The following is a 144,179-nucleotide window of genomic DNA, read 5'->3' as shown; positions in this document are numbered from 1 at the left end:
GGCAAGGAGTGTGTGTATATGATTTGTTTATGTGCTGAGAGACTGAAAAATACAGACTAAGAGAGAGAACTGATGCATGAGAAAGTGGGATTGAGTTTACGCAGAGTGATTATTCTTTGATAGAACAAGGGACATCTCCTCTTCTGAGACAGGAGAGAAGGATGCGGGGATGAATGTAGACATAATAATAGAAATCATTTTTATAGTGAGCATTTGTCTAGTACTCGTTAGCTGGGAAACTCTATGCTAGATTTTTCGATATTTATGATTTTTTTCAGTTCTGACAGTAATCTTGAAAGTAAGTATTGTTCTTTTCATAAGTTTGTATGTGAGGAAACCAAAGATTTGAGGGGTTAAGTAATCTGCAGAAGGGCACACTTGGCATACAGGCTTGGCTGCCTCCATGGCCCAGCTTGAAGTTACACTGGTAAGTTGCTTCTCATATTAAGTCAGTGAAAGTAGGTTCTAAATGAAAAGCATTGGATTCTGGTCATCTCCAATTTCTTTGGGAGGAAAGAGGTCATTTTTGATAGTTTATGTATGTGTGGGAGGGTATTCAAATAATATAATATGGAAGAACGTGAGAACAGTGAAGGTTTACATAAAGACTATGGGATATGCAACCAGCATTAGGCCCCAGAGTCATGCATTACCAGTGCCACCATCTTCTCAGGAACATGAGCAGCCTTCGTGTTGAGAAGACTAGGTGAATGGTTAGCTTAACCCAAACTTGGACAGTTGCTGCTGAAAGCTAAGGGAGAAAAAGGATTGATGATGACAGTAAAAAGGTAAATAAATTGGTTGACCATGAGATCTAGATCGGATCAGAGCAGGAATAATGTAGCTGGAAACATTTTTAAAACTGAGTTAATAATTTCAGGAATACACAAAAAGTGACTGATGACAAGACCCAGAGGAGGCTATTGAAATTTAACAAGGACAGAGAACTCAAAACAATGTAAGGTGGAGTTACCTAGAGGAACTGGATTTAAAGACGAGGCCTTCATGGTGCATATGCATAAGTTGTGTGCATGTATAGCCTGGTTTTCTAGTAGAGAGGACATTCTATAGCCCTCTGACGTGCCTGAATGTACGCAGGAATCCCACACAAAGGCTCCCTGCCTCTTCTTGGTTTGTAGTTTGACAGTGTTAAATAGCTGTAAAGAAGCTCTTTGTCTTTATTTCTGACACTAGTTGGCATTCTCTTAAGACAATCCACAATTTCTGCCAGAATACGTTCAGGAAATATGAGCTGCTGCAGCTTGTGACCCCTTTAGATAACCACAAACTGAATCAAGGAATACAGTTGAGCTGAGTAATAAAATATAATCAGATTGGCAGGCAGCATCAGACTGGACCATACTCACACAGATCCTCTTTTAACCCAGTTTAACAAGTTGCTCTCCAGAAGTTATTTATTCCACCTGTCAACATTCCTATTGTGGAAATGACAACCATAAAATCTCTTTTAGATCCTAATCCTATTCTTTTCTTTTCTGCCTCAGGTGGAGGAAAGCCTCATATAAGCAATATCCTTTTAGTCAACTAAGTGATTCGTTTGACATTGATCATTTGCTTGAAGGAATAGCTATGAGCTTAAAAAAATAAATGCAATATGCCTATCATTATCCATGTAGTAAATTCAAAATAAATATCTGCAACCAAAATTACTCTGAAATTTTATAACGCTTGGATTAGTGTAGGTAACTATCCAACCAGCAGTAATCTGCCATCCCTGTCCAAACTGCATGATAAACCGCCAGTCATAGCTGCAGCATCACCACACGGCACTGTCACCCTGAGTTTCACATTTCATTCTCGACCTTGTTCTTAACAGAGATTTGGTGCTAATAGGGCCAGGTGAGGTCAGTGGTTAGGAGGAGATGACCTTCAATTTGAACACTCATAACGTTTAATAGCAACAAAAAGAGTAAGAAATTACTAAATGTATTCACAGATAAAAATGATAATAATAGGAAATTGATAATTGGTCAGAGCCATCCCTAGGTAGATCCTATCTTAGGTCTAACCAAATGCATTTCATAATTTTGGTTTGCCTTTTTATGAAAAATAGTTAGCATTTATTGACTGTTTTCTTTTTCTCATATATTGCTCTTAGTGTTTTTTGTGTTTAACTATATATGACATATGCCAACACTATCTTTATTGTACAAACCAAAACAGTGAAGCTTGGGGGATTCAAGTACCTTGCTTAGAGCAAATAAGCAGTAGTTCTAGAATTTGGAAATACATAGTTGAACCCGAGGGCCTGAACTCATGAGCATTGTACTGTTCTGTCTATACTTGCCCCTCTTATTGAACTAAACACAGAACAACCAGGAGATAGCTGCTCAGGAGTTCTTAAGTCCTAATACAGAGAATTTGGGGTAATCAAATTACTGAAATTAAAAATAATAAAAAGATTAGAGAGCTATGCCTCTGAAAAGTTCTATATTGTCACAAAAGACCATCATCCTTGCTGTAACGAAAGCAAAGCACTAGATAAACTAAAAAAAGAAAAATTTTTTAAAGCACAAATATCTGTGGATGCACAGAAGTCTAAATAAACAAAATTCTGGAGTGAGACAAGTATTTCATTGGTGAGTAGTGACCAGTGACTGCTTCCATTACTAGGACATTTGCAAAAATGCAGGGCATGAGCAGAGGGAGAAATGTGCCTGCTGAAGGCTGAAAAAAAAAGCTATGTGAGAATGAGGGGAAACCAGATAGAATTTTTAATAGCTCCCCAAGGCCTGGCGTGGCAGGTTGGAATATGGAGGATCTTCAAACTCTGAGCTAGTTTTCTCCATTTACCAATTCTCCTATGAATATGCAGTAGTGTAAGAAACTGGAAGCAGTTTTGGAAAGGAGAGAGAGTGAGAAAGGGAGAGAAAGAGAGATCTCCTAGTCTTGCTGTACTTAAATCTGAAAGTCCTGTTGCAGGAAGAGGGCAGATCCCATTCTCAAGGCATTTGAAATCAGAAGTGAATTGAAGTAACTCAGCCTCGACACAGTTCAACTCATTATATCAAGGAGACATCCCATTAGATGCCTGACAAAGAAAAGATCAAGCCCTTTCTAGACGCTGAATAATAAGCAGTTTAGTCCCTGCTGTTCTTTTATACACACTGTTTAGCATACAATAAAAATTATGAGACATGCAAAGAGGGAGAAACATATGACTCATGAGCAAGAAAGAAATCAGGGAAGAAAGGAGCAAATGTGTGAATGATGAAAGGTTACGAGGATATTAGCATAACAGTACTAATATACTAAAAACTTTTTTAAAAAGTTGGAAAAAATGGGTAAAACATTGAGTTATTTCAACAAAATACGAAAAGTATTTTTTTTAAATCAAAAGAAAATTATAGGACTGAAAAATGTAATATATAAAAAATGAATTCATTGGGTAGGGTAACAAGAGACTAGACACAAAAGAATTTGTGAATAGTTCAATAAAAATTACCTGAAGCACAGAGAAAAGTGAATTATAAAAACAGAAAAGGCTATCGAGAACTTTGTGATGATATCAAATGATCTTACATACATGTAAGTTTAGTTCCAGAAGGAGAAGAGAGAAGATGGGGCAGAAACAATATTAGAAGAGATAATGGCCAAGAATTTTTCAAAATTGGTGAAATACACTAACTCAGAAAACTTAGAAATGTAGTAATCCCAAGCTAGATAAACATAAAGAAAACACACTTAAGCATATCATAGTCAAGCAGCTGAAAACTAAAGGTAATGAGAAACTTGTATGCAATCAGAAAAAAAAGAAAAAAAAAACCCCAGAAAAAAATAAGATTGACAGATGGCTTCTCATAAGAAACAATAGAAACCAGAAATGAATAGACTATCTTTTAAATGTTGGAAAGGAAAGAAAAATCTATTAATCTAGAATTTTATGTACAGAGAAAATACCCTTTACAAATGAAGGCAAACATAAAGATATTTTAAAACACCCCCCTCCCCAAAGTGAAGAGAATTCATTATCTGCAGAACCATACTATCCAAAATATTGAAAGAATTTTAGGTGGAACTGATCGCACCTAAAATGGAAATGAAAACTCAGGTATCAAGGAACAGAAGAAAAGCAATAGAAAGAAAGACGTGAGTGAATATAAAAGACCTGTTCTCTTCTAATTTTTAAAAGTCAATAGACAAATATAAAACCAATGCATTATGGAGTTTTAAGTACAGGCAGGAATAAAATATATGTCAAGAATATCATAAAGGGTTAGTGGGAGACAAATGGAAATATACACTTAAAAAATTATTCCATTGTTAAGTTTTATAACATTAATTCAAGGTGTACTGTGGTGGGGATGCATGTTGTAATCTCTAGGGTAATCACTAGAAGTATACAAAGTTAGACACCCAACAGATGAGATAAAACACTATTTAAAAAACTGTAAAATATTCTTTTTTCAGCAGTTTGACCTTGGCCTGGCTTTTTAAAATCCTTTTTGAGGTTCCCAGAGCTTTTTGAATCCGTGAGTTGATATTTTTCATTCATTTTTTTAAAGCAATTATACTTCTAATATTGCTTCTGTCTTATACTGTATCTATTCTCTCATGAATACTCCAGTTACACAAGTTTTAAAATCTCTGTTTTGTTCTTCCTATTTTTTTCTCTTTGTGTGTTGGAGATTTTTCAATTAACCAATCTTTGGGTTCACTCAGCCTGTCTTCTGCGGTCTTTAGAAAAACTTAATTCAACTCTAGTTCATCCCTTTTTTTCAGGTCTGGTCCTCCTTGGCTTTTGATTGAGATTGTGGCTACACAATAATTAGCTCTGTTCTTTGGCGATTTTGAGCTTACCTCTTTAATTCCTATCCTACACATCTTCAATATCTGGCATCTATCTTAAGGAGAAACGGGCCATGTATTTTATGTCAAGCTTTCTATTTCCAGCAAGACTAGCTTCTTATACACTGCAGGAGATTTTACTCTGCCATCTATAAATTTCTTAGCTGTTCTTCAGTATATTGCACCATCTCACAACTTAGCTAATATTTCATGGTACAAACCATGTGTTTGAGAATCTTCCAGTTTCTAATCCATAACATTGGTCAAAAACTCAATTGTCTTCTCCTTTGCCCATTAGAATGCCGTTATCTAGGCCAAGTGGATTCTCACCTACCCTTAGAATAACTAAATGCCCTCAGGGAAGTAAATGGCTAGCGATGATAAGCCCAAACAAGAAAGACCCTTTCTCTGTGGAATTTTAGTTAATCCAATTCTTTTGACCTCTCTGGTATCTTTACAAATATTACTATTTAAAAAATATATCCACTTTTTAAATAGTTGTTACTTAGTGTTGACCTGCTGAAATATACTACACCTTATTCAGGAGTAGAAATATGGATGCTGCTGATTTTGATTTACCATGTTGACTGGTAAGGATAGGTCCACTATCCTTTGAACCATAATATCCCTTATTCCATAGGTCAGGAAGTCAATGTGGGGATTCTTTCTTTGCTCAGGGCATCTATTCCATCTATTTATGAAAGAACTTAAAAAAATTAATATGACTTTGGATATATCAGGCCTCCTAAAAACAGTCAAAACTCCATTTATCACCTGCAACTTCATTTATTCCTCTTCTGATAGTTTACTGTTATGGACTTTATTGTCATGGATTTATGAATTCAAAGAAAATAGTGTTTGCTGAATTAGCATAAGCATCCACTAATCTCTCCCAGCTCATCACCCAAGTTTGATTATTTCCTTTCCCCAGGTACTAGTATGAAGATGAATGTCTTCATATCCCTTTAGGAAAGGCTAGGAGAAATTTTTATAGTATGCTCTTGTACTTCGGAACAGAATCTTTCATGAGGCATCATGAGCTTCTCCCTTTCCAAGAGGCTCTGCATTTGTGAACTGAACCAGGTTGGGATTATGCTAAAGGGTCATGACTAGATAAGTGGTTTGAGTCAGGCCTCGGATAAAATAATTAAGAAAAAAAAACTGTGTTATATACCAGGTAACTCCCCTGTGAGTTCTGTATTGATTTTATTTGTATGAATTCTGTGATTATTTATCCATAACTAGAGATAAATTCATCTTGGAAAATTCTCAAGGATTTGACTGTACTTGTTTTGTTGCCTAGTGAGCTATCCAGACCCACTTTGCTTCTTTGTTAGGGGCTGGCTCTGTGCCGAGCTGCTCCAAAGATCTCCTATCCCAATCCATTACAGCTGCAATCCCTTCTGCCAGAATTCTTGGCCTAGGGAGACCTGCCTGCAGAGTGATTTTTTAAAATTCTAGTGCTTCTCTCACCACTGTATTCCAAGGGGATATTCTGAAGAACACGAGAAAAAATAGAGAACTCAAGAAAAAGTTACACTTGCTATTCTAGGATAAACCCTATTTGATCATGTTGGATTATTCTTTAATATACAATATAGTTGGATTTCAGCTTCTTGTGTTATATAGGATTTTAACAGCTACATTCATAAATGAGATTAGTATAGCTTCTTTTCTGTGCTCGGCTGGGTTATGAATAGCTTCCTCTTACTCTTCACATCCTGTTCTTTAAAACTACAAGTTTAATTTGAAAGAAATCATTCATTACACTAACTGGGAAGACTGTGACTTAGAGGACATTCTTTGAAAAATTTTAAAATGTATTTAAGTTTTCTATTTCTTGAATAAAATTTTGGTCATTTTTTTGAGAGAACCGATCTGCTTATCAATATTTTAAAATATATCATCCCCTCTCATGAATATTATCTTCTTATGATCTTAATTCCCTCTATATTTTTCTCTCAATCTGTTTGCATTTGCTCTATTTTAGATTTGCTCTAGATGCATCTCCAACACTTTTAAGATGTAGCCCCTTTACATTTATTTGTTAAAATGACTGTTTTCTTTAGTTCTGTTGTAACATTTGTTATTTATATTTTTTCATAATATAATGGTGGCTTTGGATTCTTTCTCAAATTTCAAATTGCCTTTTTGGTTCATTTAAATACATAAATTTTCTTGAATACTGTTTGGAAACATTCCATAATTTTTTGAAATAAGTTCTATTATGAATGAACATATAGTGTTTGCTAAATTAACGTAAGCGTTCACTAATCTGTTCTCACCCACTAACAAACTTTTGTTATTTCCCTTCCCTTTGCACTATTATCCAGGATAGCTCCCAATTTTCATTAAGGAAGGCTAGGTGAAGTTTCACAGGATGTCCTCTGTAAATCCATTGTGATTTACAAAAAGTTTATATTTTGTGGTCATGGGTATACAGCCAGTATGAACATCATGGGCACGAGGGATGACAATCAGCATTTTGTCTCATGAATATTCATAGCCAATAATAAAAAAAAGAAAGGTGGGGCCTTGAAGAGGTGATTAGGTCTTAGGACCATGCCATAGTGAATGGATTAAAAATGGTGGCCAGAGGTGTGGTTCTGAGGGCTTTAAAGAGAGAAGAGGGTCTGTCTCTCTCTGTTCTGCCATTTTCACGTGTGATAACCTGCCATCGCTGTCACTACCACCAAGGCTCTCACCAGATGTGTTTCCTGGACTTTGCACTTCCCACCCTCAGAAATTGTAAGCAATAAATTTCATTTTCTTATTAAAAAAAAGTTTATAAATCAGCCTTCTATAAGTGGAACTTTAAGCTTTTTCCATTTTTTTACTATTTAAAATACTATACAACAAATTAACTTATTGATCAGTCATTTTGTGTTTTTGCAAGCCTATATTTGGTATAGAATCCAAGAGGTGGGAATACCGTATCAAAGAGTAGATACATGATAATATTTCCCAGATATTGCCAAATTCTCCACCATAGAGGATTATGCCAATTTGCATTTATATTCTCAGCACCAGTATATGAGAGTATCTATTCTCCACAGCCTTGACTAAAGAGTACATTGTCAAGTTTTCAGATTTTTGTCAATCTAATTGGGTAAAAGATATTTCTCATGGTAGCTTTCATCCAGATCATCATTAAGGTTTAATTGAGTATTGTGAAATGTACAGAGCTTAAGTGTATAAATGTATAAACTAGCATAATTCCTCCTGCTTTCAAGACAGAGACCATTCCAATCTGCTCAAAGTTTTGTCATGTCCCTTTCCTAAATCCCCCACCTCCAAGCAACCACTTTTCTTATTTTGATCATCTTAGATTAGGTTTACCTGTTCTGGAACTTTTTACAAGTGGAATCATATGGCATAAACTATTTTGCTTCTTTTTCTCTGCATAATATTTTAAAGATGCATCTGTGTGATTGCATTCATTTTTACTGCCGACTCATATTCCATTGTGTGGGTACCAAAATCTTTTTGGTTTTCTGTTGATGGACAGTTTACTCATTCTAGTCAGTGAGGAGTAATATCTCATTTTGGTTGTAATTTGCATTTCTCTAATGCCTAATAATCCTGAGTGCTTTTTCTTCTGCTTATTGGCTATTTTTGTACCTTCCTTTTGCAAAATATCTTGTAAAATCTTTTGCTCACTGAAAGGGGTTGATTGCCTTTTTATTATTGAGTTGCGGAATGTGTGTATATGACGGTTCTTTGAAAAGTTCATGGAAAAATAAAATGGAAAGATAATGCTAATCTTTTCATGAACTTTTTGAAGAACCCTCATAGATCTTGGATATACACCTTTGCCACACAGATGTGTTTAGAATAGAATCTCCCAATCAGTAGCTTTACTATTCATTTTCTTATTGGCATCTTTTGATGAACAGAAGTTTTAATTTTGTTGATAACTTTGCCACACAGATGTGTTTAGAATAGAATCTCCCAATCAGTAGCTTTACTATTCATTTTCTTATTGGCATCTTTTGATGAACAGAAGTTTTAATTTTGTTGATAACTTTATTGATGATCAGTTTATAAGTTTATCTTTTTTTTGTTTTGTGCTTCTTATATCCAATCTACATAAATCATTGTCTATAACTGTATCTGCAAATTTTTTCTAAACTTAGCGAGAGAGTAATCAATCTTTCTCCATTTAGTCTGATGTTAGCTGTAGGTTTTTATAGAAGCACTTTACCAAATTGAAAAAATTTCCTTTCATTTCTAATTTTCTAAGTGCTAAGAGTTTTGCTTTTAATAGTAATAACAATTTTTATCACAAATGTTTTTAAACAGTTTTATTAAGTTGTGATTTACAAACATTAAAATTCACCCTTTCTTATATGTCCACTTTAATGAGTTTGGTCAAACATATACAGTCATGTCCTCAATGCTGTAAATAAAATACAAAATATTTATAGTACTCCAAAATCTTCTTTCATGTTCTTTGGTAGTCAATCTCCTACCCTAGCCTCCAGCAACCAGAAACCACTAATGTTTCTTGTCCCTATAGACTTGCCTTTCCAGATGGTCTTATGAATGGAATCATATGGTAGGTATCTTCTTGAGTCTAGATTCTTTCACTTAGCATAATGTGCTTGAAATTTATCCATGTCGTCGCATGCAATGAATTCCTGTTTAGTATTGAGTAGTTTTTCTGTTGCATAGATGTATTACCATTTGTTTACCCATTTGTGCTGTTTCAGATTTTGACAATTATAAATGAAGCACTATAAACACTTATGCAAAGAATTTCATGGGGATATATATTTTAATTTTTTCATGAGTAAATAACTAGGAATAGAATTGTTGGGTCATATGGTAATATTCACTTAACTATAAGAAAATGCCAAACTGTGTAGTTCTTCACTTCAAAGTATGTGTTTTCATTTCGTTTCGTTTTTTAATTTTGGCTTCCTATTGTTAACTGTTAAACTATACAAATGCAACCAATTTTTTTGTGTTGACCTTGTACCCTGCCACCTTGCTAAACAAATTAGTTCCAGGAGTGTTTTTCTAGGTTACTTGGAATATTATCTACACTGATAATCATATTGCCTGGGATTAGCAAGAATTTTATTTCTTCCTTCCCAATCTGTATCCCTTTTATTTATTTATTTATTTATTTATTTATTTATTTTTTTGGTCTTGTTCACTGGCTGGAACTTTCGGTACAATTTTGAATATGAGTAGTGAGAGTGGTCATCCTTGTCTTTTTCCTGAATTTAAGAGGGAAAGCATTCAGTCTTTCACAGTTTAGAATGAAGTTAGCTAGAATTTTTGCAGATGCTTTTTACTGAGTTAAGAAATGTCCCTATTTCTAGTTTGCCGAAAGCTACTATAAATGAATTTTGAATGTTCTTAATTGTTTTTGTTTTATCAATAGACACATGGGACTTTCTTCCTTTGATTGCTAATATGGTGAAAACGTTAATTGGTTTTCAAATATTGAACTAGTCTTGCATTCCTGTGATAAATCCCATTCATTCATGACTATAACCCACTTACACATATTTGTGGGTTACGAAATTGACTATCAATAGCTGTGTACAATATGGGATGGTCAAATCAGGATAGTTAGCTTATTTATCATTACAGCATGTAATCATTCTTTGAGTGCATTAACTAATTTCTCATTCACTCCCTTCTTCTCTTTCTCTCCCTCCCCTTTCTACTTCTAATAACAATGGGTCTGTACTCTCCTTCTAAAAGTTCAATGTGTTATTGTGATTGTTGTTTGTTTCTCTGTCTCTCTTTCTTTAGTGTTTATTTGTTTATTTATTAATTCAGCTCCCACCTATGAGTGAGGACGTGTGGTATTTCTCTTTCACACTTGGGTTGTTTCATGTAACAGAATTTTCTCCAAGCTCATCCATGTTGTTGTGAATGGCAGAATTTCATTCTTTTTTTTATGGCTGAGTAGTGTTCCATTGTGTATATATACCACATTTTCCTTATCTAGCCATCTGTCAATGGGTGTTTAGGTTTTTGATTTCTTGTATTTTCATTTCCATTCAGTAAGGATTTGTTCTTTGATACAAGCTGTTAACAAGCTCATTCCACTTAGATTGGATCAGTACAACCATCTCTAGCACTGCTCGACTTAGCAGAATGTAATATGGGGCATATTCTGACTCGATCAGCTTACTAATTAAGATAAAATTAGTGGAACCTCTAACTGCCAGTGGCTTTACACACTAAGTGACTATTTCTTATCTACAAAACAATGTTGACTCTCTTACACAGAGATTTGGGAATCCACAGTCCTTTCATCTTATGGCTCCATCATTGGCTAGAGTCAAGGAATTCTCTATATCCTGCTAGCAATTGAAGAAGGCAGGTGAGGAAAATAAACCCATTTTTCCCCAAAACACCTGCCTGGAAGTGACACACATCACTTCCATTTACATTCCATTGGTGGAAACTAGACATGTGGCGACTCCTGGATGCAAAGAGCAGTAGGGGAGTAAGCAAGAATGTGTAGTCCCATCTGGCAGCAACTTCTGTGCAACCACAGAGGTCTGGAAAGCTAAAATACTCCCTTTTCCAACTTGACTTCAGCTGGGGAAGAGGAGCACTACCTGGCCAATGATATATAGCCAAACGTCACTGTACTTCAAAGAGAAAGTTATTTTACCCATTTGGTCTTTCATCTTCATTTTCCCCAGAATATGGCCCAGTGATGTAGTAGACAGATTTCATCCATGAGGTAGTGATAATAAGCATGAAAGCACTCACAGCAATAAGTAGAAAGATAAAAGGAGCTTGGGATGATGCCATTGTTGAACAGTTGCTTCAGCCTCAATTGCCTACCTCTGGACTCTTTTGTTACATGAGAAAGTTAACTAGATCCCTCCTTCTTTGTTGGTGGCTTAGTTAATTGCAGCCATGATCCTAAATGGTACAGAATTAAAGTGATTGTCCCAGCCATGCAATTAATTTCTTCTTGGAGCGATAAGACAACTACTCTTTAAATACATTTATTTGTACCTATTTGGGGAGTACAGTGTGTTGTTACAATACATGCATACACTATACATTGATTCACTTAAGGTAGATAACATAGCTTTGTACTCATTAATCTACCACCTCCTTCCCTCCTGCTCCCCCTCCCCTCTCAGCCTCTGGTAACCATTATTCTACTGTCTACTTCTATGAGAACAACTTTTATATTTTTCTAATTCCACATATAAGTGATATCATATGGTATTTGTTTTGCTGTGCCTGCCTTACTTCATGTCACATGATGGTTTTCAGTTCCATTCATGTTTCTGCAAGTTACAGTATTTCTTTATATATATATATATATATATATACAGCTGAATAGTATTCCATTGTGCATATGGACTGCAGTTTTTTTAAATCCATTCATCTGATGATGGGCATTTAGGGTGATTCCGTCTCTTGGCTGCTGTGAATAGTGTTGCAAAGAACATGGGAGTGCAGGTGTCTCTCCTATATATTGATTTCATTTCCTTTGGGCATATACCCAGTAGTGGGATTGCTGGGTCATAAAGCAGTTCAATTTTTAGTTCTCTGAGGAACCTCCATATTGTTTTCCACAATGGCTGTACCAATTTACATTCCCACAGACAATGTAGGAGAGTTGCCTTTTTCTGCATCCTTGCCAGCATTTGTTATTTTCTGTCTTGTTGATAACAGCCATTCTAACTGGAGGGAGATGATACCTCATGGTTTTAATATGCATTTCCCTGATAAATAGTGATTTTGAGCATTTTTTCATGTTTTTGTTGGCCATTTGTATGTCTTCTTTTGAGAAATGTCTGTCAGGTCCTTTGCCATTTTTAAACTGAGTGTTTTTTTTGGGGGGGGGGGGTTTGCTGTAGAGTTGTTTGAGTTCCTTATATATTCCCGATAGCCCCTTGTCTGATGTGTAGTTTACAGACACTTTCACCCATTCTATAGGTTGTCTCTACAATTTGTTGATTGTGTCCTTTGCTTTGCAGAAACTTTTTAGTTTGATGTCATCTGTCTAGACACTTTTGACTTCATTGCCTATCCCTTTGTAGTCTTGTTTAAAAAAAGTACTGCCCACTCCCATTTCATGTAGCATTTCTCTTGTGTTTTCTTCTAGTAGTTTTATAGTTTGGAATCATAAATTAAGGTCTTTGATCCACTTTGAGTTGATTTTTGTGTATGGTAAGCGATAAGGGTCTAATTTCAATATTCTGCATGTGAATATCCAGTTTTCCCAGGACCGTTTACTGAAGAGGCTGTCCTTTTCCCATTGTGCATTTATACCTTTGGCAACTGTTGAAAAATCAGTTGGCTGTAAGTGTGTGGGTTTATTTCTGGGCTCTCATTCTGTCCATTGGTCTATTTGTCTGTTTTTATGCCAGTACCATGCTGTTTTGGTTACTATAGATTTATAGTGTATTTTGAAGTTGGGTAGTGTAGTGCCTCCAACTTTGTTCTTTTTGTTTAAGACTGCCTTGGCTATATGAGGTCTTTAGTGGTTTCAAACAAAATTCAAGATTGCTTTGTCTGTTTCTGTGAAGAATGTCCATGGTATTTTCATAGGTATTGCTTTGAATGTGTAAATTGTTTGGGGTAATATGTACTTTTTGATAATGTTAATTCTTCCAAACCATTAATATGGGATATTTTTTCAGTTACTTATGTCTTCTACAATTTCTTTCACCAATATTTTATAGTTTTTATTCACCTCCTTGGTTAAATTTACTCATAGCTATTTCATATTTTTGTTAGCTATTGTAAATGGGATTACTTTCTTGATTTCTTCCTTGGATATTTTCTTATTGGCATATAGGCTGGCTATTGATTTTGTCACCCAACACTTTACTGAATGCATCTACTTGTTCTTTTTTTTTTTTTTTTTTTTTTTTAAATTTTATTTTGTCGATATACATTGTAGCTGATTAATGCTCCCCATCACCAAAACCTCCCTCCCTTCTCCCTCCCCCCCTCCCCCCCAACAATGTCCTTTCTGTTTGTTCTGATAATTTTTTGGTAGTGTCTTTAGGATTTTCTGTGTATGTGATCATGTCATCTGCAAATAGGATCAGTTCAACTTCCTCCTTTCAAATTTGGATGCCCTTTATTACTTTCTCTTGAAATTTTTGCCACACTTGAATGAGAGTGGAGAAAGCGGGCATCCTTGTCTTGTTCCAGATCCTAAAAATCCTTCAACTTTTGTCTATCCAGTATGATATGAGCTGGGGGTTTACTGTATATGACCCTTATTGTGTTGAGGTACATTCCCTCTATACTTAATTGGTTGAATGTTTTTATCATGAAGTAGTGTTGGATTTTATCAAATGCTTTTCCTGGGTCTATTGAAATGATCATATGTATATTTTTCCCCCTTCTTTTTGTTGATATGGTGTAGCACATTTGTTGATTTGCATGAGAACAACTATTTTTTCCTACAAATTTTATTTATGTAAAAGTTGATTTTGTATTGAAACATTGATTGTACATATCTATGGGATTCAGAGTTATATTTCAATACATATTTATAATGTATGATGATCTAATCAGTATAAGTAGCCTATTCATTGTCGCAAAACTTAATCATTTCTTGTGATGTGAACATTTGATCTCCTCTCTTCTAGTCATTTGATAACATACAGTATGTCATTGTTAATTATAGATTCCTGGTTTGACTGCACACCAATAGAACTTTTTTTTTCTATCTAGTTGTAATTCTAACAACTATTCTTAAAATACTTCTTAAAGTAACTACTTATCTTCAGCTGCTTTTATATCAAAAGTCATTCTAAAATTCTCACCAAAACAATGTGAATATGCATTAAGAATCCAGCTGTTTCAAGAACTCCTGTCACAACAATGAGACAAATTGCCCTTTAGAAACTTAAAAACAAAAATGTCTATTATTGGTACAAACAAACATAAAAAAAATAAGACAATAAAACAGTAAAACAACATGCAGTAACGTGACAATTTATACCATAAAAGAAAGTATATTAGAGGAAAGGAAGCAAAAATATTTAATTGGGTGGATAAAAGGAATTAATCATCTGATTTCAAAGTCTAGAGTTATGGGTACATTAGAGAGAGAAAGAAAAATATAAGAAATTTAGGAGATAAATGTGAGAATATTGAGCATGGAGGCCATAGGCTAACCAATGTGCCCTTGTTATCCAGCAGATAACAAAATAATACCCTGCCAGTTGGGAAACTAAGAAACAGTTTATGAATCAATCACCAAATGTGATGTACCTTAATCTCCATCCTCACTTCAAGAGCAGATAGGCAACAAGACAGACAAATTAGTATCACTTTCAGAAATTTCTTAAAACTGGAATTAATGTGACAGGTATATTTCCACAAAGCCTCAACTTGTCAATTTAGTGTTTCTGCAGAATTATTCCATTTTTATTGAGGAAAGGATTATCCCCTACTCCCACTTTAATTTTTGTGATGCTGATTCATTGGTTTTATTTTTGTGTCTCATAATTTAGAGACTGACACTGTGAGCAAAATAAAAGAATTCATCCCCTTCTGATTTCCATTGCCTCTAAGGGCCTTTTGAAATAAATATAAATAGAGCATTTATTGCATGTGTATTTAAAAAATCTATATCATCTTTCCTAGCAGTTCCTCATTAGTGAAGACAAGCCCATAGTTTGGATATTAATTTTTCTATATCTTGGAATGAATCGATGCCATTCCACTTCTTGTTACTATTATTTATGACCCTCCAAAGTGTAGACCCTTGAAAATTAAAACCATAGAATCACAATTCACTATTAGGCAATGATTCTTATAATAAAATTGCTGGAGTTTTGTGACTTAAAGGTTATTGCACACTTTCTCTCTCTTTTTTTTTTTTTTTTTTTTTTTACTATTTTCACATGATTAGTTGTCTTTGCAGCCAATTGGGTTACAAAGTGTGGCTTCTCTTCCCACAGAACTGCTTGCTGAACAATATGGATAAATGTTATCACATAATTGGGATTAATGCTCAGAAATATCTTTGGCATATGGTGAAATTGAATGTAGTTGGAGAAGCAAGTCTGCATGTCACTTGGCAGAGGGTTATGTGACTTAAATTCATGCCATTTGCTAAGATTTGACTGGGCTAGAAAAATATGTGCAAAAATCTCATAATCTTTGATAAATTTACTAATACCTATTGAACTGTGTGATTGGTTTTTCATACTTAAGTCTGTGAAACAATTTAGGCAGCCAGATAAACTCTTTAAAATAAGCTTACAGCTGGATAGGATATAGGATCTAATGGATCTAAATTTAGTATGGCTAAATTAAAGAACTAACTTTATAAATTTTGCATAATGTTTTGCAAAATTAAAACCTAGAAATAATATTAAAATAAGAAAAATACATTCACCCAGCATTAGAACCAGGGGAATTTTTTAGTTTAGTAAAATAAATGGAAGAACAAAATTAGATGGGATATTTAAATAATAAATACATACGAGTATATACACACTTTTTTTTTTTTAAAGCAAGTTCATCACTGAAATGTAATCATCACCAAAGAAGAGAGGGAAAATTCTCCAAATACATTTAATGGTGAATCTAAAGCACAGTTAAACCCAGCAGTCTATGGTACTAGAAAAGATAGTATTTTTGAAAACTTTGTCTCTCAAAAATATATTGCCATTATTGTTTTACAAGATATTTTGCTACTCCTCTAATCATAAATGCTTTTTAAAAATTCAATTTGCCACAGTGCTCAGCACCCCTAAAACAAACAAAAATAACCTTTTAAAGAGGATGAGCTGCCTGGGTTGTGCTTTTTTATCCTGTATCCTATGTACCTCTGACCAACGGCCTAGATTTAATCAAATCATGAAAACATGGAAAAATAACAATTCACAGTTGATGGGAAGAGAAAGTCTTCTTGTTTCACCCATGTTGAGTGGATTAGAGACAAAATAAGTCAAAGGGGAGGAGGGGACCTCACACTTGCTATTCCTAGAGTGGCTGGAAGTCCACCTCCTTCACCTGGGATCACTTCTGCTGAGCACAAAATCCCCCCCTCTATCGTTAGACAATCAAGAGTGAATCTGTACACTCGCAAAGACCATGCCTCACTTCTCTTATACTCTAATTATTTGGGGAGAACAGAGAGCTCTAAAACTTATCCCTGTGAACACCAAACACTCCTAGCCTCATTCTCACCACCACCATCTGTTTTAAATCTATCAAGACTTTTAAAAAATTATTATCATGGGCCGAGCCCGTGGCGCACTTGGTAGAGTGCGGCGCTGGGAGCGCTGCGACGCTCCCGCCGCGGGTTCGGATCCTATATAGGACTGGCCGGTGCACTCACTCACTGGCTGAGTGCCGGTCACGAAAAAGGACAAAAAAAAAAAAAAAAAAAAAAAATTATTATCATACATGTATGTGGGGTACAACATTGATTTTCAATAATTGTGTAGAATATATAGTTAGATTAGTATAGTTAGCTTATTTCATTATACCTTTTATTCCTTTATGTATCAATCACCATGAAACCTCCAGACTCCCAGATCACCCCACTTCTCCCACAATTTATCTCCCTAGGGTTCTGTATATCCTTAATTCTGTCCCCTTCTGGAATCTCTACCCAACTCCTGAAACCCTCCCAATGTGTCCTCTGAACTCATAGCTCATTATCAGCAAAATCTCTTTTGTCCTTAACCTCATTGCTCCATGCTCTTTTCCCCTTCTTATTCTGATGGGAGCCTGGCTCTGTTCTGAAGTGGTGGCTCTGGTTTGCTCCCACAGACCTAACATGACTGAATGTGAAGAAAGGTGTCCTTGCTCCACAATGCAGCTTCCAGACCACTCTTCCTCCCACCTCTCCAACTTTGAATTACATCCTACATTAAGATTTTATCACCTACCACTTCTCAGTGTTGCTGTTATGAATTCCTTTATTTCTCTACAATGTTAGCTCCTTTCTCATGGTAATTTTCTCTGATATTAGTTGATGATCTCAATACACAACAAGATGATCCTTTAAATCCCCTGAATTTACAGTTCCATGAACTCATCTTCAGCAATAATTTTATACTCCATCCAACCTCTGCCTCTCACTCTCATGGTCATACCCTAGAACTTCTCATTACAGATATGTAGAACCCATCCAAAATATCCATTCATTCATTGCATCCTATGACCACCATCTCGTATCATTTCAGCTCCTTCCAACTCAAAAAATTTCTTGTAACCATCAAGATAACCAATTCTTTGATCTTACAACCTGTTACTGTTCTTCCATTCATTTTGGTGGTCTCCGTCTCTTCCTCACATTTGTCCTCGAATTCCTAGGTCTTTATAAACATTAATAAGACAATCAAAATATAATTTGAGAGTAGTTATAACTAACCTCAAATTATATTTTGATGGGCTGAACCATATGGAAGTTCTATCTGTAGTTGTTTAAGGAAACTCCCTACTGTTCTCCATAATGGCTGCACTAATTTACAGTTCCACCAGCAGTGCAGGAGGGTTCCTCTTTCTCCACATCCTTGCCAGCATTTGTTATTTTCTGTCTTTTTTATAACAGAAAGTCTGATTGGGGTGAGGTGATATCTCAAAGTGGTTTTGATTTGCATTTCCCTGATGATTAGTCATGTTGGGAATTTTTTCATATACCTGTTGACCATTTGTATGTCTTCCTTTGTGAAATGTCTATTCAACTGCTTTGCCCATTTTTTAAGTGGATTATTTGTTTTTGTTTTTTTGTTTTTGGGTTTTTTTTTTTGCTGTAAAGTTATCTGAGCTCTTTGTATATCATGTTGAAGGGATACCTGCACTCCCATGTTTATTGCAGCTCTGTTTACAATAGCCAGGCGATGTAACCAACCTAAATGTCCATCAATGGATGACTGGATAAGGAAATTGTGGGATATATACACAATGGAATATTACTCAGCTATGAAGAAGAATGAAATTCTACCATTTTCAACAACATGGATGAGCCTGGAGAAAATTATTCTAAGTACAGAAAGAGAAACAACCCAAGTACAGAAAGAGAAATACCACCTGTTCTCACTCATAACCAGGAACTGAATCCATAAACAAACAAATGAATAAAGAGACAGAGAGAAAGAAAGAAACAATAATCACAGTAATATGTTGAACTTTTAGAAAACTAGAGGTGGAAAAGTGGAGGGGAGGGGAAGGAGGATGCTAAATGAGGACTTGGTCAATGGACACAAAGAATGATTGCAGATTGTAAGGATGAATAAACTAACTATACTGATCTGACCACCACACATTGTACACAGTTATTGAAAATCAATGTTGTACCCCACATATATGTATAATACAAAAATACATAACTAAAATAAAGTTTAATTTAATTTAAGAAAAAGGACTGAACCAAAATGGGTACATCAACACTACATTTTGTTTGTCTACAGTTCCTTCTAAAGGTAAAATTTACATACAGTAAAATGCACAGATCTTAAGTGTACAGTACAATGAATTTTGACAAATGCATATACTCATGTGTTCCATACTCCTAGTAAAATTTAGAATGTTTCCATTGCCCAAGATATTTCCCTTGGACCTTTCCTGTTGACCCCTCCTCACCCAGAGATAAAATTTTCTGAATCATTTCACTATAGATTTCTTTTGCCTGTTTTAGAACACCATATAAATCGAATCATATGGTGTATACTTTTTCATGTCTGGCTTCTTACCCTTGTCACAATATCTTCAGATTCACCCATGTCATTGAGAATATAAGTAGTTTGCTCCTTTTTAATATTAAGCTATATTCTGTTGTATAAAGATACCACAAGTGATTTATTCATTCTCCTGTTCATGGACAATGGATTGTTTTCACCTTGTGGCCATTAAGAATAAAGCGTCAATGAACATTCTTGTACAAGCCTTTTTGTAGTCATATGTTTTTATTACTCTTTGAAAAATACATGGGTAGAACCATTGTGCAAAGTGGTTGCACCATTTTACATTTCTTCCAGCAAAGTATGTGTTCCTCAGCAAGTTGAGTGTTATCAGACTTATAAAAAGTACAAGAAACACACTTGTGTTGTTGAGAGAAATGTAGCTAGTTATGTATTTTAAAATAAATGTTCATTATTTCTGATAGTATAGAGAGTTCCCAATGCCCCCTACCCAGTTTTCCCTATTACTGACATCATACTTTAGTATGGTACATTTGCCACAATTCATAAATCAATATTGACACATTATTATTAAATGAGCGAAGCCCATATTTTATTCAGACTTTCTCAGTTTTCCCTCAATGTCTGTTTTCTGTCCCTTGCCTGTTCCTGGTCAGTGGGGCTGCCCTCAGCTGCTATCTCTGGCTGATATTAATATAGCCATAACAGCTCTGTTTTGGTTACTATCTCTATGAAATATCTTTTCCAATACTTTCATTTTCAAACTGTTTTTGTCTTTAGATCTAATGTGAATCTTTTGTAGATAACATATAATTCAATCATGTTTTTTTCTTTTATTTATTCCTCCAGTTTCTGCTTCTTGGTTAGATAGTTTAATCATTAACATTTAAAGTATTTACTCTAAGGAGAGACATTTCTACCATTTTTCTATCTGTTTCTAACATGCCTTATAACTTTTCTCTCCCTCATTTTTACCACTACTGCCTTCTTTTGTGTTTAATTGATTTGTGTAGTGACATGTTTTGATTTCTTTCTCATTTGCTTTAGTGTATGTTCTATGGATATTTTCTTTGTGATTGCCATGAGAATTATATATAACATCCTAAAGTTATAGCAGTCTAATTTGAATTAATATCAAGTAATTTCAATCACATACAAAAGAATAAAAACTACTTCCACACAACTTCCTCTCCCTTCATATTATTGATTTTACAGATTATATCTTTATACATTGTGTGTTCAACAACAGATTTATAACTAGTTTTATGTATTATTTAAATTATGTAGAAAATAAAAAGTGGAATTACAAACCTTTAAATTATGTAGAAAATAAAAAGTGGGATTACAAACCAAAATTACAATAACATTGGCTTTTATATTTGCATTTGTTTTTACCTGTAACAGAGATCTTTGTTTCTTATATTGCTATGAGTTACTGCATAGTATCCATTTATTTAAACCCGAAGAACCCTCAGTAGCATTTTTTATTAGGACAAGTCTAGTGGGAACTAAGTCCCTCACCTTTTGTTTATCATGGAATTTTTAAATTTCTTCCTCATTTTTATAAAGACCATTTTGCTAGATACAGAATTCTCAGTTAACAGGTTTTTTTTTTTCTTTCTGTTCCTTAAATGTGTCATTCACTGCCTTCTGACCTCCAAGATTTCTGATGACAAATTAGCTGATAATCTTATTGGATGATAACCTAATAATGAGTTTCTCTCTCTTGTCTTCAACATTCTCTCTTTGTCACTGGCTTTTGAATGTTTATAATGTGTTTTGGTGTGGGTCTTGCCTGGGTTATGTGTGGCTTTCTAAATTCCCTGTATACGTGGCTTCTTCTGAATGTCCTAATTTCCCAGTCTTACCCTAGCTTCTCTGGACCTCAGATGATCTATTGTACATCTTCACCTTTAATCTCTTGTCCCAGGTGCTTGTGGGTTGGCTTTTGCCTTTTTAGATTTTATGAGCCATGCCCACCACTTTTCCCACCATCTTCATTTCCCACTTTAGTTCCAAGTTAAATGAAACAGAGAAGAACATGTTGTGTGAGTCCTTCACGTACTTCCCAGTCAAGTTATCACAGACATATACAATAATTCACAAATAAGGTCTGCTGTACTACCTCTGATTTGAAGGAGGAGACTGGGAACACTGGACTGATACTGCGTCAAGGTCAAGACTTCACCGTGCCCTTTACTTTGATAAAATTATCTTACTTAACAGAGAACTCTTTTGTATTGCTCCTTTCATCAGCTCCTCTCAGTCCCTTTATCTGATAGACCCTGGGGGAGCCCTAGAACTAGTTTTTGGAATTAAATTAAATTTACTTTTTGCTTTATCTCATCAATCTATATGGTGATGATTCCCAGATGTAGATTTCAAATTCAGACCTCTTGCTCAAACTCCAAAATCATATTCAACTGCCAACTGGATATTCCCAGTCATATGTCTAACAGGCATCTCACATTCTATATTCCCAAAATGGAATTTCTGATCTTTTCCTTGTAAATTTGCTCCTGTTGCAGCCTTCCCCATCTCTGTTGATTACAAACTTCCTGAATCATCCTTGATTCTTCTCCCCTCACTCTCCACATACAAACTGTCACCAGATTCTTTGGGGTCTACTTATACATTACCCAGAACTCACTTTAACCACCTCCTATGCTGTCACTCTTGTCCACTTTCTTTCACCTGAATTACTCTTTTTTTTTTCTCCCTCCCCCCTCCCCCACAACAATGTCCTTTCTGTTTGCTTGTCGTATCAACTTCAAGTAATTGTGGTTGTTATATCTTCTTCCCCCCCCCCCCGGTTTTGTGTGTGTGTGTGTGTGTATGAATTTCCCACCAATAAGTGAGAACATGTGGTATTTCTCTTTCTGTGCCTGACTTGTTTCACTTAATATAATTCTCTCAAGGTCCATCCATGTTGTTGCAAATGGCAGTATTTCATTCGTTTTTATAGCTGAGTAGTATTCCATTGTGTAGATGTACCACATTTTCCGTATCCACTCATCTGATGATGGACATTTGGGCTGGTTCCAACTCTTGGCTATTGTAAAGAGTGCTGCGATGAACATTGGGGAACAGGTATACCTTCGACTTGATGATTTCGGCGAGGTTGCGGAGAAAAAGGAACTCTCATACATTGTTGGTGGGACTGCAAAATGGTGCACCTGAATTACTCTTGAATGGATTACTCACTTCCACCAATGTCCCTCTATGATATAATCTTAACAAAGCAGCCAATACGATCAGTTTAAAGTGTAAGTCAGGCCATAACACTTGTCTGCTCAAAATTCTGCAATAAAGTTCATTTTACTCCCAATAAAAGTCAACATTTTTACAGTAGCTCCTAAGTACTAACTAGCTTATAAGTTCTGAATCAGATCTCTGAAGGTGAGTGGGCTGTGCTAGTTTAAATTCAGAACCCTTCTGGATGGGAATTTCTGGGAGTGGATCTTGGGGACCTATATCTTGAACAGGCCTCTTGGTGATTGTTGTGTGCACTGAAGTTTGATTACCACGGATGCATAAGATGTATGTGATTGGTCTCTTTTCCCTTTCATCTCTGAACTCAGGTCCTAAGATTCTTCTTTTTGTTTGCTTTGCTCTAGGGAAACAGGCATTCTTCATGTTTCTTGAAAACTTCGACACGGGGCAGAAACCTTTGCAGTGACTGCTCCTTCTGCCTGGAAAGCTCTTCTCCGAGGCTTCTGCATGGCTCATCCCCTTACTACCCTCAGGTGTTTTCCCAAATATCATCTTTTTATTACTGACTACTTAGACTCCCCTATTTATACTAAATTTTTACCCAGCCCCTCATACCTTTGACTTCCCCTAATCTCTTCAACTTTTTTCTTTATTTATGACACATAAACCCTTCTAATATTCTGTGGCATAAGTTACTAATTTAAAATGTATATTGTATATAATTTGATTTTTTCCTGCTAGAATATAAGGGCAGGGATTCTTGTCTTGTTCACTCACAAATCCCAATTGTCCACAACAATGCAAGGCACAGAGCACTAAACAAATATTTGTTGAAAATGATTTGCTACAGCAATTTATATTTGTGGAAGTATGTTGTGAATTTTTGTTTTATTTTTGAGATAGAAAAACATATTAAAGCAAGGATTAACAAAAGTACTAATATTAAGAATAGACATGAGTACAGAAAGCAAATACCAAGGCTTATTTGAAATAACAATATCTTTGATGTATTTTTGTTTCTCCTATAAAGTATACATAGAGTTTTTCAAGAGAACTTTTATAAAAGCAAACACTTTCAAACAAAGACTTTGACAGAATAGTTTTTAAAAGGACCATCCATCTCCTTCATTAAAAAAATGCTTAAATTTTTTCTCTGAAGATGTATTTATGTGGAAAACAATCTGTCGTTTTTTAATTTTGCATTTTGTTTTGCATACTTTTGGTTACTATTAGTTTTCTTCCAAATAAAATCTATAATCTTTTATTTCTTATAAATAAAATATATTAAATTTACCTAAAAATAAAATATTGCTTTTTATATGGTAATTTTTCTTTTATACAATAAGTCAGTTTGAATTCTTTCAGTTCGGAAGATTGTATAAACAAAATATACTATCATTTTAAAAAACATTCTGAATAGTAACTCATATTTTCATAGTATGCTTTCAAGAAAGAAGAATTAGTACTTCCAATTTTGCAGAAAAGCACCCCATTTTAAGGTTAAGGTCTTAGTTTCCTATAACACAATGTTAGTCTTTTAGTCTTTACAACAAATTATGAACTTGATCTTGAGTGAATGTTGAATGGCCCTACTTAGACACTCATTTCTTACAACCGCTACATTGACGTGGGTGACAACAAGAAGTAAAAAGTAGGAACTTTGTAGTCTAGCTTAGTTCCTACTTTGTAGTATAGCTTAGTTCCTACTTTGTAGTATAGCTTAGTTCCTACTTTTTACTTCTCGTTGTCACCCACGTCAATGTAGCGGTTGTAAGAAATGAGTGTCTAAGCAGGGCCATTCAACATTCACTCAAGATCAAGTTCATAATTTGTTGTCAAAGCTATAATAACCAAAACAGTATGGTACTGGCATAAGAACAGACACACTGACCAATGGAATAGAATAGAGAATCCAGAAATCAACCCACACACTTACTGCCATCTGATCTTTGACAAAAGCACCAAGCCTATTCACTGGGGAAGGGACTGCCTCTTCAGCAAATGGTGCTGGGATAACTGGATATTCATATGCAGGAGAATGAAACTAGATCCATACCGTATACTAAAATCAACTCAAAATGGATTAAGGATTTAAATATACACCCTGAAACAATAAAACTTCTTAAAGAAAACATAGGAGAAACACTTCAGGAAATAGGACTGGGCACAGACTTCATGAATACAACCCCCAAAGCACGGGCAACCAAAGGAAAAATAAACAAATGGGATTATATCAAACTAAAAAGCTTCTGCACAGCAAAAGAAACAATTAACAGAGTTAAAAGACAACCAACAGAGTGGGAGAAAATATTTGCAAAATATACATCTGACAAACGATTAATATCCAGAATATATAAGGAACTCAAACAACTTTACAAGAAGAAAACAAGCAACCCAATTAAAAAATGGGCAAAAGAGCTAAGTAGGCATTTCTCTAAGGAAGATATACAAATGACCAACAGACATATGAAAAAATGCTCAACATCACTCAGCATCCGGGAAATGCAAATCAAAACCACATTGAGATACCATCTAACCCCAGTTAGGATGGCTAAAATCCAAAAGACTCTGAACGATAAATGCTGGCGAGGTTGCGGAGAAAAAGGAACTCTCATACATTGTTGGTGGGACTGCAAAATGGTGCAGCCTCTATGGAAAATGGTATGGAGGTTCCTCAAACAATTGCAGATAGATCTACCATATGACCCAGCTATCCCACTGTTGGGAATATACCCAGAGGAATGGAAATCATCAAGTCGAAGGTATACCTGTTCCCCAATGTTCATCGCAGCACTCTTTACAATAGCCAAGAGTTGGAACCAGCCCAAATGTCCATCATCAGATGAGTGGATACGGAAAATGTGGTACATCTACACAATGGAATACTACTCAGCTATAAAAACGAATGAAATACTGCCATTTGCAACAACATGGATGGACCTTGAGAGAATTATATTAAGTGAAACAAGTCAGGCACAGAAAGAGAAATACCACATGTTCTCACTTATTGGTGGGAGCTAAAAATTAATATATAAATTCACACACACACACACACACACACACACACAAACAAACCGGGGGGGGGGGAGAAGATATAACAACCACAACTACTTGAAGTTGATATGACAAGCAAACAGAAAGGACATTGTTGGGGGAGGGGGGGAGGGAGAAGGGAGGGAGGGAGGTTTTGGTGATGGGGAGCAATAATCAGCCACAATGTATATCGACAAAATAAAATAAAATAAAATAAAATAAAATAAAATAAAAAATAAAAAATAAATAAATAAATAAAAACACATAAGGAAATGGAAAAAAAAAAAAAGTAGGAACTTACATATGAGAGGAAGTGAGGTGCAGAAAATTATTCTACCAATTCAAGTCCAAATGTTTTGAACGTCCCAGACCCTTAAATGATTCTTTGCTGTAAATATTAGGATAAGCTAAATAATAATGCTCATTATAATCTATAATTGTAACTATAACAATAATCAACATACCACCACCCTATTTATTTAAAAGCACAAGTTTTAGTAAGATCAAATGTAGAAAAGAAGTTTTGAAAGAAAGATGTAGAGGGTAGAATTCATTGACAATAATCATTTTAAGGTGGTAAAATTCACTGCTTTCATTTTCATGCTGTATCTTTTAGTGTCATGAGCTGTGTTATTCTTTTTTTTATCCCCAGCACATAACATACATTAGAAATCTTATAATAATTGTTGAATTGGCAAGTGAGAAGACATAATTTTTTAGTTCAATTCCCCTTTTAAAAATAGTTTCAACAATAATTGGCTGTACTTCCTCTAGAGATTCTAATACATCAATAACCTGAGTAAAGTCTCCTAAATAAAGTCTCTTAAGATATTTATGCTAAACAGAGGAGAGTTTACTTAACGAAAGCAAAACTACTCACCCATTAGTTTTTTTTTTTTTTTTTTTTGGATTTTATTTTATTTTATTTTATTTTATTTTTATTTATTTTTTTTTTTAAATTTTATTTTGTCGATATACATTGTAGCTGATTAATGCTCCCCATCACCAAAACCTCCCTCCCTTCTCCCTACCCCCTCCCCCCCAACAATGTCCTTTCTGTTTGCTTTCACCCATTAGTTCTGATCAATTGCTTTGTGGTCACTTTCATTACACTGTTTAATTTGAACCACAATTACATTTTATCCTTTTAAACAATAAAGCAGATTCCCCAGGCATTAATTAAAGGGTCTGACTGAATTTGGTTACAAGACAGATGTTACACACCCTCCACTGATGACCCAACTCAGCAAAATAGTACAGTTCTCTTTCGAGAAGCAACTATTTTAAGTGTAATCATGAAAACTTCAGTTTCTTCCTGCAGCAGATGAACAAGAACTCATAAAATGCTTTCAGGTATACTACTCTGCTCCCCGGGATTCCACAAGGAAGCATACAGTGCATACCAACAAAAGAAATTCGTGAATGCTACTCTTTTAAAGAAGTATAAATACACACATATAATTTATAAATTGATTAAAATGGGAATAATATCTAAATGATGCTCCATTGTTGCCTCTTCATTAAAGCAATGAAATGAAATATCAGTTCCTAATTTCTCAGACTCCCAGTGACATATTCACCTCAAAAGCAATGGCAGAGGCATTTTGTAATATACAGTTGTCCTTAAGGACAGTTCTGCAACTTGGAGAGCTAGGACTTCAGCAGTACTCAGTAATGTTCTAGACTGCTCTTAGTGTTCATTGGTCCTTCTACCTTTAAAAAGGAATCCAAAAGGAATATTCCCCAGGTGAATAAGTCACCCAAATGAAAGGAATGGCATTGGTAAAGAATTTAAATGACCAGAAAAGATCACATAATCGCATGTGGAAATACCTATATTTACATAACAAATTACTTGCTTAAAACAAAGAAAATATTAAATATTAAACTGTTATATGATGCCATTTCTCTTAAATAGTGAATGTCAGCTTCTCCTTTGCTGGGCTTCAGGGAGGGAGTACAATGCACAGATGAGGACCATGGGCACAGGTGTCAAACTGCCTGCTTTTTTACCGCTACTGACAACCTGGCAACCTTGTTCATATCATATAACCCGGTTGGACCCTCATCTGTAAAGTGGTGTTTCTCATAGGTTTGTTGTGAAATGTGAAAGAGCTTGTCATGCAAAGTGTCAAGCACATATCAAGTACCCAGCACATTTTACGTTCTCTTATTAATTGTGGTTCTCCTGTTATTGCACAAAGGACTGTGTAACGTTGAGTCTATTATCCACTTTGTAGAAGAGTGACATGCCATCATTCCTATGCCAATGCAGGCAAAAGGTCTGATGTGGGTGAGAAGGTGAAGGAAGGATGCAGAAAAAAGTCAGTGATAGGAGATATTTCCCAGTGAGGTTACATGGGTTTACTATACTTGTGTTCAGCATTAATACTGGGGCTCTGAAGAGAAGCTGGCATGGCCACCATGAGAAAGAATCCCCCTATCCTAATCCTTATGAATGTCTGGTTGAATTCCTGGTTGCAGCACAGAGTCAGAGGGATTAATGAATATCTTTTAGGGCATCTTCAATTTTTGAGAACATTCACAATTAGGTTAAAAACACATTTTCTTTTCCAAATTTGGATTGAAATCATTCTAGTACAAAGAGGAAGCAAAGAAGATAACAGGTATCAAACACATTATTTTAGGTTATCCTATATCTATCCCCCTCTTTTCTGGAAACAGTAATTGCTGCAAGAGATGGACAAATACCCAGACCAGGACGACAGTAATCTCCCCATGCCACCCCTTGAGATTGGGCTAGAGAAGCTTCCATTCTTGTTGGTCATAAAGCTGAATGTGTATAATCCCAAAGCCACTATCAGCTATGACTTCTGCCAAATGGAAGGAGGTGATATGAAAGAATGAAACTGATACAGACAGGAGATGATGAGAGATTTCTGTTGGTGGTAGAATTTCTGTTTCCAGTCATCCCTACTCGTCCAAAGCCAGAATTGTTCACATTTTGAATCTATGTGCTACCCCTTCAACCTGTAATGACTTCTCATGATGCACCCCCATGTCATCTACTGTGTAGCTAAGTTGGTAGGTGCCACTAAATATGAAAAAATCTGTAAACCTTGAAAACATCTACTATTTATAGACTCGCTAGGGTCTTTATATAAATTATCCTATTCAGTCTTCACAACAACCCCATCCATTGTTTTAGATAGAGAACTGGGGTACCAAGAGATTGTGACTCATGCACTCAGCTACTGAGTGGAAGAATGATCACTCAAAATCACATCTGTGTAATTCTGAAGCCCATGTTATTGAGACTACTGCTACCAATAAAATGAAGTATAGACATCTTTAATCTACCGCACTTACTAAAAATCATCCAAAATAAAATAATTAGAAATAAAATGCCATTTTCAATGAAGGCAAAATATAACCAACACAGAAAAAATTATATTTTCGGAATTTAGTGCTATTTGAAGCAAATTGAGAAAGGGCGCAGGAAGTGATGTAAGTAGAAGATGTAAATATTTATAAAATTAAATGATATGCTCCTAAAGGCTCAACGAGTATTTAATTTTGGGATGACAACAAAGTCTAGAGGATGGATGGACCATAGACAAAGGAAGACATTCTTATGAAAACTTACTTTGACACCATGAAAAACAAAAGTGGATAGAATTAAAAAGAGAAATGGATTAATCCACAACCAAATTATATTTGACAGAACAAGAAGAAAATATCAAAAAGGATGTAGAAGATTTAAACAATATAATTACTAACCTTATCCTAATTGACATATACGGAACAAATTACTCAGCAATGATGATTCACATTTTTTACAAATGTGTGTTAATATCTCCCCAAATCAATCACACACCAGAACATAAAGGAAGCCCCAATGTATTTCAATGATTGAAATATTCAGAATTCGTTTCCTAAGTGCAGTGGAATTAAGCTAGAAATCAATAACAAAAGCATAACTAAAATTCCCCCAACTACCTGGAAATTACATAAAAATTCTTAATATATTACATAAAACTCCATATAGAGAGGACTCCCCAAAAACTCTCATTGAACTGTCCTTTGAATATTCATTAGAAATATGATATAAGGCAATAAAGTAAGCAAATTCCCAAATGAGGAAATATAATTGAACATTCTCTATATTAAAATATAGAAATCAATCATAAAGTATATAAAAAATCAATCCTGAGATATTGAAAACTTTTGAATTTTTAAGTAATTTTGGGTAAAATCAAAAAAGAATCTGAGCTCTTGTCTTCTGCCTCCTGATCACTCTGGTGTCTTTCCCTGAATGGTGCACCATGGAGCCTTTATCGAGGACCTACCACTTTCAGTTTCTGGTCTGGCATGTCAGAAGCTTGAAAGTGGCCACTCCATCCTGGCAACAAATAAAAAGCTGAACCAACTGAAAAATAGCAACTCTTCTTAGATCCATAAGAGAAATAAAGTCTCAGGGTAAACTGCTGCCCCCTAAATTGTGGAGAGTGACAACCAGATACCGAGAATCACAACTTAGCAGAACAGACACCCAGGAGCTGAAACCTGTGAGGGAACCAGTACTGGAGAAGGAAAACCTGAACTGTAATTGACAAATTGCTGGAGGTGCAGACAAGCCTGGGAGATAAAAACTCCAGGGGCACCCAATCATCGAGCGTGGAGGAAGCAAAGTTTTGTATGCTTTATCTCCCGGAGCTCTACCAGGTTCACACTGAATATTGGAGAAAAATCCCCTTGTGTTTCCTGCAGTAGAAGAGGAAAAGAACCATTTTGAAATACATCAGAAAATTTTGTTCTTTTTAACAAGGACTTCCCTCAGAAAAACTAATTAACCAGAACCTAACCTGCTAGGGTTTTATCAGAACCTAACTGACCTGGAGGAACGGAAATATCCAACTCCAGCTGGCTCTAGGATTTTGTGTGGACAAAGAGAAATACCCAATTCCAGCCCCCTCTAGCCATCCTATTCCACCTAAGGGGAGGGAAAACCTCACTAAAAGACTGAGATCTAATCACAGGTCTATAGAAAGCTTCTCTACTCCACTTAGCACCACTGCATTACTAAAGGCCTATTTACAGCAGTTCCTTTTACCTAGTACATCATGTCCATCTATCAAGAAAAAAAAAATCACAAGACATACTAAAAGGCAAAAGATGCAGTTGGAATAGACACAGCAAGCATCAGAACCAGACTCAGACATGACAGGGATGTTGCTGTTACCAGACCAGAAATTTAAAACAACTCTCAATATGCTAAGGGCTCTAATAGATAAAGGTAGATAGCATGTACAAACAGATTGGCAATGTAAGCAGAGAGATGGAAATTCTAAGAAAGAACCGAAAAAGAAATGCTAGAGATCAAAAACACTGTAACAGGACATAGTAGACTAGACATAGCTGAGGTTATGGATTTCTTAACAGACAACAACAAAATGGAAAAGCAAAGATAGAAAAGACGGGGGGGGGGGGGGAAACCAGAGCAGAATATGTAGGAACTGTGGGACAGCTACAAAACATGTAATATCTATGTACTGGGAATATTGGAAAGAAAGGAAAGTGAAAAAAGATAGAAAGGAACAGAAGAAATATTTGAAGAAATAATGACTGAGGATTTCCTCCAAATTAATGTTAGACAGTAAACTACAGATCCAAGAAACTTACAGAACACAAAGCAAGATAAATGCTCACCCCCCAAAAAAAATCACACCTTCGCATACCAATTTCAAGCTACAGATGATTGAAGATAAAGAAAACATTCTGAAAGAAGTTAGAGCAAAAATACACCTCATATATAGAGGAGCAAAAATAAGAATTACAATCAATTTTTCCTCAGAAACCATGTAAGCAAGAAGAGAGTGGACTGAAATATTTACCATATTGAGAGAAAAAAACCACCAATCTAGAATTCTGCACCCTGCAAAATTAGCCTTCAAAAGTGAAGGAGAAATATTTTCTCAAACAAAAATTGACTAAAATTGTTGCCAGTACACCTGCATTACAAGAAATGTTAAAGTTCTTTGGAGAGAAGAAAAATAACATAGGTCAGAAATGAGGATCTACACAAAGGAAAGTGAATCAACATCAGAGAAAGAGTAAGTGAAGGTAAAATAAAAACTTTGCTTATTCTTAATTGATCTAACAAATAAGTCTTTGTTCAAAATAATAATATCAGAACGTATTCAATTGTGTCTGCTTACTTATATGATATACTTATGTATGCTTATGTATAAGTGAAATACATGACAGTAATGATTAAAGGGATAGGAGGGAGAGGTTAGCATTATTTTGTTATTATAAGGTATATAAGGTACTCATGCTACCTGTGAAGAAGTGTCGTGTTATTTGCAAGTGGACTAGGATTAGTTGTAAATGTTTATTGCAAATTCTAGGGCACCCATGAAAAACGTTTATATATATATATATATATATAAACTGATATGCTATGTGTGTGTGTGTGTGTATAAAACTGATATGCTAAGAAAGTAGAGTAAATGGAATAATATAAAATGCTTAATTAAAACCACAAAAGGCATAAAAAGAGTAGAAGACAAATACAGGAACAAAAAACCAAGAGCAAGAATTAGAAAACAGGAAAAAAAATATGTGGATATTAATCCAGCTATATCAATAATCACTTTAATCATCAATGATCTAAATACACCAATTAAAAGACAGATATCATGAGAGTGAATCAAAAAAAGACTCAACTATATGTTGTCTACAAGAAATCCACTTTAAATATAAAGACACATATAGATTAAAGGTAAATGGATGAAGGAAGATATACCATACAAACACCAATCAAAAGATAGCAGGGATAGCTGTATTAATTTCAGACAGAGCAGACCTTAGAGCAAGGAAAGTTATCAAGGATAAAGAGGAGCATTACATAATGATAAGGGATTAAATTTTAGACATTTATTCCATTGGTCTATTTGATTATTTCTGATTATTCCTGTATCAATAGCATATTTTTTTTTAATGACCATGGTTTATTTTTGCTTACTGTGAGGGTGAGTTCTTGGCTTCTTTCTTTTTCACAAAATTTCTCTGGCATATTTTTGGCTCTATTTTATTTTATATGAATTTTAAAATCAGGTTGTCAAGTTCCATGTAAAAGTTGTTCAGATTTTGCTTCAACTTATCTTGATTGCTATCTAAAAATACTGAATGGCTAAAGTCCCAAATGTGGTACATATATAAATTTTCTGTGATCTTCTTTCAGATTCTCAATTAAAATTTTATTATTTTCTCCAGTAAGATCTTACTCATCTTTTGAGAAGCTTATTCCTTAGCTAAACTAGAGTTCTGTGTCTATTATAAATAACATTTTAAAATATATTTTTGAATTATTACAGCGCAAGAATGTTACTTAGTTTTGTACATTGAACTTGTACTACAACCTCACTAATTTTTCTCTTGTGGGCAATAAAGCATTATGCTTATGTCTTCTGCATTTAAAGAGTAGAATCTGACTTTAGAAACAGTCTCCATAGTGGAGAATGTTTGATTGGCAGAAATGAATATGAAATCGAAACATTAAACTTATTTCACTCAACCAAATTGTTTGACTATGTCTTTAAGTCAACTGTATATAATTTGCTTCTTAAAGTAAAAACACCTTTCTAATAGAAGCATTTGCTTTAAGAGCAGTAAATGATTATAACAAATTCTTATTTTAGAAATCTCATTAATAATAAACAAAAGCTAACAGAGAATAAGGCCATTTTCCTATTTTTACTGGTGTTTTTCCTCAAATTGTAAATTACTGAATGCATTTTCTTGAAAGATTGGTATGAACTACAAACTACTAAAGCAAAATCTTAGTTTTATCTCCAAGACTTTTAAAATCTCAAAAAAAAAAAAAAATCATTCCTTACTGTGTATCTCATTTCTTTGTCTACAAAATATGATTAATGACACTAATCTGGGAACAATTTATGGCAAAGATGCAAGAGATAGAGCAGAATCCTAAATGTAATTGTTGCCCCTTATCAAGGAAACCATGTTATGATAAAAGGCTGCCTTATGCAGATGCTGAGTTCCCTAAGTGCTTAATGTTATTGGAGCTGGGATACACTGCAGAAAGTGAAAGAGTTCACTCTCTGAAGTCTGCCTTATTTTTTTAATTAATACTTTTTTTGGAGAGAAAGAGACTAACTAGATCAGGTGTCTCAAAATCATCTTCATTATTTCCACCCACCATATTTATAAATGCTTTGCTCTAGGCTCTGCCTAATTATGTTTTGGTGTTCCTTTACATTTTTAATCTAGCTGAAATAATGAGCCTGTTTCCAAATGCTGAATGCTAAGTGAAGCCTATTTGTTGCCCTTGGAAAAGTTCTATTGTCATATTTGGTGGCCTTGTATTTCAGCTCCCATCATTTTTCCATGTGTAGCCTAGGGTACCAGCTGAGCAGCCAAAAAGCAAAGCTGGACAAAGAAAAGGATGATCTCAATCATTTTGATATTCATTACTATAGCCATTGGTAAGAAAATAAATGAAAATACTGAATATAAGACAAATAAATACACTTAGTCTTAACTAATTAGATAAAAAGGAAAGATGAATCAGTATCTGGTTTTAAAGATTGCTCACCTCCAAGCCAGGCATACCCTCTAGATTTATTTATTTTTCCAGTAGGATCTTTAAAAGAATCCTTGATCTTCCCTGTTCTTCTGACTTCTGAACTTAAGAAAATCCTTATCATTTCCAACTTAAAACTCAGAGCTTGATCCTTTCCAATTTAGGACTTAGAGCCTCATTTTCTTTATAGCTAAGTGAACTCAGAACCATCCTATCACACTGTTAGCATGTTTAAAAATCTTTGCAATGACTAAGTAACAATTGCAGTAACAAGCACGAAGTCCCTTTAATGACTGAGACTTTGTTTACCATAGGACACATTCACTAAATACTTGTTGAACAAATAAAAGAGGAAAAATATAAATTTATGAAAACTGCAAATGGCAGCTACCAATTCAAGTAATTATAAAGGCTTTTGATAGGAGGGATAATCAAAAGGAAAAAAATTAGCTATCATTCATAGTTTGTTCATGTCATAAGAAAAATGGGTCATGGGTTTAATTTAGAGGCAGATTTTAAAAATTTCCCCAAAGGAAAAAAAAAAATCAGTAAACCCAATGAGATACCCATTTATATTCATACTGTTTCAGGGTATTCTTTCTGTTTTGTTTTGTTTCTACAAAAGCAGGCAAAAAGAAATGAAGGCTTTCCTGATGCAGGCACACCCAGCCATCTCCTCACCTTTCCCCATCCTCTATGATCTGGACTTTACACAAGTTAAGTGTTAACTTTAAGGGAAAGGACAGGTAAAAATATCACCTTAGCTCAAATTTCCTGCTTCCTGTCATTGAAAACAGTTCACAACTCCAAATCAGCACATGGGAAGATAGAATGTCTGATTCTCTTCTTGTGCTTTTTTGAAAGAGAAACATCTGAAAAGAAAAATTTTAAAGTTACAGGAAAAAACTCATTAGAATTCTGTACCATCTAAAATAACAATGACAATAACAATTGTAATAAAACTTCATTATTCAGGCCTTGCAAAGTCCCATGTAGAAGAAATCAAACCTTAACTCTTATAAAAGCAAAACAAACAAACAACAAACAAACAAAATAAAAAAATGGACAAAAGAAAACAATAACTGGATCTGTGGTCTTCCAAATCAGTAGCCTTCAAGGGTGATTCAGTAGAGATGTGTGCTCTTTATACTGTAGTGAGATTACATTCTCCCCCAAATTTGTTGCCATTTCAAAATACACAAAGCATTAGCGTGTACTGAGCACTTTATGGTAAGAGCTGCGGATACAAAAGTGAACATAACTCTGTCCCTGCCTCAAAATAATAACATTCTACTGGGAGACAGACAAGCAAATAGGCCATGAGGAGGAGGATGCTAAGTGCTACAACAGGGGCTGTGATGGGGTGCTCTTGGGGTAAGCTGGTAGAGCACCCAATTTATCCTTGATCCATCAGGGAAGTTATGTGGGAGAAGTGGCTTCTGAGATGAAAGCTGGAAGACGAATAGAAACCAATGAGTTAAAAAAGAAAGAAAAGAAAGGGGACTACGGCATTCAAAGCAATGATTATACTCCAAATCATTGGTTTCTTTTGTTATTTTTTTCTATCTTATTATTTTTTTTACATATTCTCAACATATGTCCATAAACGGACTTAAAATGCTAGCCCTTAACTTATACAAACAGATGAACTCTCTTTCATCTGCTAGTACCCCTAATTATACATACTGATAAAATAGAAATATAAAAGAAACTCTGGCCAAATCAATTGAAAGACAAAGACAAGTAACTCAAAAGTAACACGTTGTAAAAAACCTCCAAAAAGGGAATTCAACACAAAAGTGTGCACAGCAGAACTTGTGGCATTTGGCATCACATTTTTGGTGTATAGACATTAAGGTAAAAACAAAACAAAACAAAGTCTAATAGTACATGATATTGAAATCTGGCTGCAAGTAAGAGCAAATGAAAACCCCCAAAGTGGAAAATGTCTGTTAATCTTCAGGGAAAGGAAAATTATTTTCTGAATCAGAATAAAATCACTTCAGGATATGAAAGACTCAACAAAATGCAATTTTGTTACTTGAAAGTAAATAAACTTTAATATTTAGTCGTTAATAAAATTATTTGTGAAAATACATAAAATGAAATCTGCATCAATAGTAGGTAGTTTCATTAGTGAATATTTATTTTTATTAATGAATATACTTTTTTGGGGGGGGGACTGATAAGGGGATCATAACCCTTGGCTTGGTGTCGTCCGCACCACGCTCAGCCAGTGAGTGCACCGGCCATCCCTATATAGGATCCGAACCCACGGCCTTGGTGCTCCCAGTGCTGCACTCTCCCGAGTGAGCCACGGGTTCGGCCCTGAATATACATTTTTAAGCTAAAATGCATGCATATATATTTCTTGAAATATTTTTTCATTACTTATGAGATATGCATAACCTTAATTAAAAATATACTTAAGAGATACAAATTCCAGCAAGTAGTACAGAATTGCTGGCTGTGCTTTCCTTGCAAAGTCACAAGTCACAGCAGGATGGTCTGCAGTTAATATTAAATTGTTTGAAACAGTTAATAGTTAAGGTACGAGAAACAACCTTTTTTTATAGCACTGACTTACTGCAATTCTTTCTTTTAGGTGATTAAAATCAAAGATAAATCATTTGAAATAGGACCAAAGTAAAGAATTGTACTTTAAAAAGAAAGGAAAAGAAATATAAGAATAATTTAAATACATGAATGGTTGTATATTTGGCAAATTTCCCTTCAATCCAATGTTCCTTCCATTCCTTAATTATTAACGTGAAAAAGAAACAAAATGACTCCCCCTTTGATTTGAGCTGCATCACTGCTTATGTGCTGATTAGACAACCTGCTTCTTCCTAATTTATCAATTTAATGTCACTGTTTGTATAAATGACTGGTCTGCAAAACACTAAAACACAATTGTAAATGGTACTGACCAGCTCACAGAAGTGCCAGCGTAAGCAACAGGACCAGCCTTCCATTAATCACCATTTGCTTTGTTAGGGCAACATTCATTTCATTTATCACTTGATCCCTTTCTATTATTTCTTTATAGGAAGGTGTCTGATCAGCATTATTTATTTCAAATTGTACTTACTTGAAAGCCTTTAAGAAGTTCCTAACAAGGGCACAATTACTGTACTCATTTAAAGGAACACCCAGACCCACAAGACAAAGGTTCGTGTTCTGGTTGCCTAAAAAGAAGTGAATTATTAGGAGAGATTCTAATGAAAGATTTATTTTCATTGTTAGATGGCTCCTTGCTGTGTGTATATGCTTTTTAACCAAAATAGCACTCATGAAAATGAATGAAACTAATGGAATGCAACTTATTCACTGAATTACTAAACAACAAAGGGTTAATGGAAGACTCTATGGTGCGGTGGTTAATGTGGCAAATAAAGAGTTAAGAATTGTAACTCCCTAAGAGTGAAGAAATGAATCTGTAAGAATTGTCGGATCCGTTGCTGAGGATTGTAAGTTATTCACACTGCAAGGTTACCCGCTGCCAGGAGAAGACGAACACACCATTGCTGTTTGCATCTCTTACTGGCCAGCCACCCATTCACTTTTTAAAAATTTCCTCTAAAACCAGAGACAGTAGTAATCCTCATGTGTTGCATGATAGAAAAGATCTGGAATTCTCGAATAAAGCTGCTATTTCTGTGACGTTATATTTCTGTTGACAGGACATACTCCTGCTTTTAGTGTGAAGGTCACCTTGCCAACAGTGCTTTCTTTTACCTGCTCATGTAGCAGTGGCAAGGTAAACACTAATAAAAAAAATAATAGGTAAAATTAGAAAATGAAAGCAGGATTCAAGAAAACCAGATTGTGATGCAAGTTCTGGCACTGAAATGTTGAGCAACCCATATAAGTTCTAAATCTCTGTAGAACATAGATAGTTGACTAGTGACATTTTTCATTTCAGTAACATTTTAACCAGTTTTGTCATATCCGTGTACAAATATAAAAATAACACGCACAAGTATTCGAGGCACTTTCCTAAGAACTTTAGATATATTAACTCATTAAATCTTCACATCAACACTGTGATGTTGTTATCATCATTATCACCATGACACAGATGCAGAAATTGAGGCACAGAGAAGTTGAACAGCTTAACCAAGATTACATGGCCAGTAAGTGGTATAAGCTGGATATCAACCTGGACAGGCTGGTTCCAGGATTCATGTGGTTATTAACGACATTGTGTGGCCATTTATTTAAGCTTTTTCTTAATACCAATACTGATCTAAGATTTTTCCTTTTTTATTTTAATAAAATTACTTTAAAGAAAACTTATGTCCCAACCATAAAAAGAAAAGCAATGTCATCATCATAAACAGGTTACTGTAAATATTAAAAAGAAATAAAATAAGGTTATTAATTTAAAAATAATTAATAACATAGAAGTGATAATAACTCTAAGTATCCCTAATTATAGCAGAGGAGACTTAGACTGATTTGTCCCAGATATCCATGTTCCAACTTGCAGTCCAGTGTTCTAGGTCCATACCCTTGCCCAGCGTCACTCATATGGTTAGCAGTTCAGCTACCTTCTTGCTCCCTATTAGGTCTATATTTACTGGAAACTCCAACCACCCCCAACTCCTGTTTCTCTGTCTCTGAGAGCTTTTTTGCTCATTTCCTATTCTGCATGTCTTCCTAAGCATTCTTTTTTTCTACTCTCAGTGGGGTGTGCTCCACTGGGGTGGTGGGTTCTCCAGTCAGTCCTCAGGTGTCATGGAAGTACCGAGAAGTCAGTGTGAATCAGGGGAGCCCATCTCCCCCTTTGATACTGCCTTAGGTTGAATGTCCCCCCAAATCATAATCCCCAGTGTAACTGTTGAGGGTGGGAAATCCTATTATGGTAATTGAACGGGGGGGGGGGCTGAAGAGGTGATTAGATTGTAGGACCATGCTCCATGCTGTAGTGAATAGATTAAAAATGGTGGTCAGGGGCAAGGATCTGAGGGCTTTAAAAGGAGAGCGAAAGGGAAAGTTAGTCTATCTGATCCACCATTTTCACAGTGTGACACTGCCATTACTGAAGTCACCACCAAAGAAATCCTTCACCAGCTGTGTTCCATGGACTTTGGATTTCCTAGCCTCTGAAACTGTAACCAATACATTTTATTTTCTTTATAAGTCACCCAGTTATGTGTATTTTGTTATAAGCAATAGAAACAGACTAATACAGGCACTTTATCAGCCCCACCCCCTACACACACTCTACCCCATTCTCAAAGCTCATAACCTTCATGGTCCTGGGCATCAAACACCTCTACCTTAGCTCTAGATGGGTTCCCTGGCCTCTCTTTCTTCCTCTGGCTCACCTTTTCTTTCCTCTTTTTTTCCCTTTCCTCCTTCCTCTTTGTCACTCGGGTAATTGTGCAATGATGGGAAAATGCAAATGCCAAGATCAAGATTCTGATCCTGTACCACCTAGAACTACCTCATAAACTACAGGTGGCACACATCCTACACTTTTAGAAGTGCCATAATAGATGATGTATATGGCCCTTTTCAGTTTTAAAATTACAAGATCTAAAATGGGCCAAGTCAGCCACCTGTTCATCAGAAATCTTCACTAAATAATCACATTAAGTCTTCATTGCAACTAGAGCCAGTTGGGTGATTACTTTCTGGCCTGAAAATAAGTAGCAGTGTTGAAGACATTGAAGCTCTTTTCAACTGATATCATACCCTCTCCCCTAACATGACTGTGAACTTCTGTGGCAACACTTATATGGAATGAGGGCATTTGTGTGTTTGCCTCAAAATTGGAAAGAATGAAGTCAAATTGTTCCTGGTTACAGATAAGATGATCCTATATAGAGAAAAGCCTAATGAAATTACCAAAAACTCTAGAGCTGATGAACAAATTCAGTAAAGTTGCAGGATACAAAGTCAATATACAGTAATCAGTAGCATTTTATACTCCAACAACAAGCTAGTGGGAAAAGAAATAAAGAAAGCACGCCCATTTACAATTGCTACCCAAAATTAAAGTACTTAGGAATGAATTTAACCAAGGAGGTGGACGAGCTCTGCAATGAGAACTACAAATCACTGATGAAAGAAATTTGAGGACACAGAAAGATGGAAAGATAGTCCATATGTTGGAAGAATTAGTGTGAAAACGTCCATACTACCCAAAGTTATCAACAGATTCAATGCAAACTCCATCAAAATATCATGACATTCTTTGCAGAAATAGAAAAACAACCTTAACATTCATATGAAACAACAAAAGGCCCCAAATAATGAAAGCAATCATGACCAAAACAAGTAAGGCCTAATGCATTACACTACCTGACTTCAAATTATACTATAAAGCTATAATAACCAAAACAGCATGATACTGGCATAAAAATAGACACATGGGCAAATGTCACAAAACAGAAAACTTAGAAATTGATTCACATACGTACAGCCAACTCATCTTTGGCAAAAGCTCCAAGAACATACATTGAGGAAAGGACAGCCTCTTCAATAAATGGTGCTGGGAAAACTGGATATCCATGTGTAGAAGAATGAAACTAGACCTGCACTTCTTGCCATATACTAAAGTCAATTCAAAACAGATTGCATACTTATACACAAGACCTGAAACTATAAAACTTCTAGAAGAACACATGGAAAATACTTTAGGATGTTAGCACTGGGCAAAGACTTTATGAATAAGACCTCAAAAGCACAGGCAACAAAAGAAAAAATAAGCAAATGGGATTATATGAAACTAAAAAGCTTCTACACAGCAAAGGAAACCATCAACCGAGTCAAAAGACAACCTAAAGAATGGGAGAAAATATTTTCAAACTACATATACAAGGGATTAATATTCAGAACATACATGGAACTCAAACAACTTAACAGTAAAAAGCAAAACAAAACAAAAAAACAACAAATAATCTGATTTTAAAATGGACAAAGTTGCTGAATAGACACTTCTCAAAGAAGACATACAAATGGCCAACAGGAACATGAAAAAAATGCTCAACATCACTAGTCATCAGGAAAATGCAAATCAAAGCCACACTGAGATATAATCTCACCTTAGTTAGACTGGCTATGATCAAAAAGACCAAATAACAAATGCTGGCAAGGATGCAGAGAAAGTAGAACCCTTCTACACTGTTGGTGGGACTGTAAATTATGGAAAACAGTATGGAAATTTCTCAAAGTACTCCAGATAAAACTACCATATGATCCAGCAATCCCACTGCTGGGTATATACTCAAAGGAATAAAAATCTTTAATTCCTTTCAGAAGTGAGGTGTAGTTCTCATTGTAGAGATCTTTCACCTCTTTGGTTAGCTTTATTCCAAGGTACTTTATTAATTTTTTTTTTATTTGGAGACTATTGTAAATGGGCTTGCTTTCTTGATCTCTGTTTCTTCTAGTTCGTTGTTGGAGTATAAAAATGCTACTGATTTTTGTATGTTGATTTTGTATCCTACAACCTTACTGAGTTCATTTATCAGCTCTAAGAGTTTTTTGGTAGAGTTTCTTGGGTTTTCTGTATAGAGAATCATGTCATCTGCAAACAGGGACAATTTGATTTCCTCTTTACCAATTTGGATTCCCTTTATTTCTTTCTCTTGTCTAATTGCTCTGTCAAGGACTTCCAATACTATGTTAAAAAGGAGTGCAAAGAGCAGGCAACCTTATCTTTTTCCTGATCTTAAGGGGAAAGCTTTCAGCTTTTCCCCATTCATGATGATATTGGCAGTGGGTTTATCATATATGGCTTTTATTATGTTGAGATACCTTCCCTCTATACCTAATTTATTGAGAGTCTTTGTCATGAAGGACTGTTGAATTTTGTCAAATGCTTTTTCTGCATCTATTGAAATGATCATATGGGGTTTTTTCTTCACTTTGTCAATATGGGGTATCACATTTATTGACTTGCATGTGTTGAACCATCCTTGCATTCCTGGGATGAATCCCACTTGATCATGATGTATAATCTTTTTGATATGTTGCTGTATTCTGTTTGATAGTATTTTGTTGAGGATTTTAGTATCTAAATTCATCAAGGATATTGGCCTATAGTTTTCTTTTTTTGTTGTTGTTTCTTTTGTTTTGGTATCAGGGTGATGCTGGCTTCATAGAATGAGTTTGGGAGAATGACACTAAGAAATGGAAAGACATTCCTTGTTTGTGGATTGGAAGAATCAATGTAGTAAAAATGTCCATACTACCCAAAGCCATCTACAGATTCAATGTGTTTCCCATCAAAATACCAACGACATTCTTTACAGAAAGAGCAAAAGCAATCCTAACATCCATAAGGAACAACAAAAGACCCCAACTAGCCAAAGCAATCCTGAGCAAAAAAAGTAAAGCTGGAGGCATTACCTTTCCTGACTTCAAACTCTATTACAAATCTGTAGTAACAAAAACAGCATGGTACTGGCATAAAAACAGGCATGTGGACCAATGGAACAGAATAGAGAACTCAGAAGTCAACCCACATATGTACAGCCAACTGATCATTGACAAAGGCACCAAGAACATACATTGGGGAAAAGACTGCCTCTTCAATAAATAGTGCTGAGAAAACTGGATAGCCACTTGCAGGAGAATGAAACTTGATCTGTACCTTTCACCATATACCCACATCAACTCAAAATGGATTAGAGACCTAAATATAAGTCTTGAAACTTCAAAACTCCTAGAAGAAAATGTAGGGGAAATGCTCCAGGATTTAGGACTGGGCAATGACTTTATGAATAACACCCCAAAAGCATAGGTAACAACAGAAAAAAATAAACAAATGGGATTATATCAAACTAAAAAGCTTCTGCACAGCGAAGGAAACAATCAATAGAGAGAAAAGACATCTTACAGAATGGGAGAAAATATTTGCAAAACATGCATCTGACAAGGGATTAATACCCAGAATATACAAAGAGCTCAGACAACTTTACAGCTAAAAAACAAATAATCTAATTAAAAAATGGAGAAAGGAGCTGAATAGACATTTCTCAAAGGAAGACATACAGATGGTCAGCAGGTATATGAAAAAATGCTCAACATCACTAATCATCAGGGAAATGCAAATCAAAACCACTTTGAGATATCACCTCACCTGAATCAGACTAGCTATTATAAAAAAGACAGAGAATAACAAACATTGGTGAGGATGTGGAGAGAAAGGAACCCTCCTTCACTGTTGGTGGGACTGTAAATTAGTACAGCCATTATGGAGAACAGTATGGAGATTCCTTAAACAACTACAGATAAAACTTCCATATGATCCAGCAATCCCACTCCTGGGGATATATCCACAGGATTGGAAAACATAGGTCTAAAGCATATTCGCATTCCCATGTTTATTGCAGCTCTATTTACATTAGCTAGGCAATGGAACCAACCTAAATGTCTATCAGTGGATGACTGGATAGGGAAATTGTGGTATGTATACACAATGGAATACTACTCAGCCGTAAAAATGAATGAAATTCTACCATTTGCAACAATATAGATGAGCCTGGAGAAAGTTATCCTAAGTGAAACAACCCAAACACAGAAAGAGAAATACTGCATGTTCTCACTTGTAACTGGGATCTGAATCCATAAATAAACAAATGAACAATAAAGAGAGACAGACAGACAGAAAGAAAGAAACAAACAACAATCACAGTAATACACTGAACTTTTAGAAAACTAGAGGTGGAAAAGGGAGGGGAGGGGGACAGAGGGGGTCTAATGAGGAATTGGTAAACAGACACAAAGAATAATTGCACATTGTAATGATGTAACTATACTGATATAACCACCACACATTCTACACAATTATTGAAAATCAACATTGTACCCCACGTGTACGTATAATAAAAGAAAAAAAAAGAAAGAAAGGAATAAAAATCATGTTGAAGGGGTACATGCACTCCCATGTTTATCGCAGCTCTATTTGCAATAGCCCAGATATGGAACCAACCTAAACGTCCATCAATGGACAACTGGATAAGAAAAAGGTGGTATATATACACAATGGAATGTTACTCAGCTGTAAAAAGAAATGGAATTCTGCCATTTGCAACAGCATGGATGAGCTTGGAGAAAATTATGTGAAGTGAAATAAGCCAGGATCAGAAAGAGAAATTATGTGGATCCTCACTCATAAGCGGGAGATAAGAAAGAAAGAATTGCAATCATACATTGAACTTTCAAAAGGAGAGAAAAGAACTGTGGCTACTAGAGGTGGGAAAGGGGGAGAAGGTGGGGGAGATGGTTAGTGAGAAATTGGATAAGGATCATAAAGAATGATCACATTTTGTAATGATGAATGTACTAATTATCCTGATTTGATCCTCACATATTGTACACAGGTATAGATATTCAACTCTGAACCCCACAAATATGCAGTATCAATTATGTTTCAATAAAAAATTACATTGTAGTGTGATGAATGCAGAGTATAGATGTTTTAAGTAAACTGAGTATAGGAACTGTTTTCCTCTACATGGAGCATAACTTGAAGATTGCATATGATTTTGTCACCAAATTGCAGAATTTGTAGACAATATGAGTCTATGTGGAAAATCCCAAGGAATCTATGAAAAACTTCATAAACTAAAGGAGTGGGTAGAAAGGTCATGGGATACCAAGAATATATACAAACATCAATTGTACCAGAAATGAATATTTTGAATTTGATTTTTGAAAAGAAAGTGTCATTTACCTTAAAACCAAAACAATTGAGTATCTAACAAAATACCCACGGGATCTATATGCTGAAAACTACAGAAAAATAATGGAAGAAACCAAAATGTATACAAATGGAGCGATGTACCATGTTCATGGATTGGAAGACTCAATATTTTAAAGATGTCAATTCTCCCCAATTTGATCTATAGATTCAACTCAATAGTAATCAAATACCAGCAAGATTTTTAAAAAATATAGTAACAAGCTGATTCTAAAATTTACATGGAAAGACAAAAGAGCTACAACAGCCAAAATAATTCTTAAGAAGAGCAAAGTCAGAGGGCTCACAGCGCCGGGAGACAGGACCTGCAGTTGTTGCCTGATTTTAAGACTTTCTAGAAAGTGCAGTAATCAAAGCAGTGTAGTTTTTGTAAAAGGATAAACATTTCAAAACATAGTCAATTTATTTTGACAAAATGCAAAGGCAATTCAATAGAGAAGGGATAATCCTTTAAACTAGTGGTGCTAAAACAATTAGACATCAATATGCAGAAAAATAAATCTTGACACAAATCTCAGAGAATATGCAAAAATTAACTGGAAATCAATCATAGACCTAAATATACAGAATAAAACTACAAAACTCCTAGACAGGATAAAAATCCGTGTGGCCTTGGGTTTGGTGGTAAATTTTTAGGTACCTCTCCAAAATCATAAACCATAAAAAATTGATAAATTGGACTGTATCAAAATTAGAAGTAGTGTTCTGTGAAAGACACTACTAAGAGAATGAAAAGAAGCCATACACAGGGAGAAAATATTATGACCTTAATGGATTTGTATGCAGAATATATAAAGAATCCTTAACTCAACAATAAGTAAACAAAGAACCAATCAATAGTGGGTAAAAGATCTAAACAGAGAATTCACCACAGTAGAGATAGAAATGGCAAATAAGCATATGAATAGATGTTCAACATCATTAGTTTTCCCAAAGTATAAATTAAAACCATAAGATAGTACTACAAACCTATTAAAATGGCTAAACACTTTTTAAAAAAATCGGCAATACCAAATGCTGGTGAGAATACAGAGTAATAGAAATACTCGTTCATTGCTGTTGGGATTATAATAGTACAGCCACTCTGGAAAGCATTTTTGCAATTGCTTACCAGGTTAAATATATACTTATCGTATGACCCAGCAATCTCACTTCTAGGTATTTACCTACATGAAATGAAAACTCATGTTCACAAACAAACCTGTACATAAATTTTTATAGCATCATTACTCATAATTGCAAACAAAACAAAACAAAACAGAACAAAATAAACAAACAAAAAACCTGGACCCAGTCAATGTGTCCTTTAGCAGGTGAATGGATAGACAAACTGTGATACATCCATAGAATGGAATACTACTCAACAGTAAAAAGGAACAAACTTCTGATTTATACAACAACATGGTTGATCCAGATGCATTTTTCTAAGTGGAATAAGCCAGACTCAAAAGGCAATGTATTGTGTGGTTTCATTTATAAGATATTCTGAAAGAGATAAAATTACAGGGACAGAAAATTATTATAACAGCTTCATCTTATGCTGATGTGTTCACTTTCCCTGTATATCCTCATTACCTAGGGAATTTGGATCCTGCATAGTACCACGTATCCAGATTTAGTACTGAGGGGGCTTGATCTCCTACTCTGACGCAGTCTCTTAAAGATACAGTCATCTTGGTCGGTACATACCCTTGAGGCACATACTCCTTAACTAGGCTCACTCTACTTATTACTTAACCTCCAATTCTAGGAAAGACAAGAAACCAAGTTTTATAATATATTTTTTTTCTTATGAAGTCTAGCATCTGACCTTTTCAGTATTACCGTAATCATTTTTCTTCTTTTGTAATAGAAAACATTCTTCATAGAAATAGTGCAAGCAGTAACCTGTAAAACTCTCAGACAGGAGAAAAAATATCAAAGAAAAGACCAAGTGCAAATTAATAAAGCATAAAACACTTGCACCATAAAAAAAAAAAAAACCAGAAAAGTATCATTACTATTGCAAATTGCTGGAAGAGTAATTATCCCCAAGATGTTCAGGTGCCTGCTACTTCTTGCTTGCAAAGGACTGACATAATGTGTTAAGAAGATAAAACTGTCAACTTTCAAATGTTTTGGGGGGTAAAGGTTGGAACATGAGACAAAACTATGTGTACGAACAAGTTCAATGACACTGTGATGAAAGCTGGACATTGTGGGTGTTTGGAATGTGTATGTGATATGAACATTTGAATGAACGGCAAGGCAACCTGGAGTTGCTTTATTGGGAACAAAATATTAAAATTTTCCTCTCAGATATTGTCATTAGCTACCTTTTCAAAGTGGAAAAGATCCAGTGACTGTACATGTGGCTGGTAACTTATGAGAATGATGCTCTGATTGGACTAATGCCACTTGGGTGTAGAGGTTTCTTACCAGTTTTAGAAATATTGAAACATGCTGAAGCCAGGTCATCAGGGGACCCACCAGATTTTCCATTTAAAGTCTTTAAAAGACAGTCGTGACCAGAAAACATACTCTATGTAATGAGTGCCATCCAGACCACTCACACACCAACTGAGAGCAGGAAGGAGTGAGCCTCCTGGGCTGATTGGGTGACATAATAATACAGTGGAGCTTATGATAGAATATCATTTAAATTTAATTGTACTGGATGAACCTTTTGAGGAAAAAAAAACCCCTAAATGTTGAGGACAGTCATATCTTGGTCCTGGTTTTCCCAATTCCTAAACTGTTTTCTAATTGTAAATTAGGGAAGCAAGTCTTCAGACTTCTGCTCTAATGCAAGTCAATTATTCATTAATTCATTTATCCTCAGACTTCTGCTCTAATGCAAGTCAATCATTCATTAACTTCTATTGACCTAAGAGTATTCATAATACTACCAAGCAATACAACCATATTTTTCTAAAAAATTACATGGATCAAGCATTTCTGAAACATGTGACTTTACTTGGCTCAGGAGTACATTTGCCCTCCATGTTGTTAGTTGGCACTGGAATTGAGCAAACCCTAATGAAATTTGAGGGAACCAAGTTGTATTATGTGACTGTTCAGTACTAACGGCTTGTATACTATTGTTAAAGTAAGATTGTTTATTGTTTATAGACCTATCCTCATTGGACTCTTCGTTTAGAAATATGCTAAATAGAAATTATTAATATTTACATAAAGTCTTATGCATACAACACTTTCACATACATTTTCTCTTGGGATTCTCTAAACATCATTGTGAAGTTTGATGATGTTTTTGTTATAGATGAAAAAACCAAGGCTTCCAGAAATTATTTGCCCAAGATCACTTGGTGAGTAAGAGTAGGGCTGGGATTCAAACCCAGGTCACCTGACTCCAGAGTTCAAGCTCTTTCTAGTAAGGTAAGCTGTGATACTGCCTGCAGTTTATTCAATGTGAACATGGAGGTGATATCAGCTGTAAGTCATCTTATCCCCCAAATCATTTGAGAACCAGTAGTTCTGAACACTAAGTGAAGCCACATTTGCTGATGTTAGAATACAACAAGATGAGCTGGTTGAGAGAAAGATGATGAATTCTACTCTGGACATATGAACAATTTACGAGGAGATGTTCGGTTGACATTGGATGTAGGGCTCTTGAGAACTAGACAGAAATCCAGACTGTAATATGGATTTGGGAAACTCTACCTACAAGTGGTAGTTAAAGCTATTGGAATGAAAGAGTCCTCTCTCAACAAGAATATATCTGTAACTTGAATTATGGCATAATGGTGTTCAAACGCAAGTCGGTCCCACTTACATTCAACTTTTAGCTTCTATTATCATATCAGAGAAAAAACAAGGAAAGAAAAGCTGTATTCTTGAAGTGCTATCCAGTGAACAACAAAAATAGTTTGCTACATACTACATAGTAATAAAACATGACATTTAGACTTAAGCACTTTAAATAGTCCCTTGGGCTATGTTCAGGGCATTGAACAGCTGTATGTGTAATTAAATAAAGCTAATTAAAATAAATAAGATTTACCAGAAAATCACCCAAAGTTTGCAATTGTAAAAGTTTTTTATGCAAGAAGTTGTTAGTGCTTTTTCTTCAAACTGCATATTTTGGAATATGGTGAGCTCTGGGACAAGAAATACATTTTAAAGTAGTAAAAATGGAAAGTTTTCTTCTTTCAATTTTATCTGGAAGGTGTAATTTTGCTGAAATTTTATACGGATAATCGCAAGAGAATGCTTGCAATATAATTGTCATTGAAGCACCAAGAAAAACTTTCAGATAGAATAGAAATATATTTCTTTTAGTTTCTTTTACTACATACACTTAATGCAAAACACAAACATCTTGAAGGTGCTTCTTTTCTGTACATTATACTTCCTGAACACACTTTCACATCAGTATTTGTATGAGAATCTGTGTTCAAGAAATCGGTCAATTGTTATATTTGTTCCTGGGTTTCAAAAAAGGGATGTTGCTTTAGCAAAGCTAAGGATTTTTAGAATAAAAATGAGCACATAACTAGTTTTAATGTTCTTGACTGAGGGACTGTTATAATGTAATCATCAAGGGCTATGAAATTGTTTTCATCAAAAAGCTATAAGGAACATTTTGGGGAAACAAGGTGAATTAAGCTTTGACCTTTTTTAATATTGTCTTCTAGACACCCTGTCTCGTAGATACTTGTTTTCAGGTTTCAGGAATGAAGTGCATTGATCCTGTTTTTAGAGATCAGTCATAGGAGTAAACAGAAGGCTCTATGATTTATGACTACACCTGCTGATAGTTCCTTGGAGAGGTCCCTCGTGCACAGATTGAGAACTGTTTGAGGAACCAGGGATTCAGACTTAACAAAAGAAATTGCTCCATGACATCCCCATTTTAGGAATAAAAGTAACTACAATTTAAAGTTGATTGGAGCCCAATATAAAGAAACCTAATATCTAGCCAATCCATAATAAACAAAGTTTTTCTGGCCTTGTGTATGACTAATCTCCTCATTTTGTCTCATTTCTTTTTCTGATGGGCTTAGTGCAAGCATTTAAAAAATGTACTTGCATCTGAAGATGGAGAAATGCAGTTAGGCTATTTAACTTAATTCTATTCTAGAACCAATGGTCAGGGGGAAATTTGAGCAAGAGAGCTTTAAGAAAAATTTTCAAAACAGTTAAATGGGCTATCATCATCTATCAGAGAGATTTCCGTGTAGCCGTGTGAAAGGACAATATTATGCGCTACATCTTTGTTAGTGACATTGTGTCATGGACATAAAATAAAGCAAATGCAATAATTACACACAATACATTAATCAAAACATCCTATTTCTAAATACAAGTCATCCAATTGAGCTTTCTAAAAAGTTTTTATTTTAGAAAGTATATATCACATTTCCTGAAGAATTCTATGCTGGTATGTTAGAAAGCTAGATGTTTCATTTGATTTGAATAAAATGTATATGTATATCAAGTTATATATATTACATATAAAATATCACATTTATGATATAATAAATATATTATGTATAGATAGATTTTTACCCTGAGCACTTGATTTGTATTAAATAAAGACGCTTTTCAAAGTTCAGAATTACTTGGTTAATTTTTGCTTTCTTTTTTAATAAGAACAAAAACAGAGCAGTTATTTTGCTACTCTCTTTAAATTCCTATCAAAATGAATGGAAATCTGATTTTTTCCCCCTTAACATAATCTTCACATCCTCCTAATTTTCTCCTGAGTTGTAATTTGCCCACAAAACTGAAAAGCAAGGAATATCATTTATGTTCAGAGCTAATGTTGTTTCCCCAGTGCTGTTGGGGGGCCAGTGCTTCTAGTAAAATGCACTTATAGAATCAAACTGTTCACTACAGACTGTGAAAAAATAGTAATAATGACTGTACACTCCCCGTATCAAGATATTTGAGCCCATATATTATGGGGCACTTTTAGCTTAGTGCTCATTCCTTAGTCTGCATGTGATAAAGCCTGTGTCTATGATAGGTCTTCCTAGGAATTGGTTCTATACCTCTTATGGATATACTACTACATCTTTTGAGAGATTTAATGACAATTTTATTGATTATCTACAAATTACCCATATGTCATGATGAACAGACCAATAAGCTTTGAAGTTGATGTTTCAAAGTTTTCAAAATGATGTAATCAATGCAGCAATTCCAACTATGATAATTTACACTTAAGACATGTGTGTCTTTTCCTTTCTTTAAATGCCTACTATTTTTACAACCACATATGTACACCAGTCAACATAAAACAAATTATATCTAATTTAGAAGCAAACTATTTATTTTCCTCCCTAGAAAGCAAAGCCCTTTAAAAAGGTGAATTTTTTTTTTTTGCTGTTTTTTTCATAATTGCACCAAACACCAAATTAAACTAGTGTGCCTCATCTAGTTAACTTTGTCGATTATGTTCTTTCAAAACAATGTTATAGTGTCAGGTTTGATCAATATATAATTCAAGCAGCTTTGCATTCAAATAATATTACCACAGGAATTTCATTTCCAATAACTGGAAAAAGATATACTAGGTCAATCCCCCCCCACACACACACACACAGGGTAAAAACAATAAACATTCTGGATAAAGTTTGTTAAAGTGTCACAAATTCATTGATGAGCTGGCAAAAAAGGAAGAAATTATCAGGTCAAGTGTTTATGAGGTTGTTGAAGGCCTTTTATGTAGTTGGTTTTGCCTTGTGGTGCTTTGCCTAAGATAAATTGGTACTGCAAGTTCCCAGGATTCTAGTGGAAAGGGCCTAGGAGTGGAAATGCTAGGACCGCTCACAGTGCTAAGTAAAAAAAGAAAACTTCCTCAATAAAGTTGGAAGAGTGAACCAAAAAATAAACTCATTCCCTGCAAAAATTTTCATAAAAAATAAACTTATTTCAAACCATGTGCTAAGCAGAAGGCTGGGGGGAGGGGTAAAACCACTGATCACTTAGAACTAAAAAATAGCCATTAGGAGAGTTTACAGTGGAAATTCATGTGACTTTACATCCCAACACATCTTAAGGCAAAATGTAATTTAAAAAGTAATCTTGTATGTAAGTGTCCCCAGATACCTAAAAAACCCAGATGTAAATTCTCTCTAGAGGAATTTGTCTTCATTCCAGGAAATGTTTCTTATCCAGAGCACATCAGTACATTCATGTGAGTTTTTTAGTTTGTCTTGATTCTGATTGAGCCAGCATCACTTTTGATTGCTTGATATCTGTGATACATGAAATATTAATTTTTTTTTTTTTGGTTTTAGCAGCTGGTTGGTAAGGGATCCAAACTCTTGACCTTGGTGTTCTCCGTACCACGCTCTAACGAGTGAGCTAACTGCTGGCTCTAGTTATTAAATAGTTTTAATATCAACCCTGTTGGAAATAGCATCTGTTTTGATTTCATAGTGTTCATACCATAGCAGTTGTTAAATATTTTAAATTATAATCCTGATCTCAGCCAAAGGATTCTCAAGAAGAAAATTGAGCAGATCTCAGCAAAAATAAATAAATAACCAAACACATATGGAAACACCTGCATAGAAGAGAAATGGCAGAAACAAGAGACAGTGAGAATAAATCTGGAAGTATTTTAGATACTGTAATATCAAATCCAGATCAAGAAAAACAATGTTAAATATGTGTGCAGAAGAAAACCTTAAAAATTATAAGCAGAAAAAGAAATTGTAAAGTATGCCCTAGCAGAATATTAAACAAAACCAAATAGAAATTTAAAAATATAATAACGGAAATTAAAATCTTGTTGGTGATTTTACAACAGATGAAACACATCAAAAGACAGACATAGAAAGCTGGAAGTTATATTTGAAGAAATTATCCAGAATTCAGCTCAGAGATATAAAAAAGAGATTAAAAGATATGGAGTCTAGAGGGAGTAAAGGGAAGATTAACAAAGATAAAGTTGTTTATTGAAAAGGCTAATAAAATTCATATAATGCTGGAAAAATTTTTCAAGAAGATATAAGAAGGCAAAGATAACAATAACAATAATAAAAAGGAAAACATAACTATGGATTGTGCAGACCTTTTCAAAGGTAATAATCAGATATGGTGGGCAATTTCGTTAAAAACATAAAAACTTAATTGGAATATTTTTTTTTGTTTTCTGTTTGTTCTCTTTATTTCTTTTCTTTTATTTTCTTTTTCCCTTCTTGTGGGTTACTTGACCCTTTTTTAGTATTCCATTTTAATTTATCTAGTGTTTTTAAGTGTATCTTTTTGTGCAGTGGTTGCTTTAGGTATTACATTGTATATACATAACACCATCTACTGGTGTGAACATCTTACCTGTTTGTAGTGTAGAATATTACGTCCTGTTTATAAATGTTTAAATGTCCCCTTTGCATAGATTTAGAACCACATGAGACAGTGTTTTGATTTTTTGCTTCAACGCTCAAATACACTTAAGAAACTCAAGAGAAAAAAATGTGTTATATTTACCTATATTTTACTCTTTCTGTTGTTTTTTCTTACTTTCTAATGTTCCACAGTTCCTTGTTTATCTTTTCCTTTTTGTTTAAAGAACTTCATTTAGCTATTATGAGGGGGTCTTTAAAAAGTTCATGGAAAGAGTTGTATTTGTTTTTAATTCCAGTCTTTTTGAAGTACTTTTTACTTTAGGATAGTTCTGCTGGCTACAAATTCTCTTCCTTTTTCTTTACGTGACAACAAGGATACTTTTACCGGATATAGGATACTGGATTGACAGTTATTTTCATTCAGAACTTCAGAAGTGTCATGTCTCTTTTTTCTGGCCTTCAAATGAGAAATCCACTGTTTTTCAAACTATTTTTCCCCAATAATTATGGTGTCAGTTATCTCTTCTTTTAAGATTTTTTTCTTCCTTTCATTTTCAAAAGTTGGACTATAATGCATCTTGGTTTTTTTTTTTGGCATGTTTCTTTGTTTTCTTGCCAAATTTGGAAAGTTAAGCCATTTAGTCCTGCTGTCTTTCTTTTCTCCTTCCAGGGCTCTGATGACAGGAGTGTTAGATATTTTGTTAGAGTGCTACAGATCCTGGAGGTTCTGTTATTTTTTTTCAGTCTATTTTCTCTGTGTTGTTCAGATTTGGGGTAATTTTTTTTCTTCTATCTTCAAGTTCACTGAGTCTTTCTTATGCCCGCTCCATTCTGCACTTGAACCATCCATTGAGTCTTTACTTCAGTTATCGTATTATTCAGTTCTAAAATTTCCATATGGCTTTTCTTTATACCTTTTATTTCTTGGCCGATACTTTCAACTTTTTATTTTTATTAAGGCATGTTGATAAGTGCTCACTGAAGCATTTTAACGATGGCGTGGCTGCTTTAAAATCTTTTTCAAATAATTCCAGTAACTCTGTCATTTGATCTTGGTGTCTGTTGATTGTTTATTTTTTTCATTTTAGTTGAGATTTATCTAGTTCTTGGCATGATGAGTGATTTTTCCATTGAAACCTAGACATTTTTGGTATTAAGTTATGACACTCTGTATCTTATTTAAACCTTTGTTTTAGCTGGTTTCTCTGACATCGCTCCAGTAGTAAAGCTCTGGGGAACAGCCTGATTACTGCAAAATGGGAATAGAAGTCCAGGTTTCCCTGTTGGTTTCTGTTGCTGACATTTGAGGGTCAAGGGGCTCCATGTTGTCCCTGGGTTCCTCACTAGGCCTTTCCTGATACCACCATGGCTGGGAGAAGTAGGGGGGCCTTGTTACTATTATCTGCATGGCTTTTACTGACACCATGGGAGGAGAATTAACCGTGATACATCTTGGTCATGGTAAAAGTCCTCTCTTATACCACCCCAGAAAGGGGCTAGGGGTACCTCATTACATTCCAGCAAGGGTGAAAGTCTGGCCTTTCTATTTAGTCTTTGTCAGTATGGTTTGGACAGGGCCACAGTTTTTCTGTGATGTTTGTCTGGAAACAGGGAACTCACCATCTCGTTGTTTGGGGTTTCAAGGTCCCCAGCCAGTCTGTCTTCTTTTCTTCACCCTCCACAGTCTTCTTATACTTGTTTTATATAAAACGTCTATGTTTTTAAATTGTAATTAATAAAAGAAATAGGGAAAACTACATCTACTCCATCCTTCTGAAAGCAGAAGTCTACTGAGTCTTTTTATATATTGCATTTTTTTCCCTGCTAGGAATTTTCTATATTATTTTTTAACTGTATTTACCACACTTATTTAAGTTTTAAGATATGTTTATCTAATTTCAATGCTTACTGACATGGTTCCACAACTTCACCTTTTTAAAAATTTTCTCTTTGACTTATCCTTGGTCTACTGGTGAGTAGTTTTGAGTAATATTTTTAGGAAAGATATAAGAATTGTTTAAGTTCTCAGCCCTTAAATATCTAAGAACATCTTTCTGTTTCCTTCATATTTGTACCATATGTCTATGTAAAATTTTGGGGCATCAAATTTTCCTTTCAATTCTCTGACCACATTTTTTTCATTATTTTCTGATACCAACCTGATTATTTTATTAGGATAACTTGTTCTTTTTACTACATGCTTATAGAACTTTTCTTTATTTGATTGCGCAATTTGTACCAGGTAAGTTTAGTTCTTTTTATTTTTTGCTGCTTAGTTAACCTTTTTGATCCATGGCTTTGAATCTTTTCCCTGGTCTGGAAAGTTGGCTCTTAAAAATATAAGTCGGTTATTTCTTCTGGTCCTTCTGCACTGATCTCCAAACAGGTTTGCAAATTTTAGTTGTTATTCTACACTTATCCAACTGGGTCCAGGAAGGCTGACCTTTGATCATATACACTGCTAAGCTTTTATCTCTCTTGCTGTGAGTCTAGTATGTTTTGTGAGGATTTTTTTAGACTTCATTGGCTCATGTTTTCCATCAGCCTGGAAAGGAACAGGGTCTTGTGTGGCCATGGTGCAAAAGTTATCAAACAATCATATCAAAGCACATACAGAAAGATAAGACATGTTCTAATTCTCTACTAAGGGTAAATATAAATTACTCCTAGCCTTGCCCTCATTAATGTGATGAAAACAGAGTTGAAAGAATTTTTTTTTGAGAGGGTCAATTTTGTAATTCCTTCAGAACTGGAAGTCTGAAGTCTGTTATTTCAGTAGGTCTATGAATACTTCCTTCTTGGCCAGTCAGAGCACATGGTACAATTCAATAGGCTGCCAGAAAATAAGAGGTAAATCAAAGGCATTGTGTAGTAAAAAAAGTTGTAGCTTTTACAAACACAGTTGTTATTTTACTGATGGAGTAAGACCTCCCAAAGAGTTGGAATCATATAAATATATCATCTAAATAATAGGAAACCTAGGGAGAAGAAATCCTAGTTCTTGATTATCTTCTACAACACCCCCACATTATTTTTGTGGGCTGAGGACAAAGGTCATGTTCATGGATAAAGGAAAAATGGGAGTGTGTCACTCTATGTATGCAAAAAATTGATAAAAAGTCCATACAATTGTGTGTATGCACTAGAGGTGGTGGTATGGATGTATCTGTAGCAGGGCTCAAAGATCACTAAAATCTCCTAGACCTGTATTCCATGTTTTCCATTATTCTTCATTCTTTCTCCATGGATTCTGGAAGAATTTTTAAATTTTGTCTTCCATTTTACAAATTTGATTTTTCTGCAGCTTCCAAGCTGATGTACACTGTCATCAGTCTCATTTTTGTTCTGTGATCATTTTCACTTCTATGTAGTCTCTCTTGATCTAAGATTTCCTTCTTTAGTTTTGGATACTATATGAATCACATAGATAACATAAATCAGGAATTTTGCCCTTGTCTATTTCAGAGCAAGGTATCTGCCCTGATTCTTTGTAGTCTCCCTCTTATTTGTGACTGAAGTGTTTTCTACTAGGTCTGGCAGATTTGTGCTTGCTTATCCTTACGGCAAGAGAACCACTGGCTTGTAGCCGAATTCAGTGTTGAAATGGGTTTTGTCAAAGACTGATGTGGAATCATGCCCATTTCTTTCATGCTTAGACAATAGGAAAAGGGAAAATATAAATCTAATGTAAATTATCGGTATCAATTCACAATTCAGCAGCCAGCAAAGATCTGAATGTTGGTGTCATTCATTTTTTGTATTTAGTGAACTGCCATGCTGGGTTCCAGCTCTCAGGATATGCAAATTGTTTGGCTAGTTGAGTACCAGGTCCAGGCTCCAGCAGTTACTGGCAAGAATAGCATCCCTCTCCCTGACATGCTGACATTTGGTTTATTATAGCTCAGCCTTCCAAATACAAACCCAAGAATCACCCACAGTCTAGGTGGCTTCTCAGGGTGCTGATCCACATAAAGTATGTACTGAGTCCCCGAAAAGCCCACCTTTGCTTCCCCCCCGTCACCCATCTGACTAATGTGTTATTTGGGCTTTGCCAATACCTTCTCACTTAGTTTCTTGTGATACTTCCATTTCTCATAAGAAATATTTTCAAGTTAGCCTTCTACATATCTTCTGTTATATTTAGTTATTTCAATGGGCATCTAGGAGTGGTCATTAAAATCTTTATGCTCACCCTCTTGTCCAGAAATCCCATCTTCAGACCCTTACTACTGCTGGTGCCTTTTCCCAGTTTTTTTAGCCTTCTGAGCAGACTTAAAAGAAAAGTATGCACCCCTCAGAAACTAAGAGGCTTGTACCATTAGATTAATTGCTGCAATAATTATGAAAGGTCTAGCAATCATGTCTATTCATTTTATTTATCTATTGATGCCATAAATATTTATTGAATGCCAACTATTCAAGCTCCATGACAGGATCTGAAAATAATAATAAAAAAATAAAGAAATGGCGTCTTCTATCAAAACATCATGTGGGGTAGACAACAATACACAGGCAATTATAACATAGTGTATTAAGAGCAATAAGAGATATGGTAGGAGCATCTAAGAAGGGTGACCCTAACTGGTGTTGCTGTAATGCAGATCAGAAAAAGTTTCTCAGAGGTCTTGAAACCACATTTGAAAAAAATCAGTAGAGGAGTTTCAAGATGGCGGCGGCTGCGGCGGCTGGCGCAGAGTAGCTGAGGTGGAAAAGGTGGCCACTGGGCCTCAGGCAGCCGGGAAGCTTGTGGACCTTCCTCTGGCCATCTCTTAAGGGAGGACTGCTGCTGCTGGCCGGTCGTGGGGGCTCAATGCCACTTTGCCCCCGGCAGGAGAGGCTGCCTCATTTACAGTCAACAGCTTTGAAGTGTGGAGCAGGAAAAGAACTGATTCTTAGCTGCAAAAGCGAGTCTTGAAACAGGGAACATGGCGCCAGGGCTGCTGTGGATGCAGCCAGGATCCCGGAGGCTGGGGCCGCACTGAAGGCGGCCAGCTGCCCTATTCAGGATTCGAGGTTTCAGGCCGGCATTAAAGAAGATTCCTGGGAGCGCCCGAGCGGCACCGCGACTGAACAGCCCGAGGCGGCAGCGCCGAGAACACGGAAGGCAACAAACCAGAGACAGAGCGAGCGCCCGACCTGGCACAGCACTGTGAGTGATCCCTGGCACAGCTCTGTTCGGGGGGTGGATGCCCATGCGGCTCCTGCCTGCACCACCAGGCCACCCACTGCCCCGGTGCTGCCTCCATTTTCCCAGGTGCGGGCAGCTCCGCCCTGCTCGGCCATCACTGAGCCCATTTGCTTGGCCTGGCGCGGGGCTTTCCGGACCCTGCGGGCCGGCCTCCTCTCCCACTCCCTCCGCGGTTCTCTGGTGGGGCTGGGGGTGTGGGGCGTCCCGACCAGTGTTGGGAGGGCTAGGAAGTACGGGCGGGCCGACTGTCACTCCACCACACCCTGGACTCCGGCCCCGGTAAACTTCCTGTTACTGGGAGGCAGATACCATCTCTGCGACCACCAGTTTGGAAAAAAGCCTAACGAATTTCTGGTTGGGAATAGTGTGGTAGGAGAGTTCCCAGGTCCGCTTGAACCTGCCGGAGAGCAGGCTGCAGGCGGGCACTAGACTCGGTTTATACCGGGGGGATACAAAGGTGAACAAGACCCGAGAAAGATCTACACAGTGCTACAAAGGCACGCAGAGAGACCGGTCGTCTGTGCCTAGCAGAAACCTGGTAGACTTCCTGGGCGAGGCGGTGCTGAGCAGGGTCTTGAAGGCCCAGCTGATAGACGAGGGGTGCAGAAGACACACCCCAGCCCAGCACAGTGTGCACAGAGGGGGGAGACGTGCGGCCAGGGAGGCGGAGACTCGACAGAAACCACACACCCGGTGGGGTCGCCACTGCACGATCTAACCTGGGCCAGAGCACACCGAACGGGGAGAAGTCCTGTACAGAAAGTGAAAGCTCAACAGAGATCACACACCCTGTGGTACGTGATCCACCAGCCCAGCAGAGTACAAGCTGACCAGAAAGGTGGATCCCTGGAGAAGCCCAAGACCCGAGGCAACCACACACACAAGACACTAGAGGCCAACTGAGCAGTCACGGCGGGAGCCATACCAAATTGGCAACCACAGCAACATCCTAGTTAGTCATTAGTCTCAAACCGGTGGACTGTGAAACCCCCTGCCACAATGAATAAACACCAAAAAAAAGACACCAGAAATACAAAAAATCAAGAAAGTACACCACCAAAAGTTAATAAATCTCATACTCTAGATCCTATAGAACAAGAAGCCCTTGAAATAACTGACAAGGAATTTCGAGTGATAATTCTAAGGAAACTGAATGAGATACAAGAAAACTCAGCTAGACATCATGATGAAATGAGGAAAAGTATACAGGATCTGAAAGAGGAAATATACAAGGAAATCAATGTCCTGAAAAAAATGTAGCAGAACTTGCTGAACTGAAGAAGTTATTCAGCGAAATAAAAAACACAACGGAGAGTTTAACCAGCAGGCTTGTCGAAGTTGAAGAGAGAACCTCTGAACTTGAAGATGGGCTGTTTGAAATAACACAAGCAGACAAAAAGAAAGAAAAAAGAATCAAGGACATGGAAGAAAATCTGAGAGAGATATCAGACAACCTCAAGCGCTCAAATATCCGAGTCATGGGTATTCCAGAAGGGGAGGAAAATGGAGATTCCATTGAAAACATATTCAACAAAATAGTGGCAGAAAACTTCCCAGGTATAGGAAAAATCACAGATCTTCAGATCCAGGAAGCTCAACGATCTCCAAACGTATTCAACCCAAAAAGGCCTTCTCCAAGACATGTCATAGTCAAATTGGCAAAACTCAGAGACAAAGAGAGAATCTTAAAAGCTGCAAGAGAGAAGCGTCAAATCACCTATAAGGGAGCCCCAATCAGGTTAACATCAGACTTTTCATCACAAACCCTAAAAGCTAGAAAGGAATGGGATGATATTTTCAAAATACTAAAAGACAAAGATTGCCAGCCAAGAATACTCTACCCTGCAAGGCTATCCTTCCGAAATGAGGGGCAAATAGTATATTTCTCAGACAAACAAAAACTGCGGGAGTTCACTACCACACGACCACCGTTACAAGAAATCCTCAAGGGAGTATTGGGTTTGGTTCCTGAAAAATAACTACCACTGCCATAAAAACCTAAGAAAAATCTAAACCCGCTAGTACAATAAAAATGGCATTCATGAAGAGAAAACAAGCTAACAAAAACACTATCTACAACCTAAGGAACCAACAAACAAAGAAACCAAACAGTAAATCAGAAAGCAAGGAACAAAAGACACCTAAGACAACCAAACAACCAATAAAATGCTAGGAATAAATCAACACCTTTCAATAACAACTCTTAATGTTAAAGGCTTAAATTCCCCAATTAAAAGACACAGACTGGCTGACTGGATCAAAAAGCAGGACCCAACTATATGCTGCCTACAAGAGACCCACCTCACCCATAAAGATTCACACAGACTAAGAGTGAAAGGATGGAAAAAGATTTACCATGCAAACAGAAAAGAAAAACGAGCTGGAGTGGCTATTCTTATATCTGACAAAATAGACTTTAAACTAAAAACCATAAAAAGAGACAATGAGGGACACTACTTAATGATAAAAGGACTGATCCATCAAGAAGACATAACAATCATAAATATGTACGCACCCAATGTTGGAGCAGCCAGATTTATAAAACAAACTCTATTAGACCTAAAGAAGGAAATAGACACTAATACCATAATAGCAGGGGACCTGAACACTCCACTGTCAATATTAGACAGATCATCTAGGCAAAGAATCAGTACAGAAACACAAGATCTAAACAAGACTCTAGACCAATTGGAATTGGCAGATATCTACAGAACATTCCACCCAACAACCTCAGAATATTCATTCTTCTCATCAGCACATGGATCATTCTCCAGGATAGATCACATATTAGGTCACAAATCAAGTCTCAATAAATTCAAAAAAATTGCAATTATCCCATGTATCTTCTCAGACCACAATGGATTAAAACTAGAAATTAATAAAAAACAAAACTCTGGAAACTATACAAACACATGGAAATTAAACAGCATTCTACTTAATGACATATGGGTCCAAGAAGAAATCAAGCAGGAAATCAAAAAGTTTATTGAAACTAATGAAAACAATGATACATCATACCAAAACCTGTGGGATACTGCAAAAGCAGTATTGAGGGGAAAATTTATTGCATTAAATGCTCACTTCAGAAGAATAGAAAGATGGCAAGTGAACAACCTAACACTTCACCTTAAAGAACTAGAAAAACAAGAACAATCCAAACCTAAAGTTAGCAGACGGAAAGAAATCATTAAGATCAGAGCAGAACTGAATGAAATTGAAAACCAAAAAACAATTCAAAAGATCAACGAATCAAAAAGTTGGTTTTTTGAAAAGATAAATAAAATTGACAAACCATTAGCATGGCTAACAAAAAAAAGAAGAGAGAAGACTCAAATAACAAAAATTAGAAATGAAAAAGGCGATATTACAACTGATTCATCTGAAATACAAGGAATCATTTGAGACTACTATAAACAACTATACGCCAACAAATTTGAAAATCTGGAGGAAATGGATAAATTTCTGGACACACAGAAGCTCCCAAAACTGAACCGTGAAGACGTAGAAAATTTGAACAGACCAATAACAATAAAGGAGATTGAAGCTGTTATCAGAAGGCTCCCAACAAAGAAAAGCCCAGGACCAGATTGATTCACAGCAGAATTTTACCAAACATTCAAAGAGGAATTGACACCAATTCTTTACAAACTATTCCAAAAGATTGAAACGGACGCAAATCTCCCAAACTCATTCTATGAAGCAAACATCATCCTGATACCAAAACCAGGTAAAGATATAACCAAAAAAGAAAACTACAGGCCGATATCCTTGATGAATATAGATGCAAAAATCCTCACTAAAATACTAGCAAACAGAATACAGCAACACATACGAAAAATTATTCATCACGATCAAGTGGGATTCATCCCAGGGATGCAAGGTTGGTTCAACATACGCAAATCAATAAATGTGATACACCGTATTAATAAACTCAAACACAAGGACCATATGATCATCTCTATAGATGCTGAAAAAGCATTTGATAAAGTTCAGCACTCATTCATGACAAAGACCCTCTATAAGTTAGGTATAGAGGGAAAGTATCTCAACATAATTAAAGCCATATATTCCAAACTCACTGCCAATATCATCCTGAATGGGGAAAAGCTGAAAGCTTTTCCTTTAAGAACAGGCACTAGACAAGGATGCCCACTCTCACCACTCCTATTCAACATAGTGTTGGAAGTACTAGCCAGAGCAATCAGAGAAGAGAAGGAAATAAAGGGCATCCAGATTGGAAAAGATGAAGTCAAACTGTCCCTGTTTGCAGATGACATGATCCTATATATCGAACAGCCTAAAACCTCTACAAAAAAACTGTTGGAATTGATAAATGATTTCAGCACAGTAGCAGGATACAAAATCAACACACAAAAATCAGTAGCATTTCTTTTCTCCAATAGTGAACATGCAGAAGGAGAAATCAAGAAAGCCTGCCCATTTACAATAGCCACCAAAAAAATAAAATACTTAGGAATTGAGTTAACCAAGGAGGTGAAAAATCTCTATAATGAGAACTACAAACCACTGCTGAGAGAAATTAGAGAGGATACAAGAAGATGGAAAGATATTCCATGCTCTTGGATTGGAAGAATCAACATAGTGAAAATGTCCATACTACCCAAAGTGATATACAAATTCAATGCAATCCCCATCAAAATTCCAAAGACATTTTTCTCAGAAATGGAAAAAACTATTCAGACATTTATATGGAACAATAAAAGACCACGCATAGCCAAAGCAATGCTCAGCAAAAAAAATAAAGCTGGAGGCATAACACTACCTGACTTTAAGCTATACTACAAAGCTATAATAACCAAAACAGTATGGTACTGGCATAAAAACAGACACACTGACCAATGGAATAGAATAGAGAATCCAGAAATCAACCCACACACTTACTGCCATCTGATCTTTGACAAAGGCACCAAGCCTATTCACTGGGGAAGGGACTGCCTCTTCAGCAAGTGGTGCTGGGATAACTGGATATCGATATGCAGGAGAATGAAACTAGATCCATCCCTCTCACCGTATACTAAAATCAACTCAAAATGGATTAAGGATTTAAATATACACCCTGAGACAATAAAACTTCTTAAAGAAAACATAGGAGAAACACTTCAGGAAATAGGACTGGGCACAGACTTCATGAATACGACCCCAAAAGCACGGGCAACCAAAGGAAAAATAAACAAATGGGATTATATCAAACTAAAAAGCTTCTGCACAGCAAAAGAAACAATTAAAAGAGTTAAAAGACAACCAACAGAGTGGGAGAAAATATTTGCAAAATATACATCTGACAAAGGATTAATATCCAGAATATATAAGGAACTCAAACAACTTTACAAGAAGAAAACAAGCAACCCAATTAAAAAATGGGCAAAAGAGCTAAGTAGGCATTTCTCTAAGGAAGATATCCAAATGGCCAACAGACATATGAAAAAATGCTCAACATCACTCAGCATCCGGGAAATGCAAATCAAAACCACATTGAGATACCATCTAACCCCAGTTAGGATGGCTAAAATCCAAAAGACTCTGAACGATAAATGCTGGCGAGGTTGCGGAGAAAAAGGAACTCTCATACATTGTTGGTGGGACTGCAAAATGGTGCAGCCTCTATGGAAAATGGTATGGAGGTTCCTTAAACAATTGCAAATAGATCTACCGTACGACCCAGCTATCCCACTGTTGGGAATATACCCAGAGGAATGGAAATCATCAAGTCGAAGGTATACCTGTTCCCCAATGTTCATCGCAGCACTCTTTACAATAGCCAAGAGTTGGAACCAGCCCAAATGCCCATCATCAGATGAGTGGATACGGAAAATGTGGTACATCTACACAATGGAATACTACTCAGCTATAAAAACGAATGAAATACTGCCATTTGCAACAACATGGATGGACCTTGAGAGAATTATATTAAGTGAAACAAGTCAGGCACAGAAAGAGAAATACCACATGTTCTCACTTATTGGAGGGAGCTAAAAATTAATATATAAATTCACACACACTCACACACACACACACACACACACACACACACAAACGGGGGGGGGGAGAAGATATAACAACCACAATTATTTGAAGTTGATACAACAAGCAAACAGAAAGGACATTGTTGGGGGGGAGGGGGGGAGGGAGAAGGGAGGGAGGTTTTGGTGATGGGGAGCAATAATCAGCTACAATGTATATTGACAAAATAAAATTAAAAAAATAAAAAATAAAAAAAAACAACACAATGTAGAACACAGCCTTGTAACACCAAGCTTGGTCTTGGGTTCAGGCCCCCAAACCGGCCAGACAGAAAAAGAAAAAGAAAAAAAAAAAAGAATTAGAGCAGAGGGAACTTCATTATTATACCTGTTGCGGATTAAAACTGGCCTGACCTTTGGGGAAAAAAAAAAAAAAATCAGTAGATGTTTTTCTAAATGGGTTGGTAGGTGGGGATAGAAAGAGAAAATTTCAAATGCAACAGAGTCAGCTTCAGCTGTGTTACCATTCAGCATCTATATTTACCTTCTTACGTGAGCATCCCCATTCAGCATCTGTAACTACATCTCCCATGATAAGCATCACTATCCATACATCTTTGTCCACGTTCTCCCGTCACTGGGCAAGTCTGACTCTACCTTGATACGTCAATAGCAAGATTAAAAAAAATAGATGCAAGTTTCCTTAGCTGCCAGAGTGACTAGTAGAAAAAATAACAAGAAGATTTAGAGAAAATAGCCCCCACGCAGCTGTCATTTTTTGTTTTGTTTTGTTTCTAGTGTCACTATGGCTGAGAGCACTGGGGGAGGAGCCTCAAAATCAGACGGGCAGTTCAGGCTTGACACATCCCTGGAGAACCCAGAAGCTCTGGCTCAGACTATTGCAAGATAAACCCATAGCTGTTCTCTGCTTTTGTAAGTCCTCAAAAGACTGATGTTATGGGCATAACCTAGGCAAGAGTGAATTCAGTGAAAGGGTATATGAGTGTGTGCAAAACAGTCAAGGTGCTCTTGTGTTTGAAAGGGGACTTTAGATGAGCAATGGAAGGTACATTATACAAGGCAGAGGAGAAAACGAGAGACAAAGTCTTTGAATTAGGTAGAAACATGACTTGTTCAGGAAAGAATGAGGAGAAGAACATGAATAGAAGGAAGTGTTCAAATCAGTGAATAGGCTGGAAAAAAAGTCAGTGCCAAATTGTAGAGGATTCTAATTGTCACATAGAGAAGTTTGCATTTGACCTTTTTTGAAAATGTTTGAAATATTTGAGAAAGGAAATGACATATTTTTAAAAATGAAGTTTAGGAAAGATTAATCTGACAGGTGCATATAATGTCTAATTTAATAAAAATAATATAATATGAACATTTGATGTATTGAGCACTCTCCCTCTCCTGAAATTTTCTTCACCTTTGGTCCGACAACACTGTACTTTCCAGCTGCATCTCCAGCTATTTTGTCTTTGTCTTTTTCATAACCTCAAATTTCTTACTGACTTTTTTTTCATTCATTTATTGTTCATCATCTATTCATTTAAGACAAATTTTGTCTACTGTGAGCCAAACACTACGGTTGGTATTTCGGTTAGTGAATGGAATGCTAGTGGTCCCTGCCTGCTTAGAGTGAAATGTAGGCATATTCCATTGTTCAGTCTTTGGCTCTACTCTTGTCTAATTCCACTCTCTTTCTCACAACCCCATTCACTCACATGGCTTTAATGAATCCTGATTCATACCTCTTGCATGGTTTGTCCTACTAAACTTCAGATTTAAACTTTCATTTCTCAACTATTCTGTTTTTGGATACCTTGCAGATGCCCCAAACTGAACATGTCCCAAACTAAACTCATTATCTCATTAACACTTCCCACACCAAATCCTTCTCCTCCAAACATCTGTTTTGTCTAACAACAGCACTATCCATCCAAACAATGCAAGGTAGAAAACTTGAAATTATTTCCTTTTTATTCATTATTCTTCATGTGTAAGTGATATCCAGTCCTGTAGATAACAGCTCTATTAAAATGGTTTTGATCTCTAATATTTCTTTTTGGTTCTTATAATTCCTATCTCTCTGCTTACACTGCCCATTTGCTCTTATATACTGTCTACTTTATCCATTAGCTCCCTTAGCATATTAATCATAGTTGTTTTAAATTCCTAGTCTGATGATGCCAACAACCCTATCATATCTGAGTCTGGTGCTTAAGCTTGCTCTGTCTCTTTCAATTCTGTTTTTTGCCTTTTAGTATGTCTTGTAAGTTTTTCTTGGTAGCTAGACATGGTGTGCTGGCTAAAAAAAATTGCCATAAATAGGTCTTTAGGAATGTGGTGGTAAGGTGTGGGGGAAGGGAAGTGTTTTGTAGTCCTATGATTAGATCTCAGTCTTTTCGTGAGCTTGAGGCATGCTTAGTTTAATGTGCCTCTGAACTATGAACTTCACATGTGTTTCTCAGTTTGTTTGTTTGTTTCCTCCACTGTAGGTGGTATTGGATGATTAGAGTGGGCTGGAATTGAGTAGACAGTATAGCTTCCCCCAGTCATTTAGTCTTTGATAAAACTGAAGCAGGTTAGAGTCTGGTTAGGTAGTTCCACCTGAGGGAAGACCTTGTTAAGAACAGTAGAATTCTCTGGCATGTTTTCAAAAGCTTTTTTTTTTTCTCTCTCTCTCTCTCTCCTCCTCCTGCTGGAAGTAAGAGAGGATTTTTCTCCAATATTCACTGTGAGGATCTGGTAGAAATCTAGGATCTGGTAGAAATCTAGGAAGTAAAACTCACAAAAGTGTGGGGTCTCAGGTTTCTCTAACCCATCACTTGTTCCCGTTGAGTTTGTTGCTCTGGTAAGTTGTGATTCTCTGAATTTACCTGTTGATCTGTCCAATTTGGGGGGCAGTGGCTTTCCTTGTGACCTTTTCCAATTTTCTTATGGATTTAAGAAGAATTGTTTATTTTTTAATTTCTTCAGTTTCATATTTATTGTTAGAGCAGAGTGACAACATCAAGCTGTTTATGTGCTGCACTGGAATCCAGAAGTCCAGAGAAAACCCTGGTTCTTTAAGAAGAAAATTTGACCATTCTAGGAAGATAGTGAAAGACTTCCCCATGTAAGTGTCAAATGATTTGAGCTGTGAACGGTGTGTAACTATGCTGGGCTAATTTGAGGGAAGGGAGGCAGGAGGTCCATGACCCCATCAAATGCTCCTACTTGTGTTGAAGATGGACAGTTTTACAAGCTGTCTTAACAGAGTTGTAATTTATATCAAATTTAATGAATGTAATTAATGACATTCAGAAGAGACTGACCTGACCCAGGTTGGGTATATTCAGTGAAGAAATAAGCCTTGATGTAGTGGGACCCATATGTTTTATATTTTAAAGGAGTCAGAGGCATATAGGGGAAGAAACATTGGCTTTGATGTCAAACAGACCTGGGTTTGAATTTTGGCTCTGCCACTTACTAGCTAAATGACCTTGAGGAAGTCATTGACCTTCTCTGAGTTTACTCCACTGGTTTATCTGAGGAATTGAATGAATGAGATAGTGTGTGCACAATATCAGACACTCAGTAAATGTAACTTTCCTTAAATAATTGTGTAATTAAATGATCCTACTGTCCTAAGGGATGATGTTCCTTTGTGTTTTGTTGTTTGCATATTGTTAATGATCTTGAATTAATTAGTTTGGCATATAAGTGTGTGCGATGATTATTTAGGAGTGTGAACAGATTAATTCACTCATGCTGTTCTAGTTTCACATGTTTAAGTCGTTCTATTCTGTATTTACCTCCTTCAGGGGCCCTTACATATATTCCTTCTATCAATTAAAATAGGATGATATATGCTACCTTCATGTTGTCCCTTTTTTCAGTTTCAGTTTGTTTTCCAAACTATTTTGAAAATGCTTGGAGACCAAGGATTTGGTCTGAAGCCTCATCATAGCCCAGTTGCCTAGCAGGATGTCCCCCTCAAGACAGAAGCTCAGTACATATTGCCCGATGATCATTACAGACTAGATCAAGTCAAAAAGAGTTCCTATATAAACCACAACACGTGGCCTCAATAGATTTAATATAATCTTTAAAACTAGATGGGAAAGAGTGTTATATGTCATATCTGTTTATTTCAAAATAGAAATAGATTATTCTTATTGAAAAATATAGAAAAAATATAAATATAGAAAAGTGGAACCTAGAAGAAGGTTTGTACAGGTATAAAAGTTGAGATTGAGCTGGAGGATTATCGATATAGAAGAACTCTCGGTGTTATCTCAGCCTTAGTCAAGATGACTTATAATAGCTGATTTTATTGTTTTTACCTCAGATGTGAAGGTTGCCATTGAAAATATAAATAATGACACTTCTAGTAAAATCAATACTTTAAAGTTTATTAAAATTACTCATTAGGGATAAAAATACATACTTTCTAAGGATAATTATAACTCTTCAAACTTTAAACCTACAGCTACAGGTAAACTATAACCCCACAGAGTAAGTGGATTTTGAGCCCTTGAAATTAGTTAGAAGGTCTTTAAATTGATAAAACACTAGAACATAAACAAATTCCAAATATCATGAGATCTAAAAACTTGTAGACAATTAAAATAGAGATTTTCATTTGGGACTCCTGAAAAAGAAAATAATGGAATTTGACATTATGTGGGTTATTGGACAAATGTGGCAAATTTATGTAGGTGGCCATCCACTACCACTCTGCCAGAAAGGCCTTCTGTTCACATGAATTCTTGACTGGTCAAGCTGACCCCTTCAATATGATAGTGATTTAAAGCTTGAGATGATTTTTTTCCCACTACAACAATGGAAAATGGGAGACAGTAGAGATGAAATTTTCAATTACTTATCTGTATTGACTCTGGAGTGTAAAATATAATCATCACACTCTGAAACTTTCTAACTGCCCATGTTCTTATCACTAATGAACCGATGGCACTTAGTGAATAATTATTAATCACCAGAATCATGACCAGACTGGGTTTGCTCCTGCTTTGAAAATGAAAGTTGTAGTACATCTAGTAGGCATATACATAATCTGTGAAGCATAGATGCTCCTTAATGTGACGTGGCCTGTAATGTATATAGAAGAGAAAACAAACAGAATGCTGATGGTTTTTTTGACTAAGGGAATTAGAACAGTATTTATGCTTCACCGAATGATGGAATTGTTCTGTAATTCTCTGCAGAAATATCTTTTAACACTTTATCTAATATGTAGTACATAGTAGGTGTATTTGCCACATTCTCTTCATTGAAATGTGCAACATTGCCTGATTCAACTGTGTCTACATTAGAGGAGGTATTGGTTTGGTGGAATGCTTCTCCATGATTTCAAGTAGAACTACATGAATATGTGCCCTTTTACTTAAAATTTCTATATGTTCCAAAGCCTTTGCCACTCAAGAAGGCAGCACCAACAGTAATGGTTTTCTGTTTTACAACTCTGTTTCTGATTTCATCTCTTAAGTAGGCCTTGATCCACTGATTTATAATCAACATTTGCTTCCATCTTGTTAATCCCCAATGCCATTTTCATCCCTCAGGAAGGTGCTATATAATTTCTCACATAATTTAAGATCAAAATGCACTTGATCTCCCACAGACTCTAGCACCGTCATTATACCTTGACCTCTCTTGACTCTTAAGTCTCTCCTTAACCGATATCTTCCACAATGTCTTCATATATGCACAATTTACTTACCTTAAAAATGTTAAGAAATTTCTTTCTCCATCAACCTTCTCGTGGCTCTTTTTACTTTTTAGTTCTCAAATTCATAATTTCTATTCACTACCTATATTTTTTCAATATCAGTTACTTGCTAGGTCTTTGAAATTCTGCTTCTATAATCTATAAAATCACCAATGACATATATCATATCAAATTAAGTGACCTCTTAGAGGTTTCTCTATGAATTTTGATATTGTTGATCGTCTTCTCATTCTCGAGTGTTCTACACATTTTGTTTCCATGGCTATGCACATTTCTGAGTCTGTTCCTATTTGTATCTGTCCTGTTGAGTTATTCATCTACCTCATAATTTTAAACATTCACACAGCCAGTTCTTAAATATTATCTGCCTCTGATCCTCTCCCTAGGTGTATGAAAGAGTGAACTATTTCTGCTTCATTGCTTCAACCATTATCTCCTTGAAGATAACTCTAAGACATGTCTATCTTAAGCACAAGCTCTCTTCTAAGCTTTAAACTTTTATATCCAATGTGTTGCAACTTGCATTTACACTTGCGGTTTTTTTTGTTTGTTTTTTGCTTAACAGCAAACCCAATACACAAGTATTACTTTTAAAGGCTGACACACGGTAGAGTTCAATGAAGTTTTGTTAAATAAACAAAGGAATAAATAAATCCTTATTAAGAGATGTTCAAATGTTTCCAAATTATAGTTTATTTCTTTCGAATTTTAAATTATTATTATTCACCTCTTTTCAGTTCTCATCATTACCCTTTTAGTTCCTGCCTTCATTATTTTATGCCTACCAAGTTACTCTGAATCTACTTCTCCTTTATCCAAAACAGCCTACATATGGTTACCACTTAACCAAAATGCAAATTCAACTATATCACTCTCGTGCTGATAAATCTCCAAGTTTCCCCACTACTTAGAGGACTTATCCTGGCCCACATTGCCCTCCCAATGTGAATTCACCATTAAAACTAAATCAATTGGTTTATGCATCTATAAATATTGTTGGCATGCTAACTTTTCTTCTGTAAGTGTTGCAACAGTACTCCCATAAAAAATGTCCCTCCAAGAAATGAACTATTAAGTCATGAAAAGACATGGAACAAATTTATATGCTTAGTACTAAGTGAAAGAAACCATATATACATACTATATAATTTCACCTATGTGACATTCTGGAAAAGGCAAAACTATGAAGATCAGTGGTTTCTGGGGACTGCGGGGGGAGAGGAATGAATAGACAGAGCACAGAACGGTTGTAGGGCTGTGAAACTACTCTGTGTGATACTACAATGAGGATACTTGTCAGCATACATTTGTCAAAACCCATAGAATGTACCACATCAAGACTGAATTCTAATGTAAACTATGGCCTTTGAGTGATAATGATATGTCAATGTAAATTTATTGATTGTAACAAATGTAACACTCTGGTGTGAGGTGTTGATAATGGAGAAGGCTATGCATGTGTGGGGACACGGGGAAATGAAATGTCTCTGTATTTCCCATTCAGTTTTGCTGTCAACCTGACATTGCTCTTAAAAAAGAGTCTGTTTTCAAAATGTCTCTTCGAAGCTTCACCCATAAAATATATGATGAGACTTTTAGATTTTTGTTCTATGGTAGGTGAAAAATCGTATCTCAGATGTATTAGTCCATTTCTGTTGCTTATGACAGAACACCTGAAACTGGGTAATTCATGAAAAAGATGACATTTATTTCTCACATTTTTGGAAGCTGGAAAATCTATGGCCAAAGGTGTACTTCAGGTGAGGGCCTTCTTTTGGGCAGGAACTCTCTATAGCAAACGGTGTCACATGGCAGGAGAATGGCAAGAGCAAGAGCTAACTTTCTCACTTGCTCTCATTTTAAAGCCATCAGAACCATGCCCGTGACAACCCATCAAACCATCACCTCATTATTCCATGAGTGGATCAATCCAGTCACTAGGGTGCTGTCCTCCCAATCTAATCACCTCTTAAAGGCCGCACCTTTGAAATACCATAATTGGATTTCCCACCCTCTTAACACTGTTGCAAAGGAGGTCATTTCCAAAATGAACTTTTGGAGGGCACATTTAACCCATAGCATCAGGATAGTTGTAATTTTTATTTCTCTTATTATGAATGAAAGAATTTATTTTTCTCTGATCTGTTCATGAGTTTTATTCACTTTTTTAGGGGGTTGTTGGGTTTTTTCTTATCCATTTTGAAGAGTTATTTAACAAAGTTTTAGAAGAGTATCACTGTGTTTTGCTTTGTTTTCTTAAATTTTAGTTCCTTTAATATGTAAGGTTTTTAACTGGTTTTAAAGGTTTTTATTTCTTTATATTTTTATATAACACCTTTTTAGTCTCCTGCCAAAACCATTGTTCAAATCAGTACATTTTATCTTAATTCACGTCCCTTCTCTCTCTTCCACCATTTAGTTTTAGTCAATAATATTTTTTTAATGTTGACTTTTAAACTCTTAAATACTTTCATGTAAATAAAAAGCTTTTATTACTGAATTTGTTGTCTTTAAATGATACCCTTTACCCCCAGCTATCATAGGTAATAGAATCAATCAGAGAGCTCTATGTCCCACTTTTTTCACTTCTCTTCCCAATTTTTGACATTTGTGGCATTTCTGCATGAGCAGGGCATGAAATATTTACTTTCCTTTCTGTCACCTCGGTTTCCACATCTGTTTAAGTGTTAGCTCTTCAGTTAAATATTTTCCATGCTTACCAACAGTACTTCCATCGTAGTTTCTCAAATCATCCCTTGCTTAGCAGAATTCATCCTCTAATATTTTATTGAAGAAGCATTTGGAGGAGGGGAATATTCCTTGCGTTCTGGCATGTTTCATGCCCTTTCTTTGTATACTCAAAGGACTTTCTAAATATCAAATTGGTGACTGGCTTTGAAAATCCTGAATGTTGCTCTACTGTCTTCAAACTTTGCATGTTGCTATTGAGAAATCTGATATCAGGTTATTGTTTCCTTCTTAAAGTAGGTGATTATAGGTCCTGGTTTGACCAAGACAGTTTTGCCATACACCTGTCTCAACATCCGATTGCATTTAGCACGTGTCCTGTCCCCTTTCATTCTCAAAAGTGTGCTAGTCTGGATGATAAATTATATAACCATCCTATCTTACAGTGACATGATCCTTTGCATACTTAACAACAAGACTTTCTCTAGTTTTAATGTTCAATAATTTTCTTATGGTATATATTGATGTTGAAAGTGCTGAGACAATTTTACAATACAATGTGCCCATCCAAAATGTAGACTCAAGTCTTCCTTATTTCATTCAGTTTCTAAAATTAAACCCTTAGGATAGAAATCATAATGTTGAAGGGATACCTGTACTCCCTTGTTCATCATGGCTCTATTTACGATAGCCAAGATATGAAGCCAACCTAAATGTCCATCAATGGATGACTGGATAAGCAAAATGTGGTATATAGAGACAATGAAATATTACTTAGCCAGAAATAAGAATGAGATTCTACTATTCCCAGAAGTATGGATGAGCTTGGAGAAAATTATCTTAAGTAGAATAAGCCAGACACAGTGTCCTCACTCATAAGCAAGAGCTGAAAAATGAAAGAAGGAAGGAAGGAAGGGAGGAAGGAAGGAAGGAAGGAAGGAAGGAAGGAAGGAAGGAAGGAAGGAAGGAAGGAAGGAAAGAAGGAAGGAAGGAAGGAAGGAAGTCACAATAATACATTGAACTTTGAGAAGGAGAGCACAGAACTGTGGTTTCTAGAGGTGGGAAAAGGGGAGGTGGAGGGAGGTTAGTAAGAATTGGTTAACGGACACAAAGAATGATTATGTTCTGTAATGATGAATATGCTAATTATCCTGATTTGATCATCACACATTGTACATTGGTATTGATATTCAACTCTGTACCCCTCTAATATGTGTAATCAGCTACATTCCAATAAAAAAAAACAAAATTAGAACTTTTTTAAAATCAATATACAATGTGGTTGACTTTTGCGGCCCATTACCAAATCCTCCCTCCCTGCTCCCTCTCCCCCCTCCCTCCCATCAACATCAAATCCGTTCGCTTGTCCTAACAGCTTCAAGAAATTGTGTTTGTGTCTTCTTCCCTCTGCTCTCCATTTGTTGGTATACTTATTTATTTTTAGCTCCCACAAATAAGTGAGAACATGTGGTATTTCTCTTTCCGTGCCTGACACGTTTCACTTAATATAATTTTCTTTAAGTCCATCCATGTTGTTGCGAATGGCAGTATTTCATTCGTTTTTATAGCAGAGTAGTACTCCGTTGTGTAGATGTACCACATTTTCCGTATCCACTCATCTGATGATGGGCATTTGGGCTGGTTCCAACTCTTGGCTATTGTAAATAGTGCTGCAGTGAACATTGGAGAACAGGTATACCTTCGACTTGATGATTTCCATTCCTCTGGGTATATTCTCAGCAATGGGATAGCTGGGTCGTATGGTAGATCTATCTGCAATTGTTTGAGGAACATCCATACCATTTTCCATAGAGGCTGCACCATTTTGCAGTCCCACCAACAATGTATGAGAGTTCCTTTTTCTCCGCAACCTCGCCAGCATTTATCATTCACAGTCTTTCGGTTGGTTGGTAATTTATCTATCAGTGCCTTGGGTTTCACTAAAGTTGAGTGTTAAAGCTTGAGTAAGACTTTCACTAAGAAAAAAAGAAGGGATGAGTGTTAGGTATTGGGAGCAGCATGAGCATGGATAATGTGTGTGGAGAATTATACACCCAGAGCTACTGGAGTATAACATGAAGGGGTGCACTTTATCACCTTACTCCATGTTTGGGAACTGGAGGAGCTATTTTTTTGTTGTTGTTACCAATTAACTGTGATGTCTATGTAAATATATACATTTGTGTGTGTATTATGTATACATATTTGCCTTATGATGACTTTTTGATGGTCCTATCCAATTTTCTCCATTTCTACATCATTTTCACCCCATAACCTCTAGTAGCTCCCTTCACAGAATAACTGAAGACAATGCAATTCTGAATCTGAAGCATGGGAAAGAAAAAGCAAGAAACTTCTCAGAGATTCTGAGGTCGGAGCTTGCTCATTAAGCCAAAGGAGTCACACACTGGCACCGTGCCAGGAGATGGAGGGCTTACTATGCTGTAATTTTCATCATCCTCTGACATCTTAAGCTTACATCTGCTTTCTGTATAGCAGAATCTTCCTTGTGATTCCATATGCTTATTCTACTTCCATCTCTATCAAGGTTTACATAGAAATTTTTGTGAACTTAAAAACATGAAAAACTGATATGAACTTGAAGTTGTCTATAAACAACATTTAAAGACAAAGCCATTCACTTTAGAACAATCATGTAAGGACAACATTGTAAGAGGTAGTCTGGAATTTTTCTAGTTGAGAAAGTCTAGACTCAAAGCCACCCAGGTTAATATCTCTTGCCCACCTGTCTCTTTCATTATTTAATTACCATTCTCTGTCATCTTGCATTCTCTTAACTCTTACCAGGTAATAACTGACCCAGCTCATCTGTCCTCAATTTTACTGTGCCTCAATCTAGCTGTCACTGTCCCCCTGAAGAAATGTTCCAGAGAGGCTGAAAGCAGATGAAACATAGAATTCCATCACACTGGCTGTGCCTCAGAATTTCTGAGTTCAAAGGGGTTGGTAGTTTGAAAAAAATCACATTTTTCCTATGAAACTCCATGACGGGATAAACCCTTCCACTCCCCAGTCCTACCCTTGACTGTACGGTTAGTCCAATTTGAGCTGCTTTATTAATCTTTTGATATTCTACATGATGTGCCAAAACAACAAACTGATTTGTACGAGATACTTAAATGTCATAAAATGAGGAAAGGAGGAGGATAAACATCTCAAAAGTGGGTGGAAAAATTGCAGTGGCAAGCTGACTAGTCCCTGGTGATGTAGCTGGTTGCTATAATTATAGTAAAATTCTAAAACCGAGAAAGTATTGATTATAAAACTTTCAATGTGACAAGAAGTGGGATATGAGGGCCTACTTGTGTATCTCTGTTTAAGATATGACCCTTTGAGCTAGGTAGGATATATTCACATCCTAGCCGTTGTACTGTGATTATCGTGAACCAATAAAATCCAAGATTCTCAAGCCAAACACATTCCATTCATTAAATGATTCAGTAATGTTTATACAACCTGAATATGCTACTTGTAACCACACCAATCCCTCATCCAAACTCAACTGAACAAATCCACAGGCTCAGATAAGGTTTTTTTCCTCTCTCTCTCTCTCCCTCTTCACCCTTTCTCTCACCTTCACCAATTCCCCTCTCTCTCCTTCTCTAATTCAATGTAGAATATAGAGAGACTGAGCCAAATGCCAGCTGAGTCTCATTATTGGTGAAGCATTCATTCAAAGGTCCATGAACACAAACTCCCAGTTACTGAAGTACCCAAAGTTAATTTGTTCACAAGTTGCTTTTTCAAGGCTTGATTTCAGTGAAGTCTCTATACGTATAATAAACACTTTCTTTGTGAAGTAATTTGAGCAGGTTTAAGTCCCTAGCAGTTAATATTCCCTATGACATAGGAGCCCGTGCCCTCAAGGAGCTTACAGTAAAGGTCATCAAATACATCCTGTGATCTAAATGCTTCTGTAACCAGCTTATGAACTGGACCCAACTTCTTGAAGTATATCAATGAAATGGTTCATTCCAATAATAGCCTCCTTTAATAATATTTTGGCCAGATCCTATACTTTTTCTGACACATGCAATTATTTGAGACTTCTATTCCAGTATTCAAGATTCAGTCTGGTTTATTAAATTTTTTTAGTTTCACGTCTGACTCAAAGCTCTACTTCTGTCTTCTCCATAGAAAAGGAGGCAAGGAAGGCAATCATGCTCTCAAATACTTTTTCCCCTTCCTCTTTGAGGTCTTTGTTCCTTCTATGTTGGGGATTGCTGAGAACAAAGAGATAGAAAAGGACAGATATTTCCTTATTTACCTGGGCTTGTTGGTGCTGCTTCTCCAGCTAAGATTGACCGGTGTGGGTGTGCTCTGTGTGGCTGCCACATTGTTGATATCCACTGTGTGGAAGATGTGATTATCGGTAGTGTTCAGGTTGTATAAATGGACACTCACATGTAACAACCCTGTGGGTTCTTGAGGAAGTACCTGTGGGGACCTCCCTACTACTCAAGTTCCTGCTATGGGAGGTTTAGTTCTGTTTGACCAATTTCACCATTCTCCCTTCATTCTGTAGCTCACAGCACAGGTGGATGGTCCTACAGCTTCTAGCTTCTGGGATCTATGTGTTTTCAATGGACTACCAACAAGTCGGCTCAAGTCACATCCCAACAAGACCACTTGATTGTGGAAAATGGCACAGTAGTTGGAAAGCAGGCTGCTTTAATTCTGTTCCTGCATCACCATTGGCATCTTTCTCTTTCCCCTCCCTCCACACTGCCTCAACAGAATTGATAGTACAAGATCCAACTGGGTAGAACAGGGGACAGTTCAGATACTTGCCAGCTTTACAATTGACTCTCTTGGACTCTGCCTCCCTTGGCTTCAAGGAGGACAATATCCTCCTTCCTTCCTGAAAGAGATGAGGTCAGGAAACTCCCTATCTCAAGGAGATGTGGTAGCTTATAGAAAACTTCCTCAAGGGAGTGAACATCTAAGTAGAGAACTGAATGCTAAATCATTTTCCAGAAAAGGAACAAGAATGACAAAGTGGCAAGAAAATGAGAGAGCACAGATATTTTCCCTATAGTTAGGTTCAAAATAACCTCCCTCCAAATCCTTGTCACTGTTTCTGGTACAAAGCAGGCACCTTATCAAGGTAATTGACAGGAAGATTTCTGGGATAATTGGAATGATTATCCCCTGACTACTAAAATGCTTATTCATAAACTTAACTATGATCACACACATTCCTGGTGATATTTTTGTGGAGGGCTGCATCATGCCCCCCCCCAAAAAGTTTTCTTCCACTTTCTTATCCCAGAAACTCAGTAAGTACCTTATATTGTAAAAGGGACTTTGTGGATGTGATTGAATTATGGATTTTTGAGATGAGATTATCCTGCATTATCCAAGTGGATTCATTGTCATCACAGGGATCCTTTTAAGATGGATGCAGGAGGGTTAGGATCAGAGAAGGAAAGTGACCACGGAAGCAGAAGTTAGAGTGATGCCCCATGATCCAAGGAAAACCGGAAGCCTCTAGAAGCTGGAAAAGGCAAGGAATGGATTCTCCACTCGGGCCTGCAGAAGGAACACATGCCTGCCAGTATGTTGGCCTTAGCCTGCTGAAACTGATTTTGGATTTCTGAATCCAGAACTGTACAAGTAACATAATCAATTTTTATTGCTTTAAACCACTAAGTTTGTGGTTATTTGTTGCAGCAGCAAAAAGAAACCAATACACTTTACATGTTTCTTGCCTGCCTGTGATATCCCTTCCTGTTCCAAGAGTTTATCTTTCTTTCTTCTCTTATGCTCTTCATTGCAGGGGTCAATTCTGCCTGAGCTTGCTTCCTTCCTGTCTCCAATAGTTCAAGGTCATGATTTTATCAATGTGACATTTAAATTCTAAAGCTTTTCCTACACTCCATGATTTTCACAGGCTGTATGGTGCCAGTTATGCCTGCCTGCCTTTTTCACCTGGAACCACAATCTATTGGCTGGGCTCAATTTCACTGTTTGGTGTTAGCGACAAAACCGAAAGAGGGGTTTTGTCATTGTTTGGGATTTTGTTTCATTCTGTTTGGCTTATCCTTGAGTTCTCCATCTCATGAAAGACCTTTGTACAGTGTATCTCCTGCAAGGAAGAATAGACACAAACCTATTTCTGAGAAATAATATAGAACAGGAAAGATTTATCTTTAGTATGAAACAAAGGATCTGAAAACGATCCTATGAGTGTTTTGAACCTTCTCCAGCTTTTTCATTCATGATCTAATCAACCTGAGTAAAAGAATAAACAGATTCAGTAACAAACCGATATTAGGAAACTCAGTACAGAAATCGAAGCTTAAGGCCAAATTGTATTTTAGTTCTCTGCTGCACTTGTCTTTCATTTTTATTAAGATTTGGAAACTACCTTAGGTGGCATTTCTTATGGCTTCATGACTCTTGTTTTAATCTTGTAATTAAAACATAATAAAGTGCAGATTTTAGAGTTGATGGGAAACTATGTTAAATCCCAAATCCATAGCCTGTGACAGTTCAAATCCTTGAAAGAACTCTTATTTTACTGTCATCCCTAGGTGGTTCTATCTTTCTAAATATGGTCACAAAACATCCACCTATTGTCCACAGACATGCACTCATCCCAGCCATTCCTTGTGCTTTATAACTCACCTGCAGAGTTGGAGGAATCAGGGAAAGGGTTCATCATACAGAACGTGAAGTCTGCTGTCTTTCCCTGGGTCTATTCCTTTAATATTTTTTTTCTTCCTTCTTCCCTTTTCCTCCTAAGTTAATCCAGAAGTTCCTCTCCTTGCCTCCTGTAGGGAAAACTCAAGCCCCATTGTAATCCAGACTTTTATAGTTGGCTCATTAAGTAATTCCTCCAAACAAGCACGATTCTCTCCTTGAAAGGAACTCTGGTGGGTACGTGTTTTTCCACCTTTGGGTGAAAGAAATAGTGAATCAATCATATGTCTATCAATGTAAGCTGGAAATTGACCTTCCTGTTTCTTTCTCCCTAATTGCTGTTGTAGGCAAAGACACATATCTCAAGTCTCAACTATGGAGTCTGTTGGAGATGAGGCCCAGTAGTTCAGAGTGGTGGATGGGGACTCAGAAGACACTTTCACCTTGACCAGGTAGCCTCTCAGAGTCTTGGGACTTCAGAGAGTTGTTGGGATGATGAAATCACCTCATATATGTGGAATAATTTGAAAAGTGTACAGTACCATACAGGTGTATGTTATGATTATTCCTATGATGTTCATTTAAAGCAACAAACAGACCATGTTTTGTTGAACACAGTTGTGAGGGGAAGATTCACAGTTCACACTTGATAAGCTTCCCAGATTTAGCAACATCTTGGTTGCATGCTTGGCCAGAAAACTCTGTAAAGATCTGTTTTCTGGGGAGAGACTAAGGACTTCGTTCTCTCTCTAAGGCTTGAATAAGTGAGAATGTCCTTTCTGGGTGTTTTTTTTTTTAACAAGTCCACCCCCAGTCCAAATGGTATAAGGAAGCATAGTGGCAGGACAAAATAACAAACAACAGTAATTACACTTTTTCAAGTATTCATCCATTTGTATGCGATTCAGGAGACTGGGAAATGTTTGAGGACAACTTCAAGGATAAACAAGATCAGTGAAATATAGGATATCAGCGATGCAGAGGCAGGGAATAGTGAAATGACATTTATTTATGCAGGGCTGGGATAAACAATCTTATTTTTGAGCCAGTTCCCCAACTCTCTTCAGTAAGACCCACAGGAGGAAGGAGGGGACGGCAGCAGCTGGAGAGCACTCACCAAGTCTGGAAGAACGCCAGTCTCAGGAGGAGCCACCAGCATGGGCAGAAAGGGTGATGGCAGCTGACACAGACAGTCCAGGATCAATGACTCAATTTTGCCCCCTGATCTTTTCTGCATACATTTATTAGGCAGGCAGTCATCCTGGTGCCCACTAGGGTCACTCCTTCCTGAGGTCATCAGTGACCTCCTAGTTGCTCCACACAACATTTTCACCTCTATTCTCACCCTCCCTCATTCCTCCACAGTATTCAACACTGAAGACCCCCACATCATGAAGTTCTCTTTTCCACTGGCTTCTGGGCCAGATTTTCTCTTGATTCTCCTTCTGAGTCTCTTACTTGATTGGCCCGGGCTTCTCGTCACAAGCCCGTATAGACCACAATGTGTGTTGTGTCTAGGATTTTGCTGTGGTTCTTTTTCTTCCTCTCATAAACCCCACCTCATTGGAAACTTATCTAACTCATGGGTTCAGTTATCAGTTCTAGTGCTCCCAAACACTACAGCTTCATCCCTAATTTCTCTCCCCACTTTGAACAATTTCATCCTGCTGACATCAACAACTGGATGTCTTATCAACATCCCCAACTCACCACTTTAAAAAATTAAATTCATTCTCTCCTTCCTGAGCCTCCTGCTCATGTTCTCTGTCCCTGTTAATGGCACCGTCATACCCAATCCAGTCCCTACCCCCCACCCTCTGCAACACGCACTCTTTTCCCCACTCCCCACCTCTCATTAGCTAACGAGGTGCCAAGACTTGTCAATTTTACCAGTTCGCTTTTCTTTTTTTTTAATTTTATTTTATTTTGTCAATATACAATGTGTTTGCTTATTGTGGCCCATTACTGAAACCTCACGCCCTCCTTCCTCTCCCCACTCCCTCCCAACAATGTCCTTTCTGTTCGCTTGTCATATCAACTTCAAGGAATTGTAATTGTTATGTCTTCTTCCCCACCCCACCCCCCAGTTTATTTGTGTATTTATTTATTTATTTTTAGTTCCCACAAATAAGTGAGAACGTGATATTTCTCTTTCTGTGTCTGACATGTTTCACTTAATGTAATTCTATCTAGGTCCACCCATATCATTACAAACGGCAGTATTTCATTCTTTTTTATAGCATAGTATTCCGTTGTGTAGATATACCACATTTTCCTTATCCACTCATCTCATGATGGACATTTGGGCTGGTTCCAACTCTTGGCTATTGTAAAGAGTGCTGCGATGAACACTGAGGAACAGGTATACCTTCGACTTGATGATTTCCATTCCTCTGGGTATATTCCCAGCAGTGGGATAGCTGGGTCACATGGTAGATCTATCTGCAATTGTTTGAGGAACCTCCATACCATTTTCCACAGAGGCTGCACCATTTTGCAGTCCTACCAACAATGTAGGAGGGTTCCTTTTTCTCTGCAACCTCGCCAGCATTTATCATTCACAGTCTTTTGGATATTAGCCATCCTAACTGGAGTGAGATGGTATCTCAGAGTGGTTTTGATTTGCATTTCCTGAATGCTGAGGGGTGTTGAGCATTTTTTCATGTGTCTGTTGGCCATTCTTATATCTTCCTTTGAGAAATGCCTATTAAGCTCCCTTGCCCATTTTTTAATTGGGTTACTTGATTTTTGCTGTAAAGTTGTTTCAGTTCCTTATATATTCTGGATATTAATCCTTTGTCAGATGTATATTTTGCAAATATTTTCTCCCACTCTGTTGATCTTTTAACTCTGTTAATTGTTTCTTTTGCTGTGCAGAAGCTTTTTAGTTTGTTATAATACCATTTATTTATTTTTTCTTTGGTTGCCCGTGCTTTCGGGGTTGTATTCATGAACTCTGTGCCCAGTCCTACTTCCTAGAATGTTTCCCCTTTGTTTTCTTTAAGAAGTTTCATTGTTTCAGGTTGTATATTTAATTGTTTAATCCATTTTGAGTTGATTTTGGTATATGGTAAGAGGTATGTCTCTAGTTTCATTCTCCTGCATATGGATATCCAGTTATCCCAGCACCATTTGCTGAAGAGACAGTCTCTTCCCAAGTGTATAGACTCAGTGCATTTGTCAAAGATCAGATGGCTGTAGATATGTGGGATGATTTCTGGATTCTCTATTCTATTCCATTGATCAGTGTGTCTGTTTTTATGCCAGTACCATGCTATTTTGATTACTATAGCTTTGTACTATAGTTTAAAGTAAGGTTGTGTTATGCCTCCAACTTTATTGTTTTTGCTCAGAATTGCTTTGGCTATGCATGGTCTTTTGTTATTCCATATAAGTGTCAGGATAGTTTTTTCCATTTTTGAGAAAAATGTCATTGGAATTTGGATGGGGATTGCATTGAATTTGTAGATCACTTTGGGTAGTATGGACATTTAAACAGTGTTGATTCTTCCAATCCAAGAGCATGGGATATCTTTCCATCTTCCTCTGTCCTCTTTAATTTCTCTCAACAGTGGTCTGTAGTTGCTGTTGTAGAGATTTTTCACATCCTTGTTTAACTCTGTTCCTAAGTATTTTATTTTTTTGGTGCCTATTGTAGACGGGCAAGCTTTCTTGATTTCTCATTCTGCATGTTCACTATTGGAGAATAGAAATGCTACTAAATTTTGTGTGTTGATTTTGTATCCTACAACTTTGCAGAAATCATTTATCAACTCCAGGAGTTTTTTTGTAGAGGCTTTAGGCTGTTCAATATATAGGATCATGTCATCTGCAAAGAGGGACAGTTTGACTTCCTCCTTCCAGTCTGGATGCCCTTTATTTCCTTCTCTTCTCTGATTGCTCTGGCTAGTACTTCCAACACTATGTTGAATCAGAGTGGTGAGAGTGGGCATCCTTGTCTAGTTCCTGTTCTTAAAGGAAAAGCTTTCAGCTTTTCCCCATTCAGGATGACATTGGCAGTGGGTTTATAATATGTGGCTTTAATTATGTTGAGATATTTTCTGTCTATACCTAACTTGTAGAGAGTCTTTATCATGAATGAATGTTGAATTTTATTACATGCTTTTTCAGCATGTATAGAGATGATCATATTGTCCTTGTGTTTGATTTTATTGATATGGTGTATCACATTTATTGATCTGCATATGAGGAACCAACTTTGCATCCCCGGGATGAATCCGAATTGATCATGGTGTATAATTTTGCATATGTGTTGCTGTATTCTGTTAGCTAATATTTTATTGAGGATTTTTGCATCTGTATTCATCAAGGATATTGGCCTGTAGTTTTCTCTTTTAGTTGTATCTTTGCCTGGTTTTGGTATCAGGGTGATGTTTGCTTCGTAGAATGAGTTTGGGAAAATTGCCTGTGTTTCAATCTTTTGGAATAGTTTGTAGAGAATTGGTGTCAATTCCTCCTTGAATATTTGGTAGAATTCTGCTGTGAATCCACCTGATTCTGGGCTTTTCTTTGTTGGGAGCCTTTGGTAACAGCTTCAATTTCTTTTATAGTTATTGGTCTGTTCAGATTTTCTACATCTTCTTTGTTCACTTTTGGTAGTTTGTGTGTGTTCAGAAATTTATCCATTTCCACCAGATTTTCAAATTTGTTAGCATATAGTTGTTTATAGCAGTCTCTAATGATTCCTTGTTATTTGAGTCTTCTCTCTTCTTTTTTTAGTTAGCTGTGCTAATGGTTTGTCAATTTTATTTATCTTTTCAGAAAAAACTTTTTGATTCATTGATTTTTTGCATCATTTTGGGGGTTTCAATTTCTTTAAGTTCTGCTCTGATCTTAATTATTTCTTTCCATCTGCTAACTTTGGGATTGGATTGTTTTTGTTTTTCTAGTTCTGTAAGGTGAAGTACTAGGTTGTTCACTTGCCATCTTTCCATTCTTCTGAAGTAGCATTTAATGCTTTAAATTTCCCCTATAGTTCCGCTTTTGCAGTATCCCACAGGTTTTGATATGATGTATCATTGTTTTCATTAGTTTCAATAAATTTTTTTGATTTCCTGTTTAATTTCTTCTTGGACCTGTATGTCATTAAGTAGAATGCTGTTTAATTTCCATGTGTTTGTATAGTTTCCAGAATTTCATTTGTTATTGATTTCTAATTTTAATCCATTGTGGTCTGAAAAAATACATGGGAGAATTCCAATTTTTTGGAATTTGTTGAGACTTGATTTGTGACCTAGCATGTGATCTATCCTGGAGAATGATCCATGTGCTGATGAGAAGAATGAATATTCTGAGGTTGTTAGATGGAATGTTCTGTAGATATCTGCCAAGTCCAATAGGTCTAGAGTGTTGTTTAGATCTTGTGTTTCTCTACTGATTCTTTGCCTAGATGATCTATCCAATATTGATAATGGGGTGTTCAGGTCCCAAGCTATTATGGTACTAGTATCTATTTCTTTCTTTAGGTCTAATAGAGTTTGCGTTATAAGTCTGGCTGCTCTGACATTGGCTGTGTATATATTTATGATTGTTAAGTCATCTTGATGGATGAATCCTTTTATCATTATGTAGTGGCCCTCATTATCTCTTTTTATGGTTTTTAGTTTAAAGTCTATTTTATCAGATATAAGAATAGCTATTCCAACTCTTTTTTTCATTTGTGTTTGCATGGTACGTCTTTTTCCATCCTTTTTCCTCCCCTTCTGGAATACCCATGACTCAGTTATTTGAGCGCTTAAGGTTATCTCATATCACTCTTAGATTTTCTTCAATGTTTTTAATTCTTTTTTCTTTTCTTTGTTTTTTGTCTGCTTGTGTTATATCAAACAGCCCATCTTCAAGGTCAGAAGTTCTCTCTTCTGCTTTTGCAAGCCTGCTGGTTAAACTCTCTGTTGTGTTTTTTATTTTGTTGAATGGATTCTTCAGTTTGGCAAGCTCTGCTACATTCTTTTTCAGGGCATTGATTTCCTTGTATGTTTCTTCTTTGAGGTCCTGTATACTTTTCCTCATTTCATTGTGTTGTCTAGCTGAGTTTTCTTGTATTTTATTTAGTTTCCTTAGAATTATCACTTGAAATTCCTTGTCAGACATTTCAAGGGCTTTTTGTTCTATAGGATCTAGAGCTTGAGAGTTATTATCCTCTGTGTACTTTCTTGATTTTTCATATTTTTGGTATCTTTAGTTTGATGTTTCATCATTGTGGCAAGGGATTTCACAGTCCACTTGTTCAACACTATTGTCCAGCTAGGATCCTGCTGGGGCTGCGAATTTGGCATGGCCTCTTCAGTGCCCACATAGTCGCCTGGTTGCCATGGGGCCTCTCTGGGGGCCGCCTCTCTGGTTGGCATGCACTTGGCAGGTATGGGGATGGGGTCTGGCAGTGGCAAGGCCTACCTGCCTGGTTGTGTGCTGGCACCACGGGGCGCTGTGGGTTTTGGGCCTCTCTGGGAGGGGGGTTGCCTCTCTTGTTGGTGCACACTTGGCTGGGCTGGGGATGGGGTTACCAGTTCAGTTTTTAAAATTGCTTCCCAATCTGTATTTGAACTGCTATTACCCAGATCATGTTCTCAAACTTTCCAATTATTTTTCTTTTTGACTATGAAATCAAATATAAAGAAAAAAATATATATATAATAAGAAATATTTGTAAAAACACCCAGATAATTGCAAATATTAATGTTTTACCATGTCACTACAGGTCTCTCTTTAAAAAAAGCCACAAATCATTGAAAATTGCCCCCTCATCTCTGCTACCATTACTACCGTACTTCTCCTTGTTCTTTCCCAAGGTAACAACTATTTTTAAATTGACAAATATCCTTCCCAGTCAATTTTACTATTGACAAATATGGATATATTAATAATATGGAGTATGGTTGTGTGTATTTTTTTAATTTCATGAATGGTATGCTGTGCATATTCTTTTGCAACTTGTTTATCATGTAAAATTATGCTTTTGAAATTAATGTGTGATGATTCGTTTATTTTAATTGATGCACTAATTTTATTGAGTGATTATACCACAATTTATCTATTCTTCTAATGATGATATTTATATTGTTCCCAGTTTTTATTAATATAATATCATATTGAAGAACACAACTTTTTGTACATCTGCTAAAATTTCTTTAGGTTGTATATTCAGAAGCAGAATTACTGGCCATGTGCTTCCTCACCTTTACTGGAAATTATTACCAAGTTGCTCTCTAAAGACATGTATCAAAATATATTTCTACCACCAATGTATAAGAGATCTTATTGCTACATACACCTGCCAGCATTTGATGTTATGAGGATTTTTAATTTTTGCCAATTTGATGAATGCAAAACTGTATCTGATTTTTGCTTTTAATTATATTTGCATAGATCCTGGTGAGATTAAATATCTTTCCATATATTTATTGGCTATTTAGGTTTTCTTTTCTACATATTGCCCATAAGTATCACTTGGTTTTTATATTGAATTGTGTTCCATTGTGCTATTCTCATTGATTTGTATGATCTCTTGAACATTCTGAATATAATCTTCTTTGGTTATACTCAAATATATTCCTTCAGTTTATCTCATTTTAAAAATGATGTACTGTGCTCTTTGTTGCCTGGAAAATATTTTTAGTGAGACTGATTTCCAAATTTTTCTTTATTTTTAGAGTTTTTGAGTTTAATCTCTCACAATAATGTTTTGCAGTCTTTAGTGTAGTAAAATGAGGTAATGGTTTTTGACACCATCTGTTAGATTAATTCCTATTTGATATTTTGGATGCTAATGTAAATGTATCATTTCTGTAAATTGATTTTTTAATTTGTTTGTCACTGATAAAAATACAATTGATTCTTCTATTTTAACTTTATGTCCAGTGACCTTTGTAGATTTGTTTATTAATTACAGTAGTTTTGCTGTAGGCACAAAAATGTCATCTGCAAGTGAAATTTTTTTCTTCTTTTCTAATCATAACAATATTTTGCTTGCTTTACTGTACTGGCTAAGATCTCCAGTATAATGTTAAAATCAACTAGTAATTGCAGATATCTTTTTCTGATTCTTGATTTCAGGAGAAAAGCTTTCAACAATTCATCATTAAACATAACATTTTCTACAGGTTTTATTTGTCATTACTCTTTATCAAAATAGGAATTTTCCTTTATCTCTTGGTTTACCAAGAACTCTTATCATGAATCATCAAGCTGATCACGTGGCTTTTCTCCTTTTGTCAGTTAAGGTGATCAACTAAATGGAATATTTATCAAATGATAAACAACCATGCATTTTTTAAATGAAACTCACTTGGTAATTTTGTATCATCTTTATCTATCTCCCCGTGTTTAATTTTCCAACGATATGTTTCAGATTTTTGCATCTAATTTCATGACAAGGACCAGCCTTTGTTTTCCTGTTCTTGTAATGTCCTTGTCAGGTTTTTATATCAAGTTCATTCTGTCTTCATAAAGAATTGGTAAGTGTTCCTTCTTTCTGTATTCTGCAACAGTTTTTTATGTGATGGTATGATTTCTTTCTGAACTGTATGAAATTATTCACCAGTGAAGGCCTTATATGGAATTTCCTTTAGGAGATGATTCTTAATGATTTGATATCTTTAAATAGAGCTATTCCAATTTTCTATTTTTTCTTGGTGAGTTTTCATGAAATCTGTTTTCCTAGAAACTTGTCAATATCATCTAAGTTATTTAATATATTGTTATAAAGTTGGTCATATCTACCCAATATCCTACTAATGAAAATTGCACTCGGATCTTGTTTAGTTGATATGACCTTCCTGATATGGCATTCTGTGATTTCTTTCCTTTTTCTTTTTCTTGTTAATCTATTCAAAGAATCAACTTTAGATTTTGTTGAATTTTTAAATGCTTTTTGTTGTTTTGATTTCTGCTGTTATTTTTATTATTCATCTCTTTCTGCTTTCTTTGGGTTTGTTTGTGGGGTTCTTTTTTTCTATTTTGTTAACATAAAGCTGAACTACCATTTTAGCCTAATTCTTTCTATGAAACACATTTAAGGTTATAAATTTCCCTAGGCACTGATTTTCCCTGTATGATTTTCCAGGATGGAATAATTTATTTAAAATATTTTCTTTCTTTCTTTCTTTCTTTCTTTCTTTCTTTCTTTCTTTCTTTCTTTCTTTCTTTCTTTCTTTCTTTCTTTCTTTCTTTCTTTCTTTCTTTCTTTCTTTCTTTCTTTCTTTCTTTCTTTCTTTCTTTCTTTCTTTCTTTCTTTCTTTCTTTCTTTCTTTCTTTTTACTTTTTCTTTATCCTTGGGTTATTTAGAAGCATATTGTTTAATTTCTAAATAGCTTAATATTTCTTAGCTGTTGCTTTGGCATCAATTTCTAGCTCAATTCTTCTGTGGACAAAGAGCATACTATAAATTATTTCAGTTTTTGAAAATGTATTGAAAGTTCCTTTCTAGCCCTGAATTGGTCAGTTTTGGTATATAATACATATGTACCCCAAACAGCTGCTTTTTCTGTCATTATATTATGCAGTGTATTAATTGTGTTGTTCAGATTTTCTACATACTTGTGAAATATTTTTCTCATGTAAACTAAATTTTAGATTCCTTTTTTGGACTAAAACAGACTCTTTACTGTTTACAGGTTATTTCTGAGATGGAAAAAATATCTCCCACTTTTTATATTTTTGTAATTTCTATACTTCCTCATTCAATCCTGGCTAACACAATCAGACAAATAGAAAGTACAAGGACACTTTCTTCTTGCATCTGTGGTAGAATCCTTAGCAGCAGACAGTAACTGCTTTAGGTCTGTCAAATAGATATATTTTTGGTCTGCTTATTCTATGAGCTATTGAGAGAGATATGTTAAAGTCTCACATTGTAATTACGGATTGTAATACCTGTCCTTTTTGTTCTGTAAATGTCTTATTCTTATATTTTAAAGCTATGTTATTGTGATATACAGCTTTAGAATTGTGTTATCTTTACTGTAGACTGAACCCATAATTATTATGAAATATTCATATTTGTTTCTAATTATGCCTTAATCTTCTGTGACAGTTATTAGTATGGCACAGGAGCTATCCTTTGGTTAGTGTTAGCATAATTTATCTTTCTTCCATTCTTTTATTCTTCAACATTTCTGTGTTCTTATATTTAAGATGTGTTTCTTGTGAGCGATTTATCATTGAATTTGCTTTTGTTAACCAGTTTGTCAATCTTAGTCTTCAAATTGGATAATGTAGCCCATTTACACTTAATGTAATTATAACTCTATTTTGTTTAAAACTATAATATAAAATTTGTTCCCTATTTGTACCTCCATATCATTTTATATTCCTTTTCCTTTACTCCTTCTGTTTTATTAATAGATGTTTTTATTATTCACTTTTCCCTTCCTTTAGCTAATGAGTTCTACATTCTTTTTCTATGCCTTTAATGGTTGCTTTATAACTTACAATATGAGTATTTTACTTAATAAAGTCCTATGCAAATTAACACCTGACCACTTCCCAAATAATGCTAGAGTTTTAGACCATACCAACTTCATTTACTGTCTCACATCTTTGTATTATTATTGTCATACAATTTAATTCCTCAAATATTTTAAACAACCAAGATATTACACATTGTTTTGTTCAGTCAGTAATCATTTGTGTTTACATACATTTTTCTCTTTTCAAGATTCTTCATTCATTGTTATATTTCTCTCTGGAATCATTTTCCTCCATTGAACTCCCCTTACAGTTTATTGTAGTATAGCTCAGCTGGCAAAATTTTCACTCTTGTTTATTTAAAAATGTAATCACTACTGAGGGATTTTTTTTCCTGATTATAAAATTCTAGGTCAGCAATTTTTTTTTCCTCATCACGTTAAAAATGCCATTTTATTGTCCTCTGGCCTCTACAGTTTGTGGTAAAATCAGCTTTTAGTCTTATAATTGTTCTCTAAAGTCAACATGCCACTTTCCTATGGCTATTTAAGATTTCTCTTTGTCTCTCACTTTGAGCAGTTTGACTGATGTTCTTCAGTGTGGTTTTCTTTATGTTTGCCCTGCTTGAGGCTTGAAGAGTTTCTTGAATCTGTGGGTTAATATTTTTAATCTGCTCTGGAAAACACATGGCCATTATATCTTCAAATATTTCTTCAGCCATATTCTCTCTTTTCTCCCTTTTTGGGACTCCAATTACACAATTTTAAAGAATTTTTACTATGCCTCACATGTTTGTTATGTTCATTCCTCTCCTTTTCTTTTTCTTTCTGGGCCTTGGTCTGTATATGTGGGGACTTCGGAAAGTTCATGGGAAGATTTGTATTATCATTTAATTGAATTTTTCCATAAACTTTTTGAAATATCCTCATATTTTCTACTGATCTTTCAGTTTACTAGTCTTATCTTTTGTATATTTTTTGTTGATGTTTTTCCTAAAGCCTTTGTGCATTTTTAATTAGGTTGCCTTCTTATTATTGAGTTTGGAGAGTTCATTTTATATGCTGGATGGAAGATCTTTATCAGATGTGTGTTTTTCAAATGTTTTGTCCCTGTTTTTGGCTTGTCTTTTCATTCTCCAACAGTAATGTTCATAGAGCAGAAGTTCTTAATTTAATGAAAACCAATTATTGCTTTTCCCTTATGTTTTATGTTTTGGTATCATACCTAAGAAATCATTATCAAACTTAAGGTCACAAAGATTTCTTCCTGTTTTTTCTTCCATTAAGTTTTATAATTTACATTTTACATATATGTTTATGATCTATTTTTCAGTTAACATTATATATGGTGCAGGATATAAATCAAGGTTTACTTTTACTTGTATGGATAGCTAATTGTTTCCACACAACTTATTATGCTAAATATCCTTTCTGAATTGAATTGCTATTTCTCCTTTGTTGAAAATTAATTGACCATTTATGTGTAATTTTATATCTGGACTTTCTGTTCTACTTGTCTATATATCTATCTTTTCATCAATACCATATTGTATGATTTCTTTATCTTTGTAGATGGTCTTGAAATTAGATATTTGGAAATTTTATGATATCTTTTATCAATTTCTAATTTAGTCATGTTTAAAAAAAATACTTTGCATAATCTCTATTTTCTTACATTTGCTGTTTTCTTTCATTCCCTACAATGGTTAATTGTGGTTAATTGGTTAATTTCCATGTGTATTTGAGAAGAAAGTTTATTCTGCTGTTATCGAGTGGAGCATTGCGTAAGTGTCAATTTGATCAAGTTGGTTCATAGAGTTGTTCACATCTTCTATATCTTTGCTGACTTTCTGACTACTTGTTTCTTACTGAGAGAGAAGCATAAACTTTCCACTATAATTGTGAACTTGTCTATTTCTCTTATAAATTCTGTATGGTTTTACCTCATGTAGTTTGTAGTACTGTTGTTAGGACCATAAACATTTTGGATCATTATATCTTTTTGGTACATTGGCTTTAATGTTAAGTAATATTCATCTTTCTTCCTCAAAGTATTTCTTACTATAAAATCACTTGTCTATTATCAATATAGACACTTTAGCTTGATTTTGGTTATAATTTGATTGGTTTGTTTTATACCATTCTCTTTTTTTAACCTATTTTGTCCTTATATTTATAGTGGGTTATTTGTATATAATATACAGTTGTCAATTTTTAATCTGCTATGGCAATCTCTTTTAATAGATGATTTATACCATTTATATTTATTGTAATTATTGATATCGTTAATAAAAATATACCATCTTTCTAGTTGTTCTCTACTTGTACCATCTATTATTTGGTTCTTGCTTTTTCTGCCTACTGTTGGATTGAGTAGTTTATGATTCCATTTTTTTCTCCACTATTAGCTTATTATTTATAGCTCTCTAAGAAGACATTAGTCAGTTCCTTAGAATTCATAATATACATCTTTAGTCAATCAAAGACTACATTCAAATAATATTATACAATTTTACATGTAGGCCAATGACCTTACAACAGTGTACTCCCAATTTCTCATTTACATCTTTTATACTATGGTTGCCGTATATTTTTTTTTCAAGCTTACTACCCACAATATATGGAATGCTAGCACACAATATATTACTACTTTTTTGTTTTAGAGAGACAATTTCCTGTTAGAGAAATTTAAATAAGAAAATAATAAATTTTATTTAGACCTTCACTCATGTCATTTCTAGCATTCTTTATTTCTTTGTGTAGGTCATAGTTTCTGTCTGGTATCATACTTCTTCTACTTGAAGAAATTCTTTTAACCTTTCTTGTAATATGGGTATTCTGGATATGAATTCTGTCAGTTTTTGTCAGAAGATTTCTCAGTTTTTATTTGACTGAAGATTTCCTTATTTTCCTCTCATTATGGAAAGGACTCTCATTATGTTGTGACTTCCAACATCTGAGTTATATCAAAGTCTAGTTTTGTTGATCTTTTTGACAATCTGTTGTTTTATCTCTTTTCTGTTTATGTTTATCATAACTCTTGTTTGAAGGTCAGACATCTTGTATAGGACAACAGTGTCTGAGGTAAATAGAATTTGTGCCTGTGAATGGGCACAAACTCTTCATTAGGTAGGTTATTAGCATGGAGTTTGAGTTAATGTAGCCATAGCTTGGCCTGAATTTAGGTTTTGTTTTTGCTGTGGCCACCTTCAGTGCATCCCAGGATTCAAATTTCTCTAGTGACACTTTGTGATTAGGGTAGTGGCTGCATTTCTGGAGTGTTTTTATTACTGTCCCTGTTCCACTCTTAGCTTTAGGCTTTTCTAGTAACTTCAACTTTCTAATCTGTTCAGGAAAGGTTAAGATTTTATAGACTTCCCATCTTTTTCTTATTGTAAGTGTGGTAGCTGTATTCTTTCTACCTTTTTACATCTTAAGAAAAATTCTTGAATACTTGATTTTTAAGCTTCTCTCAAGATACAGGGTACCAATACAATATTAAGTTCAGGAAATCTCAGAAAAAGATTGTTCAGAATACTCCAAGAGAGATTAGGCAATGGATTGATAGGCTGTATTTTGCAACTTTTTGCTGAGTGAACACAATTTTAATATATGCCACCATGATTTACAGCATCTGGTAAGAAAAAAATACAGCTGTTCACTAAAATTAATACTAATGGCTAACATTTATTAAGTGCTTAAAATATGCTAGGCACAATGCAAGCAAGGTGTTATACATTCGTCATTTCATTGGTTCTCTTACTACCACCATAGGATTGTTAAGTGGTATGATCTCTGCCTTATACAAGAGGAAACTGAGGTTCAGAAAACAGGTGACCTGCCCTATGTCACACAATTATAAAGTGTTCTATTGGGTTCCAAAGACCCTAGTCTTGTTCACTAAGCTGTACTAGCTCTTTTCAGTGCTATCAGAAGGAAATTATCTCGTGAAAGGTAACCTCCTTACCCATTTTCTATGTTCTTTAAAAAACATTTCTAAGGAGCAAATGCTAAAGAGTTTGGCAAAGAATCATACCTGTCACTGGTTTTGACTTTATTTTTCTGTTACAAAAGATTGATGAGTTTTGTACCATTTAAGTCTTATGTATTATTTATTGTATGATATAAAGTTTGTAAAAGTTTTGAGAAAGGGGCACAGAAAAATTCTCTATTTTTATTCTGAAACTATCATCTTTATCTCTCGGTTTTAGTAGAGCTGGTCTGCTCATAAATTCCATCACTCTCTTGCTGCTATTCCTGTCTAGCAAATTATTTCTTTATTCACAAGGCAATAAAAGGTCACTGGAAAGAAGAATATAATATTCTCTCTCATAAAACAAAGTTAAACAGTATTTAGCATTTATATCTTTCCAGTGTAGTAAACAAAATATGGTTTATTTGACTCAATGAAGACCTATGATACCAAAAAAGATAAATCTAATGATTTGTTTGAACACAGGAAGATAAATCTTTCAAAGCATGCCCTTAGTGGTGACATGTTGCCATTGTCCTAGTTTTCTGTAAAATTAGATAGAAAGGCAAAGGAGGCTGGCTGCTTGTTCCAAAACATCCAGATCCTGGTCGAGGGCTACAGTCTAAGGAGACCAGCTGAATAAGTATAATTCATATTTTGTTTACTTGCTTTGCATTTTATGCTAACCTATTGAAATAGTATTGACATGGTGTTTTATATTTGCAAGGACAGAAAAAGTAAAGGTCAATCTTTTTTTTAAACTTGCTTTGATTTCAGTGGGTGTCTGAGAAAATGTAAAATTTTCTGACCTTTCTTTACACACGTCATGAGATAATTATTTCCTCTTCTTTATTAGAAAATCGGATCTGTGGTTGAAAAATTTAGCAAGGGCATTATTAAAACTGAGTTGGAATTTAATATTAATGCAAATTTATTTTTATAAAATTTCTGTGAATTTTATTTATAAAAATATTTTGCATAAAATCGACTTAAGAAAATGTTTCTTTATGGCTTTCGAACATGTCTGTGGCTATAACTAATATAATACAACTAAAATACATTGTTAGTGTCTTTTAACAACCCAGATATCAAAACAATGTATTTCTCCTTACAAACGACGTGGTTTGAAATCTTTTTATGCAGTGTTCTTTCTTGTAGGAAGACAGTGAGGAGAACACTGGAAAAGCAAAGAAAAGAAAGGAAATAGAAGCAAATATTACAAACTATACAAGGGCCAGTTTTTGTACCCTATTTCTCAACCTAGTCATTTCCAAGAGGTTTTGATGCTTTTCCATATAGAAAAAGTAATCTAGTTTCAAAATGTGCCAATTTCCTCTGAAGTTATTGACAAAAAAGAAACTACATCTAATGCCACTCCATTGCCTAGTCTTTTTTCCAATTTCTTTCTTACACATTTTGTTTCTCATTATCAAATAGAAGTCTGTCTCATGCTTTCATAAAGTCTTTTTATAAAAGACTCCCTTCACTGAACAGCAGAATTTAGCCTTTTCTTTTTATCTCTCTAATTAAAACATTGCAACCTGGAGAAGCCATCAGTTAGTTTTCAGTAAATGACACTTATTTTGATCTCCTTTTATATGGCAAGAAAAATGGTGAAGAGAACAGAGATGTCCAGGCCCCTAAAATTAGATATAAACCTGATAATATTCAACCTACTGAATCCTCTGGGTCTTCAGAAATGGAACCCAGTAATTTATTTAGACAATCAATTTGCTTTCACTCTACAGCTCAGCTGTGCTAAGCCCATTTTTCAAAAGAACTTAACAGTTCAAGATTGGTCATGCCTTGTGGAATCTTGTATCTATATCTTCTTTCTTAATGGATTCTCTGAAGTTTGAATCAAAGTCCATACATCATGGTACAGCTCCACTGCTTAGTAGACTTATCATTCTGGCTACCATTTTGTGTTCTTTTTTGACCTCAGCTAAGCCTTATTGTCAACATGATTGTATAGGATCATGAGGATTTTGGGGGGGGTTTTTTTGCTTTGAATAGAAAAATCTTATGCTCTATTAGCAAAGGCAAGATTTTACTGATTGTACAAACTAGTCCTTGACATCTTTTTCTGTGACCCAAAGGTATCAAAAAGGCCATGAGCAATGGATGCAGTGACCTAAGGGTAGTTTATTTGTTAAAAGATTGCTTGCAATGTGCATTAGCATTAATAAAAATTGTCAAGCAAACAGCCTAATCAACTAATGTTTAATGAGCATTTATAAATATTATGACTGTCTGAGTGTGTACAGGTAATTAAGAAGGAATAATTAAGAGGGAATTTCTTTGAAAATTTAGTTTCTAGTGTAAAGAGTTCAAGCAGATGTTCAAAGAGGCAATATGAGTTTAGATGGCTCATATATACTCCACAATTCATGTCAGAATTTTTACTAGAATATGTGATAAAGGATATGTACTACACATGTGAGAAAAACAGAACAAGTGGAAACATGTGAGAAGTAGTCAATTGATAAAAGTTGTTTTCCTAAAAGACCCGTGGCCAAATTGACTTATACAACATGTATGTGAGCCCTGATTCAGAAAGTAGCAATTTTATTAAAAAGAAGGCATTGGATTTGGAGTTAGAAATCTTAGATGTCATTCCTAACATTCGACTAAGTGCCATGTGATTTTAACCAACCCTGCTGACCTTTCAATTCATTTCTGTGGGTTGTTTATCCATAAAATAAGTGGTTGAACCTTATGACCTCCAAGGTCATGTCTAACTCCATAATTGAAGGAGAAAGGAACCAATAAAAGAGAATCAGAGAATACTTTGGATATAGACTGAACAGATACCCACCCCCCAACCATGGGAAGAATACTTTTCTACTTTCTAAGCAGCTTACCAAGACTGCCAAAATACAGAACTTCATTTATTTTAGAAAATCTTAACTCTATAGATATCTGTGGACAACGCTGAAAATAATTTCAATCACCCTTTATCTGCTAAATCTTTAGCATATATTAGAAGCAGTTTCTGGTACACAGCATAATAGAACTAACTAAGCAAGGCCTGTGTTTTAATTTTATGACACTACGGATTTGTGGAAAGTGCTTTGACTTTAGAATCAAATAGACCAGGGTTTAATCCTGGCCCCAACACGTTCTAACCATGTGCATTTTAGTAAGCTATTTAACCTTTCTAAACATGAGTTTCCTTATCTGTAAAGTGAGTTTAATAAAATCTATTTCAAAGAGAACCTAGGATTAAGTGAAATAATAGACGTAGAGTCTAATGTTGTGCCTGACACTCAGTAGGTACACAATAAATAGTAATTCCCTTTATAGATTAGTATGTTGAAAATAGGCACTTTGCTTTGGCCACTTACCATTTGGCATATGTTCTTATGGGTTAGGGTGAGTTCTGCCGATAAGAAATTGCTCATAGGAAGAAATCAAACACAGTTGTACATATTTTGAAATCATATTTGCAATAGCATCAAAAGGATAAAATACTTAGGAATAAACTTTACCAAGAATGTCAAAGACTTGTATACTGAAACCTGTAAAACATTGATGAAAGAAATCAAAGATGGCACTAATAAATAAAGACATCCTGAGTTCTGTGACAGGAAGACTTAATATTATTAAAATGTCTATACTACCCAAATCAACTTACAGATTCAATGCAATCCCTATCAAAATCCCAATGACATATTTTAAAGAAATAGAAAAAAAAAATCCTAAAATTCATATAGAACCACAAAAGACCCTGAATAGCCAAAGAAATCCTGAGAAAGAACAACAAACAGGAGGCATCACACATCCTGATTTCAAAATATATAACAAAGCTACAGTGAGTAACACAGGATGGTACTGGCATTTTTAAAAAAAAGATAAATAGACCAATGGAACAGAATAGGGAGCCCAGAAATAAATCCACACATTTATAGTCAACTGACCTTCAACAAAGGTGCCAAGATTATACAATGAAGGAAGGTTAAACTAATGTTTCTTTTTTTATTATTTTAGTGTTTATTTGTACGTATTTGTTAGATGTTGTTTCAATGCATGTATATAGTATAAAAATGATTCACTTAGGGTAGATAGCACAAATTTTTTTTTTTTTTTTTTGGTGGCTGGCCAGTACTGGCATCTGAACCCACAACCTTGGTATTATAAGGCTCTAACCAACTGAGCTAACCAGTCAGCCACTGAGGAAAGGATAGTCTCTTCGAAAACTGGTATTGAGAAAACTGAATATCCATATGGAAAAGAATAAAATTGAAGCCTTATTTTAAACCACATAAAAAAAATTAACTTAAAATGGATTAAGACTTAAACATAAGAACTGAAACGGTAAAACTTGTGGAAGAAACATGGGGAAAATCTTCATGACAGTGGTCTTGGCACTGACTTCTTGGCTTTTGACTTCCAAAAGCACTAGCAACAAAAACAAATATAGACAAATGGGAATATATAAAACTAAAAACTTCTGCATAGCAAAGGAAACAATCAACCCAATGAAAAGGCAACCTGAAGAATGAGAGAAAATATGTGCAAACAACATATCTGATAAGTGGTTAATATACAAAATATATAAAGGACTCATACAACATAATAGAAAAAATAACAGCAATAACTGGATTAAAAATTGGGCAAAGAACTTAAATAGTCATTTCTCCAAAGAATACAGACAAATGGCTAATGGGCATATGAAAAGATGCTCAACATCACTAATCATCAGGGAAATGCAAATCAAAACCATCATGAGATATCACCCCATACCTGTTAGGATGGCTGTTATAAAAAAAAAAAAAAAGAAAAGAGAAAAAATAACAAGTGTTGGTAAGAATATGGAAAAATTTGAACCCTAGTGCACTATTGGTGAGAGTGCAAAATGGTTTAGTTCCTATGGAAAACAATATGAATATTCCTGAAAAAATTAAAAATATAACTACTATATGTTTCAGCAATCCCACTTTTGGGTATATATCCAAGAAAATTGAAATCAGGATCTCAAAGAGACATATATGCATGCCATGTTCATTGCAGCATTATTCAGAATAGCCAAGATGTGAAGACAACCTAAACGTCCATGAGCTCATGAATAGATAATGAGGTACAGATATACAATGGAATATTATTTGGCTTGCCATATGCAACAACAGGGATGAACCTAGAGGACATCATGCTTAGTGAAATAAGCTAGTCATGGAAGGAAAATTACTGTGTAATTTCACTTATGTGAGGAATTTAAAATAGTCAAACTCAGAGAATCAGAGAGTAGAATGGTGGTCGTCAGGGGATGGGAGGATGAGAAAATGGGGAATTGCTTTTCAATGGATGTAAAGTTTTAGTTATGCAGAAGAATAATTTCTAGAGATCTGTTGGAAAGCATTGTGCCTATAGTTAACAATACTATATTGTGTGCTTAAAAATTTGGGAGAGTAGATCTCATGCTAAGTGCTATCACAATTTTTTTAAAAAGTAAAAAAAGAAGCTTATCTTATCCTGTCCTACTCTACTTGCCCATGAGTGTATAAGAAAAAATCCTCTATGAATCTGTGATTTGATGTAAATGCCCACCCACCCAAGCATCACCAGAAAACTGTCCCTGGATGACCCAGGAAGATTTCACATCAACTCCATACTTGTTGAAGTTCCCCATCCATGGAGACACTGGCTGTCAATCCCACTGGAAGGAAGAGTGTTGCAGCATCTCAATACCGTCTCATCAAACAATTTAGCGCCTCCTGAGAGGAAGTGAATCATAATACATGCTTGTCCATGAACTGTGTGGGGTTAGCAGGGGAGGCCACCCATGAAATGTCGATTTGGTTGCAAAACTCCATTTGTGGTTTCCTGTACATCTCTGTGAAAAGATGTTGACAAGGTCACCAAACCACAGTTTTCTTATACTGTTTCTATCAGGTAGACACAGTACTCATAGGAATGGTGTGTGTAGCTTTTTTGTGCCTGATTAAATTTTAAAAGCTTGTTCATTCATGCCTAGGGAAACACAATTAAAATAGGGCCTGCTGAAAGGTGCCTATTAACCCTGCCAATGAGCCAACATAATTTTTGTCCCTTGCAGATGACACTCAATGTGGCTTTGGGCTCATATTTCAGAGAAGACTTCCACATGAAGTTCATTCTAGCATAAGAAATCCTTCCTGACTACTGACCTGAAGAAGCTCATCAGGATGTACGTGCTCTACAGCAGATGCCAGATTGGCCTGAGTTCATCCTTGGGGGGTTTTCATAAAAGCAAATTCTTTATCTGAAATACTAATCTCTTGTGATGTTTGACCATCCCGAGACATGGCAAGGGCATAGATATCTCTCTCTTATCTGCAATCTCTCCTGCAGAGTCCTCTGCTTCCTCTATTTTATCCAGACAGTGCTTTTATTAAGCAGAAACTAAAGTCTCCCAGTAAGCTCCACACAATATTGGGCACACCATCAACCTTCATTAAAGCATTTGTCGTCATGATGGCATTGATAATGTTGGAAGAATTTATTAAGAGAGATCAGGTCGCCGATGACCAAATGAGAGCTTCAGAGGGGATGAAAAATAAAATAGAAAAAAGAGACTATCTTAGGTCCTCTAAGCTAGCTATTTGCCCTCAGAAAAAGTATTAGTATCTCCATTTTACTAATGAGGCAACTCCCTCCTAAAGAGGCGAGATGACTTTTCCTAGGTCACGTACAAAATGAAGAAATGGAAAGATAAATATGAACCCTGGGTTGTTATTCCGTAGTGCAGGTGTTTATTTAAGCAACAAATATTTTATTGAGTGCAGAATCCAAAAGGAATGATCAGTATTGTAGAATACAATAGAAAGAACAGTTCTTTCCTTTCACAACCTTCTGGTATATGAAAAGTTTGAAGACATAACAGGATAATTTCTAAAATACTAAATGAACCTCATTTGTCTTTTAAATGCTTTAGCCACTGTATTTTTAAATCAATTTTTGAACATGGGAAGCATGTTTAATATTCATGATTCTTACTTATTATGATATTTTAAGGAGTGCATTAATTTCATGCCCTGGTTAATTAAGCTAATCTCCCTTTCATATAAGTCTAACATATATAATGCCCTTCACCTAAAAAAGTAAAGCATTAACGAAACCACCATTAGGTTTTTGGGTGTGGTCACTATACACAGATTTTTGGATAGAGTAAAATATGCAACTTATTGTTATTTAAAGCTTAACATTAAGTCTTAATATCATTAATGAACATATTCAATTCAACAAACATTTATTGAACACATATGGGCAAGGCATTCATGAGAATATGAAAATGAATAAGATCCATTCTCAACACTGAATTGCAAATACAAAATATCCTTAACAGAAGGTAGGATGTAACAAATGCCTAAGAAGGTAAGTCCCTTGGGAACACAGAAGGAAAAGAAAAAAAAACTATATTGTCTCCCAGGGAAGTCATGACAATATTTACAGAGGTGTGGAAATTCAGCTGAGCCTTGAAGCATGCTACATTTTTATTAGAGGGAGAGGAAGTACATTCCGAAGAGGGAGAATAGCATGAACAAAAACTTATGGAGCATGTAGTCTGGTTACTGGAGTGGAGGTTAGTAGAACAAGACTAATGAGAGATAAAACCAAGAAAGTATATTATTACTGCTTGCAGAAATTTTTGGGGAGTGTGTCAAGGACTTTGACCTTTATAATGCAAGCAGTAAGGAGTCATTGAAAATTACTTAGCAAAGGAGTGACATGATCACAGCTGTACCTTTTGAACAACACTCTGCAGCTGTGTGCCAAACAATGGAAGGGAAAGACTGAAACAGAGATAAGGCCAGAAGCTGTTACAATGTAGTAGGAAATCAAAGGAAGTTAAGCAACACTAAGGCCAACAGTAAAAGAAATAAAAGGAGTGTTGAGAGTCTAGGTAGCCTACTGGGTCAAACGCTGCATCCATTCAAGCATAAAGCATGACGTCAGTCAACACAGATTCACTGAGCAACTACCAAGTGATGAAGATTCAACGGTGAGAAGATACATAGTCTTTTCTACTAGGAATTTACATCTAGGGTGGGACAGAGAAAAATAAACATGTAACTCTAACAATATAAATATGAATAATAAATATAAATATGAAAGAATATTCCAGGAACGGGGAAGAGCATGGGGAAAGTTCAGAGGTGAGACAGTAAGCTGGTGTATTTGGGGAATATACAAGTAGTTCACCTTGGCTGAAACGTGGAGCATAAGGCAGTAAGTGGAAGACAAAGCTGGATTTGTAAGAAGGGGTAAGAAAATGGTAGATCTTGTGAACCATATTGAGAGTCCTTACTTGATGCTGAGGCCAATGGACAAAACAGGGAAGTGGCATGACCAAGTTTCACTTTAAAAAGATCATGAAGAGGATATGAGAGGGTAGAATTTTTAAAAAAATTCAAAGAACAGGGAGGACAGAAAGTTGGAAAATCAGTGATACTGAGAAAATTATAAAATCCCAAAGAATTTAACAATGAGAAACAGGATTTTTAAGAGAGTTGTTTCAACGTGCCCATGGGACAGAAGCCAGATTGCCAAGGGTTTAAGAAGAGAAAAGAAGGTAGTTGGTGTCACATCATTTTTTAAGAAGTTAGGAAACCCAAGGGGAAGGATGAATTAAATAGTTGTAAAAGAAGTAGCAGGATCTTGGAAAGGGTTTTCTTTGTTCACAGAATGTAGAGACATGCAAATTTTATCACAAGAATGGAAGGAACCCAAAGAAGACATTGGAAATGCAAAGGAGGTGGAGAAACACTGGAGAGAGCAAGGAAGGAATAGTATCAGTTTTTAATAAGGACGTGTGGGATCACTTTCCCAAAAATCTAAGTCATGAGCAAAAAGGGCCCTAATCCTGATTATACATACTCATTTAGGGGAAATAAAAAATATTTTTCAGAAAGTCATGATGCAAAAAGAATCTGATAGAAAAATCCATCGCATATAAGATTTGTTTAACTTCAGACCTTAGTGTTAGGGAGAAGAAGCCTGAAGAACTTTTGCAGAGCATGTCTCCCAGTTTTAAAAGAAGACACTTCCAGATAGGAGTATTTAATGTTCTGGGAAAAGAAGAAAAATTCTACAGAAGGCACATTGTACTCTTTTCTTTTAAGTTGGTGAAAACCCATTAATGCTCCCTCCAAATCCAAACATGGTCCTTAAGGTTTGGATTATGGTTCCTGCTTTGTTATGTTTTATTGGACAATGAGTTGTCCTTATTGGGTCTCCCCTTTCTTACAAGACACAAAAGATGCCTCATGCCAAGAAGAATAAGAGAGCTAGCCAAGAGCACAGCTGGAGGTCTGGACTGTCTGGCCTGGCTGTCAAGGATCAAATGTCCTTCCTTTGTACCGTCTACTGCTCTGCCAGGAGGCACCCAACACTTGAAAAGATCACAGTGTTTCCATGGGAACCTGCCCATCACTGTCTTGAAGGACAAGCCTCTGACAACCACATGCCGGCTGAAGCATGGAGTATCAACATCACGAGACTTGTTGGGAACTTAGGAGTAGTTTGGAAAAGTATTAATAAACCACCACAGTTTGATTTCATTCATATTTACCTGTCTCTTTTATCTCAGCTATCAAGACCCATGGTGAACCTGGATCAAAGCCTGGACTATTCAGAAGGCAGTCTAAAATCAAAGAGTTAAAATTTGACTCTCCCAAGACACAAGGGCTCCAGCGGAGAATCAAGCATTTGTTCAGAAAAAAAGAAAATGGGACAAAAATGAATGAAGTTACTCATGTACCATACTTCCTTAAATCTAAAGTATAATTGATTGGAACACATATCCTAACATAAAAAATGCTAAACACAAACAGAAAAATGTGTCTTTGAGCCAAAGAAATGTAGTATCTTGAGATGGTGAGATTGAGAGTTCATAAAATTCAGCATCAGACTCGTAATGTTCTCTATAAAAAGGTTACGTTGGGGCCGACCCCGTGGCGCACTCGGGAGAGTGCGACGCTGGGAGCGCAGTGACGCTCCGGGTTCGGATCCTATATAGGAATGGCCGGTGCGCTCACTGGCTGAGTACCGGTCACGAAAAAGACAAAAAAAAAAAAAAAAAAAAAAAAAAAAATTATGTTGTCAGATGAGAAAGGGATGGATACCTTAAGATATGATGAGGGCTGAGGGGAGCAAGAAGTGTTCAGAAAAGCCACTTATGGAGATGGTAAGGAATAAGAGAAAAACATTTTCCACTCAAAACTGGTCTTTCTCCTAATTTGAGGTACTGCCTTCTCTCAGGCATGCAAGCTAGAAATCTGGGGTTGTCTCTAATTCTCCCCTTTCTCTCTCCCCCACACTTTGCCATTCGCCAGTAATTTTGTGTCCTAAATATTTATTGATTCATTATCTTCTTTGTTCCCCTATTGCAATTCGTTTTGGTAAGGTCCTCGTCATTCTTGGCTTAAAGTGTTGGTACAACCTCTTGTGGTAACCACCCTCTCGATGGCCCCCCAACGATCCCTGACTCCTGGTAGTGGTCCTTGTGTATATACCTTCCCACTCCACATCCTATCAAGGTTGTCGATGTGATCAATAGAACAGGGCAGAAGGGACAGTATGTCACTTCCAAAGCCAGGTCATAAAAGACATTATAACTTCCACCTTGCTCTCTCTCTGGGATCACTCACTCTAGGGGAAGTCAGTTGTCATGTCATAAGGACATACTGGCAGCCCTGTGGAGAGGCCTATGCAGCATGGAACTGAGGCCCCTGTCACCAGTCCTATTCATGAAACTGGATCCCTCATTCCTCATCTTCTTTAGATGACTGTAGCTGACATCTCGATTTAGGTCTCATGAGAGAACCTGAACTAAGCCACCTAACTTAGCTGCTCCTGAATTCCTGAACCACAGAAACTATAAAATAATAAATGTTTCATGTTTTAAGTCACTAAGTTTTGGGATATTGTGTTATAAAGCAATAGAAAACTTCATACACTTCTTAAATGGTCTTCCTATTATACAGTCCCACAGCCCTGATACTTCCCTATTATAAATGCACCACATTTGTAATTTCTTGTTCAATGACCATCTACCCTTCTAAGCCATCAACTCTAGGAGGTCAGAGGGTGTATGATCTTAGAAAAGTGATTTTATCCTTCAGTTTTGCACCTGTAAAATGAAGGTCACTGTGAAGTTCAAAGGCATGTAAAGCACATGAAATAGTGCTACACCCTGACTAAATACTCAGTAAATGTTAGACATGATTACTTTTACTCTCTTCCTCCTCATGTTCAGAGTAGCCCCATAATTTTTGTTGAATGATTTGGATGACTACCTCCACCTAGCTTTGTCTCCCTCTCAATTGCCTTTTCACATCATGAGAACGGTTAACAAAGTGCAAATCTCATCATTCATTCTCCTGATTAAAACCCAGTAGTAATTCAAACCCCATACCTATGTTGTTTCTCACCAACCCACCTCTTTTTCTATTATTTATTATTATTACTGTTATATTATTTTCCTTCTTATCTTTACCTTAGAGCTATTTAAGGGAAAAACAAACAGTAAAGTGATTAGTGCCAAAAAGACAGAAAGAGAAATAGAATCACTCTTTGGTAATTCAAAGAAAAAGAAGTTTTCACTTATTTTAAGTGTGTATATATATATATACATTTTTTTTTAAGTCCAAAGGTCTACATCTTCTCTGTTCAAAATGGTCACCAGATGTCTGTGGTATTTAAATTTAAATCATTTAAAAATAAAATATGGTTCCTAAGTTGCACTAGCTACATTTGAAAGGCTCAGTAGCTTAGTGGCTATCATGCACAATTATAGATCTTTGTAGAATTACAGATCATTTCAATCACCTCAGAAAATTCAATAGGATAATACTGGTTTATAGTACATATTGATCTGGGAATTTTCCATGTGGAATTTTTTCCCCCACTGTCTCCCTCTCTCCTGATTTGTAATCTAGCATTTGAACTCTTTCTTAGTTGTTTTTAAATTTTGAAATATATGACACATGTGCAATACTGTATACAACTTACATGTACAGTTTAAAGAGTCCCAATGAAAAGAATACCATCACTCAGCTCAAGAAATACAATGTTGCTAAAACCTTTGGAATATCCTGTGTGTAACTCCCTAATCACATTACCTTTCTTTCCTCTCAGAGTTAAACACTATTTTCTGTCCATCATTCTCTTGTTTACTTTATAGTTTTACTTCTTATGTGCATACTCTAATCAAAGTATTTTATTACTCTTATCTGTTTCTGAACTTTAGTAAATGTATATAGTTCTGTGCATTTCTCTTTTTCTTGATATAAGATTTATTCATGATGATGAAAGCTGTAGTTCATTTCACTTTTAACTCTTGCATAATATTTCTTTGTCTGGCTATTCCACAATATATTTACCCAGGCTTCATATTCTATCTTTTTTGTCTTGCTTTGTTTTGCTATTAAAAACCATGCTGATATGAACTATTGGGTCACATTTCTCCATTAATCTCTCCCATGGCCAAACATCTAGGCACTAACAGTCAATTTGCTCCAGTTCTATCTTTTCAGGAATATTTGTATTGTATAAGCAAATAGCCCTGGAAAGATGGAGTCACTGTCTAGTGACTTTCCCTGGAGCTAATTTATTTACATTACCAGATAATAAAGATAGAGGCATCCCCCTCCAACTTCAAAGATATTCCAGAGCAATAAAGATAGAGATGTCTCTTCAAAAGATTGAGAATATTTTCTTCTATTCCTGATTTGCTAAGAGACTTACATAAATTTTCAATTTTATAAAGTGATTTTCCTTGTTTAGTGAGACAATCATAGTAAATTTTAAAATTTAATGAACTTTTTAGTATTGAAACTTTAGATCTTTACACTAAACTCAACTTAATTTTTACACATTGGAGAATTTATATTGGTGCAATTTTGTCTGAAAATTTTATACCTGTATTTATGAATGACAATGACCTCTGGGTTTTTTTTTTTTTCTTTTTTCCTCGTGCCCTCTATTTTTTATTTGGCAGTCATGGTTATTCCACCTTCATTTAATTCCTCCATCAGCCTGTTTGAGTACCTTCGGTGTATTAAGCATTGTTCTGGTGCTTTGGAAAAAATCAACAAAGCAGTCAAGATCCCTGCACTCAGTGAGTTACCTATTAACACAGCAAAGCAGGTAAGAAACAATAAATGTAATCAGTAATTAAACTATATAGTGTTTTAGTAAAGGATATATACTATGGAAAGAACAGAGCACGGAGGGAAAAATCAGGAATGCAAGCGAGGGGGTGTGTTGCAATATTGAATAGAGAGGATAGGGAGGTTGTCATTAATAAGGTGATTTTTGAAGAAAGCCTTGTAGAAGGTGAGGATGTGAGCCATGTAATATCTAGGACAAGAGCACTCACTCCAGAAAGGAGGGAAAGTACTGCAAAGGTCCTAAGGTTAGAATGTTCATAATGTGTTTCAGAAACATCAAGGACAACAGTATGGCTGGGGGAATAAGTGAGGGAAAGACTAGTAAGATATGAGACAAGAGAGATAGTAGAGTCAAATTTCTTGCAGTCCACTATGAGAACTCGGCTTTACTGTGAGGCAAACCAGGAACAACTGCAAGGTGTGAGCAGAAAAGTGATATCATCTGCCCTACATTTTAAGATGATCACTCCAGCTAATTACTGTGCTGAGAATAGGCTACAGGCAGGTGAAGGTAGACAGAGGGACCTACTAGGAGACTATTGCAATAACTCATGCAGCAGCAGTGGGGATGGTGACAATTGTTCAGATAAGAAATATTTTTTGAGGATAGATCCAACAGAATTTCCTGCCAGATCAGATGTGGGGTGTGAGAGGAAGAAAGGAGTGGCAGCTGGACAGGTGAATCTGGAGTTTGGGTGAGAGGCAGACGTAAACGTAGGAGTGAATATGCACCAAGGAGTGAGCGTAGAAAAGAAGAACCAGGTGATCACTCTGCAACATTGAGTGCTCAGGGAGAAGAGGATGAGCTAACAAAGGATACCAAAGTGTGATAAAAAAGTTTTTTTGCTTGATTTTTTGGGACCATACATACAATATGAATTCAGGCCCCAAACTTCTGAATATGAGCTCATGGTAAGGAATTCTTAAGACAGCCTTTGTGTTTTGACTCCTGCCTTGACAAAATGTGGGGCATTTTATGTGTCAAGTCTTCACTTCAATTTCCCACCATTCACAGATTTCTCTTCTGGTTTTTCTCCACTACTCTTTTGGCCCCTTGAAATGCAAGCTCTAGGTCAGGGAACATAGACACTTGCCCCAGGGAAAATTTAATATTCAGGATTCATGTACTTTTTTCACTATCGGCCTACAAAGAATTGCTTTACTTTCCATCAGCTCAATCGTGCATTAAAGAAATTATATTTTACCTATACTGTAATTTAGATATACTGTACCTGGAGATATTTTTATAAATATCTAAACTGCTACATTGTTCTGGTCAGATTTGATGTTAGATTGGCTGAAGAGTATGAAACATTAAGAGGTGTCAGGGATGACTATAAGGTTTATGGACTGAAAAACGAATAGAATAGCCATTTGTGGATGAAGTGAGTATTAATGGATGAATAATTCTATTCACAGGGCTTGAATGCAGAATCAACAGTTGAGTTGGTATAATGTCAAACACCTGATATTTTGATGAAGATTTCAGAACTTACTAATGCAGATATATACATAAACATCCCAAATTAGAGTTGCATATTTCAAAGTAGTCATTTTGGGGAATCTTTTATTTATTCCAATAATGCTGGCATTTTAAAATAGTTGTGGGACTCCTTTTTAAAGATACTATGGAAACCTACAGAATGTTTTTTCTTATTGTCCTCTGGAGCAGCAAATCTCTGGTCCGTGAGGGTGAATTTGATTTTTAGAAACACCCAAGAATTATTTAGTACTGGGTCTGTTGAAAATTGTGGCTGATCAAATAGGGAATTATTATTTGGGTCTAAAATGAATATGACCATAATTTAATGACTGGTTTCCTTTTGTCATGTCTATGCTGGCTTGTGCATATTTTGACACACGTGATCAATGTGCATTTATTGATGAAGAGCCTCCTTACAGAGTGATCACTGACGCTGGCCAGAGTAAGTCAAAATCATATACCATAAATCTGAATGAGTAATAGTGAGGGGTCAGGAGGATTCCACGCACTTTCTAATATATCTTGCCCCTTTGTTTATCCACTGGAGCTCAGTCTAGCCCTACTGAGGATAGTGCTTGTCAGTGGTGCCGACTTTGAATGACAAAGTCTTCACATAACCTTCAAGCAAAGCCTCAGTTCAAGCCTATCACAGGCAGCCCAGGGAATCCCCCAGCAGCAATAAATGTCTCATATTCATTTTTCACCAAATAACAGTGTGGCTTTTGGTACTGGAAGAAAATCGCACACGGCTATATTACATTTTAAATGTTCCTGATTTCCTTCCTTACTGGCTTCTCCATAAGGAAAAAAAAAAAACCAGGTGTTCTTTTTGTCATTTTTTTTCATCCATTTATGTCCTTTTTGTTTTCTTTTCAGCTCAAACGTCCAAGGTAATTGCACGGTAAATAATCTTAAGTGATTCTCACATCCACTTTAACATGATTTTCATGCATTTCTTCATCTATAACAAATACGTTATCTTGGCTTTTGTGACAGTGATAATAATTTTGTATCGTTTTACCATTAAAGTATGATTCTGGCAATTATAATAAAATACTTTTACTTCTCTATATGTATAGTATGTACTTTATAAGAAAGACTAAGGAATTTTATATGACAATAAATCTCTGACATGAAAACAACTAAGGAATATGATGTCTGATTTTCTGCACCACATAAATCATGTGTTTGTACCTACCTGAGTGACTGTATTAGGCTTAAAAGTCATAGTGGTTCTGAGCTGGATTGAGAAATATAAAATTGACTATAATTATATTTAGAATATAATTTTTAAAAGAAACTATACCTAAATAATAAATAATTATTTATTATACTAATAATAGATAAATAAATTAATTTAATAATATAATCAATAATTGAATAGCTAAAATACTCTTTATATTAACTTATAGTTCAATCTGATAATTCTTTTTAATTTTAGGATTCCTGCTGCATAAAGTAGAAAACTGAGATAGAGAATTTAGCAAAATTCACCTCAAGTTGCACAAAGATTCTCATGATAAAACCAACTAGACCTTCTAAATGTACACTTTTCAGTAAATTGCATTTTAATTTAATTTAATCTAACTTTATTATCTCTAAGTTTATTAGTGAATATATTTTTACACTCTAAGATGTTGTTGTGAAGCAGTTGCGGGGGGAGGGAGAGAGGAGAAGGGGGAAGGAAATAGGGTGGGAGGAGGAGGAGGAAGGAGGGAGGTATGATTGAGGCCCATGGCACCCCCTCATTCCTTCAGGGGAGACAAGGGAGCTTCCAGTGGTAGCTCAGTCATTGCTGGGCTAGATGCAGATGTCAAGGGGATGTGGCTGAAGCACTTGGCTCCCCATTGCCCTGGCTTGCAAGACGAGGGGCCTTCCAATAGTGGCTCGGTGGTCATTGGCTTTTTAATTTTAAACACAACTTTTGTGATAAGCTGAGAGAACAGAAGAATGAGTCCAAACACAAATGTGGTTTAGCAGTACTCACATGCTCAGGAAGGGGTCATAAACTCATAAGTATTAGTGCCAAAGGGGTGGAGTGTATTAGTTCTAAGAAGTAGTTTTTTCTCTTGACCCACAGCACATCCACTCAGCAAAGTGAGAAGGAAGATAATGGAATGTAAGTGAGGGAAGATGACTTTAGGAGATTTCCAATTTCATAATTGAATTCCTGGTTGTGATTAGTCTATATGTTCCAATTGTATAGAAATGTATGACTTGGATCAAGTCTGTCTCTTTATTACCTAATGGATGTAATACAAAATGAGCTGGTCTAATCAAAAATGCAATAGTTTTAAAACTTTGCATGTACAAATTTTTAAAAATTGAAATATGTAGGCAATTAGATGTTCTGAAAGAGACAGAAATTTTTTATGCATGTGTATGCACACACACAAACACACTTCCTAGTGTGCTTTACACAGGCAAAAAGAAAAGCAGTGTTGATTCTTTCCAATTTACTGAACAGTCTTTAAGGAATAACTCAGGAAGGAAAGAAACAGAAGCTAAAAAATGATATCGAAACATTCTTCAGTAATGAACTATTACAGAGTGATGAAAAATAATTATTATGAAGAGGAATGGATACATAAACATTTATTTTATTAAATTTACATACAAAACACAAAAAAGTCATAAATTTGAGTAAAATATACACACATAGACTAGGGCTTCTAGGTCATATTAAAAAATAAAAAATTACAACACAATTATGTATGCATTTATTCTTTGATTTGGCAATCCTATTTTTAGAAATCTATAAAAGATACACAGGCAAAAATACAAAATGGAATACATACAAGCTTATTCATTATAGTCTCATCTGTAATAGCAAAAGATTAGAAACAATCCTAATGTTCAAAAACAGAGGATTTGAATAAACTATGGGACATACACATAATCTTTTAAGATAATCATGTTCTACTCAACATGATTATTTTAAAACATTAGGTAAAATGGTGAAACAGTTGTTGAAAGTATACTTTAAAAAATAATGAGTCAAAACTAAATATTTTTTAAAACACTCAAAAGAGAACAAAAAGGACAAAATAATGAACCAGGTTCACAGTAAAGAGTATTGCTATGGGTCAAATGTGTCCACAAAGTTTACGTATTAAAACTTGATCTCCATTGTAACAGTGTTAAGAGGGTAAGAAATCCAATTTGAAAGGTGGGGCCTTGAAGAGGTGATTAGATGGTGAGGACTGTGCCCTTGTGAAAGGACTGATCCATTCATAGAGGAATGAGTGTGGTTCTGATGGCTTTGTAAGGAGAGGGAGTGAGGTTAGGTCACTCTTGCCCAGGCCATTCTCTTGCCGTGATAACCTGTGTTGCTGTACAGAGTCACCCCACCACCAGGAAGTAGGCCATCACCAGATGTGCTCCCTGAACTTGGACTTCCAAGCTTCCCAAACTGTAAGAAATAAATTTTATTTCTTTATAAATTACCCAGTTTCAGGTATTCTGTTATAAGCAACAGAAACAGATTAATACAACTATCAAGCTTATCTTTCAGGAAAATATCTAAAAGCAATAGTAAACACAATCAATATTTTGGAGATTATTAAATTCTTTTGGTAAACTAGAGTATTATTTTTGAAGCCTGTATACATTTCTGATAAATATGGCTTTAAAATTTCATGGTTATAGAAGCTAGAGCCTTAAGGTAAAGAATCCAAGTAAGTTCCTGGAAAAACCTCAGTAAATAGTGTCACAATGTAATCACCTCCTATTGACTTGGCACCTAGGTCATTACCTTCCAAAACAAAACAAGCAATCCCCACAAAACAAACAAATACAAATTTCAACTTGCCAATACATTTAACATTTTCTATATCTGCCTCATGTAAACAGAAAATAAATTAGAAGGATAGTAAGCAGCCTGCAGAATTGCTAAGAAAACTATAGACCTAGATTTTGGGCTATGGAGCCAGGAACACAACTGAACAGGTTTGGTAAGACCATCACTTCTGCACTCCCAATGCCCCCAGCACTAAACACTCTATGCTGCCATTACCACCACTACCAACCACTGAAACCACACATCTCCCACCTCAAAATAAATGACAGAGGCATTCACCTGCAGGAGCCTAAGTCATGTGCTCCCAACCTAGTTGCAAGGGAGGTTGAGAAAGGAAAGATCCTGCGTGCTTAACTTCTCTGGTAGAGGAGGGACTCTCCCTCCTGCTTAGACTCATAACAGAAGGTTTTCAGATGTTGGGTTGACCAAAAGAATGTCAAAAATCCACTTCAAAAAGATTCTGGCAGGACAATGACAAGACATCCAGATACGAGTCACAATAGGCTCTTACCAGATTATACTATATTATTTATTTACTTGCATTTCCTCCACTAAATGTGAGCTCCTTGAGGGTACCAGCTATGTCCTAATCACATGTGTTTCTGTAATGTTTGGGACAGAGTTTGACATTCTCAGCAAATGTTTGCTGAGTGAATGGAGAAATGAATGAATAAATGAATGAATGAATATAACTAAGCACTCCTACTTCATAGTGTTAATAGGGCTAGGGAGGCCTGATGATAATCTAATTTTACAGTAATTGCATGGCTGCCCAGAGCAGAGGGTCAGCTTTGAAAATACAAAGGCATTTTGAAACATTTAATGGTGATAACTGTCTCTTCTGTGATGAAACAGGAACTCTGAAATGTGAGTCCAGAAATTTAGACATGAAAGAATAAGAATCAATAAGAAGAGCTTCTTGAAGCAGGCAGCATCTGTAAAATAAGAATGTATGGATCTTCTTTCATTTCTGGTAGAGCCTGCTCCTTGATATTCCTTTGTAAATGATCCATTCCAATTTGTGTCAGAGCTGGCTCTTGGATAAAAATTGATGATTGATAAAAAAAAAAAAAAAATGATTCATTACACATTCAAACCAGGAATTCTAATTAGCATGTGACTAATTGCTTTCCTTCTCTTCAAAGGAAAAACCTGGAACACATGAGTTGAACTTTTGGGGACCAAAGAAAACAAATTATATGACTTTGCAATTTTGTCTCAGAAAGTTTTCTGTATGTTGTGATTAGATGTTTTCAAATATTTCATCACTCAAGAATAGACAGACTAAAAGTAAGTATTCAAGGGTCACTTCAGGGTCATCTTAAAGGAACTTGAAAAGGGGATCTGTCTGTTCAAAGGTTTTATAGAAGAGATATATAATTTATTAAACAAAGTATTTTGCAAACTGTATTAGATTAAACCTGCAGAATTTTAGAAATAATTATAGAAGTATTTCCAATCCAGTAAAGTGTGTGTTTCCTTCTATTTCTAGCTGTAGCTGAAATGCACATTAAAAATGTGTACTGTTTAGAGAATACAACTACCTGCACAGTCCACTCAGCTTAAACAGTGAAAGTATTGAAGCACACAAAGATAGTTTTGGTAAAATGTTTGTTAGTCTTTAATTTTAAAATGCGTCCTGCTGAATTTCCCATTGAATTCTAATAGCTCTTTGTAGTCAAGAAGCAGCACAATCCAAAAATCTCTGTGTCCATTGACAGAATAAGAAAAACACGTGACTTCTGTTCAGTGAGAGTTTCAAAATCCGGCTCCATCTACCCTGTAGTTCATGAAAATTCCTACCAGTCCCTAGAAAATGGTTAAATGTTAGTCTTCATTTTATAATGTTGCCAATTTTTTTCATCATTTTATGTGCTTTCTCAAATAATTTACAGAAACTTGAAAGAAACTACAGTCATTTCTCATTATTCACTAAAGTTCTGTTCTATAGAGTCACCAAGAACACCGAATCAGTGAATACTGAGCCATTTTCCTGGGGGAAATACAGGTTACGTTCCTGTGAGCCTTTGGCCATGACACTTTCATCAGCCAATCAATACATAACCTTGGTTTCTGTGAATTTCTGTTTAAAGACACCTTATTCACTATATACTGTTGATTCATATCATTGAACTCATGGCCACCAGCACCATAACTATAGTGCCTGAAGCAATGCTCATGTAACACATATTTTTTCTGTGAGGCACACCATAGCCTTCTTGCACTCAGAAACACTAGACGGCACTTCAGCACAGCACTCAGGGGCCATTTAAAATAGCAAAATCACTAACAAAAAGCACAAAGATGCAAAAAAATGTGGCATTAAATAGACTGCAAAAAGGACACTTTACAGGCTGAGAGCTGAAACATGAAAGCAGAGTGCTGCCTTGCTCAGTCTCAGCTGACAATATGTGTATCAGATGACTCAAATTTTTTTCCACTTTGCTTTGCAATGTTCATGAATGACTGGGAAAGCACCACAAATGTTGATTTGGGGATTAAAAATCAATTCTTGTGAGTAAGCGAATTCACAAATATGGAATCTGCAAATAACAAGGAGCAACAGTACATTGTAGAGAATCTCTGGTAATATTTTGGTGCTGTTCAAGACATCTTCTCTGAGCGAGCTAGATTTACAGACAAGGTACTTTATTCAATCGTCCCCCAGGCCATCCACAGGGGATAAATGATGTGAACACACCTGCATTGCTCCGACTGATAAAAGGGGAAATAATCCTATTTACTAGTGTATTGGGCAAAGAGAAAGGTAAAGGAAAGTAAGAGCACTAATTGCCTGAGCTTCTTAATCTCCCGTTGTGCTGCCAAACTAAAAGATTTTCAAAATCTTCTTTGGGTTGGACACAAAGTTTTTCGATAATGATTTGGCTAGTGCTTTTGGATAATGACTCACCTAGTGCTAGGCCCTCTTTAAATACTTGTTCTAAAGAAAAAGTGATGGGGTAGAACCTGGTCTCATCATTCAAATAAACAGTCTTGACTTCAGACCTGGTTTCAGGTCTGTTACAGAACTTGCTCCCCTACCTACACATTTTCACCAACTCCTGTTCATAAGAAGTTGGGGTGGGGGCATGTTTCTTAATTGCTCCTCATTATGGTAGCAATCAGAATAGCAGATTGAGAACTCTCTACTGAAAGTTCACCGTGTGTGAGAGTTCACTATGCTAAGCATTGCTCTAGTTATTAAAATTACCCCATGAAATAGTATTATTATCTGTGCTTTATAAAGATAAGGAGGCTGAGGCTTATAATTACATTTAGTTAATTTACTCAAGATTGCAGAGCTATTTAATGGTATAGCCAGGATAAGGACTTAGATGTGTATTTCCCAACAGATACTAAGCTTGCTACTTCAGAGGCAGGATGTATTAGCAAGGATAAGCTAGGTTATGCAGCAAGAAAAGGCAGCCCCCAAATCTCAGTGACTGAAGCTCACAGAGATTTATTTATCATGCATGCTACATATCATATCCTTCTTGGATCAGCTATGGGCCTGCGCTGTGCTGTCTTCATTCTGGAAGTTACCGTCTGGAATATTGCCAGTCATCAGAGTAGAGGGAAAGAGAGAGTACAGCAATAACACACTGATCCAAAGCCTCTTCTGGAAGTGACATCACCACTTCTGTTCACGTACTGTTGGCTAAAACAAGTCACACGGCCAACTCCAAGTGCAATTCTACCAAGTGCCTAGAAGAGGTGGAAATACGTGGGGAATAGCATTAATGTGTAGCACACAAGTGTTTGCTTTTTACTGGCTTAGTTACCCTGCGGACTTCTCAAAGAAGCAAGGTAAGAACCCTGTTCAATTGCATTTTTATTCTTGGAAGACGCATTCTGTTTAGCTAGGAACTGGAACACTTCTATGGTCAGATCCTGCTGATCATAAATAATTTTACAATGGTGAAAATATTTCTAAATCTTTTTTTTAAAGGTTGCATAATATTCCATAGTATCACTGTTCCGTTATCCATTAGACAATCCCCTGTCATTAGACCATGTGAATGTTGTTTCCAGTTGTTCACTATTTTAACACAGAGATGTTATATATTTTCTCTTTGGAGCAGCTCATGTTTTTGTCTTATTGGTTTGAATATTTAGACATTTAGTCACTCAGAGACTTTTCATGTCATAAACATTACGAATAGTTTTTATGGTTTTCTCTTTACCTTTACGGTATAATTATGGTATTTTTGAACAGTGAGGCTTTCAAAAACTTTGTTGGAATTGCCACATATGAGTTGATGAATACTCCATTTCAGTTCCTGGGCATCACCTCAATAGTCAGAGCAAATGAAATCTGATTATGAACTTTGGGGTCCTAACACCCCAGTAGCTGTCCTTATCTCCTAGCATTCTTTAAAAATTGATTCATTGCATGCTCTGATACGTATCTTTATAAACAGTAAAGAATAATAAATGAAACACATGAGAAAAGAAAAACAAGATTTAGCATTATTACAGGAAAAAGAGAACACTAGATTAGGGAGACAGATAGGGAGACTAGATATCCCTAAACAATGCCAGATACACTAAGATACAGATCATATTACATTTCTCCGGGTCATTTCTCTATAACTTTTGTTTCTCATTTCTTGGCCTCTAGCATTCAAGTGTACTTGTTTTTAGCTCCAAGATACAACTTCAGATGTTCATATTAGCTCAGGTTTAATGACATCAAAGTACAAGTCTAACATTTTGTTCTTTGGTGAAAAAGCAAGTTTATTTTCCTCTGGTAATGTAAAAATGTTTTAGACTGACTTCTTTTAGTATCGATATCTCATCAAACATTGTGACATTGAGGGATTTAAAGAAACCTGAGGCTTTAAACTTTTTACTTTATGCACTTTTATGCCACTTGAATTTTCTATGTGTGTTTGAAATCATTTTTATAAGAAAAATTAGTTTGTTATTAAGATGTGTAAATGAGCTTTAAAAATATTGTAAAATATTGAAGGCTTAATATTCTTATTTTATATCATGATAATGACTTTCTAAAGATAAATGCAAATAGCTTTAAAGTATGATGGTGTTTTAGAGCAAAGTTGCAGGGTTGGGGGATGATTCTGTTATCTTAAATGATAAGGTGAAAGAGTTGCAAAGTTAAATAAAATCTTGACTTCGCATTCATATGACTTTTTAAAAATGCATCATTTAGCATTATCTTGCTCACTTTTTTCCTCGAGAAAACTAAACACTAAATTAATCTAGAAGCTCTATTCAAGAATTCCATTGCATAATATAGTTTAAAAGTAAATTTGATTTAAAAGAGGAAGAACAAATTTCTCAGAAAACTTTAAGGAATGAAATAAAATCATTTATTTACAAATGACTGACATCAAAGGAATTTATTAGAAATTATATCCTGGTAGAAAGAAAGTCTTTTATTGGAAAAATGAAATCTACTTATGTTTCCATCACAAGGTGTAGGAGTGAAATATTCCAAAGAAATCTTTCACAGAAAACTTTCTGAATCATTCCATGAATAAGAAAGATCTATTTTTTTTAAAAAGTATTGGAGGTGTTTCCTTTAAAATAAGTCATCTCCTGAGAACTGTCTCATTACTTGATTCAACTTTTCCTGACCTTATGCTGATTATATGATAAAGTTTTATGATGAAGTATAAAAGTATAGCTGCTACCTCAGTGCTGGAAGAAAAAAAAAACAATAGCAAGTTCAGTGCTTAAGTTGCTCTGCTTTAAAGAGTAGCACAAAATTATGGCAAAAGGTTTCATAAGGATAAAAAATCATGAATATTTTAGGACCCTGATTGATAGACATTTTGCAATATTTGGAGATATTTCAAAACAGGTAGTATATTTTTCTCTAAGTGGAAGCTATAACTTAAAGCTAAAATGACTGTAAGTCTCAGTTCTGAACTAAGTTACAGTAGCTTAAGACAACTTAAGGAATCATTTATTTTGTGTGTCACCCCTAAAGAAAATGTAGTGTAGTTTTTAATAGAGACCCATTTACTATGTAGCTTAACTTAACATATCCTACTAAGCCATCAGGGTCAGAACTGACCATGCATGATAGCAATACAATAACCCCTCACATACACAGAAGTCATTAATCTAGGAACTTCAATTATGTAGAATAGAACAGATATCAGGAAATAATAAAGACATTTGAAAAGACCAAACAAATAATATACAGACCAAACTTTCAATGAGCTCTGTGCTCGCTGAAAAAGTCTTTAATCTTTTATTCTCAGCACCTTTCTTTAGACACAATTTTAACTACTTTGTTTATTGGCTTTCCCTGTCTAAAGCAAATTAGAAGCTATAAGTTAGAAGCTGGAGACATCGAAGGCAGCAAATGGACAACAGCAAAAACAGAGAACATAAGCCTGACATAAGAAATGAGACAGAAAAAATTAGAGCACAGATTTGAGGACTCAATAATAATAATTAATAGTAAAGACAATTGTAATAATAGAAACCTAGAGCCATTCATTATACCACAAATAGTCCCACATATTTCAAAATAGCTTCAGAGAATCATTGCATCATTGACAAGTACAATTGGTGTGCATGATAATAATAATTACATTAAATAAAAGATGCTACTGTGAGCAAAGACACCATTTACCTTCCAAGAACCCTAGGGAAGTGATCAAAAATTGCAAACTTTCTGTATCAATGCTGGAGAAGAATGCCATGCATGGCCAAGAATCTTTGAGGAATATTTCCTATATATAAAGTGGTTGAAACTGAACTGAGGGAAGGAGAGAGGGCCAGTTGGGAAATTCCTTACCTTTAGAAGAGCATTTCTTTTCAACTTCACGAGTATAGGAAGACCCAACTTACCCTCCATTAACTCAGAGAGTCTAAGAATATTTTGGAGAAAATTATTTTTTTCTAAGCCAAATAGAAATACATAATTTACAGATAAAAATAAGCATTGATTTGATTCCATAAAAATGTACAGAGAAGAAGCTGAGTACAGAGGAGAGACTACTAGTATTTAGTGAGTACCTATGGGTATCAAAAATTATTTTAAGCAGTTTATATATATTATTGCATTTAATCCTCAATGTGAAATAGAAATAAAAAGGAGACTTTTACAGTGGTTATTTGCAGAATTTCAGATAGCTGGTAAATGGTAGAACACATGAAACCTGTGTTCTTAACCAATAAGCAATGCTACCAATAAGTATATGCAAACCAGAAATACAGAAAGTGGTTTTCATAAATATTTCTCATATATGCTTAATATACTTAGCAAAAACTGATCCATGTAATTGATAAGAATAGCACTATCATCCCATAGAGAAAACAAAGGAAAGACAAATTACTAATAAACATGTGAATAACATTTAAACCCCAAATTAAAAACCTATAATATTCAGTGATGGCAAGCATGCAGTGAGACTGACATTGTTATGTTTTGCTGATGGAAATGTGAATTTGTACATCCTTTCCAGAATGAAATTTGTTGAAATATCTACCACTCCTTAGCTCAGTTATTTTGCTACATTCTTTTTAATAATGAAAAACTTGGAAACAATTAAAATGAATTATAGTTTTTAGTCTAAAGTCTCTTTTATCTGATAGGAGAATAGCTACTCAAGGTTGTCTGCAAGCTCTCTTAGATTTTCTTCATTAATACCTTATAAAAGAATGTAGAAGAACTCACAGAACTGAAGGAGCCATTCAACAAAATAAAAAACACAAACAAGAGCTTAAGCAGCAGGTTTGAGCAAGCAGAAGAAAGATTTTCTGATTTTGGAGGTAGCCTTTTTGAAATAACTAAGGTGGTCAGAAAGAAAAAAAAATTTAATGAAGAAAATCTAAGAGAGCTTGCAGACAACCTTGAGCACACTAACATCTGAAACATAGGTGTTCCAGAGGGGGAGTAGGAAGGAAAATGCATGGAAAACCTTTTCAACAAAATAATGACAGAAAACTTCCCAGGTATAGAGCAAGACACAGACCTTGAGATCCAGGAAGCTCTAAGATCCCCAAAGAACTTCAATACAAATGATCCTCTCCAAGACACATTACAATCAATCTGGTAAAGCTCAAAGACAAAGAGAGAGTCCTAAGAGCAGCAAGAGAAAAGCATCAAGTCACCTATAAGGGAGCCCCATCAAACTAACAGCAGACTTCTCAACAGAATCTCTACAGGTGAGAAGAAAATGGGATGACATATTGAAAATACTAAAAAAAAAAACACTGCCAGCCAACAATACCCAGCAAGGCCATCCTTCAGAAATGAGGGAAAAATAATGTATTTTCCAGACAAACAAAAACTGCAAGAGTTCACCACAACACAACCAGCATTGCAAGAAATTCTTAAGGGAGACCTGCATCTGGAATCTGAAAAATGATAATCAGTACCACAAATACACAAGAAAAGACAAATCCCACTAGTAGAACAAAAATGCAAACAAGAAAGAGAAAGAAAATAATTCTATCACCTCAAAAAACCAACAATCATCAAAGACGAAGAATGAAAGGGGAAGAAAGAAACAAAAGATATTTAAAACATCCAAACAAAAATTGATAAAACATCAGGAATAAGACAATACCTTTCAATGGCAACCTTAACTGTAAATGGGTTAAACTCCCTGCTCAAAAGACACAGACTGACTGATTGGATTAAAAAGCTAGGCCCAACTATATGCTGTCTTCAAGAGACTGACAGTCCCTGTAAAGACACAGAGGGACTAATAGTGAAAGGATGGAAAAGATATACCATGAAAAATAGAAACGAAAAACGAGCTGGAGTAGCTATTCTTATATCAGATGAAAGAGACTTAAAGCCAAAAACCATAAAAAGAGACAAAGAAGGCCATTGTATAATGATAAAAGGATCTATTCAGCAAGAAGACATAACAATATAAATATATATACAGCCACCACTGGAGCACCCAGATATATAAAGCAGATACTATTAGGACTAAAGAAAGAGATAGACTCCAATACAATAATAATAGGGGACATGAACACCCCTCTCTAACCATTGGACAGGCCATCTAGGCAAAAAATCAACAGAGAAATTAAGGATATAATCTACACTTTAGATCAACTGGACCTGGCATATACCTAAAGAATATTTCATCCAACAGGTACAGAGTATACATTTTTCTCAAAGTCCATGGAACATTCTCCAAGGTAGACCACCTGTTAGGTCACAAATCAAGTCTCAACAAATTGAAAAATTGAAATCTTTTCAAGTATCTTTTCATACCACAATGGATTAAAACTAGAAATCAATAACAAGCAAACTCTGGAAATGATAGAAACACAAGGAAATTAAACAACACGCTCCCTAATGACATATAAGTCTGAGAAGAAATTAAACAGGAAATCAAAAAATTTCTTGAAACTAATGAAAATAAAGATACATCGCACCAAAACCTGTGAGGTGCTGCAGAAGTGGTACTAAGGGGTAGGTTTTTTGCAGTAAACACTTATATCGAAACAATAGAAAGATTTCAAACAAAGAACGTCATACTGCACCTCAAAGAACTAGAATAACAAGAACAATCCAATCCCAAGGTTAGCAGACAGAGAGAAATCATTAAGGTCCTAGCAGAACTGAATGAAATAGAGACTCCCCAAAAGATGCAAAGGATCAGTGAAATAAAGTTGTTTTTTTTGAGTAGATAAACAAAATAGACAAACCATTAGCTAGGCTAACTAAAGAAAGAAGACCCAAATAACAAAAATCAGAAATAAAAAAGGTGATATAACAACCAATACTACAGAAACCAAGAATCATTACAGACTATTACAAACAACTACATGCCAACAAATGTGAAAACCTGGATGAAATGGATAAATTTCTGGACACCTACAAAGTACCAAGACTGAATCAAGAAGAAATAGAAAACCTGAACAGACCTATGAAAGCAATGAGATTCAAACAGTAGTCAGCAGTCTCTCAACAAAAAAAGCCCAGGAATGGATAGTTTTACTGCTGAATTCTACCATACCTTTAAAGAGGAATTAATACCAATTCTCTTCCAACTATTCCAAAATATTGAAACACAAGACATTCTCTCTAACTCATTCTATGAGACCAGCATCACTCTGATATCAAAATCAAAGATACAACAACAAGAACAACAAAAAACTACAGGCCAATATCTCTGATGAAAATAAACACAAAAATCCTCAATAAAATATTAGCAATCAGAATACAGCAACACATCAAAAATTTATACACCATGATCAAGTGGGATTCATCCTAGGGAGACAAGGATGGTTCAACAAATGTGAGGAAATAAATGTGATACACCACATCAAAAAATTCAAGGACAAAAACATATGATTATCTCAATAGATACAGAAAAAGCATTTGACAAAAATCAGCATCCCTTCATGATAGACTTTCATTAAATTAGGCATAGAGGGAAAGTATCTCAACACAATAAAAGCTGTACAGGACAATCCAATTGTCAATATCATCCTGAAAATGCAAAAGGGAAAAGCTTTTCTCCTAAGAACAGGAAAAAGACATAGAGGCCCGCCATCACCACTCCTATTTAACATAGCATTAGAAGTACTAGCCAGAGGAGTCAGGCAAGAGAAAGAAATTAAGAGCATCCAGATTGGAAAAGACAAAGTCAAACTGTCCCTGTTTGCAGATGACATGATCCTATACATAGAAAAACCTAAAGACTCTACCAAAAAACTCAGAGCTGATAAATGATTTCAGTAATGTTGCAGGGTACAAAATCAACACACAAACTCAGTAGCATTTTTATACTCCAATAACAAGCTAGCAGAAGAAATCAAGAAAGCAAGCCCATTTACAATAGTCACCAAAAAATAAAATGCCTAAGTATCAATTTAACCAAGGAGGTGAAAGATCTCTACAAGTAAAACTGTAAATCACTGCTGAAAGAAGTTAAACAGGATGCCAAAAGATGGAAACACAACCCGCACTCTTGGACTGGAAGAATTAACATTGTGAAAATGTCCATACAACCCAAAGCAAGCTACAGATTCAATGAGTCCCTGTCAAAATACCAATGGCATTCTTCACATAAACAGAAAAAGCAATCCTAACATTCCTATGGAACAACAGAAGACCCCAAATAGCCAAAGCAATCCTGAGCAAAAATAAATAAAACTGAAGGCAAAACACTATCTGACTTCAAATTATATTACAATGCAATAGTAACCAAAACAGCATGGTACTGGCATAAAAACAGACACTCAGACCAAAGCAACAGAATAGAGAACACAGAAATCAACCCATATACTTACAGCCAACCAATCTTTGACAAAGGCAACAGGAACATACACTGGGGTAAAAGACTGCCTCTTCAATGGGTGGTGGTGGGAAAACTGGACATCCATACATAGAAGAATGAAACCAGACCCATACCTCTCACTACATACCAAAATCAACTAAAAATGGAATAAAGACTTGTGAATAAGACCTGAAACTATAAAACTGCTCAAAGAAAACATAGGGGAAATACTTCAGGATGTAGGACTGGACAAAGACTTTATGAAGACCCCCAGAGGACAGGCAACAAAAGAAAAAATAAACAAATGGGATTGTATCAAACTAAAAAGCTTCTGCACAGCAAAAGAAACAGTGAACAGAGTGAAAGTATTACATACAGAACAGGAGAGAATATTCACAAAACTAAGCATCCAACAAGGGATTAATATCCAGAATATGCAAAAAACTCAAACAACATTAAAAGACAAGTAACCTGATTAAAAGATGGGCAAAGGAGCTGAATAGGCATTTTCTCAAAGGAAGACATACAGATGGCCAACAGACATATAAAAATACTCAAAATCACTAAACATCAAGGAAATGCAAAGCGAAACCACATTGTGATATCATCTCATGCCAGTTAGACTGGCCATTATCAAAAAGACAGAATAGCAAATGCTGGTGAGGATATGGAGAAAGAAGAAACTGCCTACACTGGTGGCTGGATTGTAAATTAGTGCAGCCATTGTGGAAAATAGTATGAAGGTTCCTCAAAGAACTACAGATAGAAAGCCATATGATCCAGCAATCCCATTGCTGGGTATATATCCAAAAGAATGAAAATTATCATGTCAAAGGGAAACATGCACTCCCATTTTTATTGCAGCTTCATTTATAAAAGACAAGAGTTAGAACCATCCTAAATGTCCATTCATGGATGACTGGATAAGGAATATGTACTGTGTGTATGTATGTGTATATATATATATAATTTGCCATTCATAGAAACATGGATAAACAGAGCAAACCATGTTAAGTGAAAAAAGCCAAGCACAGAAAGAGAAATACCCCATGTCCTCACTCATAAGTGGGAGCTAAAAATATAAAATAAACAAAAAAGAGAGAAAGATATAACAATCATGGTAACTCATCGAACTTTCAAAAGGGGAGAATGGACCTGAGGCCACCAGAGGTGGGAAAAGGGGAGGGGGAGGGAAGCTAGTGAGAAATTGGTAAAGGAATAGAAAAATTGATTATGTCACATAATGATAAACACAGCAATAATTTTTAAATGACACTGTTAAGCAAACAAAAAGATAACTCACAGACTGGGAGAAAGTCCTTGTGCAAAGCATATATCTGATAGAGGACTCATATCCAGAATATATGTAAGAACTCTTAAAGCTCAACAAGAAAGAAAGGAACAAACAAACAAAAAAAATAAAAATAAAAGCAAGCAATTTGATAGCACCTCATCCAAGAAGACATATGGATGACAAATTAGCACATGAAAAGATATTCAGTGTCATTAAGGAACATATTAAAACGGCAATGACACACTCACTAGCATGGCTAAAATTTAACAGATTTACCATCCCAAGTGCTGACAGGTATGGAGGACTCTCACATACTGTTGGCCACAATGAAAAATATACAGCCACTTTAGAAAACAGGTTCACAGTTTCTTAAAATGTTAAATAATTCAGCCATTCTACTCCTACGTATTTCTATCCAAGAGGAAATAAAGCACATTTCCGTGTATATGAATTGTACATGGTGTTCACAGCAGCTTTGTTTGTAATAGCCAAAAACTAGAAACCGCCCAATAACATCCATCAATAGGTAAAGAATAGCAAATAATGGTACATCCACACAATGGAATACTACTTGGCAATGAAAAGAATGAATTATTGATACACACAATAAAATGAATAAATCTCAAAATCATTATGCCTAGTGAAAGAAGCCAAACCAAAAAAGGGTGGTAGGATAAAAAGAAGGCATGAGGAAACTTTAGAGGATGATGGGTACGTTCACTACTGTGATTGTGCTGCTGGTTTCACGGGTGTATAATAGATCAAAACTGATCAAATTGTACATTTTAAATATATGTAGATTATTATATGTCAATTATACCTACATAAAGCATTTATTTTTCATTGAAGTCCCAATTCCATTAGAAATTGGACTTGACTCCAACTTCATTCATTATAAACACATATCTAAATAAAAAGCCAATGACCAATTAATGAGGTTGGCTACATAGAAAAGCATATGTGATGAATAAAAATATTAGCCTTGTGTCTAGCATAGTATAGGTTGGAGAAAGGCTGAGTCTGGATGTGCAAGTATTCTTATAGGAGAGACCTATTATCTTCTGTGGAGAAAGTACTTTCTCCACTGACTTTCACCATGAAACATTCCTGAAGGTTTGCAGTAATCCGTGCTCGTTAAGGAAATTTCTGCCTGACTTCCCAGGAATCTTGACACAGTAAAAAGGCATGACCTTGTTAGGAAACTGGAATTTTAAATTCTCACATTAAAATTAATAAATTGACTTTCTGATTTATATATCAGTCTTGTGTAACATAAGTCTGGTAAAATCCTCTTTGATATTACTAATGAAATCTAGTTTCTAGACCTGCAAGTCTGAAGAAATGACTTTAGTTCCTGGTAAAATTACTAAACTGGGCCAACATACAACAAAATGGGTGAATCTCAAAATAATTATGCTGATTTTAAAAAGTCAGACAAAATGATTGCATACTGTATGATTCCATTCATATAAAACTCTAGAAAATGCAGACTAATCTATTATGATACAAAGCACATTAGTGGTTTCCTGTAGAATGAGGTAGGGTCCGGAGGGGCACCTGAGGCTTCTGAGCATTAGCTTTCTCCCGTAGCCCCGAATACAGTAATTTCTCCTCAAGAAAGTCTTCAGCAGAAAGATTCTGATGTAAAAGCGTTTGCTATATTTCCTTCAGGAACCATTCATTTTCTTAAGGAAATCCTAAGAGTCCCTTCCCATTTGCATAAGGCAAAAACATTCTTTAGTAAGTCACAGGCTGTGATATTTTTACAAATGACCCAATTATTCCTCTTTTAGAATCTTTAAGCATTCACCATTAAAGAATTTCTGGTCACACATACAGACATTTTTTATAATTATGGAGAAAACTCAAAAAGCTGCTAGAAGCAAAAATAAGACTTCTGACTTATAGGAGAAATAACGTTATTTAGGACTTAAGGGATTTTTGTGATTTTCGAGTAACTTTGGGGAAAGTAAAATTCTGAGTTAGCATGGCAGGCACCCTTTCCAGAATAAAATTGGGCCGAAACCCATACCTTTAAAAGGAAACCACCTGAGGTCAAGGTTCTGGCAATCTTGTGTCTTCATAAAATATTAGGTAACACCCTGCCATGATTTTTTATTCAGAGTGCAGTTCTAGGCACTGTGCAAAATTGTATTAAATAGTCATGGTTGCTCCTCATCAGTTAAGGCATATTTTACAAATTCAATTATATTTAAAAATCAAGCCTATGGAGAGGGCAAGAGGGGACCTGCTTGTCTTGTTTATCTCTGAGTACACTTATGAGAGCTGCATTTTTATATGGGCATCAGTGCAGTGGAAAGTGGTCTTCCCTTTTCCAATTTATCAGACAAAGCTTCGTGGTGACGTTAGGAAGAAAAGGGGAGTAACTGTGAGCCAATTGCTTGCCATTTCTTCTTTATATCTGAGACTATAAGTCATTCAACAAAGATATGATTGCACAGAGCCACACATGATAAAGGGCAAAGAGTAGGTGTCATTCAAATGCAAATATATAAACTCACATTCACAATGTGAGAAAACATGCATGCATAGACAACCACAGAAGATGTGGGCCCTGCATTCAAGTTGAAATATGGTAAAGCTAGTGCAAAAGAAAATTAAGTATGTTTAACTGTCTCTTCCAACAAACCCTCCCCCTCAGAAAAGGCATTCACTCATTAGAGGATTTGCTAAGAAGATGATCTCACACAGGATCATTTAAATGGGTCTTGTAGACAGAATGTTGAGTTGCAGATCTAAAGTCCAAAAGCCAATGGCAACCCTAAACAGAGCATGGCAGAAACAATGGAAGCCCAATGTCAATGTCCTTTAGAGTTCTTTTTAGTTTTGCTTGTTGCCTCTGATTGTTCATGACAGAAAATAAAGCGTGGGTTTGCTCAGATCATTTTTAGTGGTTAATAAAGCATTACTTGAATCCTGGCCCTGTTCTTCACTAGCTATATACAAACTCTCCATATATCACTTTTCTCGTCTTTTAAATGGGTATAATAAAGCATAGCTAGGAAGACATAATGGATACACAGCTCCCAGCACAGCACCTGACATACTGTAGGTTCTCCATAAATGGATGCTATCACTAGTAACAGAGAGACTTTGTATCCTACCTGTTTTTGCTATCTAAACAATATATCCTGACTTAATAAACAGTTAAAAAGTTGCTAACTTTCCTTTTCGATGGTTTACACACCTGTAATGTAAGACTAGCAAGCCAGAGAGCATATTTAAATGAGATAAAAATTACATTTGTCAACTGTTTGGAACCCCTAGAGAAAAAGACATCTGAATTGCATTCTTGGTACTTTAGTAGAAATAAAATGCTACCTTGGGAGTGAGTTTCTCCTCATTTATATCATATAAAATATTCTTCTATAAGACTTAGTATATTCACAAAGGCTTCCTTTATTGCTGAGAGACTGTTAAAATAACACAGAAAATCCTGGCAGAGAAATAAACCGTGACAGTCCGCATCCATGGCTTCGTAGAAGGAACTCTGGGAGAAAACCTGTGAAAAAGTTCAGAAATCAATGAGAGAAATAAATAAATAGCTCAAAAATAAGTGTTCTTTTTTTGATCATTTGTTTCACTGTTTCTTATATAAAAACTCAATGATTAGAGAAATTTATTTAGAAATATCTGGGTTTTTTGGCAACCATGTGCTGCCAGACTGGATATCTGTATAAATATTCTTATATGAGTAGTTAGTAAAAACTGATGGTTATAATAATGAAAAGAAATCCAGTAACAAAATCATTTTATACTCAGCATTCTCATGATGCCAAATGGATTATCTTCTATATTTATGATTCATAAAATCATTTGACCCCTTGAAAATACATTCGGTAATTTAGTTTTATAAAAATCATTTCAAACACATCCAGAACTCTTTCTAAAAATTAATTTTAAAAAATAAAGAAATAAAATTGACGTATTAAAAAAATTGGGGCTTGAAAGTCAGAAGACAAAGTCTGTGTTTGATACCACTTAAATAAAATTTAGAGACAACTAAAGGGAATTTTCCACCTTATCTAGCCTAAATGAGAGGACAAAAGGGTGGATAGTCCGGACTACAAGCAGTGACCTATAAGATTAAAAAGAAGTCTCTTTGTCGCAATTTTATCATCATTTGTAAGTGATAAAGTGCCAAAAGACAGGCTTCTGGCAGTAGCAATACATTTTCTTCTAGCCAGTAAAATCATCAACAAGGTGTCTGTATATGTGTAGCCCTGGTTGAATATGAAAGCAATTTTCCAAAGCCCTGTAGCTTAATTCTATTGTTTTCGTCAAGAACGAATATTCTAGATCACAATTTTCAGTGACTGATTGTAATGGACACAGCTTGAAAAATGAATGAGCAAGCTCCCCAAATGATTACCAGACAAGACTCCAATACCATCAGCAGCAATATTTGCATTTCTTCAAAAAAAAAAAAGATTAAATGCTAACAGGACTGCTGTACATTTGTCTGCATGGCATTCTTGCATGATTTTTCTATTAAAGTAGGGAAATGGCAACATTGAAATAGAATAAAAAAACTAAATAAAAACTCTAGAAGTTTATGAGAATGTTTTACAGTAATATAAAACTTAATATATATACATTAGACTAAAACACTGAATTATTTTTACGTATTCTATTATTTCAAAATAAAACAATTCCACTAAAATATAAATGCCACTAAATTATGTCACTTTCAATAAGTTCATTTTAGGCAAGGTTTTCAAGTTTAAGGCAAACACAAATATGGAAAATATTAACTTTTCACCTTTTAGTATTTAATCTAGTTATGACGTAAGGCAATTTTTAATTATTCAGATTCTGCCACAGCTTTTATGGATAATTTTATGGCCAATAATTACTTGTGTAGGAATGTTGCTTAGAAAAGGGTAATAATTTTTATGTGCGAAGAAATAAGCAGGTTGTCATGGGTCAAAAATTAATTAATTTTTCTCTCTGCTCTTCTGTACCTCTTTATGTGACTGATTAAGTTCATGCTTTGCAGGTTTTCTTATCCTTGGAAGAATCTTTTGCTGGTTACTGTCATGAGGGGAGTATATACCTGATTATCTCAAATTAGGGCTTGATGATACGCATTTTATAACATGCATAAGTGTGTGTACTTAAGAAATTGGCAGGAATAGTTGAGTAGATGTTTTAGAGACACACAGGGGATAGCAAATGACAGGGAAGTTAAAAAGATTGTAGTACACAGGGGAAAAAGAATAGCAGAGTATTGATGGCCTGACAACTTTAACTCAAATACATTGGAAGATACAAGGGAAAAAACAGTAGCTTTGTTATCAACAAATATTTTTAGAATTATTATTCAGTAGCTTTCTCAGTAAATTATATTTCAATTAGTTGCATTTTTAGAACAACAATAAGAAAGACTTTTTACTTCAATCCTTAACTTTGAAAATGTTTCTAACATAGGATGTTTTTTGTTTTGGTAATTTTGTATAGTAAGTACCATAGTTTTATATTTAATTTACTCATTGATGATTTAAGGTCTTGCTCATTAGGCACATCAAATATTACTGTCAAAATTCTACAGAGGTACAAGTCAGGCACAGAAAGAGAAATACCACATGTTCTCACTTACTGGTGGGAGCTAAAAATTAATATATAAATTCACACACACACACACACACACACACACAAAACCGGGGGGGGGGGGGAAGAAGATATAACAACCACAATTACTTGAAGTTGATACGACAAGCAAACAGAAAGGACATTGTTGGGGGGAGGGGGGAGGAAGGAGGGAGGGAGGTTTTGGTGATGGGGAGCAATAATCAGCCACAATGTATATTGACAAAATAAAATTAAAAAAAAAAAAATTCTACAGAGGTAGAGAAAAAAGTGTAGAAGACTGGATTAATGTGGTAGACCTAGAACATCCTTAATGAGTTGATTATTTAATAAACTTCTAGCATTAGCTTGCTTTTTGGAGATTTGCTTTCTGATTTTTTTAAAACAATATCAAGGAAATATTCCTGTTTATTGGGTATTCCTATTTTTCAAGATTTTACTTATCAAAAAAAAAATATGATACGAAGAAGAAAGCAACTTGATGCTGCGAAACATTATACTAACCACACATTTGATAATTCTTGTGTATGTAAGTAACAGGCCATAATGGTGAATCTTAAACTAGTCATGTGTTTTCAAGACACCATCTGAAAAAAACATTAGATCCCTATCCCTAAAAATCCTCTCAGAAATTAAGCAGCAGTCTGGCTAGAATGGTTTAGCCATAAGTGATCTCAGACCCCAGAAACAAAAGTGTGGAGCTGCATCCACCCTTGTGAGTCTGTCCTTTCAACAACAGAATTTATTTATTTATTTATTCATTTATTTTTGGTGGCTTGGCAATATGAGAATCTGAACCCTTGACCTTGGTGTTACAGGCTGTGTTCTAATCAGATGAGCTAACTGGCCAGTCCCTTCCTACAACAGAATTGAAATGCCTTCCTTTTTCGGGAAAAACAAAAACAAAAAAACAAAAAAAACCTAGTTTTCCATTATCTCCTTCGGTCTCATACCAATTTCTCATAACCATTTTAACTCTGACTTTTTAATTGTCCATTTTTATTCAGTGATTTCTCCACATTAAAATAAGTGCAAAAATAGAAAGGAGGCCTCTAAAATTCTCTTGTCTACCCTCTTCATTTTATACTAAAAGGAACAGAGGCAGATAGAAATCAGGTTCTGTCAAGGACAGATCCTACAAATAATTTGTTCAAGACCATACAAATAATTTGTTGTTTAGCCAGAACTAGAACCCCAATCTTTTTCTGCTTAGTACATGAGTTTTTCATGTTTTATAAAATATGAGTTAGCTTATAACCAAACTATACATAATAGTTTAGGCATAAACTATAAAAGTGTCCCTGCATTATGTGACATATGCTCCTTTATGGCTTTCTCATTCCTCCACTTCATGCATATCCCATTCATAAAGGAGATTCAATAACCCAGATTAGGATATATTAATGAGGGATTTTTCTTTCTAGAATCATAATCTGGACCATACTCTAGAAATTGTGTGTCCTTGGAAGAAAATGAATGTTATTCCTGGTGTAGAAAGTAACATTTAGACACTCCTTTAGACTGGAGGAAGGGAGGGTTTACTTCTCCCTGGTTTAAATATTCTAATGTGGAACTTGCTAGCATGTATTTATTTTAGTTTATTGAAAGCCAAATGTGATTTTAATTGATTTGGGCTTGACTTAATATATTGGTCCTAAGAGTTTGAGAAATAGTGTATCTAAGAAGATACGCCATGTCAATTGTAAAATAACATATCATACGAAAAAATATATGTGATTTTTTTAATTTAAAAGCTGGTAGAAAATATGACTATAAACATCAGATGTTGAGTGTATGAACAAACTTTCTAGGGTTCTACAACACCATATACCAACTAGATGTAACAGGTATCACTACATAACACAGAAGAATACACATTTCTCTAAAGTGTCTGTAGAACTTTCTCTAGGATTGACCAAAGGACAGGCCATAAAATAAGCCTTGATAAATGTAAAAGGATTTAAACCATGCAACGTATATTCTATAACAATAAATAAATTAATTTAGAAATCAATAACAGTTGAAACTCTGGGGAACTCACAAATATGTGGAAATTAAGCAACACATTCTTTAATAACCAATAGATCAAAATGAAAATTAGAAAATACTCTCAGATGAGTAAAAATGAAGACACGATATACCAAAACTTATGGATATAGCCAAAACGGTACGTAGAAATTTATAGTTGTACATGCATATCATAAAAAATAAGAAATATCTCAATTAATAACCTAACCTTCCACCATAAAAATCTAGAAAAAGAATAGCAAACTAAACTCAAGGCCAGCCAAAGAAATAAAATAATAAATAATTCAGCCCTAAAAAAGAATAAGATCTTGCCACTTATCACAACATGGATAAGCCTGGAGAACATTATGCTAAGTGAAATAAGGCAGATACAGAAAAAAAAATATATTGCATGATCTCTCTTAGATGTGGAATCTAAAAAAAACCAAAAAACTCAAATATACAAAGATAGAGAAGTGGTTACCAGAGGAGTGGCATGGGGAGAAAACGGGTCAGAGGATAAAAAGTAGCAGATGTGATGTGTATGCTGAACAAGTCTAAAGAACTAATACACAACATGAGGAACTAAGTATTAAAATTGTAATACAGGATTCATGCTGTATGAGTAGATTTTAGCTGCTCTTACCACAAAACAAAACAAAAAAAGGATAACTATGAGATGATGGGTGTTTTAATTTGCTTCACTGTAGTAACCTTTTTGCTATCTATATGTACCACATAACATCATGTTGTATACATTAATTATACACAATAAAATTTATTAAAAATATATAAAAAGTAAAATAAAATAATAAAGACTAGAGTGGAAATAAATGGAAGAACAAATAAAAAAATAATAAAGTTAATAAAATCAAAAGATGTTCTTTTAAAAGATCAGAAAAATTATAAATCTTTATTTGATCTTACAGAAATACAAAATATTATAAGAAAGTACTATAAATAACTTTATTCCACTAAATTAGATAACCTAGATAAGATGGAATTATTCCTAGAAAGATACAAACTATTGAAACTGACTCAAGAAGAAATAGGAAATATGAATAGGCTTATAACAATTAAGGAGATTAAATTATTAATTTAAAACCTTCCCACACACAAAAAACTCAGGGCTAAATGGCTTACTGGTGAATACTAGCAAATATGTAAAGAATTCATACCAATTCTTCACAAACTCTTCAAAAGTAGAATAGTTGGGTGTGCTTCTGAACTAATTCTATAAAGCTAGTATTACTCTGAGACTGAAACCAGACAGACATCACAAGAAACTAAAAACTATAGACCAATATCCCATGTGAATACAGATGTAAAATTTTTCAACAAAATACTAGCAAACTGAATTCAATATCATACAATAAGGATTATACAACACGACTAAATGGGGTTTATCCCAGTAATGTAAGGTTGGTTTAACATCCAAAATTCAGCTAATGTACTACCCCACATTAACAGAATAAGGCACAGAAAAGCAATCATCTCAATAGATGTAGCAATAGCAAAATGAAACACCTCTCCATGAAAATAACTCTAGGAATAGGCTCTCAAATAACATCACATTTAATGGTGAAGGATGGAGTGATTTTCTCCTAAGATCAGGAACAAGACAAGGATGTCTGCTTTCGTTGCTTTAATTCAACACCATAATTCAAGTTCTATCCAGAGCAATGAGGCAAGAAAAAGATATAAAATATATACAGATTGGAAATTAAAAAGTTAAACTATCTCTGTTCACACATGGCATGATCTTATATATCGAAAATCTTAAGGAACCCACAAAAAAACTAGAACTAGTAAATGAGTTTAGCACGTTTTCAGGATATAAGATCAATTTTAATGTAATAACAATAAACAATCTGAAAATGAAATTAAGGAAACAATTCCATTTACAATAGGATCAAAAAGAATAAAAACCCATATATAAGTTTATCAAAAGAAATGCAAGACTTGTACACTAAAAACTACAAAACATTGTTGAAAAATTAAAGATTTAAATAAATGTTAAGAAATTCCACGTTCGGGCCGGCCCATGGCTCCCTCGGGAGAGTGTGGTGCTGATAACACCAAGGCCCCGGGTTCGGATCCCATATAGGGATGGCTGGTTAGCTCACTGGGTGAGCGTGGTGCTGACAACACCAAGTCAAGGGTTATGATCCCCTTACCGGTCATCTTTAAAAAAAAAAAAAAAGAAAGAAAGAAAGAAATTCCACGTCCATGGGTAAGAAGACTTAATATTATTAAGATGGCAATACTCCCCAAATTGTTCTATAGATTCAATGCATTTCCTATCAAAATCCTAGGTGCCTTTTTAAAAGAAATTGATAAACTGATCTTAAAATTAATTTGAAAATATAAGAGATCCAGTAGTCAAAACATTCTGGAAAAAGAACAAAGTTGGAGAGGTACTCCTCCCAATATCAAAACTTACTACAAAGCTACAAGACAGTGTGGTGCTAGCATGAGGATAGACATAGAGTTCAGTGGAAGAGAAATGAGAATCCAGAAATAAAACCTTACATTTGTGGTCAATTGATTTTGAAAAAGGGTGCCAAGACAAATCAATGGGGAGAAATTCAGCAAATGGTGTTGGGACAACTGGATATCCACACGCAAAAGAATGAAGTTGAATTCTACTTCACACCATGCACAAAAATTAATTCAAAATCAATAAACTTACATGTAAATCTTCAGGATCTTAGGTTAGGCAGTGGTTTCTTAAGTATGACAACAAAAGCAAAAGAGATCAGAGAAAAAATAGATAAATTGGACTACATCCGAATTTAAAACTTTTATGCTTCAAAAGATATCAGCAAGAAAGTGAAAAAATAACCCACAAAGAGAAATATTTGCAAATCCTGCATCTGATAAGGCATTTATATCCGGAATGTGTCAAGAACTGTTAAAATTCAATACTAAAAAGATGGATTATTTTATTAAAAATGGGCAAAGATTTGAATAGATTTTTCTTCAAAGAAGATGCACAAATGACTAATCAGAACATGAAAAGACGTTAGGGAATGCAAATCACAAACACAATGAGACTACTTCACTCCTGCTAGCATGGATATAAAAAAAAAAAGACAATATCAAGTGTTGGCTAAGATGTGGAGAAATTGGGACACTCACACATTGCTAGTAGGATTGTAAAATGATGAAGCCACTTTGTAAAGTAATTTGACAGTTCCTTAAAACAGAGGGTTACCACATCACCTAGCATTCCACTCTTAGGTACATACCCAAGAGAAATTAAAACATAATACACCCATACAAAAACTTTTACATAATGTTTATAGCAGTATTATTATTAAGAGCCCAAATGTGGAAACAACCTACATGTCCATCAACTGATAAATGGATGGGCAACATATGGTGTAGCCATACAATGAAATATCATTTGGAAATAAAAGGAATGAAGCACTGACACATGCTACAACATGAATGAACCTTGAAAACATTATACTATGTGAAAGAAACCAGTCACAAAAGACAATATAATCATTTGTGATTTCACATGCATGAAATGTCCAGAATAGGCAAATACATACAGATAGAGGTTGACTAGTGGTGGCCAGAAGTGGGAGAGAGGAGAGAAAGGAGAGAAACTGCTGCTGCTTATGGGGTTTCTTTTTTGGTGTGATAAGAATGTTCACAGATAGTGGTGATAGTTGTAAAACTCTCTGAATACACTCAAAAACACTGAATTGTACAATTTTAAATGGTTATTCTTACAGTATACACGAATTCTCTTTCAATGAAGCTGTTATTAAGAAAAAAGGATTTTGAAAAATTATACTCCAAACCTAGGACCTAAATGAAAACAAAACAAAAAATAAATGGGGCAGTGGCAATTTCAAATGTCAATAAAAGACGTGCATTACCAGAACATAATATACAAGCAAAGTAAAAACACAACGTAACACAAAACAATATAACATAATAGGTAGAGTAAGTAGAATATTATATCGTAATGTAATATAATGTGATCAGAATAGACTAGACTATAATATAACATTATATGATATATAATATGATATAAAATGACTCTGGAGTGGATATTGAGAATGTAGCTAGCAAAAGACCACACCAGCCTACTGGAAACTCAAGCTTGTAACCAGTGGCCTGGCTGTCAGAGATGTTGCAATAACTGTCTAAGTCTGTTTCCACCCTACTCTGCTTCCTTCTCTTGTTGTCATCATGTGATGAACATACTCCAAACTACCAGATATTCCTTTGTGAAAGCCCAGGTCTCAAGAAGCTGAACACAGTGGGCTGGTAACCTTGGACTACACTTCAGGGATGCTACAATTGGTCTAACAGTTACCCATAACAAAATGGACACACAATATCTTCAAACTCAATCAGCTATTACTCTTTTCTTTTTAAAATGAGATATAACAGCAAAGCTAGAGTCTACCCAAAATACCTTTTTGCATTTACTTTTTGGATGAGTACATACTTAGAATACCTAATACACTTGCATATAGTCCATCTATACATAAGTTTACATGCATCAGCTAAAACATGCTTATTCCAAGTATACATTTTTCTTTTTATATTCAGCTTGTTTCCCCTTTCCCTTATGCTTTCCTCTTCATTGACATCAAACACCTCTACCCCAAATAATCTACATTAAAAGTCTAGTACCATTCATCTTTCTTGCTGTATACTAATAATTCTGTATAGTTATGCACAGTCACATATTAGGGATTGATTGTCTTGATTTCTTTAAAATGAGGTCATGGTGTACTGCTTCTCTACATCTTGATTATCACTCTAAAAAACCTTGTAGAAATTCTTCCAAGTCACGTGATATGGCTTTAATTCATTCTTTTAAAACTACATAATAATAAAAAGAGACAATGAGGGACACTACTTAATGATAAAAGGACTGATCCATCAAGAAGACATAACAATCATAAATATGTACGCACCCAATGTTGGAGCAGCCAGATTTATAAAACAAACTCTATTAGACCTAAAGAAGGAAATAGACACTAATACCATCATAGCAGGGGACCTGAACACTCCACTGTCAATATTAGACAGATCATCTAGGCAAAGAATCAGTAGAGAAACACAAGATCTAAACAAGACTCTAGACCAATTGGAATTGGCAGATATCTACAGAACATTCCACCCAACAACCTCAGAATATTCATTCTTCTCATCAGCACATGGATCATTCTCCAGGATAGATCACATATTAGGTCACAAATCAAGTCTCAGTAAATTCAAAAAAATTGGAATTATCCCATGTATCTTCTCAGACCACAATGGATTAAAACTAGAAATTAATAACAAACAAAACTTTGGAAACTATACAAACACATGGAAATTAAACAGCATTCTACTTAATGACATATGGGTCCAAGAAGAAATCAAGCAGGAAATCAAAAAGTTTATTGAAACTAATGAAAACAATGATACATCATACCAAAACCTGTGGGATACTGCAAAAGCAGTATTGAGGGGAAAATTTATTGCATTAAATGCTCACTTCAGAAGAATGGAAAGATGGCAAGTGAACAACCTAACACTTCACCTTAAAGAACTAGAAAAACAAGAACAATCCAATCCTAAAGTTAGCAGACGGAAAGAAATCATTAAGATCAGAGCAGAACTGAATGAAATTGAAAACCAAAAAACAATTCAAAAGATCAATGAATCAAAAAGTTGGTTTTTTGAAAAGATAAACAAAATTGACAAACCATTAGCATGGCTAACAAAAAAAAGAAGAGAGAAGACTCAAATAACAAAAATTAGAAATGAAAAAGGCGATATTACAACTGATTCATCTGAAATACAAGGAATCATTCGAGACTACTATAAACAACTATACGCCAACAAATTTGAAAATCTGGAGGAAATGGATAAATTTCTGGACACACACAAGCTCCCAAAACTGAACCGTGAAGACGTAGAAAATTTGAACAGACCAATAACAATAAAGGAGATTGAAGCTGTTATCAGAAGGCTCCCAACAAAGAAAAGCCCAGGACCAGATGGATTCACAGCAGAATTTTACCAAACATTCAAAGAGGAATTGACACCGATTCTTTACAAACTATTCCAAAAGATTGAAACGGACGCAAATCTCCCAAACTCATTCTATGAAGCAAACATCATCCTGATACCAAAACCAGGTAAAGATATAACCAAAAAAGAAAACTACAGGCCGATATCCTTGATGAATATAGATGCAAAAATCCTCACTAAAATACTAGCAAACAGAATACAGCAACACATACGAAAAATTATTCATCACGATCAAGTGGGATTCATCCCAGGGATGCAAGGTTGGTTCAACATACGCAAATCAATAAATGTGATACACCATATTAATAAACTCAAACACAAGGACCATATGATCATCTCTATAGATGCTGAAAAAGCATTTGATAAAGTTCAGCACTCATTCATGACAAAGACCCTCTATAAGTTAGGTATAGAGGGAAAGTATCTCAACATAATTAAAGCCATATATGACAAACCCACTGCCAATATCATCCTGAATGGGGAAAAGCTGAAAGCTTTTCCTTTAAGAACAGGCACTAGACAAGGATGCCCACTCTCACCACTTCTATTCAACATAGTGTTGGAAGTACTAGCCAGAGCAATCAGAGAAGAGAAGGAAATAAAGGGCATCCAGATTGGAAAAGATGAAGTCAAACTGTCCCTGTTTGCAGATGACATGATCCTATATATCGGACAGCCTAAAACCTCTACAAAAAAACTGTTGGAATTGATAAATGATTTCAGCACAGTAGCAGGATACAAAATCAACACACAAAAATCAGTAGCATTTCTTTTCTCCAATAGTGAACATGCAGAAGGAGAAATCAAGAAAGCCTGCCCATTTACAATAGCCACCAAAAAAATAAAATACTTAGGAATTGAGTTAACCAAGGATGTGAAAAATCTCTATAATGAGAACTACAAACCACTGCTGAGAGAAATTAGAGAGGATACAAGAAGATGGAAAGATATTCCATGCTCTTGGATTGGAAGAATCAACATAGTGAAAATGTCCATACTACCCAAAGTGATATACAAATTCAATGCAATCCCCATCAAAATTCCAAAGACATTTTTCTCAGAAATGGAAAAAACTATTCAGACATTTATATGGAACAATAAAAGACCACGCATAGCCAAAGCAATGCTCAGCAAAAAAAATAAAGCTGGAGGCATAACACTACCTGACTTTAAGCTATACTACAAAGCTATAATAACCAAAACAGTATGGTACTGGCATAAAAACAGACACACTGACCAATGGAATAGAATAGAGAATCCAGAAATCAACCCACACACTTACTGCCATCTGATCTTTGACAAAGGCACCAAGCCTATTCACTGGGGAAGGGACTGCCTCTTCAGCAAGTGGTGCTGGGATAACTGGATATCGATATGCAGGAGAATGAAACTAGATCCATACCTCTCACCATATACTAAAATCAACTCAAAATGGATTAAGGATTTAAATATACACCCTGAGACAATAAAACTTCTTAAAGAAAACATAGGAGAAACACTTCAGGAAATAGGACTGGGCACAGACTTCATGAATACGACCCCAAAAGCACGGGCAACCAAAGGAAAAATAAACAAATGGGATTATATCAAACTAAAAAGCTTCTGCACAGCAAAAGAAACAATTAAAAGAGTTAAAAGACAACCAACAGAGTGGGAGAAAATATTTGCAAAATATACATCTGACAAAGGATTAATATCCAGAATATATAAGGAACTCAAACAACTTTACAAGAAGAAAACAAGCAACCCAATTAAAAAATGGGCAAAAGAGCTAAGTAGGCATTTCTCTAAGGAAGATATCCAAATGGCCAACAGACATATGAAAAAATGCTCAACATCACTCAGCATCCGGGAAATGCAAATCAAAACCACATTGAGATACCATCTAACCCCAGTTAGGATGGCTAAAATCCAAAAGACTGTGAACGATAAATGCTGGCGAGGCTGCGGAGAAAAAGGAACTCTCATACATTGTTGGTGGGACTGCAAAATGGTGCAGCCTCTATGGAAAATGGTATGGAGGTTCCTTAAACAATTGCAAATAGATCTACCATACGACCCAGCCATCCCACTGTTGGGAATATACCCAGAGGAATGGAAATCATCAAGTCGAAGGTATACCTGTTCCCCAATGTTCATCGCAGCACTCTTTACAATAGCCAAGAGTTGGAACCAGCCCAAATGCCCATCATCAGATGAGTGGATACGGAAAATGTGGTACATCTACACAATGGAATACTACTCAGCTATAAAAACGAATGAAATACTGCCATTTGCAACAACATGGATGGACCTTGAGAGAATTATATTAAGTGAAACAAGTCAGGCACAGAAAGAGAAATACCACATGTTCTCACTTATTGGAGGGAGCTAAAAATTAATATATAAATTCACACACACACATACACACACACACACAAACCGGGGGGGGGGGGGGAAGAAGATATAACAACCACAATTATTTGAAGTTGATACAACAAGCAAACAGAAAGGACATTGTCGGGGGGGAGGGGGGGAGGGAGAAGGGAGGGAGGTTTTGGTGATGGGAAGCAATAATCAGCTACAATGTATATCGACAAAATAAAATTTAAAAAAATAAAAAAAAATAAAAAATAAAAAAAATAAAAATAAAAAAAAATAAAACTACATAATAGTCCTAACCATTTATGCTGTGACCGTGCTGTCACATATTCAAGATTACCCCACTCATGGGCATTCATTTTGTTTTCACCTTTTTCCTGCTATGAAAAATGTTGCAATAAACTATCTCAATTCTTAGAAATATATAACCCATGTATGTTTTTGTTTCCAAGGTATAAATTCTCAGGAGTAAGATGAATGCTAATAGATGTTCCCAGAAAGATTGTAATACTTTGTATTTCTACCTCGATGTGTATGTATACTTTTCCCACATCCCCACCAATAACAGGGCTATAGGCCTTTTTAATTTTTGCCATGTTTATATTATCTATTGAATTGGTTAGGATTTTATTCATGATACAGTTTAAAAGAAAGCTATCAGACTGTTTACCCCAATAAAGAATAGGTTTGCTCAAAAAGTTATACATTATCAAGACATGGTTTCACTTTCTGTCTCATCCCCACCCACCCCACCCCTTCTCCAAGAGGACCTTATTTTCAGATTGGCTCTTGCCTTCTTGTCACAAGACAGCATCGAGCAACTCCTGGAGTTGCATTCTTCCAGCGTGACATCTGTAAAGAAAAAGGCATAGCCCTTCTCTTAGCATTCACACCAATAATTCTGAAATTTACTTTTACTGGATCAACTGGATGCATCCTTGAACGTACTGTGTGGTTGGGAAAACATGATGCCTTGATTGGTTTAGGTCTGGGTCACAAGCTCCACCCTGTACTAGAGGTAGAGCTTCAACCAGACTATCTGAGATGAAGGGAGGAACAGCTCCCCCCAATATATCAGGGCTGTTGCCAGAAGAATAAAGGATAGCAACAACAAAGGTCCACTACGTTCTTAGTATGTGAAGTATAGCTGTGTCTTAGTCACATTGACTGTTATAAAAGGATGTGTTCATCATAAGTAAATTATGATCCACCCCTTTAAGACCTAAAGAAGGAAATAGACACTAATACCATAATAGCAGGGGACCTGAACACTCCACTGTCAATATTGGACAGATCATCTAGGCAAAGAATCAGCAGAGAAACACAAGATCTAAACAATACTCTAGACCAATTGGACTTGGCAGATATCTACAGAACATTCCATCCAACAACCTCAGAATATTCATTCTTCTCATGGATCGTTCTCCAGGATAGATCACATATTAAGACACACATGAAGTCTCAACAAATTCAAAAAAATTGGAATTATCCCATGTATTTTCTCAGACCACAATGGATTAAAATTAGAAATCAATAACAAATGAAATTCTGGAAACTATACAAACACATGGAAATTAAACAGCATTCTACTTAATGACATATGGGTCCAAGAAGAAATCAAGCAGGAAATCAAAAAATTTATAGAAACTAATGAAAATAATGATACATCATACCAAAACCTATGGGATACTGCAAAAGCAGTACTAAGGGGGAAATTTATCACATTAAATGCTTACTTCAGAAGAATGGAAAGATGGCAAGTGAATAACCTAACACTTCACCTTAAAGAACTAGAAAAACAAGAACAATGCAAACCCAAAGTTAGCAGATGGAAAGAAATGATTAAGATCATAGCAGAACTTAATGAAATTGAAACCCAAAAAACAATACAAAAGATCAACGAATACAACGAATCAAAAAGTTGGTTTTTTGAAAAGATAAATGAAATTGACAAACCGTTAGTACGGCTAACTAAAGAAAGAAGAAAGAAGATCCAAATAACAAAAATTAGAAATGAAAAACGTGGTATACAACTGATTCATCTGAAATACAAGGAATCATTCGAGACTACTATAAACAACTGTACGCCAACAAATTTGAAAATCTGGAGGAAATGGATAAATTTCTGGACACACACAAGCTCCCAAAACTGAGCCATGAAGATGTAGAAAATCTGAACAGACCAATAACAATAAAGAAGATTGAAGCTGTTACCAGAAGGCTCCAAACAAAGAAAAGCCCAGGACCAGATGGATTCACAGCAGAATTTTACCAAACATTAAAAGAGGAATTGACACCAATTCTTTACAAACTATTCCAAAAGATCGAAACAGACGCAAATCTCCCAAACTCATTCTATGAAGCAAACATCACCCTGATACCAAAACCAGGTAAAGATACAACCAAAAAAGAAAACTACAGGCCAATATCCTTGATGAATATAGATGCAAAAATCCTCACTTAAATACTAGCAAACAGAATACAGCAACACATATGTAAAATTATTCACCCTTTAAACAGTTTTAAATGTCAAAATGATTTACAATTTTAAATAAACAGTTTTGATGAAAATTTTACTAAGGTATATTATATTTTAAATGATAATCATACCATTTGTATTTTCTTCTTACTTCAGAGTTATCATTTTAAAGTCTTTGTTTATAATATGCTATATTTCAATATACTTAAGGACTATGAGAGATATAGGGCTACTGGATTTTAATGACCTTTTCTTAATTCTTTAGTCATTTTTTTCTTAGTCTCTTCTTCTTCTTGATAGTGTCATATCCATCTCTAGCCTTTTCCACTCCAACTCTTCAATCTTTGAAGCCCAGCTCTTAAAGTATGCAAGTTGTCTGGGGGATCCTTAGTGAGAACCTAAGGACCCTCTCCATGAGGGAAATATACTAACTTCAGTGCAAAGATTCTGGGTCAGGCTAAGTCAGTCTTCATCACAATTAAGTATGAGCACCTAGGTGCTCACATACTTTATTGAGTGCATAGAATTATTTAGGGTACCAAGAAGTCATTTTGCTCACGTTCTGGTCCTTAGCTTTGTCAAAGATAGTTGAGGTTCTTCAGTAATTGAACTAGGATAAGTGAGATTTTAATGTATGTAGGCGCTATAGTCTGAATGTGTTCCCCAAAATACATGTGTTGGAAACTTAATCCCCAATACAACAGTGTTGGGAGGTGGGACCTTTCGGAAGATGTTTAGGTCATGAGGACAGAGAATAGATTATTACCATTATAAAAGGTCTTGATGAAGGG

Source organism: Cynocephalus volans, chromosome 6 (genome assembly GCF_027409185.1).
Source record: "Cynocephalus volans isolate mCynVol1 chromosome 6, mCynVol1.pri, whole genome shotgun sequence".
Lineage (NCBI taxonomy): Eukaryota > Metazoa > Chordata > Mammalia > Dermoptera > Cynocephalidae > Cynocephalus > Cynocephalus volans.
Note: the sequence above shows the minus strand (reverse complement) of the source record.